General features: G+C 38.0%; 3 protein-coding genes across 7 annotated transcripts; 2 read left to right on the forward strand and 1 right to left on the reverse strand.

The window, feature by feature from the left end:
- The first annotated feature begins 19516 nt into the window (after positions 1 to 19516).
- Positions 19517 to 33964, forward strand: GRSF1 (G-rich RNA sequence binding factor 1). Its single transcript, XM_090266787.1, has 10 exons — positions 19517 to 19961; positions 22289 to 22445; positions 23479 to 23634; positions 24014 to 24157; positions 24813 to 24948; positions 26578 to 26759; positions 27534 to 27655; positions 31073 to 31208; positions 31555 to 31630; positions 32620 to 33964. The coding sequence occupies exons 1-9, from the start codon at positions 19608 to 19610 to the stop codon at positions 31602 to 31604; spliced, it is 1437 nt and encodes a 478-aa protein (XP_090122913.1). The 5' UTR covers positions 19517 to 19607; the 3' UTR covers positions 31605 to 31630; positions 32620 to 33964.
- A 16119-nt stretch (positions 33965 to 50083) lies between these two features.
- On the reverse strand, positions 50084 to 121110 carry RUFY3 (RUN and FYVE domain containing 3). Of its 5 annotated transcripts, XM_090266788.1 has the most exons (19): positions 120537 to 121108; positions 86853 to 86906; positions 77257 to 77430; positions 76331 to 76448; positions 75385 to 75486; positions 74469 to 74592; positions 72636 to 72697; positions 71380 to 71445; positions 69507 to 69576; positions 66435 to 66527; positions 64771 to 64854; positions 62979 to 63146; positions 62361 to 62458; positions 58181 to 58300; positions 57078 to 57177; positions 56188 to 56252; positions 53888 to 53915; positions 52422 to 52493; positions 50084 to 50687 (listed from the first exon to the last, which is right to left on the reverse strand). In XM_090266788.1, the coding sequence occupies exons 1-19, from the start codon at positions 120892 to 120894 to the stop codon at positions 50544 to 50546; spliced, it is 2100 nt and encodes a 699-aa protein (XP_090122914.1). In that variant the 5' UTR covers positions 120895 to 121108; the 3' UTR covers positions 50084 to 50543. The 5 variants fall into 5 exon arrangements, with proteins under 5 accessions (XP_090122914.1, XP_090122915.1, XP_090122917.1 ...); XM_090266789.1 differs by lacking the exons at positions 86853 to 86906; positions 120537 to 121108 and adding an exon at positions 101669 to 101883; XM_090266791.1 differs by lacking the exons at positions 50084 to 50687; positions 52422 to 52493; positions 53888 to 53915; ... (2 more) ...; positions 58181 to 58300; positions 120537 to 121108 and adding exons at positions 59698 to 60782; positions 101669 to 101883.
- Positions 117256 to 117906, forward strand: LOC150020013 (cAMP-regulated phosphoprotein 19-like). The gene is made up of 2 exons (XM_090268117.1): positions 117256 to 117518; positions 117750 to 117906. The coding sequence occupies exons 1-2, from the start codon at positions 117278 to 117280 to the stop codon at positions 117845 to 117847; spliced, it is 339 nt and encodes a 112-aa protein (XP_090124243.1). The 5' UTR covers positions 117256 to 117277; the 3' UTR covers positions 117848 to 117906.
- Positions 121111 to 121896: the final 786 nt, after the last annotated feature.

Here is a 121896-nt window from a genome sequence, read left to right on the forward strand (position 1 = left end):
TAAGTCATTTTATAGCCATCTTCTGTGGAACATGTGAATCTGATCTTGTCACTGCCTATTCAAAATCCTGTATTGGTTCTTTTGGTTGTGTTGTTGCTCCTGCTGTTGCATACAAATATTGTGGTTTTTTATTTTTATTTTTTGTCTTTTTATGCTTTTTACAAAATGACAAGCACAGAACATAAATATAAATGTACAATTCGATGAATGTTGACAAATGCACATATCCATGTATCCTGCTCCAGAAACAAGACAGAAAATATTGACATCAATTTAAAGTCCCCTTGTGCTCCTTCCAGACAATCCCACCCACCACTCACTCCCTTAAGCAACCACTCTTCTGATTTACATCATGATAGATTTGTTTAGCCTATTCTAGCTAGTACATCATATAAATGGAATCATATAGCATATACTCTTGTTTTGGTGTCTTTTTATCAGCACGATGTTTTTGAGATTTTTTTTTGTGATATATGTATTAGTATTTCATATAATGCTAATGTATTATTTTTATAATAGTTTTTATTGTATTTTTTCCATTACTATTTATTCCCCTTATACCCACATCCACCTCCACCACTGCTCCCCCCACCTACTGCAATCACCACACTGTTGTGTCCATGAGTCCTTTACCTTTTTTGCTCTCTCCCTCCATGAGGCCCACCCCCAGAGCTGTCAGCCTGCTCTCTCTGAGTCTGTCTCTATAATTGTGTCTGTGGTGTGTTTACTTTGTTCTTGTTTAGCTTTCTTGTTGTTGTTGTTGTCTGTTATGCAAGTTCCTTCCTACTTGGGGAGAATCTGCAGTCTGTTACTGTGTTTGGTTTTGGTAGGACTCAGTGCCCCATCTTTTACTATGGAACTGAAGGAGGAAGAGATTAGCCCACCCGTCCCAGGCACTGACCAAAGCTGTGGACACTTCAATCTGTTCATGGGAACCTGCAGAAGCATCCCCCACAGGGGTGGAGGTGGCCTTGCAGCTAGTCTGTTGTAATTAAAAAACACTTATTGTACTTTGTGTTTTTAGACCTGCAGGAACTCCTTGGTTTTTCCTGTTTTCCAAACCTTGTGTTCAGCCTCCTGCTGATTTTGTGAGTCCTACAAACTGGGAATAATATATAGATTTTTTTTTTTCTTATTTCTTGCAGCAAAAATTCCTGACTCGAAATATCAGTCAAACCCCTCAGCAAGTCACACAGGGTCCCAATTTTTTGTTTTCTTTTTTGGTAGGCTTCTCTCTTGTTCACTTAATGCCCAGTACATACATGTAGTTTTCAGTTTCCCAGACATGATCTGCCTATTTACCCCTCCAGTCACATCTAGAATCTTTCTTCCCCATATAGAGAGGTAATGCCTCTGACCTTTTAATATCCACTTAATTCAATTATAATTTCTCTGATTCATTCCATCAAAGTACTGTCTTTTCTACTTCCATGGTCTATTATACTACTTATGTTTGAAATATTTGAACTGGTTTGTATCAAACTGAGAAGTCCTAGAGAGGGTCAGACTTCCTTTATAAAGATTAGCTGACTAAATTAATAAAATTACTTGAATGGTATTTTTAATGATTCAAGATTGTTATAACCAACATCACCTCTTTTTGTCCAGTTCACTCCAGCACTTTGGAGTTACAAAAGGGAAGAGGACAATTTGTTCCTGTAAAAATGTAATTAATATTTGGCAACTTAAAAATAGCTTCTACATATGTTTCCTTAGTTGATTTTTGTTTAGAACCATGAGTGGTAAGCTAGGGTAATGAGTTTCAGAGAAAGTAAGTAACTTTCCTAAGATTACATGACTTACAAATGGTAATAAAGGAAAAACTAACATTTATTATATCTAAGCACTGGTTTTTGGGTGGTTGTTGTTGTTTTTTTTGAAATTTTACTTGCTGTATCTAATTTGATCCGTTCCACTATGTGGTAAGTACTATTATTATCTCCCTTGTGTTAGTGGGGAAACTGAGATCACCAGTTAGTAAGTGGCAAAGCTGATATTTGAACCAGATTTATCAAAATTGAATCAGTGTCCCAATGAAGGAATAAACTCTTCAAAAGGGCAATTATTATGCTACACTGGGAATTTTATTATAATGGCCTGCTGGCTCCTAATGGCCATGCCTAATTGCTTCTTATAGCTTTTTTGTGCTATTTCCTGGTTAGCATGCAGTGCCATGTTGCTGCTGCCAATTCACTACTTCTTATCTATGCTGGATATTAGGTAAGTTAACTTATTGGTGTTGTGTCTAAAATTAGAAGGAAATAAATGAATATCCATGGACTCTATAACATCTTTTATAGAAAAAGTTTTTTCCCTTTACTTCTTGAGTTTCCATTACATTCTATTTAATAGGAGTCCAGAAAAGTGCCTCTTCTCAGATAGCTTTATCTGAGTTAATTCACGCAATTGACCTGAAAACAAGGTTCCCTAGATAATCAATGAGGCATTGGAGTGGCAATAATCTGAAAGCCATAATCTGTTTCTCAGCACTGGAGCACCCACCTGAAGGAGATGCTGGCCTGCTCAATGAACCTGCGACGGCATGTCTATACAATAAACTGCTTCCACAGCATTAAGTAGCTGAAATGATAAATGGGTATACCTTGCCAAAGGACCTGAGCTTGCAGCTCCAGGAAAGCTGCTGAGTTCTTGAACACTTATTCATAGTTGCCCTTTTGAAAGGTCTATTCTTTCATTAATGTACAATTTCTTTTACTACAACTTCTTTTATATATAATTTATTCTTGTATATGTATGTATCCCCAAAAGGGCCAGAGAGCCTGAATTTGCCTATATCTTTATCAGTAGAGAAAAGTCCACTGTTATCATGTGTACTAATCAAAAGAGCACAATAATTACCTGTGTGTGGGTATTCAAGTATTTTCTTTCAGAAGAATGTTTAACAATCTGATTCTAGTTATTTCAAGCATATTTACTAAGCACTTACCATGTGCCCAGTACTCTATACGTACTAGATATACAGTACTGAACAAAATCAATATGATTCCTATCCTCACTGAGATCGTGTCTCTTGGTGTGCAGCCTCATTGTATAATCAGCTTTTATTTTTAATTAATAATCCAAGATTATAAAATACTGCTTATAAAACTTGTATAGCAATATGAGACTTCCCAGATTCACTCCCACAAAAAATTATGAGGCCAGATATAATCGTTGGATTTTAGTGATGAAATAAATTTTAAATTAAGCATATATTATGCTTTTCTGCTGGGCCTTAAATTTCAAAATTACATTAGTTTCCTATTGCTGCTATAAAAACAAACCTGGTAGCCTAAAAGAACACACACCACTTTTCCTAAGTCTGAAGGACTGAAATGGGTCTCAGGGTTTTATCAGGGCTGGGTTCCTTCTGGAGCCTCTAGGGGAGAATCCATTTCCTTGCACTTCCTAGTTCCTAGTGGCTGCCTACATTCTTGGGCTTGTGGCTTCATTCCTCTATTTTCATAGTAAAACACCACTTTGTTAACTGTGGTGAGTTTATGAAAATGATTCCAATTTTTTTTTTCAGCATTTTCTGATTCATTGTGTTCAGAAAACAGTCTAAAGTTCTATGAAGCTGGTGCATAAGTTCATAGAACAGATCCGTAGGGACTGAAGCTATTCAGATCTGTTTGGAACCAAACAAAGATCAGTTTTGTAGCCTGGGTAATCTGAATTTCACCTGATCAGCAATGAGGAACTATGGGGGGTTTGTAAGCAGATGATTACTAATCAGATTTATAATTTAAAAAGCCCTAATGATAGATTTTATTAAAGTAATATAAACTTATTTATCCCCCCATTTATATTCACCAAGTATAATTTGGTTATTTTTATTGTTAATTTAGCCATTTATTCATATCAGGGCTGATATTCAATTTTAAATTCACTTTTCTGTGCTATAAAAGAAAGCATTTACTTTGATCTTTTATGGATAAATGGCTGGATTGTTGACTTTTTGCCTAAAACAGAAGTACAGGCAATAAAGGGTGTCTGGTTGGTATTCAAACACTATTTTAAGTGAACTAAATTTCCTCAACAGACAATGGAAGTGGGATGGAAAAAATTTCAGTAAACTGCTATTATTCATTAGCCTCAATACTCTATCATATGATACATACACTATCTTCGTAACCTTTGGCCAACGGAAAATAGTAGTGCTGATTCAGTAGGTTTGATTCTTATGGATGGGAATCTATATAACAGATTTTCAGAAACACTGCTATAGGGATCAGCAGAAGCTTTTGGCATAGGAACCTGCTGGGTGTGAACTCTGCCTCCAACCCTGCCCTAGACAAATGGACAACAAAGGGAAACTCATTACTTATCTACTTCCCAGCGTAAGGGATTACAAGCATGGGTCACCTGATAATAAAGGAACAATGCCCACAATCCTGTCTTAGGCCGGATTGGGGGCAGGGTACCCACGGAGTGTGAAGTATAGCATTTAAGACACATTGCATAACAAAGGCAAATTAACAGCCAAGGCTTCCTGAAGGGAAGAAGGCTGCTGCCCAAGACAAATTGTGTACATAACTGTGAAAACCTGCAGTGACTTGTGACATAGTCAGGGGTTGGATGACCTCCCCAGATGCCTCTGGGAACTGTTGCCCTGACTAAAGATGGCAGCCAAAAGAGGGTCAAAGACACTGGGGAGCTGACAAAAATGGCAGACAATAATGCACCATAGGAAGAGCCAGATATGAGAACACATAGAAAGTTCTGAGCTGAGCATTTAAATTAGGGTGGGCTGAAGGTCAGTAAGGGAGACATGAGGTCAGGAAGGGTCAGGAAGTCTGCCTTTAGGTCTGTCTGTGGGGCTAAAACCAGAAAAGCCGCTGTTTGTGCTACCTGTCATATACCAGACCCAATAAGCAGAGGCAGGGATTGAATCTTTATGGGCACTTTATTCAGACGGCCCGCGATCTGAGATGGTGGGTTTGTACCCTACCAGACTGTTTTAAATTCCATTATAAACAGAACCTTTTTATAAGGAGAAGAAAAGTGTAGGTAAGGGGTTTGGAATTCAGGGAACTAGTTAATCAGATAAAAGCTGCAGCATTCTTTCATCTGTGTCCTGGGCAGTGGTCCTTGTGCCCTGGGCGGTAGTTGTCTCATCCTGGGACACAATGTCTCAGATACCATCTTTACTGCTTGCAGTGCTCCCGAGGCACAAAGGTGGAACTGCTTATCGTTTCCTGGAATCAAGATGGGTCATACCCCCAGTTCCTGAAACAATAGCTTTCTACATACTAAACTTATTAGCTGTTACCTGGAACTAAAATTTTCCAACATTTGAGTCCCCCATCGGTTCTGCCCATGGGTGAGTCTATCACAAGATCAGAGAGGGAGCCATGAGGAGAGGAGAGGCCTGCCTGGAGAAGACAGCAACAGATCTGACGGAGCTGTGAGAACCCACCAGGCCAGGCTACCTAGACTCGTGAGAGATGCTTGGAGCTGAACTGTGACTGGGAATGCCAAGTTGCAGACTTCTGCCTCTCTGAAGGATGTATAGAGAAGTCACACTCTTGGTATGGGGGCCCTTGGTAAGGGATTTTAGAGCTTGGGGAAAGCTCTCTCCCTCTGGGTTTTTGGCCTTTGGATGTTTTGGGCTTCTGGCCCTGCTTCTCGCACGGACCAGGGGCTTAGGACCCACAGAGGATGTGAGCCCATTCCTGGAGGCAGGGTTCCACACAGGGACATGTACCTTCACGGGCTCCAGCCTCCGGGATAGTGTAACGTGGCACATGGTTTCCTAAAGTGCTACACAGAGACTAAGAACAGCAGACCCCAAATCCTGAAGAAAGCTGCTGCAAAAGAATGGTGACTCTGAAACCCACAAGTGTACATTCCAGAAAGAATGGAATCTGTTTGCTTGGCCAGCTAATGAACAAATGAGAATATGGGGAACTTCTAGGCATGGTTTTGGCTTGTAGCCTTTTGGGAAACAAGGGAAGTTCTGAGTCTTGTGGAAGAAAAGGGCTCTAAGCAGGAGCGCTCCCAGCCCCCCACCCCCAAGGTTGAAACCCTATTAATAAAAGCCTGTTTCCTTCAACACTAATTGCTAAGTCATGTAAATCCAAGGTGCCAAGTGGCCAAGCCCCAGTTTGCATGATTACAGTGGGGGACTACCTCCCCTTTTTTCTGGGTTATAGATGTTACAGAGCAATTGGGGGTTCTTTCACGTGGTGCCTTGGTGTAAAACCCAACAACTAGTGTTGAGGAAAACAGGTCTTTATTTAGAATATTCCAACTTGGGGAGGGTTGTGAGCACTTCAGCTCAGAGCCCTGTTCTCCAACGGGACCCAGCATTTCCCTTGCTCCCCAAAAGGCTAGAAGCCAGAAACATGCCCAGAAGTTCCCCAATCCTTATCTGTTAGCTCTCTCCTTCAGGACCTAGGATACGATGTCATCAGCCTCCATATAACAGTCCAGCAAAACAGTCCAGTGCCATGTTGCACTGGATCATGCGTGGTTCTCTCTCTACCCTTTCAAAGTCACATGTATCTCTCTTTCTACCTCCTTGCAAATCGCGTGGATTTTTGTCTCTTCTACCTCCTTGCAAACTGTGTGGAACTCTCTCTCTCTGCAAAATGGCTGCCACCTTATTTTTAAATCCCTGTCTGCTGCCTGTGATGCAGTGGGCAGGGTAACTGGTTCTGGCCATTCACAGAAACTTGCTCAGGACCTGTATGCTCTTTCCTCACCATTCTATGGTCAAAACCCCTCCCATCTCCTTGGGGCCTTGGAAGAACCAAACCATTTGCATAACTAAGACACTAGCTACCAGCCATAGATATGTAAAGGCATCTTGAAAGCTGTCCCCTTTCCCCATCCCCCAACTGCAGGCTCTGGGGATTTTGGGGGCCCTCCTCTATAACACAAATGCATGGACACCCAGCAGGCCAAAGCATGTCGTGCCTCATCATCAGAGGAAAACTCTGGTCAGGAGTCAAGAGCTGATAAATGCCAGCAAAAGCCAAGTGGTATAGGGTGGTACCCATGCGAGATGGTTCTGATGTAGGTGCTCACATAGAGCTGCTTCCTACAGCTCTTTACAGATGTTGTTCTGGGGCAGAACAGGTGGCCAAGGGCCATTTTGGAAGAGAGAAGTGGTGTTTGATACATTCATTAGATCTGTAATTGTGTGAGAAATGCTCACAATAAAAACTGGGACACAGGACTTGAGCAGTAAAGCGAGGCCTTTATTCACGAGTCTGCAGAGCCCGGTGCACCCTCACAGCCAGGAGAATGTTCGCACCAAGTAGACAAAGGAAACTGGTTTTATAGTCTTGGCTTCCCCACCCTGAAATTGCCACCCTAAAGTGATTATTTTCTCCACCCTAAAATTGCCACCCTAAAGTGAGAGCGATTAGCTTCCCTGCCCTAACGCAATTAGCTCCCCCTCCTCTCTCCTTCTTCCCCGTTTCTCCATGACTGCATACTCGGGAGTTACAATCTAACAGGTTCATCTAAATGCCCCTATTGTGATTTGTGAATATGCTAATGCTGTCAACTCCCTTCTCAGAGATCCTTTAATTACATTTGCCCTTAAGACCCTTTAATTACATTTCCCCTTTGTTACTAATGACTTTACTGGTTTGGGAGTCACTATGTTCTTATTTCTTACAATTGTTACACCCTTTTTTGTTTTCCATGACACTGACTTGCTAAAGTGATCAACTGTCCTATAGAATGTTCCACATTCTGAATTTGTTGAATGCCTTCCTCATGAAGTCATTTAGCTTATTGCTCTACCCTTGTATTCCCTATAAACTGGAAGTTCAATATAAAGGCTAACAAATTCAAGTTAAACATTTTTAGTTAGAATACAAGTAATGTTGTGCACTTCATCTTGCATCACATTAGCAAGCATGTTATATCTCATCGTCCCACTAATAGTGACACTAAAATTGAATGCTGGATTAAGATAATATGCTATAATCTTAGTAATGAATGTACAATTTGTTTTAATACAAAGAAGAAAATAGAATGGACATTTTAATTAAGATTCAGAGAGGAATTGCAGCTAAAGAAATGAAAAGCTAGACTCATGAACAAGAATTTGTGTGATACTAAACAAACACTGGCTAGATTGGATCTGGTGGAAATGAGATGACAATAACACGATTCATAATAATTTTCTGGGATTTACTATTATAGTAGAAAAGGCCAACTGGAAGCCTCTAAAACTAACTTTATCTAAGAATATTGTAAGTTGCATTCTTGGAGAAAGTTGCAGCAATTTGTGCCACTATCAAGGACTTGAAAGATGTAAGGGTGGTGATACATACCACATCCCTGTTCAAGTTGCCTGACTTGGCCTGTAAAAGACAGACAGACCTTGGAGAAAGACTGCAGATTATTACAAACTTAATCAGATAAGTGATTCCAACTGTAGCCACTGCTCCAGCTGTGATTTTGTTGCTAGCGCAAACCAAAACAAAACCTCCTATACAGTCATTCCCTGAGGGGGATCTACCTGCGGGCATTTTTGTTATGTTGAACCGGTTCCTTCATGCAAAGGACAGCAATTTGTTCTTACTGAAACAGACAGACGCTTTCTCTATATATTTTCTCCCTCTGCACATAAAATTTATGCCAAAATCACCATCCATGGATTTACAGAATGGTTTATCCACTGTCGTGGTAATAATCCACATAGCATCGCTTCTGTCAAAGGAAGTCTTTGTATAGAAATGAAGGCAATGGGACCACGTTCATCAAATTCACCAGTTTTACTTTGTCCCTTCTCCTTCTCAAGCCACTGAACTGATAGAATGGTGGAACAGTCATTTGAAGATTCATTTATGGCATCAGCTAAGTGGCATATTGCATACTTTGTGCAGCTGAAGCAATGTCCTCCAGGATGCAGTACAGACTCTAACCCAGAATAGAATGTATAAATAGATGGTTCTCTTTATCCTATAGCCAGGATCACGGGCTGGGAATTAAGGGGGTGAAAATGGAAGTGGTTTTCATTATTATCCCTAGTGATCCATTAGGAAACTTTTACTACATGTGCCCAGGAGTAACTAAACAAGTCTTTGTAAAAATTATTAAAATTTCTGAATTAATTTGCTGAGTTTACTAGAACTGTTTAGAAAACAGAAAATAATGTAAAAACTTCTCCTTCATAGCTGGATTAAAAAAAAAACTTAGATGTCAAATGCCCTGCAACTGGATGCCTTCCCAGTAAGACAGTCTTGCAGATTTAGAGACCGGTTTGTGGGTTATGTTGCGTAAATTAACATGTGTGTTCTGTTTTCATATGGCATAAGCCTATGATCTCATTACCTGAGTGATTGTCTGTACTATAGGCCTCACTTAATCCTGTCTGCATAACCGCCTCCTGGGACTCAAGGGTTTGGTTCGGTTGGTGAAGTATGGGGTGGTCTGTGGGCTTCGCTTTAAAACTGGTTTCTCTTTTCTGTCCTAATGGCTTGGATAGAAAAGGCCCAGAGGTCTGAGAGGGGGGAAACCTAAAATATTTCCCTCAGCCCAAACTAAGTATAGTGGGCAAAAGGGCTTTGGACAGGTGTGACGTGCCTTGCACACCTTCCTCCAAAGAAGCCTTTTTTTCCCCTAATGTGGGACATTGAAAAATTAATCCCTGCCTTTTGTCATCTAGTGGTTATCGTTTTAATGATGCCTTTTAACCCTGTTGCCAAATCTGTTGCCACCAGAATACAACAAGGATGTCAGCTTGTTAAACCAAGCATGCCATTGCCCAGGGACAGACAACTGACCTGGAGTCTGCAAGATTCTTCCCCATGTAGGAAGGCCTCCCTCCTCTCCACTCCCCCACTCTTATTAGGGCTTTCTGGACCCAAGGGTAGGTAGGATGATGACCATGTCCAGCTTGAAGCAGCTAGAGGAGCACAAGACCTTCGCCCATTGTCCTTCAAAAGAGTATAAAGGGTATTAAGTCTGAGAGGGGGGGATTGTTACAGCAGAGCCTCCCCCAAATAAATTAATTAATTAAAAAAATAAAAACTTTAGAATCTTCTTATAAACCTTGGGAAAATTCCTCAAATCTTAAGTCTTGTCTTCATCTACAAAATTGGTATCCTAGCACCTGTTCTACCTGTAGTCCAGAGTTGTTAAAAGAATAAAATATGCAAATGAGTTTTATAAACTGTAAAGTGCTAAAGAAATGCTAATTATTGTTTTCATATCTTTGAGTGCTTCGACTATAAGGTGAGAACATTTTTGACACTGCACTACAATAACAGGCATTTTTACCTCCTTGTCCATTTTCTTAAGAAAACTCAGAGCAAAAACTTGCCACTTACTTCACAAACCTATTATGAAGACCAAAGTCTGAATGTTACAAATTCATAAAACTCATCCTAAGAGACGTAAATATTGGAACTACCAAAAGAAGTTTTAGAGGCAAAGTGTTATGTGTCATTCTGTACTCAACAATATACCTCTGCTCATTGAAAGCCTACTATTGTTGAAGTAGTCCTAGAAACTTTTAATAAGTCAGTGACACAGCCCTGACTAGGGTAGCCCAGTGGGTTTGGTGTTGTCCTGTGAAGCAAAAGGTTGCCAGTTCGATTCTCAGTCAGGGCACCTGCCTGGATTTCAGCCCAGTCCCTGTTTGGTTGAGGCATGTGCGAGAGGCAACCGACTGATGTTTCTCTCACACATAAATGTTTCTCTCCTTCTATTACTCCCTCCCTTCCCTTCTAAGAATAAATAAAATCTTTAAAAAGTCAGTGACACATTTTGCTAGACACCTAATGTGCCATTGACTCTCCCCATACCATCACCTTAGAGAATTTAAAGCAACAGCTTTTTATGAACAAACCAATATGGCCCTAGACAGAATAGGGACATTGACTTGGTATGTTCTTGTGAAATGGGGGTAACATTGTTTTTGTTTTTGTTTTTTAAATGTGACTTCACACCTAACAGTTCCTAAATTTAGCTGCATGTCAGAATTGCCCAGGAATCTACCTCAGATCTATTGAGACAAACATAATATGCGGAGGAGTCCTAGAGACAGTATTTTGAAAAAATTCTAGGTCCTCCTTATGCAATCAAATGCACATTACTGCCTGTGGACCACTGGGAACCTCTGGCACATCTTGTCTTAGTGTTACTTTTCTCTTCCCCACTTTTAGTGCTCTTTCCTCTGCTAGTGGTTCTATACTTTCCAAAGTCTGCAATGTCAGGATGAAATCTATCTGATATGTCATTAACACCCTAATGTGACTTAGTTTAATGTGCCGTTCCTTCAGAAATGCTAATGGTGGTATTTGAGACTCTATGATAGCTTGGGGTGGGGGTTGTTGAGCGAGGAGAAGCTTTGCTTCTTGGCCCCCAACATGACATTACTTAGGAATAGCTTCCTTTTATTACCTTCCTATAAAGTCAGCCCTACATATAAATTATACATCACTTACAGAGATAAATTTCAGGAAGAGAGTGTGAATGATATTAATGGAAAATCTGGTAACAGCTGGAATCTTGACTTGCAAGTCCCTACACAGCTTCCTCGGTTTTTGTTTGTTTGTTTGGTTGGTTGGTTTTCTTTTCCTTTTTAATTTAAAGGAAATGTTTGAGAGCTTCCTTAGGAAATAGTGGGTTGTTCTCACTCAAGTTATTTAACCTGGGCTATATCCCTGCTTGGCAGGGATGTTGTAAAAGGAATTTAAACACTGGATTCAAATCTCTCAATAACTTTTAAGTTCTTTTCTATCTTGAAGACTTTATGATCAATTGACATAGCAACAAAAAAAATTTTTTTTTGGTCTGATTATTCCTGTTTGTGACAAGTAAGATCAAAGCCTGTACTTTTGATATAGGTCTGTTAGGTCCTTCAGTTTGACGTTTACCTGGCAGTCCCTGTCCAGGGCTGCCATAAGACTTACAGAGGATACTTCCATGATACTAAGCTTTCCATAGGCAGTTCAAATAGCTCTTGAAATTGCTCTCATGGTCTAGGCACTCCTCTTTTCTCCTGTGAATTACTGCATTAGCCCCCTTACTATTTCTGGATAATAGGTCTCTTGTCTTCCTACAATTCTTCCTCCAAACTATTGCCAGAGTCCAATTTCCAAATGTAAATCTGCTTATATTACTTTCCTATTCCAATTATCTTCCAAATAAAGTTCAAGTTCTTACAATGCATGTATAAGGCTTTTCAATAATCTGACTTCTATTAGTCTTTTCAAAAATTCCCATCATGTTAGCATTCCTGCCTCAAACCATTTGCAATTTCTTGAATTCTCTAGGCCCTCTCACGTCTCTGGGGATTTCTAAAAACTGTTCCCTCTTCGTTTTGCATTTCTGTTTTCATTTTGCTAATCTTTATTGATGCCTTCAAGATCCAACTTTGGTGTCAACTCTCTGGAAGTCATCTTTGATTCGTAAGAGTGTGAAAGTGTCCATCTTTTGAAGTCCAATGGTATCCTGATATACCTCCTTAGAGTAGTAATTGCAATGTGTTCAACTGATTGTCTTAGCCATTATCTTTACTAGATTGTGAGAGCCTTGGGAGTGGAATCTACCTGCATTAACTATTTTTCAGTGTCTAGTACAAAGAACTCAATGATAAATATTTCTGAAAGTAAGGACTCTCAGAATAGATGACTTCTAACTTTATGATCTTACTATAAGCATGAGGTCAGATTCGTGGTCAGCCTTCAAGAAAATCGTTACAAACAGAAATCGTAATGAGTGGGGGGAAAAAAACTATGGTGGAATATCTCAAAGGGCCAGACCACAATGGAGAAGGAGATGCTTTTGAGATACAGTCATCATACAAATTCTTGATGAAAAGGAGACCAAGAAGCTCACAAAGACATTCACAAAATTGTCTGAAGAGGCATGGGATGGGAGTGGAGTTAGAAATACAAGCACTTTCTTGAGTTTTTCTAAAAAGGGACAGTCCTTATGATAGCTTAGACTCCAACCATGCCACATTCTTACCTGAAGAAAAAACTTAGAAAGCAGGCCCCATGAATTACTGTTACCCTTTTTCCCTTTGTAATCCTGAGGATTAATTTGTGATTACAGTAGTAAGTGGAATGATTAATTTTGTGTAAATGAAGTACAAGTGATCATAATGGAATTACATACTAGGTGAATCATTCCCCACACCAACCTACACATGATACTGTATTTGCTTAAGGGGCCTCAATATAAATTAGGTACCAATGTGTACTTCTAGCACTCGTAAATGTTTGTTATAAATGGAGCCCATAAATACAGTCAAGTTAAAACTACATGTAAAGATTATTAGAAAATATAGTTTTCTATATTTACTGGAAAACTACCCTATCTAATGTTCAATTTGCCATTAGTATTTTCTTTTTTGTTACTTCTTGGCCAAATGGAAGTGTTATTTATAAAACGAGCATTATATCTCTAGACCCATACACATACATATAAAACAGTTTACTGGCCCTAGAGAGGTGGCTCAGTTGGTTGGAGTGTCATACTGTACAACAAAAGGTTGTGGATTTGATCTCTGGTCAGAATGCATACCTAGGTTGCAGGTTAAATCCCTGGTCAGGTGTGTACAGGAGAAAACCAATTGATGTTTCTTTCTCACATCAGTGTTTCTCTCTCTCTTCCTCCCTTCTTCTCTAAAATCAATAGACATATCTTTGGGTGAGGATTAAGAAAAATGAAATAAAATAAAAGTCTACTGATGTAAATTCAATAAACATTTATTAAGTACTGATTATGAGCAAAAAACTGTGCAAATCTGACTCTTACCCCTTCTCAGAGCTTGTATGTACGACCCATGGGCATGGACTTGGAGAGGGGATTGTTGGGGAAGGGGGGTGCTGGGCGGAGGGGAGCAAAGGGGAAAAAAATTGGAACTATTGTAACAATATAATCAATAAAATATACTTAAAAAAAAATGTGCAAATCTATATCTACATGTGTGAGGTATACACGGGACAGGACAAAATTAGGTTTACAGTTTTGAGTACATAAAACAGTTTTTACTCTTATATTATTTATTTATTGTTTTATTTTCCATGTGAACTGTAAACTGACTTTTGCCCAGCCATGTATACATGCATGTGATATACATATATACACATGTGTATCACCTAAAGATTTTATTATGATACAGAGCATTTTAAATGTAGTAGGTAAAACAGACTAAATGTAGTATACGTATAATAGGTACTTCCAAGATTTTTTTACAGTGATGATTCTCATTCCCCTGATGTTCTTCAGACCAGTAGGGTATTTATTAGCTCTACACCATAAGATATGCTTGAATAGGCTTCTTAGAACTGTTAAGTTCAGTATGGTATTTTCTAATTCCATAGAATTTGTTTTCCAGGAAAATTTATTTTACTGGGGAGGATGCTGCCTTAAATCCATAGATACATTATTAACAAATAAGTACCGTGGTGATTATATGTCAATAATATTTCCATTAAAAAATAAATACTGAGATGGAATCAGGGTTAAGGGACAAAACAGAATTAAAATAAAATAAGCATCTCCTTTATACAACCTTTAATAAAATAATAATAGTCACCATTTACAAGATTCTTTCTGAATCTATGCCGGACACCTCATAATTCTATGTGGTAGTTAATATATATCTGTTTTTATAATTTAGGAAATAAAGCTCAGAGAGATTAAGTAATGACCAAAGTCACACAGACAGTGACATAGCCAATTATCAGTGTCTAATTCTGAAGTATTTTTTCCTAATTAAGCTATGCTGTTAAATAGGGGAAAATTATTCTTCCAAATATAGAAGACTTACCTTTCCTTTCATACCCTTTTCCTCAGTCTCCTTTGTTTTTTGTGACATAGGACCTCATTTGTCTACAGTGTGTCCTTTTCCTTTTGCTCTCAATTTATGAATGTACTGGCTTCATCCTTTGATGGCAGGTGGAAAACTTGTCAAAATCCCAAGAACAATGGAATCACCAAATTTAAAAGTGACAAAACACTGCACAGATCATCTCTTAAAGGATACACACAAAACTGGTAACTCTCAATCTCTGAGAAATGTTTGACTAGAGGACAATTGTTAAGAGGCAAACCTTACACTGTGTTTTTGCACGTGTGTATATAATCTTGCATGACTTTAAAAAATTATGTTCATGTATTTTAAGAGATGATTACTAACAATGATGTCTATTAACAAATACTTCTTGGTATTTTGTAGCTTGTGTGTGGCAGATGGTGCTCAGAGCCTTGGTCTCTGGTTGCACCTTAGCATGGCTTTCCTAGGAAAAGTTAGTTGATGGGAAGACATCTCAGTATATAACTAGTAAAACACAACACCACCTTATTTTTGTAAATTTGGCCAAAGGATGCCATAGTCCATCATTCCACTTTCTAAATACTCTAAATGTTAGGTTTACACAATAGTACTGACTCAACATCCACAGAGTATTCAATTTTGTGAATGCCACATCTAACTGGAGTAAATCAGTTCCTTGTAATAATTGTGTTGACATTGTATTCTGAGGACTTCCTCAGGAATATAGGTCACATTTTCAGTGTTGTTCATTTAAAAATATTTGCCAAGGGGGAATGGACTATTAATTTAAAATAATCCTTTTATTTTTACTTAAGTTACTATTCTTGACAGTACATTTTATTTAAATAACTAATCAGCTACTCTCTTTCCCAGAGACCTATTTTAATTTTAAACAAGCAAAGATGCTGCAGTATTTAGGTTTGTTTGTCTGTCATGTGTCGATTGCAAACAGGTACATTTTTATTCCTTCACAGAAAGGCTCTCCACATGCAATCTATGGGAGAGACATAAAAATTGGTTAGCATGGACTTGTTAATAATGAACGTAGGCCAACTAATAAAGCTAACCTAGGAAACACATCACTGCAGCAAACACAAATCTTCGAGCTTGTGGCTCCAGTGGATCAGTTTTTCTGATAAAAGACTGAAGTAGTGAGAGTGGTGATAAAATGCACCTCTTTGTCTTCCCTTGGAAATAACTGGTCACTCCAATTGTTGATGTTCTCTTGAATTTATCTACTCAATGTAATAAACTTCTTCCTTTAATCTTGGATGATGAATAGCACCTTAATCACAGGTTACACAAATGGGCACAATTTCTTTATGGTACTTGACTTCAATTCCTTTTCCTTTTGCCACCCTAGGCTTATTGGCATCCATGGTTCATGATTTTTTTGTTTCTTTCAAATGCAAAGAAGGCTGTGGGATGGGACCCTTTGAGAAGAACTCAGCCTCATTGCATATCAGAAGAAAAGTATGTTCACCTCTAATAATTGAGGGGCACACACAATAAAGTGAGTTCCTTAATTTATTAGATATCAGAACAATCATCCCCTTTCAGCTCCTCTCCCGGTTCATCATAAAGTGCTCTTTAGAACTAAGAGGGCTTTATTTGAACATTCTTTCCTAGTGAAGGGAGATGATTGTTTTTCTCCTTCCTTCTCCTTCTCCTCTCCCAAAGCTAGTGTTTCTTTCCACAAATTTTGACTAGTTCTACCTCAGAAATTCTTGTCAGAGAAGTAAGCTGACACCGTCAGTACTACTCTGTATATAGTACTGTAGTAAGTGCTAAGTGACTATATCAGAAGAAAAATATGCTTTATGATTACTTTATTATAGAAAAGGTGGAGGAGCTCTCTCCTATTTAAAGCTAAATTTTGCACCTGAGCTTTGATGCCTACATTTGTTCACCTTTCTAGAAACCCACACATCATTTACACCTATTTTCTCCTTGTAACTCAGTTAAATCCTTAACAACTAAACCTTTGCCTCACATCACTTCAATATGCTCTGGTATCACCCAGTTTAGTCCAAACAAGGGAAAACAAAACCCACTTTTGACCTATACTTCCTTTACTGTCTTCTCTCTTTCATTTTTTTCCTATCAAATCAAACTTATTTTGCACTTCTATCTCAAGTTCCTCACTTCTGCTTTATTCCAGCCTCTGCTATTAGTACCTCAATTGTGGATAAGATTACTGAAGCCTTGTGTACATCACGAAATTTACCAAGATTTTTTTCCTGTTCTCATCTCACTTGCTGAGAAGCTACTAATCTTAGTTAAGAACTTGACACTGTAAAATACTCTCTATTTCTCCCAGAAACACTGTAGCCTTTCCTCAGTTTGCTCTTAACTCTCTTGCTGCTCTTTCTTTCTTTCTTTGCAGTTCATTTTCCTCTACAGGACAATGTTGTAGTACCTCAAGACTTGTTTCTACACCTTTTTTCCCTTCTCACTCTAAACTTGGTCCAAGCAATCACATCCAAACCAGCAGCTTATTTATACTGACAACACCCAAATGAGTATTTCTCTGCCTTAACACAAAGTGGGGTTGATTTGCTTTGTATACCTAAAATTTCCCAGGGATGAAAAGTCATCCTCATAAACCCCTCAGAATTCTGAGTAACAATAACAGAAAACACCACCCCTCTCTCTAACCTCCCTTAAAATCTTGTTGATTCTAGCATGTGTATATATATATATATATTCAAATCTTTTTCTCCATTGTCACCACCCTATTCAAAAGTCTCTCAATGTAAATTATTTAGTCCAAGAGAGTCTTTTTATTTCCATAATAAAAATTCAGCATTAGCCCTGCCTGGTGTGTGGTTCAATAGATTGAGTGCTGGCTTGTGAGCGGAAAGGTCGCTGATTCGATTCCCAGTCAGGGCACATGCCTGGGTTTCAGGCCAGGTCCCCAGTTGAGGGTGTGCAAGAGACAACTGATTGTTTCTCTCACACATCGATGTTTCTCCCTCTTTCCCTCACTTCCCTTCCCTCTGAAAAATAAAAAAAATCTTTAAAAAAACAAAATTTAGCACTAAACAGCACTGCTAGTTATTATGTCTAAAATATTATTAACATAAATTTTAAAACCTGGTGTTCCATAAATCGCTAATTTTAATTTACAAACTTGCTAGTCTCTCTACATATAATCTAGACATATACAAATGTAAATATCACTTTGCTATTTAGTCTGTAAGCCTATTATTTTATATTCTGAATGCACAGGGCACAACATAGTACCTGAAACACATAAAGCACTTAATGTGTTTGTTAAATGAATGAATAATTATTCAAAGTTAGTTTAAGAATATTTTAAAATTTATTTTTAAAAAGGGGGGAAGGGAGTGAAAGAGAGAGGGTGACAAACATCCATTAACTGCCTCTCTGCCACCCCAATCCAGGGGGCTTGGTGGGGGGATCTGGCCTGTAACCCATGCATGTGACCTGACAAGGAATCGAACCAGCGACCCTTTGGTCTACGGGAGGTTGCCCAATTCACAGAGCCACACTAGTCAGTGCCAAAGTTAGTTTCTTTTCTCCCTTATATTCTCCCAATTTCCTCTAAGTAAAAATTAAAGTCGTCCACTTTTTTAACTTTGTATGGTGTCAGTTACCAGATTTTATCATGGTGATCACATTGTAGGTATATAAATGTTCAATCACCTGAAACTAATGTAAAATTGTCAATTATACATTAATTTAAAAACAAGGAAGGGAGAAACCATTTTCCTTCTTAAAAGGGAGATTTAGAAAAAAAAAATATCTCTAGGATTTCCAAATTTTGCAGATGAGGAAGTCCCCTTCTCTTTGATACTCCAGGTCCACAGAGCTAAGTCAATCCAATGTTTTCCTGTTCTTTGCTTTTTTGGTGGGAAGTTTTAGGGGGGAATTCCGAGCTTTCCTCTCCCTAAAAGTAGGCCAGGGTAAACAATTTAAACACAACGAACTTTAATACTTCATAATAACTAATCTGAGTATCACGGTTTTTTGTTGTTTGTTTCTTTTTAAGTCCTTATCAGTTTAAGATGAATACTGAAAGGGTGATTGCTGTGATCTTTGGGGTTTGCTTTAAAATAGTTCAGCAAAGAAAAAATGTTTGGACGGTGGTGGTGGGGATAGATAAAACAAGATTTTCTGCAATTTTATAACTTCATCGTGCTTTGCTTTGAGATTTCCCAAAATAAAAAGTTCAAAATTTTAGCTTTTTCTATTTTTTACTCTCGTAACTCCCTTTTGCCTATTAATGTGAGACAGCTCCTGGCCACAGGAGGAAGAAAACTGCACAAGTGATACACTAACTCATTAAGGGCATCTTTATCTTTGTTACATGCATGTATAATCTTTATATACGTAGCTACTTCATTTTAAAAGAGAGTTGGTCTTCCACACATATCTCAAGTTTGGGGGCTACTAAACCTCCTCCACTTACCCCAACCTCTTTATTACCAGAGTATCACACTTCTGGAAGCAGCCCTTTTTGCCCCTCACGTCACGCATTTCGGGGTGGGGGCAGTACGGGGTGTCTGCAGACTGGTGTTCCACCTCTGGGCTGTCTCCAAAACAGGAAGTCTTTCACCTTGCCCACTCCGGACCTCAGTTTCCACCTAGTGGAAAGGCTATCATGCTTGGGCCCCCACCGCCCCCCTCGGCCTCAGGCAGCCCCGCCTCGAGGGCGGAGACCAGGCGGAGCTGCGCGCTCTCCTCCGCCTCCTGCCGACTCGCAGCTACCCCGGGTGCCGGCGGCGCATGTGCTTGGCGCCCCTCCCCGGCCCTGGATTCCACTTCCCCTCCGCTTCCGCTGCAGCCGCAGCCGCCTACAGGCCCCGCGCCGCCTCCGGAGTCCATGGCCGGGACGCGCTGGGTGCTCGGGGCGCTGCTCCGGGGCTGCGGCTGCAACTGCAGCAGCTGCCGGCGCACCGGCGCCGCCTGCCTGCCCTTCTACTCGGCCGTTGGCTCTTTCCCTTCGGGCGTCTCGGGCCGTCGCCGGCTGCTGCTGTTGCTCGGGGCCGCCGCGGCCGCCGCCTCACAGACGAGGGGCCTCCAGACCGGGCCTGCGCCCACCGGGAGACTGGCGGGGCCTCCCCCTGCGGCCGCCTCCGCCGCCGCCGCGGCTGCTGCCTCTTACCCGGCCCTGCGCGCCCCTCTGCTGCCGCAATCTTTGGCGGCGGCCGCGGGCCCGGCGCGGGGTTACAGCCAGGTACGTGGGTGCCGTGGAGGGCCGCGCGCACGCGTCCCCGCGCCCCTCCGCGTGCGCGACCGGGGATCGGCGGCTCGCGCCGCACGCCCGCCCCCATCCCGGGCTGCCCAGTCCTCCCATTGGGCCCCGGAACAAGGGACGCTCTCCCAGGCTTCGGGTTTTCTCCTTGTTTTGTTCTCTTCTGAGTCTGGTCGGTGGGGCAGTGTAAGTGTGGCTGGGGGTGAATGTTGAGGCCTTGTTTCCTGCCGGCCCATGGTAGGTTTTATGAGGCTGTTGACGCCCCTATCCCGCATCCCCGTCGCCGTCAGTCTGCAGGTTGTGAAGTTGGGAGGCCGAGTCGGCGGAGCTTTGGGAGTTTCCGTGCATCCAGAGCACTAGGCCTGGGCGGCCCGCGGCGCGCGTCGCGGCCCGCTGATGTGAAGGTTCACGCGCACAATTGCGTGGGCTGGATTCGTGGGGAAGGAGGCTCGTCCCCAACGCTACTCTCTAGTGTTCCTGAGGAAGGCGGGCCGCCCCCAGATTACTGAAGGTCACCTCTGCACCTCCACTTCCTCTGACAGAAGGTCCAAGGGTCTCCGCCGACAGGACGTTTTGGAGACTGATATTGGGGGAGGGGAGGCGAGGAGAGGGGACGTGTAGGCCACGATTTGGGGACCTAAGAGTGGGTCTACAGTGTTGTCTTTTTAAAAGTCAGTGTGTGCGTTTATAACTCAGATTGCAACTATTTTGTGCCTTGAAGGAACCTCTCTTTCCTGCTTGTTACATGACATCTGGAAAATGTCACTACACTTTGTTAAGCTCCTGATGCCTTGCGTTCATGTTTATTTTAACTCAATTTGTGTTTCTCCTTGAACTTAGGGAAACTGGGAGGCTAATCAGCATGGCTGCTGTTTGCCAGTGGCTGAGCTAATTGACTTGAATCCTGGCCCAATACTTCCTGCTGCCCTTTTCTGTAAAAGCTTGTGATGTTTATGGAATCCTGGGAAATCGGGGATTGTTGCCTTTATTAAAAAACGAACTATCTCTAATAATCCCTTGTGAGCTGGCTACTCTTTTTACTTTTTTTTTTTCTTTTGCGGTGAAATTGACTGTAATGATATCTGTTGAGTCTCTACTAGTGTTATATACACTGTGCTTACATTTGTCATTGACTTCTTAAAATTAAATGTACATCTTCATGAAAATGATGGGAGCATACAAAGTAGTGAAGTATCTCTCTCTCTAGCCCAGTAGAGTACAAGTCACTTGTTTTAAAGCTTTAGTTGTCTTCCCATGTTAATTGTAGTGCTAGTTGCATTCTTATTAAAAAATGTATTAGACCTCTGCTAGAGGTTTACATTTATCATTCTTTCCATAAAATTAGACATGAGTTTCATGTAAACAGTGCGAGTACAAAGGACTCTCTTTCCTTAGCCCAGTAGAGTGCAAATCTTAAACTTGAGTTGTCTTCCCTGTCATGGTTATGGTCTTGTTGGAATCTTATTTCACTATTTGCTTAGTTTTGTGAAATAGAGTTTTTTAGATACGTCTCAGGCTTCTGTTGCCTCAACTGCTATTGCCTTTTGTGATTTTATTCCTATTCAGTTGGTCTGACATACTAGTTGACAGATTAATCTTTCCAAGCATCCTGCTATCTTGTTGATTTATCCACTTCTAAATGTCTGTTATTAACTCCCGTTTGCCTACCAGGTCAAGTCCCTCTGCTAAATGGTACCAAGTTCCTTTTGCCAGCTCATCTTCCTTGGCTCCTGATTGGACCCTACCGTTTAGCCAAATGAAATTATTTCTGTATTGCCAATGGGCTTTTGTTCATATTGCTTCCTTCCTCCCTTCTCAAACTGGAATGCCCTTTCCTTTGTATGTCAGGTGTCTGTCCTTCCTTCAAGGTCCACTGCATACCTATATGTCTTGATTCTTCTATTAGTGCTCTGTTTTGAATTCTTATAATGTATCAAATAGCACTTAAAGCATCTTGTATGCTGGTCTTTGTCTAGATGGTCAACTTTCTGAGACGAGGGCCTAATTTGGCACACTTTAAGTAGGAGGCACTCACATATTTGGCAGATTGAGGGGACCCCTCTTGTTCTGTCTTAACAAAAGCACTATTATTAGGTGTAATTTGGGACTGATGAATTTCAAAAACATGTCCTGAATAAAATTTGTGTCGTTCTAAACCATTAGGATATACCTGCTTTTCTTGCTTTAGGATGTACAATTTAAGTCCAAACAGGATGAGTTAGGTTTGCGAAGCTTATTTTTTACAGAGGTGAACATTTTCTAAGTAAGTTGTCAAAGAAATATTTTTGTTTCTTTATTTCTCTTGGAAGGAGTCTAAAACTACCTACCTGGAAGACCTTCCACCTCTTCCTGAGTATGAATTGGCTTCATCCAAGTTAGGCGAGGAAGTGGACGATGTTTATCTCATTCGAGCTCAAGGATTACCGTGGTCGTGCACTGTAGAAGATGTGCTTAGCTTCTTTTCAGGTATATTTTATGTATGTGTAAAATATGTAATTTCTCCTGAGTAGAAGATAGTCCCACAAAATCAAAGTTAAACTATTCTGTAAACATTTTATTTGATGGCTGAGAATTATCTCATCTGGCTGATTCCATGTGTGTACCAAGTGACACTGTGTACCATTTGTGATGTATACCAGTTTAAAGACTGAATGCAACAGAAAATTTAATGCTAAGACTAAAATGTAATAAAACCAGTTTTCTCTGAAGTTTTTATTATGTAAAGGTCAAAAGACAAACATGTTAGTGGAAATATGTTAAATCGGAATATGGGTTAAGAGATCTTTATGTAATACATACATTTAGAATACAAGACCACCTAGTATTAAGTGACATAGTTCCTCTTAGTAACATGTTTGGAAGGTTTACATATCTGTGCTTGGTTTTTTTCATTTCTGTATCTGACTAATTGTTAATTTTCCTCTTAAGAGAGTTTTAGAAGATGCTACCTTAAATGTGAAAAAACAACAACAACCCAATGTAACATGTATTAATTACCTTAATGTGCATAGCATTGTGTGATCAAGCATTTTATAAAGCCGTTTACATCTTCTACTTGCTCCCATTGTAAGAACTGTGAAGTATGAGGATGTCTTTCCTTAGAAATAAAAAAGGGGAAAGGTTAAATTATGGTAGCAAAATTATTCTTTTAGGAGATATTTTAGTTTTCCTAGTTACGATTGTAACAAAAGAAGACACTCATGTATAAACGTAACCATAGAAGCCTTGGGAAGGAGCCTAGCTTGAATTATCATTTAATGATCAGGAGATCATAAGCTTATGTGCAATAAAGTTTGCTTATTATTTTCACATGGAATGTTTTAGAGACCTACCACCACATTGGCATTTGGACAGCTTCAGTGATGGGGGTTTGCATAAGGAATATGGCAGGCATTTTGGTTCGTGCTTTGTTTTGTTGGAGGATTGCATTCCAGTGACTCGTACAGTAGTTAAAAGTTTGATTTCTGGTTTTAATTGCTTTTTACTCACATACTTTAAGACTGCAGAATTCGCAACGGTGAGAATGGAATACACTTCCTCTTAAATAGAGATGGGAAACGAAGGGGTGATGCCTTAATTGAAATGGAGTCCGAGCAGGATGTGCAGAAAGCCTTAGAAAAGCACCGCCTGTACATGGGGCAGCGGTATGTGGAAGGTACGTGAAGGCACCTTGTGGCTTTTCCAGATCATCACATTAGACTTTACCTTTCCAATCGTTTCAGTTCATCTTTAGTAGTAGTTAAGTAGTTAGATATTATGACTACACCCTTTTAGAGGGTACAAAAAGAGAGATCGTCTCTTTTTTTTATCTATAAAATGAAGATGTTGACCAAGTTTACCTCACAATTTGTGTTATTTAAATGAGTGACTTCTGCACATAGTAAATACTGTATTCAATAAATGTCATTTGTTATTTTCTCCAAAGAAGTACATAGAGATGAAAAATGTTAGTTTTTACATTCTTGGCTATTCCAGAAAATATGAATTTTTTAAATTTGCAAATTTGGCATACCTTTTGTGCTTTTGTTTTGTAGTATATGAGATAAACAATGAAGATGTGGATGCCTTAATGAAGAGCCTGCAGGTCAAATCTTCACCTGTGGTAAATGATGGTGTGGTTCGTTTGAGAGGACTTCCTTATAGTTGCAACGAGAAAGATATTGTAGACTTCTTTGCAGGTGCTTTTTAGTTTTATCACCTTTGTGGCCTCATATCTTTTTTTCCCCCCATTGTCTCCTCCTTTATTTTACATGAACCTTTTCCTAGGTAACTGCATGCAATTATATTATATTAGGTTCTTTTGGGGAAGAGCTCTTCATTTGGATTTCCAGTATTTATTGATTATATAAGTGTTTTGACCTAGCACAGTGATCAAGATGTCAGATTTCAAAGTGATTTCATATGGGTTTATTTTACTATTAAGGAAAACTATCTTCTCATAATGGTGTCCATATTAAGACCATAGCAATTTATATGATTTAATAGCATTTTAGTTTAATTCGTAGCTATAAAATATGCATCATTAGTAGTGATGCTAGTTAAAATCTCTTATTTCCCATACTGTATAATGGCAAAAAAGAGAGAAAGAGAATTGTGTTGTACATGGACTGCTTGGACCCTAAATATTCTGTAATTATGGATGTGTAGGTTCCTGGTTTTTGGCAACATAATAATTTTCTTCCAATTAGACATGTATCTGGTTCTGGGATTGATAGAGCACTTCCCAAATTTTACTAATGAAGTTAAAAAATTAATATGTGAATGTGCTAATTTTAAGGATTAAAAAAGCTCCTGTTAGCAGCACTAATTTGTGATAATTTTTGGGTGTCCTAGGACTTAATATAGTAGACATTACTTTTGTGATGGACTACAGAGGGAGAAGAAAAACAGGAGAAGCCTATGTGCAGTTTGAAGAACCAGAAATGGCCAACCAAGCCCTATTGAAACACAGGGAAGAAATTGGTAACCGGTGAGTAAAACAGATACTAATGATGCAGGAGTATCATTGTTGGGTCATTTTGATGACTGCACTGTAATATAACATCGCATGATCTAAATACAGAAAAGTAAAGAGGATAGTATGATGGGCTTTCAAATGCCTATCACTTAGATTAACAAATTATCGATGTGTTCATTTGCTATATCTGTTATTTCAGTGTGCATCTTTAAAATACATTTTCTTATGTGATCGCAGTATTATCATATCTAACAAAATTAGCAACGATTTATTACCTAATGCCAGTTCATAATCACATTTTCTTAATTATACCTAATATGTCATTACAGTTGAGTTTTTGTTTTTTTTCTGCACCAGAATCTAGACATGGTTCACACTATATTTGATTGTTATGTCTGCAGTTCTTTTGAAGTAGAGCAAATCCCCTTCTTTTTTTATTCCCTCCCCCTTCTTAAATGTTGACTTTTGAAGAAATGGGGTCCATTGCCCTGAACAGTGTCTCATGTATCTTATTGCTTCCTCATGGTATCATTTAACATGTTCCTTTGTATCCTGTATTACTCCCTGAAAACTGGAAGATAGGACTAAACTCTTGAATGGGTTCAAGTTAACAGTTTGATGTGGATATTCTATAGATGATTCTATATACTGTATGTTCCATCACTATAGGATACAAATGGTGATGGGTGGTTTCTTTTGTGTTTTAACTTAAGTTTTGGGGGAGTACTCAAAGTGTCAGTATTTAAGACACTGTTTTGTTGCTTTTTGGCCCTTTACTTGACTCCTTTAATATTAAAAACAAACAAGAAAAAAGTCATTCCAAAGCCTTTGTCAGAATTACTGACAGAATTAGTTCAGAGGCCTTTATTCATTTTTAAGTGAAAAAAGTATATGCAAAGCACATTCTTTTCAGCACTCTTCATATTGTCATGTATCTGGGAACATGTCGAAGTTATTTTAAGTGAGGATATTAAGGCAGTGTAGAAACCTCTTCAATAAATTAAGAAGTGCTGCCCATTTAATCTTTATAGGTCTGTAAATAGAAATGCTTTTTACAATTCAGGCTTAATGACCTGATTTGGAAAAGCAGTGTTGAGAAAGGAAACTGGATCCAGAAGCTTGGATTTAATAGACTTGCTGCCAAGCGGATCAGAATTGACATTTTGTTCATGAATTCTCATTTGACTCTTAGCGAAGTCTTGGAGCAATTTAGCTTCTCACATACTGTGACTTTTATTATCTTATACAGATATGATTAATTTTCACAGAATTGAATTTTAAAGCTTCAATACAAAGCCCTTCTTACCAAGATTAATTCTTTGCATACACACAATTAACCTTAGTATAGTTGTTCTCATGACACAAACAAGGTAGAAAATACTGATAAAATGTATGTTATCTTGGGGGAGATTAAATCAGTGATCCGTTCTGTTGAGAGTACTTTTTCATGGGTTAATACCTGTTTTTATTAACCCCCGCCAACATCCATTATCTTGGGGAACTTGTGTTTCATTAAGCTTTTATATATATGCATGTTTTATTTATTTGTATATTTTATTGATTTGCATGTTTTATTTTAAATGAGTTCATTATAAAGTTACTTTGCACCATTTGTGCCTGTTCTCTTTTGCTTTGACATAGATATATAGAGATATTTCCAAGCAGAAGGAATGAAGTTCGAACATATGTTGGTTCTCATAAGGGAAAGAAAATGGCATCTCCTACTGCTAAGTATATAACTGAACCAGACGTGGTCTTTGAAGAACACGAAGTAAATGAGGATGTTCGACCTATGACAGCTTTTGAAAGTGAGAAGGAAATGGGTAAGGACCTGCCTCTTATTGAGACTTATTGGGTATGTGTTGTATTTTTGATACTTGTTGAAGTTTTTTTTTACCATGTTGTATGAAATTGTAAGGCTATCAGACAAGGAAATTGAGTTAAAGATTTAATATCTTTGAGTGTAGTATGCACTTTGAATATATGCAGGACTTAATTATTTCATAAGATTTTTAAATTTAATAATTTTTGTAGATTCTATATTAGAAAAACTGGGTGGCACAAATACAACAAAAGGAAGTAAAATGTTAACATTTAGACTAAGGTGGGAAAACACATGGATAAAGAACAGTAATGTTGACTGAAGTAAGTTTTGTTTACCTCTGTATTTAGATTATTCTTTTGACTCCTAACTCCAAAACAACATTTGGAATCTTTAAAGTTTGATAAATTCTTTTAAAATTGGTGCTCTGGGATTATCCTGTTGCGTTACTTTATTTATTTATTCATTTATAGTGCCTATAACCCAGAAAGCTATGCTCTCCTTTATTTTTTACATTAATAATCATTTTTTTCTCCTCTCCGTTGTCACGGAAAGATGTTCTTTTATAATCTGGTAATAGGTAGAGGCAGGTGTTCAGGTTACATTTGTAAGGTGGCAGAAATTTCAGGTCATTTTGGCGTTTAAAATTAAAGCCCTTCTTACTGGTTCAAGAGATAATTGAGGATTTTGATGTAAAGGTCATACCTAATTGTAATCTGTTAATAACTCTTGAAGCTTTTATGCTCTTGACAGTGCTTTTTGTTCCACTTCTCAGAACTGCCTAAGGAGATGTCAGAAAAGCTTCCAGACGCTGTTGATTTTGGAACTATGCCTTCACTACATTGTGTTCACATGAGAGGATTGCCTTTCCAAGCCAATGCCCAAGACATTATAAATGTGTGTGGCAGTAAGATTTCAATCTCAATAGGTTGAATAAAAGTTCTAAAATTGAATTTCTATTAGTTCCCGGAAGGTAGAGAAGAAAATACAGTATTTCCGGACATTAGGGCCTATGTACTTTTATCTTTGGACAAGAAGATGGCATCCCCATGGTAGTGGAGGCTTGCTTTATTTTCTTTACCTGAGAACTATGGGTGTTATTACATTTTAAGATGAAATACAGTATTCCCTCACTTATCGCAGGTATTATGCTCTAGACCCCCCCTCCCCTGCGATAGGTGAAAATCCACGAAGTAGGAACCTTACATTTATTTTAGTATTTACATGTATTTTGAGGCTTTATAAACCCTTCCCACACACTTACAAACTGTTCCCAGTCCCTTATTAACCTTTCTCACTCCCTTATTAACCTTTTTCACACTTTTATAAACACTAATGTTCTTAAACATATTCTGCACTCTTAAACCTATGTAACTTTATTTTTTATTTTTTTTAAGTATATTTTATTGATTATGTTGTTACAGTAGTTCCAGTTTTTTCCCCCAGTACTCCTCTTCCCTCCACAATCCCACCCCCCTTAGTTCACGTTCATGGCTCTTGCATATAAGTTCTTTGGCTTCACCCTTTCCTGTATTATTCTTAACATCCCACTGTTTTGAACCAATCGATTATGTTTATTAATTCCTGCACCATATCTCCATTTCTCCCCCTCCACTCTCCCAGCTGATAACCCTCCAGATGATCCCCATACCTATGATTCTGTTCCTATTCTGGTTTGCTTAGTTGGATTTTGTTTTTATTTTTAGATTCAGTTGTTGATAGTTGAGTTTGTTGTCATTTTAGTGTTCATAGTTTTGATCTTCTTTTTCTTAAGTCCCTTTGACATTTCATATAATAATGGCTTGGTGATGAAGAATTCCTTTAGCTTTACCTTGTCTGGGAAGCACTTCATCTGCCCTTCCATTCCAAATGATAGCTTTGCTGGATAGAATTAATCCTGGTTGCAGGTTGCCTTTCATCACATTGAATACTGCTTGCCAGTCCCTTCCTGCCTGCAAAGTGTCCTCTGAGAAATCAGCTGATTTTCCTATAGGCAACCCCCCTGTAGGCAACTCTCCACCTCTCTCTTGCTGCCCCCAGGACTCTCCCTTTACCTTTCACCTCTGGCATCTCAGTCATGATGCGTCCTGGTGTGGTCCCCTCTGGGTCCAGCTCTCCCGGGACCCTCCGTGCTTCCCAGACCTTTATGTCCATCTCCTTTGCAAAATTTGGGAAGTTCTCATTTTTTTCAATTCTTGCTTCCTCATTCTGCACTGGTTGACTGTTTTTTTCTTCCTTATGTTCCAAATTATTGATTTGAATCCCGGTGTCCTTCTCTTCACTATTGGTTTTGTGTGGATTTTCCTTTGTTTTACTTAGCATAGCCTTCACTTCTTCCCTTATGCGTCTGCCATACTCAAGCATACCTGTCAAGCCTGTGAGCATCTTTATCACCAGTGTTTTGAATTCTGCATCTGTTAGGTTGTCTATCTCCTCATCTGTGAGGATGGCTATCTCCTTGTCGCTTAGTTCTCCCACTGGAACCTTGATCTGTTCTCCGTTTTGGGCCATACTTCTCTGTCTCCTCATTCTGACAGGCTCCTGTGTTTGTTTGCCTCTTCGTCCCAGGTAGAGCTGTTGCTCCTGTTACGTTGTAAGGGGCAGAGCTTTAGGGATTCATCAGTCAAGGGTGACCTGTTTCACCACGCTGTGGCACTGTATATTGGGGAGGGGTCCGAGAGGGAACAATGCCGCCTGCCCAGCACTCTCCCCTTTTCTAGGCACCTCTCCCACTTCCGCACCGGACTGGCGCCCCTCTAGCTGCTGCCCTGGCTGTCATTCCCAAGAGTGGTTGGGTCTGTGGATGTTCTAGGACTGTGGGGGCCCTTTAAACAAGCAGACTCTGCTGAGACTGGCAGTTTCTGCCTCCACGCCAACCCCCACTGGTCTGCACAGTCAAAAGCAGTGAGGCTTGATTTTCCCCGGTGCTGGGACTGTGAGCTGCACGGTCTGGTGAGGAGCTGGGAACACTCCCCAGGTGTCCCTCCTTACTTTAAAATGTGTGACTGCTCTTTCTGCTGGCCTGCTGCTACTGCCATTCTGCCGCCACCACACCGCGTCCTCTCCACCCCTCCTACCTGTCTGGATGAGTATTTCTTCTTTATATCTTTGTTTGCTGGACTTCCATGCAATTTGATTATCTGAAACTTCTGGTTTCTAGTTTTGAGGTAGTTGTATTCCTTCTTAGTTGCTGAGGGAGACGCAGCGTGTCTGTCTACACCTCCGTCTTGGCCGGAAGTCTCTTAAACCTATGTAACTTTAAAAACATACATATACAGTACCATGAAATCCTGTGCTATAGCAAAAAATCTGTGATAAATAATTAAATATAATATTTTAAAGAATCCCATGATGCAGTGAGGCCACAATAAGTGAACCGTGATATAGAGAGGGACTACTGTATATAGTGGGTAAGAGGATTTTATAGATGCAAAATAGTATGATGTAGGTTTTTATTAAAAGAGAGTTTGGTTTTTTTCTAAATTGATTCAACACGTTCAGTTTTGAGTTTAGGAAACTGAGACCCAGGAAAATTTGCCACAGAGCAGTTATGTACTAGACAAGAATTCAGTACTCCTAAATGCTTCGAGCTTTCATTAGACCATGTAGCCTTCTCAAATTACAATTCCCTAATTTTTGAGAAAAGGAATTTTAAAAATAGTTTTATTTTATAATAGATAATGAAACGAAAAGATAAAATTAACAAAGCTCTTGACTTTGTGAACTTCAGGACATAAATTTAAGGTAGATCCAAATTTAGAGCCTTCAGTTAGCAGTGGGCTCTCAGAGTTGTCTTTATTATTTCAAAAAGCCTAATAGGTACCAGATCTTTACCTAAATGAAGGTTGCACAGTCTGATTAAAGCACTACATTTTGTTGCTTTGTTTTGGAATGATAATCACTCAGTGCTGGTAAGAAACTGGTAATCAGGTATATGATGGAAAAATGGCAAAAAGAATTATTAAGAAAGTATATGTGACGGACAGAGAAGAGAGTCTTTAGAAATGGAAGTGTGTGGGAGAAATAATAAAAGTGGTTTTTGTTGATACTAAAAAAACATTGAGAACTCTTTGTTATATAGTATTGTATTCATAGTTTAAGTTCTCTATGAACAGATATTTGAAATGAACCTTGAGTTCTAAGAAACTTATAAAAGCCAGAAGAGGTGGTAGTTACTTTGTTGCTTAAAGCAATTTCCTAAAAACAGATTAATCAAAGTGTGTGAATCCGAATCTGAAAGAAAAATGCAGAACCACTAGACTTCTAGAAATGGGACCTAGTACCATTATATTTCTTTTGGCTTTCTTTGTTTAGTTCTTTGCTCCACTGAAGCCTGTTAGAATCACCATGGAATACAGTTCCAGTGGGAAGGCCACTGGAGAAGCTGATGTGCACTTTGATACCCATGAAGATGCCGTTGCAGCTATGCTGAAGGATCGGTCCCACGTTCGTAAGTGCTGCCCATGTCTTCCGTTGTCATTTTGATCAATGTCTTCACTTTTTCTGTCTGGATTTTGTGTAGAGTATTTCCTTGAGAAAATTATACTCCATCAATTGTACTAAATTAAATGTAAAAAGGATGAAATATCATATATAATGAAAAGCATTTATTTGCTGATTACCCTGCTTATTTCTATCCAGAGGTAGTTCGGATTTTTTAATTTTGTTTTTGATTTTACTTAAGAAAAGGAATGGGGAAAGGGTTTGAGTTTCTGTCTGGACTACGAGAAAAATGGCTACAATATTATTTCTGCATTTTCAGCTTTTTGAAATGAATCTTTTTTTGTCATTCTCAGAACATAGGTATATTGAATTGTTCCTGAATTCATGTCCGAAAGGAAAATAAGACTTACAGGGACTCCAGATAATAAGGTAAATTTAAGAGGTATAATTTGGAAATTATTTGCTATTATAAATTAATTATTAACACAAATTAAAATATGCTGGAAACCATTCTCTTTAATAAAGATGAAACTTGTCATGATAATTGAAGTATCAAAATAAGGAATGAAATTCTCCTGGGAAACAATTTATTATGATAGTGTAGTGGTTTTGAGTATTTTCCCCATATATAATCTTTTTGCATCTTTCTTAACATGTATTATTCTGTGTGCCTAAAAATAATTTTTCACCTTTAGTAACTAAATCATAATACACTGGAAATTGCTCACATTTGTTTTTCTTTCTATATAGTTTTAAACACATTCCCTCAGTTCTAAGATACTTTTAAGGTGGTTAAAATGATACATTTGAAATCAGGGTGTATCATTGATATATATACTTAATGTACCACTGTTTCTTTTCCTAAAATGTCGTTATAAAAATGGTTGCACTAGGAAGTTCATGATTTCATAGAGTTAACTTACTTGTGACAAACCTATTAAATATGTCATCATGTCTTTTCCTGTCATCAAATGTTATGTGGTGTCTTTTTTTACTCTATAAAACCTTTTAATATATTTCATGGTGATCATTTTCCTACATATAATGGTTCCTTACCTTCCTTTGAGATGCTTAACTATGATGATTTCTTGAAAGCACATGGGGCATTTCTTTATAATGGTTGTCATTGCCTGTTTTTGGATCTAAAACCCCACAATCTCATGATATTAAAAATATTTACATTTATAAAGTCTGTGTAAAATAATTCTGTGCTCAGCTTTAAAAATCTCTTTTATCTTCATACCAGGCTGCAAATACTAATGCCTAACTAATTTTCTTCACCTCAAATTAATTGATTTGTTAGGTAGTCACATGAAATTGGAAAGAAAAATATTATTGAATTTATTTTAAATGGTATAGGAACATGTTCAGCACTTTCTCATTTTTAGTAAATTTGCAATACTTTCTCTTATTTTCAGGATGAAGCAAGAAGCATTTCATTTGCACATCTATCTTGGATATGGAATATAAAGTTCCAGTTTTTTAGCAGCAACTGCTTGAGAAAGGATTTGGGTTTTTGGGTTAATTGCTTATAAGAAAAATTTCATAGTGGACTGTTTAGAAAGAAAAAGGAAAGATTCAGTTTGGAATTAAATAAACCACAAATTTAAATTTTGTTTTGACTGTCCAGGATAGGATCTGATTTAAAAATCTGGTCTTTATTTTATGATTAAATAATTTGTTTTCATAGAGGATACATTACCCAGTGTGAAGACTGCATATTTTTATTCAGCACTGTCCTTTAAAATCTTTGTCCCATTTTAAAAATGATTTGTTTGGGGGCGCTTGATTTAAAACTTCTATGGAATAAAAAAATGATTTATTTTAACCAAATACTCACCAAAGCAAGGAAAGGTTTCATACCTTTGAACCTTTATGGTTTGGCAGAGTAGTTATAATTTTAGGTGTACTTGATGACTTAGGGGTAGGAATTAAAAACAAAAACAAGATTCAAAACAAAAAATAAATACCACAGGTTAGTGAGTGTAATGACAAATAGTTGGCTATTTCATATCTTTCTAAGCCCGTGCTACTGGCATTTAACATTAGTGCCTGTGTACTTTAGGAGGGGGTTCTAGTCTCAACTTAAAAGTTGTCTGAACACACACCCCTAATCCCACCCCTTTTTTTGGTTTTGGGTAAACATTAGGGCTGTTAGTCTCAAAACTGTGAAATGATATGTCAAAACAGTCCCTACTGGTAAGGACATTGATGGCTTCATTTGAATTTAAACCAGCGCTAGATAGGAAACCATCTAAGACCCCTCCTTTGCTTTTCAGTGGGGTAGCACATCCCATATTTTAGAACAAGTAGGGGTGCCTTGCTTAAATAAAAATAGCATTTAATGTATAATTGTGTGAAGGGTTTATGGATAAAGCTGTACTTCTGTCACATTGTGGCAGTACCTTCTGCTTTAATATTAAACAGCTTGTTATTTAAATATTGGATCAAAATGGCTGGCTTCAAAATGTAGTCTTTAATAAACCAATTTTATGTGCACCTGTGTAGGAGAATCAAAGTCCTGGCTACTTTCTTTGCCTTGTTCCTGTTCTCAGGGTGATGATTGCTACATAGTTACCAGGAGATGCAATTCTAGTTCTTAAAATCAAATTAGCCCACATTTCTGAGAGGTGATATCTGGAAGAGAGATTATATCTTCTCTCACTCAATCAATATATAACCATCTTTGATTACCAGCTAAGATACAGAATCACTGTACTGTAAATAGTCAATAAATGAAGGCTGGGTTCAGGCTGCAGATTACCTAAGAGTATTTATTTTGGAGTGTGTGGATAAACCAAATATATTTTTATTACATCAAGTCCTGGTATATTATTATAAGGAGAAATGACTAATTTTCAGTTGTGTTTGTCATCCTATAAGCACATGACGTAATTAACCAGCTTAACAGCTTCAGTGTTACTTACTACTTAGAAATGTGTTTTCATATGTGTGTACTGACTGTGTCGTGAGAATTTGCGTCTGAAGCTGTATGAGCTCTTGGAATGTGATCTTTTTTCTCTACCTTTAGCAATAGGCATCTAATTTGCTATGGAGAAAATCTGTAGGGTTTTTTGGGATTGGGGTTGGTGAAGAATCAGTTCATTTGTAATTTATTTTAAAGTTAATGAGTTTTCATTTGCATATCGGAAAAGAATAAGAGCAAAAGCCTTAAAGTGTCGTGTGGTTAGCTTGGGAGGGTGTTATCTTCTCGCTACACTGGTGGCTGAATTCTCGGTAAAAAAGATGGTCATTCTGGGGAAATCATCTTATGAATTCATATACTTTTCTATATTCCTTTTAGTAAGTCACTGTCTATATTCCTTTTAGTAAGTCACTGCTCATAATTTAGGCTAATAAATGAACAGTTGCTGACATGGCAAGTGTAACAAGCATGTAATAGAATAAAAGTGATCTTTTATTTCTATCCTATCAAAAGACATTTCTCTTTCCCAAAATTTGGCAAAACTGGGTTGTGTATCATCATTTGCTATTGAAATAAGCAATGACAGTGATCTTCTCTGCTACTTGTGTCTTTATAACCCCCTTTGAGGTAAAGCTATCAAAAATAACAGGATTGGATGTGACCATGTTACCCATATCCTGCTTTTAGCTGCTTCTCAAGGATTTGCAAGGGAGGACTCTGATAAGTAACATGCAAATACCAAGGAGGAAATTGCTACAGATTGTGATCTGATATGATCTGATATACTCACTGACACTGGCGAATGAAGCAGAACCAGAGTATTTGTCCCTCTTTGCCAGGGTGAAGGAGGCTTCTGGCAGGTGGGAGGGGAGACTTGAGCCTGCTGTGGAGTGGGAGCTAAATCCTCACTGCATCTGCAGTGTGGGGAGGAAGAATCAGGAGAAAGCCACTTCCACCTACGTGACATTTTGAGGCAAGAACCCTGCTTATTATTATTATTCAACATGCCCTATTGGCATCCTCTGCCCTAAACAGTCCCTCAGCAGATTCTCGTTAGGGGATTTTTTCTTTGGGTTACATCCTGTTCATTTTACAATTTAAAATATTCCATTTTTTGTTCAGAGTTTCCCATAAATTATGTGAAAGGGTGTACATTCAATTTGTAGGACCTGTATGATAGAGCAGAATGGTATTTCAGCAGTAGAGGCAGGCCTAAATTTCAGGAATGGAGTGTTTCCCTGATTCGGCAGATTAGAAAATAATCTCTGAAGTTTGTACGAAGCTGCTATAATCATTTGTATGTAGGTTTTAGTGTGTACATAACATTTCAACTCATTTGGGTAAATACCAAGGGAGGGGGTTGCTGCATTATATGGTAAGACTATGTTTAGTTTTACAAGTAACCACTGAACAGTCCTCCAATGTGGCTGTACCAGTTTGCATCCTCACCAGCAATCAGTGAGAATTCACGTAGCAACTCATCCTTGCCAGCATTTGGTGTTCTCAGTGTTTTGAATTTTAGCTATTCTATTAGGTGTGTAGTGGTATCTCGTTTTAATCTGTAATTCCATAATTTCATAGGCTGTTGAGCATCTTTTAATGTATTTGAATCTGCAGATTGTCTTTGGTGAGGTGTCCAGATCTTTTCCCAGTGTTTTAGTTGGGTGGTTTCCTTAATTATAGGAAGGGTATCAATAAAAGGTTTTATTTGGTTCTTAAGGTTTGATGATGTGAAAATTAACAGTGGGATGATTTTTAAAATGGTTTATATATATTTTTGAAGGAAATAAAATTCTAGAGATAGGAAGGGGTCTACAGTCTCCCTCCTGTCCTGTACTCGAGCCAGTTACTTTCCCTTAGGCAGTCCTGTCATCAGTTTCTAATGTAAACATCCAATGATATTTACTGTATAGATAAGCAAATATAATGGACACTTTCATTTCTTTTAAAAATATATAGCATACTATACTACTATTCTGTACTCTTTTTCCATACATCCTAAAGATCATTTGATATCAGTATACAAAATCCTCATTTTCTAAAATGACTGTATAGTATGGATGTATGCAGTTGAACCTGTCCCTTACCAATGAACATATAAATTGTTTTTGATCTTTTGCTGTTGTAATGCTGAAGTGAATTACCCTGTATAAAATTGTCATTTTGTACATACATAAACTTCTCTGTAGGATAAATGGTCAGAGTATGTGCACTTGTAATTTACATTAAATCAAATCTATATATTTTTTCTTAGTTTGCACCAGCAGTGTAAGTGCTCATTTCCCCAAAGCCTCACTGACGCAGTGTATTAGCAACTATTCCTTTCCAGCCTGAGAGGTAACACACACACACACACACTTACTTTTCTGTGAATCTCTTCATATCCTCTCCCATTTTTCTTATAATCCCCATCATATCCTCTCCCATTTTTCTCTTATAATCTCCATCTATTTGTCCTCTTAAATTTTTTCATCCTTATTAATTTTAAAGCAAAATCAAACCATAGTATTTATATTTCAGTACACATCTTTTTAAAAACGACTTTAAAAATAGCATCATTCCTAAAAATGCTAATTTATTACCAAATATTCATCTGAAATGTCCTTTAAAAAAGTTTCAGTCAAGATCTAAACCGTCCACACATTACAATTTGTTAATATGCCTCTTTTCCTCACAGTGACTTTTAATATAAAATTTCAAGCATACAGAAAAGTTAATTATAGGCATGCCTGTACCTGTCACCTCAATTTTACAAGTAATGTTTCGACATATTTTCTTGATCATTTGTGCATTCATATCTTTTCTTTATGTGTGTCAAAGGTGTAAACATCTATATTTGACTCATCAGCTTTTGGACATACATGTTGATAAGTTTCTTGTAAAATTTACAGTGAACGAATGTTAAATGTACCATTTGATGAGTTTTGATATACAGCTTGCAACCCAGTCCCCTAGCAAGCTGTGGAACTTTTCCATCACATCAGAAAGTTTCTTTACCCAGTTAGTTCCTGCACCTCTCTCATCCCTTCTCCCTGTTGGGGTTTTGTTTTCACCATAGATTAATTTGGCCATTCTAGAACTTCATATAAATGGAATCATATAGTATGTATTGTGTAAATTTCTTTTTAGTATGTTTTGAGATTCGTCCACGTGTTTCAGCTTTGTTCCTTTTCATTGCCAAGCTGAGTAGTATTCCATTGTATGAATATGCCACAGTTTAACTTTTCCCGTGTTAGGTGTACAACTGGTGGACAATGGGGCTGTTTGCAGTTTTTGGCTATTATAAATAAAGTTGCTATGAACCTCTTGTGCCAGCCTTTTTGTGGACCTATGTTTTAATTTATTTTAGCGAGTGTTTAGAAGAATATCCTGAGTTGTAAGATTGGTATATTTTAAATTGTACTAGAAATTGATATACCCTTTTCCAAAGTGGTCATCCTATTTTACAGACCCTCAAACAATATGAAAATATTGTGGACCTATGTTCTAATTTATTTTGTGGACCTATGTTCTAATTTATTTTGTGGACCTATGTTCTAATTTATTTTAGCGAGTGTTTAGAAGAATATCCTGAGTTGTAAGATTGGTATATTTTAAATTGTACTAGAAATTGATATACCCTTTTCCAAAGTGGTCATCCTATTTTACAGACCCTCAAACAATATGAAAATTCCAGTACATTTACAGCCTCACCATTTGGTTTCCTTGACAATCCATGATGTTGAGCACTTTTTTCATAAGCCTTTGGGCCATTCAAATTTCTTTAGTGATAGAGTGCCTGTTCCCTATTTTTTTAGTACGTTTCCCCTTCTATTTTCTTTTTCCTTTATTTTTGAAGAAATAAGATTAACCTGTAGAGGTTTTCACAATCTGAATTTTGCTGATTGCCTTTCTGTGATTATTGACCACTTTTCTATTGTTTGGTTTTTTTCCTAACTAGTTAGCAGGAGCCCTTTATTACAATAGAACTAGCTTTAAATTACTGCCCCCATCTCCAGTTTGTCGCTATTTTTATTATGGCGGAAATTATTTTTATGTGGTGGAATTCTTAAATCTCCCCTTTTATGGCTTCTAGGTTTTGTGTCAGAATTAGGACACCCCAGCAAAATGATTTTGGAAGCACCTGGTAATAAGGCAGGAAGGTGGATAGCCAAAGTAGACTCTAGAATATGGATGAATTCAGTGAAGCTTATAAGGGTTACCAAGATACATTTAAGAATAAGCTTTTCAAGTGATCCAGACTAATTTGAATCCCACAGGTGACTGCACAAGTATATTCAAAGACTTGTCCCAGAACGTACCTGGTTCTTACTGACATAAAGAGGCTTACCACCTTTCTTTCTGCCACTTGATAATGACATTTGGGAATAAAGACCAAAAGCAAAAGAGAAACTGAATTATTCACAATTTTTGATAGATTGGTGGAATTCCATTCACTTCTTGTCACCTCAAGAAAGCAAATGAAATACAAGTGATAATATTGGGCTAATTTTTAACCTGCTCTATTGTAAAAGTAAATTATTGGTGATAAACCTTATAAACGAATATGAGGGATACTATTGTTCCAGAAAGCAGCTCCCCAAAATGGTACGACAATACTGCTACCTGGAGACTTGCACAGCTTTTCCACCTACCTGCCTGCTGGAGGCCTGTCTGATCTGTTTCCCAAGCTTAATTATCATTAACCCCTAGGAATGTGACATCCTCAGTCATGCTTACAACTGGTGCCTGGTTCTTCTAATCATTTCTATTTGTCAAGATAACAGGCTGTCTTTGAATAGTTTGTCATGTTCTTAGTATAGAAATTGGGCTTGTCAGATACTTGATTTCTGACTTGGTAGACTGACAGGTTTACAAAAATCTCATAGCAAAGTTAATGTGTTAACAACAAAATGAACTGTCCTGAGGAGTGTTGAGAATAAAATGGGAGACCTCAATAATAGACAATCCCCAAGCCAACAAATGTCTAAGAATCATTAAAATTTGACTTGGGAGAACATTTGGGAATGGGAATATATTAGGTTATTTGAAAGATGTTTTACTATAAAAACATGGCCCCTTCTGGATGAAATAAAATTCTTTGAAAAGGGCTAGCGTTGTCTGTTGAGCAAATCTAAACCGAGGCTGTGATAGTTGGCTCTGAGAGCTACTTCAAAATCACTAGGCCATACCTGGAGTCCTTTCACAGAATAGTTACATTCCCTTTGTTCCATTATACATGTTTATAATTTCACTATAAATAATGAATGAAGGACCTTAGGTTGAGCTATAAGTCTGATTTAAAATATTCAGGCTAAGGAAAACCCTCAGATTCTATTTGGAAATAAACTGCATTTAGGGAGTTTTAGTCAGCCTCTGTGAGGTTAGACCTGTAGTTTTCAGTATGAAACACACATTTATTTAAATAAACTTTTAGATACACAAAAATGTTGCAAAAATAGAATTCCTGTATATACCTCCCCTAGTTTCCCTGTTGTTGACATCTTACATTGCTACAGTATATTTGTCACAATTAATGTTGGATCTCACTTATTTAGTCATCATGTCTCCTTAACCTTAGACTTTTTTTTATGACCTTGACAATGTTAAGAATGACTATGACAGTGTTAAGGATGACTGACTGGTCAAGTATTTTGTAAAATGTCCTTGAGTTGGGTTTTCCAAGGTTTTTCTCATGGGTAGACTGGGGTTATAGTTATAGTTTTTGGGAGGAAGGACACAAAGGTGTCATTCTCACTACATCTTATTAAGGATTCATGTTACCAAAAGGACTTCCCACTAACGCTGTGAATTTTGACCACCTGGCCAAGATAGTGTTTGCTAGGTTACTAAACTTTCTGTTTTAGGAACTTTAAGGGATTAAAAAATACTAATTGATAGTTATGAGACAGTCACAGGAATATAAAGCATATGGAATATAGTAAAAAATACTGTAATAACTAAATATTGTGCCAGTTGGGTACTTGAAATATAGTTTGTTAAGTATATGATTGTCTAACCACTTTACTGTATACCTCAGACTAATACAAAATCATGTTCAATGTAAACTGTAATTGCAAAATGACAAAAAATAAATTTTTTTTCCCCTCTTTTCATGTTCTTTTTTTTTTAAAGCAAGTTACTAAGCACAACCCACATTCAAGAGGTGGGGATATAAACACCAGCTCCTTGAAGAAATCGTTACATAAATTATATGCACTTTTTCTATATAGGAGATATGCTACTTCTCCCCCATTTATTTAATCCTCATATCAACATGAACTCATGGATATTTACTTTATACTTTGGGTTAAATCTTACACTATATTACTTTGTTGCTCACCTTGTTTCAGCTTTGGTCCTTGGGAACTTTCAGTTGGCTCCTGTGTCCCTTTGATTGGCACCCTCATCTTTTGGCTTCTATAGTACCCCCTTTCTGGCATTACAAGATGCCCCAGACCTAGAATTAGCCATTTCTCCAAGGAGCCCAGGTTCCTGTTATTGGAGAATGTTATTAGAAACCACACTTCGGTTTTCAGTGAAAGACTGGTCATTGGGTGTGCCCATTGCTGCTGGAGTGTTGGCTTCTAGGTCTCCTTGGCAGAGTGCAATGTATGTGTCCCAAACCATATACGCAAACATCTATTTTCTGTATCTGCCTTTTTGGAAAGCATAATTTTTACATATTGTGGCAAAATATTCCTAACAAACTTTGCCGTTTTAAGTTTACATTTCTGTGGCATTAAGTACTCATATTGTGCAAACACTACAACCATTGATCGCTAGAACTTTTTCATCTTCCCCAACTGAAACTGTACCCATCTCCATTGCCCATCCCCCCTCCCCACCCCTACCACTACCATTCTTTTTGTCTCTGAATCCGATTGCTCTAGGAACATCATACAAGTGGAGTCATATTTGTTCTGACTGGCTTATTTCACTTATAATGTCGTTTCATCCTTGTTGTAGTGTGTCAGAATTTCCTTCCTTTTTAAGGCTGAGTAATATTTCATTGTATGGATCTACCGTGTTTAGTTTATCTGCATTCATTGTTCGGTAAAATGCTTGGGTTGCCCTCCCTTTTGGTTATTGTAAATAATGCTATTATGAACATGGATGTATAAATGTCTTAAGTCCCTGCTTTCACTTTTTTGGGGGTATATATCCAGAAGTGGAATTGCTGTATTACATGATTTTATGTTTAATTTCTTTAGGAGCTACCATACTGTTTTCCACAGTGGCTGCACCATTTTACATCATCATCAACAGTGCACAGGGATTTCAGTTTCTCCACAAAAAAATTTTAATTTTGGTGAAGTCCAACCCATCCATTTTTCTAGTCATCTGTGAACTTGGTGTCTTATCCAAGAAAGTGTTGCCAAGGCCAATGCCATCAATTTTTTCTTCTAAGAGCTTTTTTTTTTTTTTTTTTTAAATATATTTTATTGATTATGCTGTTACAGTAGTTCCAATTTTTTCCCCTTTACTCCCCTCCACCCAGTATCTCCCTCCCCCAGCACCCCCCCCAAGTCCATACCCATGGTTCGTAAAAAATAACTATCCCTCCCTCTCAGATATTAAGACCCTTTGTAATCTTGTAAAGGACAATGGGCGAAGGTCTCAAGCTCCTCTAGCTGCTTCAAGCTGGACATGGTCGTCGTCCTACCTACCCTTGGGTCCAGAAATCCCTAATAAGAGTGGGGGTGTGGAGGGGAGGGTGGCCTTCCCACATGGGGAAGGATCATGCAGACTCCAGGTCAGTAGGCTGTCTCCGGACAACGGCGTGCTTGGTTTAGCAGGCTGGCATCCTTGTTGTGTTCTGGGGGCAACAGATTTGGCAAAAAGGGTTAAAAAGCATCATTCAATCCATAACTACTAGGTGGCAAAAGGCAGGGATTAATTTTTCAATGTTCCACATTAGGAGAAAAAAAAAAGGGCTTCTTTGGAGGAAGGTGTGCTAGGCACATCTCTCCTGTCCAAAACCCTTTTGCCCATTTTATTTAGTTTGGACTGAGGGAAATAGTTTATGTTTCCCCCCTCTCAGACCTCTGGGCCCTTTCTGTCCAAGCCATTAGGATAGAAAAGAGAATTCAGTTTTAAAGTGAAGCCCACAGACCACCCCATTCTTCACCAACTCAGCCATTTAGTTCAGCCAAACTGTTGAGTCTCCGGAGGCAGCGCTGCAGAGAGGATTAAGTGAGGCTTATGCGTACAGACAATCACTCAGGTAATGCGGTCATAGGCTTATGCCCTCTGGTTCAATTTTGCTCATTTGTTTGTGTTGTTCATTAGTTTCCTGTAATAGGTGACAGCATAACGTATTTTTCTTTCGTTGCCTGGCTTATTTCGCTAAGCATAATTCTCTCTAGTTCCATCCATGTTGTTGCAAATGGTAGAAGTTCCTTCTTTCTTTCTGCTACATAGAACTCCATTGTGTAAATGTACCACAGTTTTTTGATCCACTCATCTACAGATGGGCATTTAGGTTGTTTCCAGCACTTGGCTATTGTAAATAGTGCTGCTATGAACATTGGAGTGCATAGGTTCTTTTGAATTGGTGTTTCAGGATTTTTCGGATATAATCCCAGTAATGGAATTGCTGGTTCAAAAGGCAGTTCCATTTTTAGTTTTTTGAGGAAATTCCAAACTGTTTTCCATAGTGGCTGTACCAGTCTGCATTCCCACCAGCAATGCACCAGGGTTCCTGTTTCTCCGCATCCTCTCCAGCACAAGTTGTTTGTTGATTTGTTGATTATGGCCATTCTGACTGGTGTGAGGTGGTATCTCATTGTGGTTTTTATTTGCATCTCTCTGATGGCTAGTGATGTTGAGCATATTTTCATATGTCTATGGGCCCTCTGTATGTCTTCTTTGGAGAAGTGTTTGTTCAGGTCCTTTGCCCATTTTTTAATTGGGTTGTCTGTCTTCTTGGTGTTGAGTCGTATGAGTTCTTTATATATTTTGGAGATCAATCCCTTGTCTGAGATGTCATTGGCGAATATATTTTCCCATATGGTTGGTTTCCTTTTCATCTTGCTGATGTTTTCTTTAGCTGAGCAGAAACTTTTTAGTTTGATGTAGTCCCATTTGTTTATTCTTTCCTTTATTTCCCTTGCCTTAGGAGATATATCAGTGAAAATGTTGCTACGTGGGATATCTGAAATTTTCCTGCCTATTTTTTCCTCTAGGACTTTTATGGTATCACGGCTTACATTTAAGTCTTTGATCCATTTTGAGTTTATTCTGGTGTATGGTGTAAGTTGGTGGTCTAGTTTCATTTTTTTGCATGTCCCTGTCCAGTTCTCCCAACACCATTTGTTGAAGAGGCTCTTTTCACTCCATTTGATGTTCTTTCCCCCTTTGTCAAATATTAGTTGACCATATGAACCTGGGTTTATTTCTGGGCTCTCTATTCTGTTCCATTGATCTATATGTCTGTTTTTATGCCAGTACCAGACTGTTTTGATTACCGTTGCCTTGTAGTATAGTTTGATATCAGGTATTGTGATTCCTCCTACTGTGTTCTTCTTCCTCAAAATTGCTGTGGCTATTCGGGCTCTTTTTTGGTTCCATATAAATTTTTGAAGTATTTGTTCTAGGTCTGTGAAATATGTTGCTGGTATTTTAATAGGGATTGCATTGAATCTATAAATTGCTTTGGGTAGTATGGACATTTTAATGATGTTGATTCTTCCCATCCATGAGCATGGTATATGCTTCCATTTATTTGTATCTTCTTTAATTTCTTTCTTCAATGTTATGTAGTTTTCTGAGTACAGGTCTTTTACCTCCTTGGTTAAGTTTATTCCTAGGTATTTTATTTTTCTTGTTGCTCTTCTAAGAGTTTTATAGTTCTCTTACATTACGTCTTTGACCCGTTGCAGTTTTGCATATGGTATAAAGGTCCAACTTCGTTTGTTGAAAAGACTATCCTTTCCCAGTTCAATGGTCTTAGCAGCCTTCTTAAAAATCATTTGACCATATCTATGAGGGTTTATTTCTAGGCTCTCCCTTCTATTCTTTGGCTTCTATGCATGTCTTTATGACAGTACCATACTGTTTTGATCACTGTAGCTTTATATAAGTTTTCAAATCAGGAAATGTGAGAACAACTTTGTTCTTTGTAAATATTGTTTTGGCTATTTGGGCACGCCTTAGGAGTTCATATGGATTTTAGCATGGATGCTTCTATTTCTACCATTGTTACTATATTGCGATTTTGATAGAGATTACATTGAACCTGTAGATGGCTTTAGGTAGTACTGATGTCTTAATGTTATCAGGTCTTTCAGTTCATGAACAGGGGTTGTCTTTTCATTTATCAGTATCTTTAATTTCTTTCAGCAATGTTTTGTAGTTCTCAGTGTAAATATTGTTTGCCTCTAATTCTTGTTGATGTGTTGAAAATACTGGAAAGCACTATTTTTAAGGAAGGTAGGCTTCAACATTAAGCCAAGGTATTGATGACTTGGTCCCCTTGTTTTTTTTTTTTTTTTATTATTGATTATATTGTTACAACAGTTCCAATTTTCTCCCCCTTGCTCCCCTCCACCCAGCACCCCCTTCCCCCAGCAATCCCCCCCCAAGTCCCTACCCCTGGTTCATAAAAATTAACTATCCCCCCACCCCCCTCAAATATTAGGACCCTTTGTAATCTTGTAAAGGACAATGGGCGAAGGTCTCAAGCTCCTCTAGCTGCTTCAAGCTGGACATGGTCGTCGTCCTACCTACCCTTGGGTCCAGAAAGCCCTAATAAGAGTGGGAGTGTGGAGGGGAGGGTGGCCTTCCCACATGGGGAAGGATTGTGCAGACTCCAGGTCAGTTGGCTGTCTCCAGTCAACGGCGTGCTTGGTTTAACAGGCTGGTGTCCTTGTTGTGTTCTGGGGGCAACAGATTTGGCGAAAAGGGTTAAAAGACATCATTCACTCCATAACTACTAGATGACAAAAGGCAGGGATTAATTTTTCAATGTTCCATATTAGGAAAAAAAAAAACAAAACAGGGGGCTTCTTTGTAAGAAGGTGTGCTAGGCACATCTCACCTGTCCAAAACCCTTTTGCCCATTATACTTAGTTTGGGTTGAGGTAAATAGTTTAGGTTTTCCCCCTCTCAGACCTCTGGGCCTTTTCTGTCCAAGCCATTAGGATAGAAAAGAGAAACCAGTTTTAAAGTGAAGCCCACAGACCACCCCATTCTTCACAAACCCAGCCATTTAGTTCAGCCAAACCGTTGACTCTCAGGAGGCAGCGCTGCAGAGAGGATTAAGTGAGGCTTATGCATACAGACAATCACTCAGGTAATGCGATCATAGGCTTATGTCCTTTGAAAACAGAAAACACGTGTTAATTTATGTAACATAACCCACAAACAAGTCTCTAAATCTGTAAGACTGTCTTATTGGGAAGACATCCAGTTGCAAGGCACTTGAAATTCTATTTGCCTGCAACTTGAATATCTTTGATGATATCACAGACATGGTTTAATTTTCAAGTGAAACCATATTTTAAATGAGAAGAAACTTTTAAGATGGTTATTTGCCCTATTTTATAGTCTACTACTGATCATAGTGATTTTCCTTGAATAATAATTTTTCTCCCTAAGGTTACCCTCCTTGTCTTTAAAGGGACTACATTAAGTCCATTTTTAATTTGTCCTGTTCGTTTGCATAAACATAACAACAGCAGCAAATGATCACTTATGATCTTTAGTTCTGCTTTGCTGGAACGTACCCAAGGAATATTTGGGGTGACCCTCGGTCTGTTCTTCAGGGCACAGAAGCTGAGCCACATATCTGGCATTCATCCTTGCCTGTACACACCTGTTTTTTCCAAGTCTTTCTGGTTTTTCATTGTGTGTTAAGGTCCCTTCTAGCCATCTTTCAGGAAAACGACCTTCGTTCCTTCCCTGGAAAGAATGCTGTGGACCGCACAACCAACCATGGTACCAGGCCTTTTATCTCACGGGCTTTTATTACCTTTGAAAGTCATTCCCAGTTCCTCAGGGCTTTTTGGTAACATTCTGAGCCCAAGTATGTTTCCTTTAGGCTTGACATTCCAGTCAAAGACTTGGTAAAAAAAAAAAAAAAAAAAAAAGAACCTCTATTAACAACTGGTCTTATTAGTTCTATGCAAAGAAACTTATGTCATTACTTACTTGTTTAGAATGCCAAACTCTGGAGGGATCAAATAGGGAGAAAAATATACAACGTGAAGGAAAATCTTTGTCCTAATATTCACTGAACTGGCATTTCCATTCTTCATATTTTCATTTTTCCCCCACTAAAAAAAATTTGTTTTTCCATTACAGTTGTCTCACTTTTTTACCCCTCTTGCTTCCCTGCACTCTGTCCCTCCCTTCCCCCACATTTAGTCTCCACTCAGTTGCCCATGTCCGTGGGTCATTCATATATATATATATATATATATATTTTTTTTTTACTTGACCCTTCCCCTTCTTACACCCTTCTCTTCCTCCCCCCCTCCCCCCTTGTTACTGTTAGTCTACTTCTTGTTTACATACCTCTGGTTCAATTTTGCTCATTTGTTTGTGTTGTTCATTAGTTTCCTGTAATAGGTGACAGCATAGGGTATTTTTCTTTTGTTGCCTGGCTTATTTCACTAAGCATAATTTTCTCTAGTTCCATCCATGTTGTTGCAAATGGTAGAAGTTCCTTCTTTCTTTCTGCTACATAGAATTCCATTGTGTAAATGTACCACAGTTTTTTGATCCACTCATCTACAGATGGGCATTTAGGTTGTTTCCAGCACTTGGCTATTGTAAATAGTGCTGCTATGAACATTGGAGTGCATAGGTTCTTTTGTATTGGTGTTTCAGGATTTTTCGGATATAATCCTAGCAATGGAGTTGCTGGTTCAAAAGGCAGTTCCATTTTTAGTTTTTTTAGGAAATTCCAAACTGTTTTCCACAGTGGCTGCACCAGTCTGCATTCCCACCAGCAATGCACCAGGGTTCCCGTTTCTCCGCATCCTCTCCAGCACAAGTTGTTTGTTGATTTGTTGATGATGGCCATTCTGACTGGTGTGAGGTGGTATCTCATTGTGGTTTTCATTTGCATCTCTCTGATGGCTAGTGATGTTGAGCATACTTTCATATGTCTATGGGCCCTCTGTATGTCTTCTTTGGAGAAGTGTTTGTTCAGGTCTTTTGCCCATTTTTTAATTGGGTTGTCTGTCTTCTTGGTGTTGAGTCGTATGAGTTCTTTATATATTTTGGAGATCAATCCCTTGTCTGAGATGTCATTGGCGAATATACTTTCCCATATGGTTGGTTTCCTTTGCATCTTGCTGATGTTTTCTTTAGCTGAGCAGAAACTTTTTAGTTTGATGTAGTCCCATTTGTTTATTCTTTCCTTTATTTCCCTTGCCTTAGGAGATATATCAGTGAAAATGTTGCTACGTGGGATATCTGAAATTTTCCTGCCTATTTTTTCCTCTAGGACTTTTATGGTATCACGGCTTACATTTAAGTCTTTGATCCATTTTGAGTTTATTCTGGTGTATGCTGTGAGCTGGTGGTCTAGTTTCATTTTTTTGCATGTCCCTGTCCAGTTCTCCCAACACCATTTGTTGAAGAGGCTCTTTTCACTCCATTTGATGTTCTTTCCCCCTTTGTCAAATATTAGTTGACCATATGAACCTGGGTTTATTTCTGGGCTCTCTATTCTGTTCCATTGATCTATATGTCTGTTTTTATGCCAGTACCAGACTGTTTTGATTACCGTTGCCTTGTAGTATAGTTTGATATCAGGTATTGTGATTCCTCCTACTGTGTTCTTCCTCAAAATTGCTGTGGCTATTCGGGCTCTTTTTTGGTTCCATATAAATTTTTGAAGTATTTGTTCTAGGTCTGTGAAATATGTTGTTGGTATTTTAATAGGGATTGCATTGAATCTATAAATTGCTTTGGGTAGTATGGACATTTTAATGATGTTGATTCTTCCCATCCATGAGCATGGTATATGCTTCCATTTATTTGTATCTTCTTTAATTTCTTTCTTCAGTGTTATGTAGTTTTCTGTGTACAGGTCTTTTACCTCTTTGGTTAAGTTTATTCCTAGGTATTTTACTTTTCTTGTTGCTATGGTAAATGGGATTTTTCTTTCAGTTTCTACCTCTGAGTTTTTATTGTTGGTGTATAAAAATGCCTTCGATTTCTTAATGTTGACCTTGTATCCTGCTATTTTGCCGAATTCACTTATTAGGTTGAGTAGTTTTTTTGTGGAGTCTAAAGGATTTTCTATGTACACTATCATGTCATCTGCAAATAATGACAGTTTTACTTCCTCTTTTCCAATTTGGATGCCTTTTATTTCTCTTTCTTGTCTGATTGCTGTGGCTAGAACTTCCAAGACTATGTTGAATAGGAGTGGAGAGAGTGGACATCCTTGTCTTGTTCCTGATCTCAGGGGGAATGCTCTCAGTTTTTGCCCATTGAGTATGATGTTGGCTTCAGGTTTCTCATATATGGCCTTTATTATGTTGAGGTATGCTCCCTCTATTCCCATTTTGCTGAGAGTTTTTATCATAAATGGGTGTTGTACTTTATCAAATGCTTTTTCCGCATCTATTGATATGATCATGTGGTTTTTGTCTTTCATTTTGTTTATGTAGTGTATCACGTTTATTGATTTGCGAATATTAAACCATCCTTGCATCCCTGGGATGAATCCTACTTGATCGTGGTGTATGATCTTTCTAATGTGTTGCTGGATCCGGTTTGCCAATATTTTGTTGAGGATTTTAGCATCTATGTTCATCAGCGATATTGGTCTGTAATTTTCTTTCTTTGTTGTGTCTTGACCTGGTCCCCTTGTTTTTGTGGGCTGTTGCACTAATAACAGGTCCTCGAAGCTTTAAAAAAAAAGGCTATACAGCTTTTATTTTCATTTCAGAATAAAACCTGAAGTGTCTAATTACTTATTCCATTTTAGTCTATGTTACAGAGCTGCCTGTTTTCAGTTAAATTTGAAACTAATTATAAAATAAGTTTTGCTAATTTTAGGTAATTCCCCAAATTATTTGCAGCACCTAGAACACTGCTGGCATATGCAGCCAAAAATAAGAATGAAGAATCATAGAAATAAATGTTACTTAAAAGGGAAAATAAGACAACAAACTAATCTAGGATTATTATTTTATTTTTCTTAGTACTCTTTAAAACTCAGCTTCACCAGTAACATGCCAGACTTGTGAAATAACAACTCTTTCCCAGGCTGTAAATTTTTTAGGAAATAGAATTTATCAAATACCATGGTTCCAGGATGTTTCCACCCCAGGATTTTAACCCCGTTACAGAAACATATCTTCTTAGGTTTTATTTGTAATCAATCGACACACAAAACATAATAAAAATAGCATATACCACTTCTTTCCTTCCCTAAGTGCACTCTCCCCACCCCCATAGGGTTTGTTACTGAAAGATGTCAGAGTATCATATTTTCCAAGAAACTTGTCTACCAGTTCTAATTCTTGGCTCAGAACAAAGGATCCCTTAGTCAAGAAGAATTTAATAAATATTCTGGGCTCACTGTTCCCTGTCATGGACATATTAAATTGTTTTACTTTATGCCTGCCTTAGCTTTGCTTTAAATGTTTCCTATTTGCAAAGTCAAACCCCATCTTTAAAACCAACAATTTTCGTTATGACTTGGAGAGTAGGGAGGGTCTGGGGAAAAGAGTTGGCTTGTTTTATATTAGGAGACCCTGAAAAGGACAGATATACACATTTGAAGTAACTAACTGGAAAAACAGCAAATGTCCCTCCACCTTGTTCTGATAGTGAAAACACCTGCAGGCCAGGACCAGAAAAGTCAGGTCCTGAAACTAATATATTACAACATTATTTTAAGTACATTCAGAATTTATATTACTCTTTACTTTTCCCTGAGTTTGGGTTCACAGTTTGGTAGAGATACTTTAAAGAGGTAGTTAGTGGGGCTGAAGAGGAAACAATGTATCTAGCAGCACTTGGGAAAATATGTAATACGTCATTTTGGTCTTAGTTAACATTTATCTTTTCCCCCTTGAATCTGCAAATGTAGTAGAGGAAGATGATAATTTTTCTTTTTATTCTTAGCTGCTGAGAACCCTCTCTTCATTTGTATCTACTCAGTATTATCATCACTATTCACAAAAATGAACAGCCCTTCTGAAGACATGCTATGAAATGAACCCTTTAAAGTGGGGTTCTTTAGATTTAGAAGAGAGAGGTTCAGCTGAGTACCTTTTATTCATACAGTCACTAGGGAAAATGAGCAAAATTTCCAACACCCCCAACCACTGCCTTTTTTTCTCCCTGGACCTGGTTTATTTAAATCATTTCTATCAGCTCTTGGGTTGGTTCTAAGGTCTGGACTCTAGGGAATCCTGACATGTAACGCAAGTTGAGACATTTTGGTCCAAGTCTTGGCCTTCAGTCTTATGATGGGCTGGTGGAGTATTGTCTTATCAGATCTTCGTGACAGGGATTGCAAACTCGCTCCGGCTTGATACTTGAAGGAAGAGGCAGTTCATTTGTTGAACAGGCATTACAGAAGGTTCCTCTGCAGTTCTTACATACATTCTACAAGAAGAAGAGGAGGTTAGGTGGGGAAGAGAAGGGATAAGGATGCATGGGCTATAAAAGGCCAAATACTGTTAAATGCTCAATGTCTAATCAAGTATTGCCTGAATGTTTGTTATGCACTAGAAAGTTATCTGACCAAGCATAATTTCTGCTTACAAAGTGGCTTACAGTCTAGTTCTTAGATATAAATGAAGAGAAGCAGTACTACAGGATTAAGAAAGAATACACAAATTCTTTATTTTAGATTACATACTTTCATTCACTATATCACTGTTAGGTGGGCTGATTCTAGAATTAAGTTTGCAAATGCCTAAGCATGCAAGCAAAGCAGGCAGCAATGGACTGGGTAGCAGCCTGAGATTTATAAGTGCTGAACTTGAACTCAAAGTGTAATTCCTAATACACTGATGTGCTCGGTGTTTTCCTGTGGTGCTCTACAAGCACACCCTTTGGGATATCAGTGCAGCAGAAGCAGTTTCCTGCATCCAGTTTATAGGGAAATTAGTCTGTTATACATTTTAAATCTTGGTGGGGCAGCATGTGGGTCATTATGGTCATGTCACTGGTAAGGCTGTGGGAGAATGGTCCACACAGAGCTCCAAGGGTCCCCACATGAAGGCTGTGAACAATAATTTCCCCTACGAATAATGTTACTTTCTAACAATTCATCTCCCTGAGAGTGCAGTAGAGGTACAGGGGCACTCTTACTTAAAAGTCTGGGAGGAATTTTCCCCTGACACAGTTACTTTTTTTGGCTTAGAAGAGGCCAGGAGCAGAACAGCAGTTGCTTCAATATTTCTATAATCACAACTTCCAGTCCTGTAAAGGCAGTTCATAGGCCCTATTATAATTTTGTTTGTTAAAATTCAGCATGATCACAAATGGTGGCAGGCAGGTTGTAACCCAGATTTTGGACAAGTTTTTTTTTTTTTTTAAATCTCTTCCAAGCACTTGTTTCTTCCAGTTATTTGTCCACCACATTCTTGACTCTATTAGGGAACTGAGCACTGTATTAGATGCTGGGGGCGGGGAGTACTACCATGAACAAGGCATTGATCTGGCTGTCAAAGACACTTATTCTTTCTGAATGTTTCACTCTGCCTATTCTAGGATAACAAACTGGGAAGATGCTCAGGTAGACCCTTGAGGATCTGAAGGGAAAACAAGTGGTTTATTGGAGAGAGCTCATTTCCCTCTGAGGGCGGTTCCCCAAATAATTCAAAGAACCCCCTCCCAAAACCTATCTTATCTGTTCTAAGAAGGATGGACTTCAGGAAGGGTGTAGATGTTGAAACCAAAGTCAAGCTGCATCTGGACTTTGCCACTTATGAGTTGAGTAACTTTGGGAAATGTACTTAACACCTGAGTCCACGGTTCTTCATCTATAAAGTGATGGTATGAAGGATACAAGCTTCACAAGGACAGGGACTCGGCCTACACTTTGTTCATCACTCTTTCTCTAGCAGGTGGAACAGCACATTCCACACAGCAGGTGTGCAAGAAGTGTTTGCTTATAAATTTATGTTTGTATTAAATTATTTGTTTATATTTATTTTAATGGGGATTTACAAACATGATAATATGACTGAAAAGAATAGGAGCACAATAAATTCTTGTTCCCTTTGCTTTGGCCTCACTCTCTGCACTCTCCACAGCAAAATCCCTTTATTGGAAGGGGCGAGTGGCGGAAAGGACATCCCTGTGAAGCACCTGTTCATTCCTCACCATTACCTTTGTTATGCTGCTGCCACCTTCTTGGCATAGCTGACACACCGGTGGCTTTTCAGAGCACAGCAGCGGGTCCTAAACCACACAGCGAGCCGGTTAGTTTCTCTTAGCCTCAGAAATATTAATAATTTCAGAACGTGCATTTTTAGTTACAAAATTAATATAAACAAACTGCAGACTATCTGGAAACTAGTAAATTACATATAGGCACACCATCACATTAATACAGCTCTGATAATACTATCATTAGCCTTGGAGCTCCTTTAATCTTCATAATTAAAAAAAAGCCCCATCCTTCTTGCTTTACTCTTTCATCAAGAATGGAAAGCAGATTTTATTTTATATTCTTTCTTTTTTTAAAAAATTTATTTGTTTATTTTTAGAGAGGGGGAAAGGAGAAAGAGAGGGAGAGAAAATCACTGTGGTTGCCTCTCACTCGCGCCCCCAACTGGGACCTGACGTGCAACCTAGTCATGTGCCCTGACTGGGAATTGAACCAGTGACACTTGGCTCACAGGCCGACGCTCAATCCACTGAGCCACAGCAGCCAGGGCCTATTTTATATTCTAATATATAAGTGGCAGGGCTGACTCAGACATAGTAGCATTTATCATTTCTCATTGGGTTATCATATACTATTTGTAAAATATTTTATAATCATAGAAAAAACAATAAGTAAATTATTTAAAAAATTTCATAATCATTTGTTTGCTTTTTTCTTAAAAATTTTTTGTTATTCTATTAGTGTTGTCCAAATTTTCCCTGTTGCTCTCCCCTGCCCCCCTCAGTCAATCCCCACCCTGTTGTGCACATCCATGGGTCATTTATACATGTTCCTTGACTAGACCCTTCCCCTTTCCCCCCTCCCCGCTGGTCACTGACAGTCTGTTCCTTGTTTCCATGCCTCTGGTTCTATTGCTTATTTCTAAGTGACTGAAAAGTATTTTTTCTCTCCCTTTTATTTATTTTTAAAGATTTTATTTATTTTTTAGAGATCAGGGAAGGGAGGGAGAGAGAGGGAGAGAAACATCAATCTGTGGCCTCTCGCATGCCCCCAACAGGGGGGCCTGGCCAGCAACCCAGGTTTTTTTCCCTACTGGGAACTAAACCGGCAACCTTTCAGTTCAAAGGCCGGTGCCCAGTCCACTGAGCCTCACCAGCCAGGGTTCTCTCCATTTTATATTAAGGAAAACTAAGGGAAAGGAAGGTACAGTGAGCTCTCTTAGGTCCAATTTCTTAGGTGTCAAAGCGAATTTCAAGTAAGAAGTGAGAACTGTTATTTACTTTGTAAATTGCTCAAAGCTGTGCTGCTCCCAGTGAGAGTTGCAGGCAAGTGCATGCTCGTTTAGGACATTGTTACAAGGACAGGACACAGGGGCCCATATGCATCATCCACCTCCCATGCTGCCTTGCGTACAGCCAGGCGCAGCACAGCCAACCACAGAATGTTTTTCAGGAGACTCAGTTACCTGTTGATCCACAGGGTGAGACTGCAGCCTAGAATGGAAAATTAAAACCAGTAAAAACAGCAACTTACTACATTTTCATCTGTATCATTTCAAAAGCACAAAACCATGGTTCTTTTATGTTGTTGGAACCAATATAATCACTAATCTTAACCTCCAAGGAGAGGAAATTTTGATTGTTAAATCTATTACTAGAATCTGATCGTTGACCCACATTATGGTTCCTATTTAAAAATAGATTTGGAGTTATATTTTGTCTCTTCTTTACTACCAAGCAAATAGCACTTATTTTTCTAAACCTGTAAAACTCCCAATGGTCAATGCCAAGTTTTTCTATCTATATTACAGAAATCTATTCATTATGTCATGTGTTAGTCCCCTCTGTCTAATAATGTTAAAATGTGAACTTTAGCAAATTAATCAGGGAAGAGGAAATGAATGGGATTGTCACATGCATCCATTCAGGGGTCCTTTGTGAGACATAGCTAAGCCAACTCTGATTTTCCTGACTTGAAATAGAACTTAAGAGGAAAGAAGGATTTACTTTTGGTTCTAGAGAAAATGTACCACATATCTACAGTGGTTACAGTTCTCTCCGGCTGAGTGGCAGTGTGACCACCAGTGTGACCTTGTTTTCAGCTCTTCCTTGGACCACAACCCTAGGAAGCCTGGGTATATTTTAGGACTGCTGCTCTGGCCAGGACAGGCCCTGGAAGCAGCTATCATGTAGCGCAGAAACAAAGGACTTAAAAAGAGAAGACGAGGTAAGTAGAGGCAGCCTGGGTGTATCACCCAGCCTCTCTGTGTTTCTTAGGCTTTCTCATTTGTAAACTAGGAATAGATTCAACTTTTCTAAGAATTAACTTTGTAAGGAGATAATGAATGTGAAACATACTTCTCAACCTGCAAAGCACTATACAGATATCAGGCAGTACTGTCTTAGGTTCCCAGGGCCTAAATCAGAACCTGGCATGGAAAACACTCCTGATGGTAATGACTTGATTTTAGTCTGGAAGAAGGCTGATCCTGAAAGGCGTTTCTAAGTCCTGGTTAATTTTATGGTCTGTTCACTTCCATGGCCCAGGCTGATCTGATGTGTTAGCAGGCTGTGTTTAAGGTTGGTGGTCCTGACTTTGGAATCATTCTGGCCTTGGCGGTGAGGAGGAGCTGTTTAGGCTAAGTACCTGCATAATCAGCTTACTGTTGCTCTGTGTGACTTATCATCTCCAGCAGCTGCTTTTGCTCCAGATGACACACAACTTCATTCTTAAGGCCTCAAAGCCTGGACAGGCGCAGATGCCAAAAATATACACTGTATGGTTCTCAGAATCCTTCTATGGTGCCTTTCCTTGTTACTAACCTTTTGTTGTCATTGTTATAAATTCTTTCATTTTTAGAGCGGTTTTAGGTTCTGCACCAGAGTGGTACATGATGTTATAATCAATAAGCCTACATTGACATGTCAAAGTCCATAGTTTGTTTACTTTAGGGTTCACTCTTAGTTTGTACATTCTATGGATTTAGACAGATGCATAATGACATATCTATCACTACAGTATCATACTGAGTATTTTCACTGTCCTAAAAAGTCTTCTTTGCTCTGCACATCCATCCATCCATCTCCCATTTAACCCTTGGCAATCACTGTCTCCATGGTTTTGCCTTTTCCAGGATGTCAAATACTTGGACCTCCTTTTTTTCTTTTTAATGCAGTGGCACTATGTAACATTTTGTTATATTTCTACCTGCAAGAATAATGAATAAAGTCAATTTCCTTGAAACTATTCTATGTTCTTCATCATAGTGAACAAATCAGATGAAGAATTAAGAAAAAGGAACAAAGTTAAATTGTTTGAGAACCTTAAAAGAGAATGGAAATAAGAGCAATTAGAGGATTTCTTTCAAACAAAGCTGCCTTTCACTTAGCACACAGGCAAGTAATACTCAAGTGCATTTAAGTACCCAAGAAATACTATGACCTTCATTTTCTTGTGATGCCAATCCAGCAGAGATTAGAAATAAACTTTTAAGTGATAATTTGAGTTTGGGGATTAACTAGGGAAGAGTCAGAGGACAGCATGATCACTCTTGTTTCTGAAATGGACTAAATGTGTTTAGTTTAATGGATTACAGTATTTATTTGGTTTATTATTTATTCACTTCCTTTTCAAGATGTCTTTCTAGAATATTAATATTACAAGTCAGTATCCAGTCTTGTGTCATTGACAATGTATATCAAAAGCTCCCTCTTTCCCACCACCCCAAAATAACTATATCTTAGTTAATACTTTATTAACAAACACCTGTGGTTTTCTTCCAGGGGCTTTTTTAGTTTAACATTTTCCTCTTGAATTTTGTGCTTCCCATCCTGCCAAAAGAAAACAGCCCAATTTATTGATTATTCGAATGCTAAACAGTGATGCTCTAGAAATTTTTAAGTAAGAAGCTTATAAGTTTGTTCTGCTTTGTTATATATAAATGTACAAGAAAGGTATTTTTTCCCCTGTGTTTGTCTTTAATAGAGAAAGTATTTTACCTTTTTAAATTTTATTATTTGAAGAGGCTGGCTCTTGTTTTCTGGGTGCCAGAGATGATCTAACTCAGTTTCAGATCCCTCACCACTTCAGGTGCTGAAGGTCTCTGTCCTAAGACTGTTCTGGAGAAACTTCTACCTCTACTCTTTAAACCATGCTACATTAGTGTCCCTTCCCCAGCCTAGTTCCGTCTTTTTCTAATTTTTCCAAAAGAAGTACCTTGAGTATGCTAACATTAAAATCTTCATGATTTTGAAAAAGGCATACAGATGTAAATACACATTTAAGACAATTCTGTTAAAGGGGAATTCAGGTTTGGGGAAGGATTACTATACCATATTATTAAGAATATTAGCTAGCAGAAGTCCAAGAAACATATTTTTGTTAAGATACCAAAATAATCTTACTTAAATTAAAAAGCATAATAGGGTAACTGGAAAGCACGGTTATTAACTCCCTTGAGTCCAAATGGAATGAAATTAGAGCATCTTAGAGGCAGACCTGGAACCCAGCCCCCACGTGTTGACTCCAGCCCTAGACTGCTGTCTACACACTCAAGACCACAGCAATTAAGCATGTGTTCCATGAGAGGAAGTATTTTGACCGTCAAGGTGGCCTCTAAGTAGTAAATAAATGAACAAGGGAGTAATAATTATTACCGTTTCAGGTTCTGGCTTTTGGAAATCCCTTTCTGGGATACTCTTGTTGTTCTGTAACCTTCTTTCTCTTTCCTGTTTTAGTTCTAACTCAAGCTGGTTCCTGGGACAAGTGGGAGAGGAAAAGGATGAACATCTGGATTTTGGTACTCATATTCTATAAAAAATACCAAACCCTTTTCTTAAAGTTTAATAAATTCTTAATTAATAAAAAGTTACCATATATATGGAAAACTAGGTTTTAAAGTAGTGCAATATAATAAAGCCAGTAATACTAAAATACATACGACATGTTTAATATTCAGTCTTTCTTACAATAAGAATGTACTTTAGGATCTCCCAGTGCCTGAGGGTCAATATTTAATACGAACTCTTAATGAAGAGTTGCAGTCAACTGAATAACAATTAGTAGGATTTACTATAACTCAACAACAGTATTTATACATTTTCAGCAAGCTACCACATGAAAGCACTGATACTGGGGTCCCATTTCATATTAATTAACTGTCTCTATAGTTACAGTATTCAATCCCCAGTTACACTTTCCACCACCAGTGCTTTTGTATCCGACGACCAACTTCTACTTGTTGAAGTCAGTGGCTTTAGCACATTATCTCTCATTTGAGAAATAATACGGAAGAATGGGTTTAAGGCTTGGAGTCAGAGAGAGACAGGCTTTTAAATTAGAATGTTGCATGTATTAGCTTAATTGTGTGAACCTGGACAATTTAACCCCTTGTGGGAAATAAGATCACCTACTAATAGGGCTGATGGGGAGATATTAGGAGAGAATGCATGTGAAGTGACTAGTATTTTGCACACAGTAGGGAATTAAGGTAATACTGTTATTGTTAGTGTCATGTTGGCTATTAATTTTCTTACTCTTTCTCACTGGGCCCTTGGGTAACTTCCTAATTCTTTGATTGCAAAGGATGTTGACAAGCTTTTAGGAATGCTAATGTATATGAAGCTTTCTGAATTCTAATTTCAGAGAAAGGACACTGCAAAGAAAGAACAGAGATGGCTGGATCATGAGAGCCCTCCTCTGCTGTCAGCCTTAGAATTACCCATGACCACCCTGCCAGGTCCAGCCACCCTCTCTTCACCGCTGCCTGGTGAGTTCCTCCACTTCCAGCTGCAGGCTGTTGATCTTGTCTCCGAAGTCCTGCTTGAAGAGCCGGTTGTCCAGTTCAGCAGACTGGCGGCCTCGCTCAGCCTGACGCAATCTGGATATGAGCCATATGAACTTGTGATAAAAAACAAAAGCCATGGTGGGGAGGAAGACCAAGTTCACAACACAAAATAAAACCCAAGGAAGAAGGAACAGAGACAGAGAGAGGAAAAAACAAAACAAAAACCACTGCAGGACACAGGGGAAGAAATTATGGGGAAAAAAGATGGAGAAGAAACAAATTCTAAAGAAAAGCAAGATGAAGGTGAACCAGGCAGAGGAAAAGTGATTTTCCATTTTTTTTTATTCTAGTACTACAGTTTACAGCCATTAGATGATAAACAACAAAACATCACATTTTAGAAAATCCATATCCAAAGCCAACCTCAACACACAGTAATTAAAGTTAAATCCATTTTTTTTTGTTTTTATTTTCTAATTGGTTTGGTACTTTATATTTGTTTTATACAAATAACTGGAACTTGTAAATGGGCAACTACTTTCTTATATATATGGAATCAGAATATTTTTCTGGTCCTTCCCCTAAACCACCAATTATATGAAATCATTGGACATTATACATCAACCCTTACCCAGGCTTTGGGTTATTATATAAGGAGAAGCCTCTGTTAAAGAGTCTGGCCATCTCTTTCATTTTCTATTCCTACCAAGTGGCATATGAGTAAGTGGACAAACAATTCAGCACCAGCCTGCACAGGATTCCTGATCATAATATCTAGAAGATTCTGATGAATGTTTTCTTCCATATTTCCTATAATTTTGCACCTATTTAAAGAAGGATGTGCTAAGAGGTGAAACAGCCAGAGCTCTGTAAAGTAGAATGTGGAAGCACACTATGTGTAGTCTTTAAAATGTTTCTTTTTTTGGTGTTTGAGCATTCCTTCAAAATGCTCACAGAAAAGGCAATTCACCACAAAAGGCTGATGAAGATAAAAACAGGTGCAAAATTGTAAGAGGTAAAGTAAGTTGAAGAGCACAAGATCTTCCAGGAGATTGGTCATGTGCTTGCTCTTTGACTTGACTTTGGCTCAAGTCTGCAAGGACCTATAAACGCATACATGAAATCGATCTTATTCTCTTAATTCTGGTTTTTCCAAGAAGGTACAGAATTTCAGGAGCAGCAAGCAAAGGGGTTATCTTTGTCCCAACCTAAGCAGCTGAAATACTGCAAATAATACCAGAATGAAAAAAAGAGGAAAAAATTGTCATGACTTTTTGAAGAAATAAAGGCTTATGTAAAGCCTGTCCCAGTTCAAAAATCATTTTAAAAAAATCACATTATTTATAGGATTAGTTATAATGTGAAGCCTAGGAAGGGTCAAATCTGTGGTCATTTAGAGAAAGAAGCCCTGCTAATTACTGTTTGTGGGTATCTATTGGGGATCTTTATTTTTAGACTAAATAATAAAAAGGGATATTTATCATTTAATCATTTATCTATTTCCTACTCTGGAATGGTTTTTAATAATTAGATTGTTAGTTCCCTAGAAACTTTAGCAAATTCTCATTTAAACAAGAATTAACAAAAACTCTTAAGAAAAGGTTTATAGCATGGAATAACAGGTGGGAAACCATCACTCATGTCAATACTTTTTTGTCTTTACTCCAAAAGGAAAAGCAGGATAGATTTTAAAAATGTATAGTATACTTTTTTTAATAGGAGAGAAGTGTTTTTATGAAAATTGTTCTCTCTGAACTACCTAGATAGGAAGTGGAACTGCAGAAGGATGGCAGAGGTAGAAGGTGACAAATATCAGGAGGGTTTCCCAAGCTTCCACATTATTATGTTATCATAAGCTACCTACTCACTAACTGTATTTCTATGTAATTTAAAGAAACATAAGGATGCTATTTTCCCACCCCCAAAGTCACTAAGGCAAAAATGTTGCAAGCAGTCTTGGTTACTGAGAATAGAACTGTAGTTAAATACTAAGTACTTATTCTGGCTTGGGGATTAAACCTATATAACAAAAGTGAAAAAGGGTAATGGCCTAAGAGACACAGAACTACTTTAGAAGAGTCCAAGTCCATATGGTAGTCACCTCTAGTTTACTACATGGCAAGGGCAGAACAGGCTCGCTGATACAGACAATGCATCTAGAATCTGACAGTCAGGGACTAGGTTGTAAAGGCATCAATAATATATGTACAAAGCTTCAATTCCCTAGGCTTCTTTTTAAAATGGAATATAATATTTATTTATTGGTCAACTCAGAAGTACTTTCTCAGTTTATTTGGCATTTAATTAAGAACTTATACTAAAATTTCTAACTCTGGGGAGAAAATAAAGAAGGAAAAAGTTTTTTTAAAGTCCAACAAATTCAAAGTCAATTTTTGGTGATGTTTTATATAAATCAGAGCTTAAATATAATAGATTTCAGATTTCTTCCTTTTACAATCAAGTTGTGATATTGGTCTTGCGAGGTGACTCCCTGCAAAATGCCTAATGATGTTTTGGGATCAGTTTATTTGCTGCACTATTTAAGGTCTTTGCCTGTTTCACCAAATCCTTTTCACTAAATTAATAAAATAAAAATAAAAATGGAGTGAAAGGGAATGAGAAGATGGATAAACAGGAAAGACAAAAATAGCAAGAGAGTAAGTCAGCTTAATACTTGAAGAGATGTCATTATTTTAATTGTCTTCTTTAAATGCCAAGTCAAAAAACCATTGAAAAATAATTTGATACACTTCAAATACATAACTTATGAACACTAAAATTAATTTGTTGAGCCACAAACATATCATTGCTTATGAGCAAGCACTGAGATAACTTCCTGGGCAGGTCGATACCTTTTTATTTAAAATCAGCCAAACCAGAGATTTTGAGCTTATTTATTAATTTGCAAATAAATTTTGAGTTCACATTAATATTCAGTGCCATTCAGGACTCTCCCTGGTCAAGAATCATCTAAAAGAAGTCATCCATTCATCCATTCATCCATGCACCTACTAAATGACTGTCTTGTAAATTCAAAGCACTGTGATAGATCCAATGAGGGACATTAAGAAATTAGTTAACTAACCTTAAGGAGTTCACACTATTATTAGAAGATATGATACATATATCAAGGGTATATGGTAAGGCAGAAACGAGAAGTGCGATAAGCAGTATGGGGAGGTATGGATATAAGGCCATGGGAATTCCAACAAGGACAGTTTGGTAGATCATTTTCAGCTGGGAAGAAGTGTCAGAGGAAACTTGGGGTAGGCAGCCTTTGAGCCTGAATGTAAAAAATGTATCTGAACAAGCACGTGGGGAGAGGAAGGGCATTTCTAATTGGTGGAACTATTAGGAAAAAAATGGATGGGCAAAATGGGAAGCATGTCCAAGGACCAGTAAGTAGTTTAGTTTTGCTCAAGTGCAAGAAGGGTGATCAGTGGGTGTAAAGGTGGCAAGAGTGGCTCACTGCAGGGCCGTGGGTGCTGTGGCTCATTTGAGCTCGAAGTCTCAGCCATTTCTCTTGGCACTAGGAGGACAACAGTGTTCTCAGACCAAAAGAGCAACGAAAGAGTAGCACAGGGAGAGGATGTACTTTGTGAATGGCAGTGTCTGGTAGGAAACAGCTGGTCAGAGGATGAAAACGCGAGACCAGTCTCCAGATGGTGGACTGGGCTGGAGACAGACATATTTCAGAGTCATGGGTGGGTGGTAACATCGGAAGCTATAGAGCTATTCAGGCGGAAGGAGAAAAAGGGGTTAAAGTTATTAGACAGGCCCTCAATAGCCCTACAGCACCTTGCATCAAAGGATTCAGAGACTTCAGTGATGAACAGTAAGAGAATCACCAACATGTCTGAAAGTTCTGTCATCCTTGTTAAGTATCCCTCCCCTAACACAAGACATTAAAATGGTATTAAGTGATAGGATTCAAGTTCTACTGTTCAGAACAATTGTGAAAGGCTGATATTTCTTAAAATGTTTTCAGGAACATCTTAGGAAATAAAAAATGTTATCGGCTTTCTTTCTACCAGCATGCCTGATGTTAAGCTGGGAGAATTTCATGTACTTTCTGATAGCCAAATATGTAGTATATTGTCTTCACTTCCAGCAGGGAAGGCCCACATGTTTCACTAAAGAAACAGCACTTTACCTTTGTTCCAGTTGTTTAATGGTAGCAGCCATCTGATTAGTCTTCTCTTCCAAGCGACTGTTTAGTTCACTTTTCTGCTTTATTCCTAAATCAGAACTCTGATATGAAAAAATAAGTATGAGTGATGTATATATAGCATAAAATCCTGAAATAAATCGCACATGCCTTTTAAACCTGAAGGTAAACAGGAAATAGAGAAATAGAAATGCTCATCTATTTGGGAGTCCGCTAATTCCCAAGGGTAGAAAAAACAAAAACCGGCGTTTAAAATTAGTATTGTTACGTGCAGCTTTGTCACAAAAATCAACATCAGAAGATTCATCAATTTAGCGTATTCTAGTACAAAAGCTCATGAAATACATAACTCAGTTGGCAGGTTAGACTAGAAAGTAGAAATTTTCTTTTAGGATTAAAAAAGACCCCCTTTCGCCAATACAATGTGAAAAGAAGCCATCATGATGGTCAAGATTCCTAAAGTGCTTTATAGGTAGGTGGCTAGCCTCAAAATGAGATGCGACTCTTCTTGCCTTTAAAGTGTGATTCCAGACAACAAGAGGGCCAGAGGAAAGCCTAGGGATTTTAGAGAGCCAGTGAGCCTATCCCTCCCGTTTCCCCTACCTGCAGCTTAAAGGCGAGTTCATGCTTGAGAGCCCTGAGGTCATCCAGCTGCTGCCGTAGACACACCAGGGCATCCTGCTTCTCACAGACGTCCTTCTCCAGCATCTTCATAGCCAGTTCCATCTCCTGTCTCATGCTGATCTGAATCTCCAGTTCTTTTTCAACATCCTGACCCCAAAGACAAATAAACTGCTTACTCTCTCCTCATCTAAGCACAAACCATAAAATTCCACAGGAAAAGGTAGACCAAATTCCCAGGTCTGAATATTCCGGCAAAATAGCTATAAGCTATCATTCAATGCAGGGGCATTAATGACAATAATAATTAGGATAATTAACAATAACATTTGTTCAATAATTTAAAATTCTGAAGAGCTCAGTAGGCAAAAGATAGCTATTTAATGTCTAAAATATATACGTGCCTGGGGCACTTCATCAGATACTAGACAGAAAATTGATGTCAAGCCTTATAATAGAAATATATATAAACTGTTATAGTAGCTAGCACAAAATGAGGCAGCCACAATTCTCTTTAATTTGGATGCTGTTGAAATAGTCAAGAGCCCAAGAAACCCAAAAGACACTTTGGGTCCCCAGGGTAACATTTTAATTACTGTGAATTAGTCAATATGGCTAACTGAATTTTCATAGCCATTTAACAGGAACCCCCTTTTCCTTTCGAGCATTATCACTGCAACATTATTTGGATGATGAAAGATACAAACACCTGAATTTCTTCTGCATTCAGGCTATGATGCCCAGGGCAAACCTAGGACTGTGACTCAATTTCTTTCCTTTTTTAACGTTCATCTTTTTGTGATACAAGGATGTGGGAATTCGTGTGTAAAATTTTTATCACATGCTGCTTAACTGACACACTCCTCTGAACACAGTAGAATGACAAAAAATGAATCAGACTGCTTCCTATAAAGCCAACATATATTATTTGTAGGAGCTTCATTATAGAAAGTATTCTGAGATCTAATTCACAAACACATAGAAGGAAAACAATAATTATTTCAAGGTTGTTAAAACAATATATTTTCCTTCAGAAAACCTGAAATTCTGCTTTATACACTCTTAGCTTGTAATAATTTTTAGTACAAATTTATTTTCAACCTTCTCTCCATTGTTAGAGACACTATTGGGGGGATCCTTTTGTTTGTCATACTATCTAAATTTCAGGAGAGTTAACATACTAATACCAGGGGTATATTAATATACGAATACTTGGGTCAAATCTAATACAAGAATATTATTCCTTATTATACATTCTTATATATTTTTCATTTAAAAAATATTTTAAGACTAATATCACTGACACATTTTCTATTTATATATAAGAACATGATTAAATTCAGAAATAAGAACTAAAAGTAAAAGAGTACAATTCTACTTTAATGATTCTTAATAAGGAGAAGAGGAGCTGCCTCCTCTAAGGAGATATATAAGAATCTTTGCAGGAGGGAGAACTGAGGTGGGGAGGGGGATTCCATTGTTTAAAAGAGTAGGTTCCATATACATAATGGTTTTGCAATACAAACTAAAAAAGCAAAAAACAAAAAAGATTGGCAAAATACTGTTGGCTATTGGGACTATTCAGAAATAAAATGGACTGGGAAAGCGTTATAGAGAATTGGGTTAACAAGAGTAAGAAACAGTTTTATAGAATCCGTATCAATGTGTCAGAACACTGCTGACAATCCTGACCTTGGCCTGTAAGGTAAACCCCCTAAGTAGGCTGTTACACTTCAACATGCTACTGAGCTGTCAGAATGTAAGCAAAGTTTACCAGTCGTAATTGTGTTTCCTCCTTTAAATGCTTTCTCGCTTCACTTAGTGCTTGCCCTTCTGAAGTTCTGTCTTGCTTAGGACCCTTGAAAAAAGAAATAAAACAGTATATTCTAAGGATTTAAAGAACCTATACAGTTAGCTAAAACCAGCACTGCTATTTATTAAGGAAAAATAATCATATCTAAGTAGGTATAACAATGAATGAAGACAACAAAGAAACTGAAGAGGTTTATTAGTAAATTAAAAATTCTTAAGCTGCACTGGAGATTTTTTGCCATTTTGTTTAAAGTCCTTATATAGTTTACCAAACCAAATAGAAGTCTTAAAAATCAGTCTCTAGAAACAAAATAGCATTCATTGTCAACTATGAATTGGGCCAAAAATTCAAACGATAATATGTTACTTCTCTAGAGATCAGACATCTGGTGCCTCCAACCATCCAGAGAGATCACAGTTAAAAAAAAGGTGGCCATCAGAAGATTCTTCTGAGTGGTCACAGTTGTTTTCACAAAGTCCACACATTAAAGTTGAAAGTTACTCACAGAAAACTATTTTAAGCTCCACTCAGCCTAGTTACTTAACTGTTTAGGGACCATTTATTTTTATTTTTTTATTCTCACCTGAGGACATGCTGATTGATTTTAGAGAGAGGGGAACGGAGGGAGAGACAGAGGGAGAGAAACATTGATGCTAGAGAAAAACATTGACTGGCTGCCTCTCATACACGCTCCAACTAGGGACCAAACCTGCAACCTAGGCATGTGCCCTGACTGGAAATTGAACCTACGACCCTTCTGTTTATGGGGTGGCACTCCAACCAGCTGAGCCTCACAGGCCAGGGCTTGGGACCATTTTCATAACTGGATATCTGCATTCCCAAGTCACAGTAGGTTAGAAGCATGAGGATAAAAGGGAACAGGAAGACCTTTCTAGAGATAGCAATACCAACAGCAGCAAGAAGAGATGCAAGCAAAGTCATAAAAGGTGGAAAGTAACGCCCACAGCCATCTGGGAATATTTAAGCACAGGTGCTAGAATGTCTATTAATTTCAATAGCTCCCTAAAGTAGCACCACTATAATTCAGTACAGAATTGTCAATGTTGATAATCATGATCTTCAGCCATCATAAGGAGCTAAATGTGTTACATTATGTACTCTACTTCAGAAAGCTTAGAATTGTATAATATATAAAAGGTTTGCAAAATATCTGTTTAGACATATATAAAAACTTTGGTACTTTAAGGGATTAAGCTACCTAGGAAATTCATTTATATAGTAACTTATTCCTAGTGGTATCAGATAAACACTTTTTACAAAACAGTAAAATTGTCTAAAGTAACGGCACATTTAATATAACACATATAACACTTAAATACAGTACAGATCATTAGTACATAAAAACAAGAAACGGAATGAACTGTTTCTTGAAGTCTCTAAACAGATGTAGATGGTGGAAATGCAAGGAGCATCTGTAGGCGAAGGGATACCACCCTCCCACGTCCTTCGCTGTACACTAGGTTTTGCACGAAGTCTCAGTAAAAACAGTTTGCTTAATATATACAAATGCTCACTGCTTCCAAACAGTCCTCTAGAGGCTCCCCCTCACTGCCAACACATTGACACTCTCTCTAGGAAAATTTCATAAACTCAGTGAGATTAACCTTTCGATTGGATTCCAGGATGTAGGAGCTTTCCTCTTTAACTCGTTCCATTTCTTCTTGCAAGGTAATAATCCTGTTGTTTGCAACTGCAAGCTGTTTATAAAATTAGAAAAATAATCTTTAATCTTTCTTTTATGAGCACAGGATAGGATAATCCATGATCTGCTAGGACATGATTTTCAGGCTTAAATATTCTTAGAAGGAAAGATAGCTACCTATAACCCCATAAACATGTCCTTATACGGAATTTAGGAGAAATATTTTGAAAGTAGGTTAGATACAAATTTTAAAAAATTGTTAGTACACAAAGTATTTATTTAATCAATCATTACATATATTTTATGACACATATTAAAATATATTATTTAATTCAATAACTTTTAAAAAATGTATTTATTATTTTTCTATTACAGTTGTCCCACCTTTTCCCCCAGTGCTCCCTGCCACCGGGCCCACCTCCCCTCTCTCCCATAGTCAATCCCCACCCCGTTGTCCATTTTCATGGGTTGTTTATACTAGTTCCTTGACTAGACCCTCCCCCATCTTTCCCCCTTTTCCTCCTCCCCTCTTCCCCCTTAGACACAAATTTAAAATATCTCCTTTTGCTGCTTTTCGTGTAAAACTTTTTAGTACCAAAATGTTAATAGAAGATCATTTACCTTAAGGGTGTCCTCATGGATAACTTATAATTGTATTTAGTTAGAAGACCTATTTCTAAAATGTTTAAGAGGTCAACTTCATGCTTTGGGACTCATGAACCCTCCCTAAGACTTTTTACAGATGATTTTTAAAAGAGTAAAGAAATGAACTCCTGAATTCTCACTTTGAAAGGTACCATTAAGCACTGAAGAATTTTCATTTTAGAACCTAAAAAGATAAGGTAATGTTACTAGCAGAATACTGTTCAGGGGAAACACTGATATCCCCATTCCACAGGAGGGAAAAGTAAAGTGGAAATACTTTTTCCTTCCTACTGACCTTTACTCCCCACAGAGAAAGTGGAGGTGCCTAAGTGAGGCTGGGAATGGAACTGAGCAGGCTCCCCTTAGCCAGGCTAGGCTCCCTTTTTATTACCTCTTCACTAGCAGTGTGGGTGCGGTTCTGCTTGGCTCCTGTTCTAATGTGTAAGGACAGAGGAGCGAGGGCTCAGGCATGCTTTCTACAGTCTGGAAGCTCATTTCTGTCTGCTCCATGGACCTGATAGTGTGTGGAGACGTAACTCTGGTCTAGATCCAAGTGCACTCTCAGCTTTTTCCAAGGTCTCATCATCAGAGGAAATGTTAGGAAATGGTGACTTCAGATTCAAATGGACTTTCTAAATCAGCTGTACAACAATACAGTGGATATTTATATCTTCATCTGTTTAATTCTTGTCATCTTGTTATATTGGTTCATAATTCAGGAGGGGATAAGAGATCTGTTTTTTAATATTTAAAACTCAGCCTCTTAAATCCAAGAGAGAAAAGGCAGGCCTCATTAGCTTTAGCTGCCCTTTATAAAGCCTACACACAATGCTTACCTATCTCTAAAAGTTCGAAGTTTCAAGAAAACAAATTTTCTCAGTGAAATAAATAAGTCAACGAATGAGTAAATTAATATTTTTAGTAAAATAAATCTAGGTCTGTGACTGAGGGAATAAAATTAGTAACTATACATATACTGAGTGTTGTGATGTGTCAGGCACTGGTCTAGGTATTAAATCATTTAATTCTCACAAAAATTTTACGGTTTTTATCATCCCCATTTTACAGTAAACAAAGGAATAGAGGCTTAAGTAATTGGCCCAGGATTAGAAAGCCAGAGTTGGGACATGAAGCCAAGTCGTCCAGCTCTAGAGAGCATACTTAATTGCTATGCCGCATTGCCTCAATAAATATAATAGCAGTAAAATCACAGTATATGATTTATGTGCAGAGTATTTTGAAAGTCTTGTGGGATCAAATTCTAAGGGTCATATCCATAAATTAGAGTTTTAATATAATTTAATATACTCAAAAATGAAGCCCACAGAGCTGAGAATTAAAGAAGGTTGTTTTTATTTTATTTTATTTTTAAATTGAGTTTTTTTGGGTGACATTGGTTCACAAAACCATAGAGCTGTCAAGTGTATTACTCAACAAAACACCATCTGCACACTGCATGGTGAATAAGGAAGGTGTTTTAAAGTTACAACAATGTTAACGTTTGTTCTAGGAAAAAAAAAGATTAAACAGCATTTTATAGCTAGTATCTTACCTTGGTTTTATTTATCCCACTGTATATAACAGAATAGTTAGAAAGAGAGAAGATAAAGTCTCTGCCATCTGGAAACATTTATATAAGGTTTTTAATAAAAACATCTAATGCCATTGAAGAAAAAGAAATATGTACCTTACACTTCGGTAGGTTAGGAAAAAAATATGTTAATCAGAAGTGAAACAATGAAGTCATTTTTCTCTTCTTAATTTAGAGAATTTTCTAAGAGTACTCACATATATATTCTTATCTGATGTTCAGAGTACTTGTGAGACTGAAAGAGGAAGTATAAATACCCTTATCTGTCAGCAAGGGAACTGGGCCTTTGGAAGTCAAGTGACTTACTTGCTCAGCAGCACATGACATGTGGCATGTTGTGTAAGCAGGGATTACTGGTCTTCTGACCAGTGCTCTTTATGTTATCTATCCACCACCCCAAGGAGAATATAAGGCCTGTGAAAGTGGGGAGCTTGCCAACCTGGCACACATAAACCAGTGCCTGGCACATATAAATCTTTGTCTAGCTCTAGCACACCAGCAGTACCTAAAACATTTGTTGAATGAATAAATGATGAATATTATGCTATATGCTAAACATTAACTCTAGGCTAGCCCAGACAAAACATAAGAAAGCAACATATTTGATCAGCCTACATTCTAGGCCTGCATAGTCCATCTGGGTAACTGAGATAAGCCAGCTGGCCATTCCTAGTCAGAACACAAAGGTATGTTATCTGAAAAGTCAAGTCCCTTATTTCCAAGGCTCCAGAGAAATTTCTTTCCACTAATGCACATTATTAAAGTTTATAAGTCTTCAAAGAATTTCTAAACACTTACTTCCTCTGTCAGTTTAGTGTTGGATTTTTCTAATGCATCCACTTTTGCCTGAAGGTTGTTTACAGTAGCACTATCAAGAGAAGGAAAAACATAAGTCTCTTTTGAGATATAGAACAATAGCCTGTAGCTTCCTTTTAAATACCCACCACACATCATTTATTGTATTGTGCATGAGTTTTCAGACTTGCAAGCTCTGAGACAGCTTATAAGGGGATGTGTGTCTTAGCAGCTCATCACTGGTACTGAAGTTTGTATTTAATAAGAATGTGTTGAATGAAATAAAAAAGCAAATGCACTATACAGCATTCTCTCACTTATTTCGGGTATTACGTTCTAGACCCCCCTGCAATAGGTGAAAACCCACGAAGTAGGAACCTTACATTTATTTTAGTATTTATGTATATTTTAAGGCTTTACAAACCATTCCCACACACTTATAAACTGTTCCCAGTCCCTTATTAACCTTTTCCACACTTTTATAAACACTACTTATGTTCTTAAACATATTCTACACTCTTAAACCTACGTAACTTTAACAACATATGTATACAGTACTGCCAAATCCCACAACATAGTGGAAAATCCGTGATAAATAATTAAATATATTTTAAAAAATCCTGCGATACAGTGAGGCTGCGATAAGTGAACAGCAATATAGAGAGGGACTACTGTAAACGTAAAGGTTTACTTATATGAGTTATATATATAATAACAGGCTATATAAATTGCGTGCCACACGGCAAACACTATTCTAAATGGTTTTACTTGAGTTATATCATTTACTCCTTTCAACCCTAGGCATTGATGTCCCCAATTAAAAGAAACTCAGGCATGACAAGAGTAAAATTAATAGTGTCATGCTTATACTTCATTGTCAACTATAACCATTTTTGCTTGACTAACATCTCCATAGTTCACTGTAGTCATTATTAGTTCTTTCACATTAAGAATGTACTTAAATTGTTCTGGAGTTTTCTAGCTGGAACCAAGAGAGTGATTTAAATTGATATTGATATAATCATGTTATGGTCTTTAGTTAAATTAAAATAATTATCTTTCATAGGAAAACTATAAACAAGATAATAATAGATATATTAATGTTTTCAATTATTTGACAGTCTTTTTAGAACATCAATGTGCTTGAGAATACCAAGAAATTTTGGATAGCTCTCCTTAGGAGAGAGAAGATTATTTCATGGTCTGGACAGTTCTGAAAAATACTTGATGAGTACTTGGTGAATTAATGGTAGGGACAGTGAAGAAAGGGTAAATTAATACTATCAATCCAATGTTTAAATGAGAAATGCAAGGGATCAATGAGATATGATTAATCCAGAGGTACTAAGGCAATGAGGGATTTACCAAAGATCAGTCCTGAAATATGTGGCTAGATCTACTGAACCAAGAGGTCCACAATTTCAAATGTAAATAGTAGGTCCTCGAATGACACCATTTCTTTCAACATTGTCTTGTTATAATGTTCATGAGATGCTGTAGGAATTTAACTCCTCTTTATATCAATTAGCCTATGGTAAAATTGGTTTCATTATACGTCATTTTGCTTAAAGTTGCAGAGCCTATTGATAATGCTAAATGAGGACTTACTGTATGTCACATATTTAAGAAACTTAACTGAATGTATTTAATCACTAGAGGTATAATTACATACAAATCTTATTACTGCCTTTCACCAAAGGTCACCAGAACAGTTAAATGCCATTTTTTTCCAGTGCCTACCTCAGTGCCTGGCAAGCAGGAATTCTGTATACATTTGTTGAGTACTGTCTCAATTTATCCTCACCTTTCATTAGTTTACCTTTCCCTTTACCCACAAGACCCCCAGTAAAGTAATAAATGTTTATTCATTCTTTACTTCAGATGTCTGTTGAGTTCTTCCACATAGTTCTTCTGGTCCAGAATTGCAGTAATCTGGCCATCTCTGGGGAGGCAGGGGGAAGTGAGAGAAAACAGAAAATAATATTAGAAACATCAAAATTCCCCCTCCCCCAATCTTTTCATAAAACATAGAAAGGAAATTGTGGCATAAACTGAACAAGAAGACAGACCTGGTGTATAACCCTTTGACATCAATAAGAAAGACATGAAGGTTTAAAAAGAAAAAAGGAAAAAGACACACAGAAACCCATATTAAGAAAGCCTTTGTTATAGCTTATACACATCAATAACTTATGTTATAGATATAATGTTAAAATCTATCAGAGACATTTAGAGAGTAAACATTTTCTTCTTCTGATAGATTTTTTTAGCTTCACTCGTATAACAATTTTTCATTTGTTGTAGGAATTGCAATAAGCTTATGCTGGTATAATAGTTGTTTCTCAAAGGATATATTTGCCTTTAAATGTCATTTGTATTTCAAAATGAATGGTGTAAAAGGCTTTCATAAAGATCAGTATTTATTATTACATGAACAAATAAAGTGTGAAAAGGGAGGTTCACTTCTGGAACCAACTAATGTATAGTAGGGAAACATTCAACAGCCAGACTTTTCAACGGAAGATAAAATCAAGGCCACATACCTCTACAATTACTTAAAGAATAAGTGATATAATCTTAGCTCAATGTCCAAGGTTGACAACTTCAGCTAATTATACTTTCAACTGCTAAATTTATAAATAGCATAAGATATGCTTTGATCTCCAATTTCTAAGTAGTATAAGAATTTTAAAATAACCTTTTATTCTGAAATAATTGTAGAGTTACAAGAGTTGTAAAAGTAATGAAGTTCCCACATAATCCCCTTTAACAGTAACATTTTACATAACCCCAAGATATATATTTAATATCGTAAATTTAGAGCTAACTGAGAATGCAATCCTTCTTGTCTGGAAAGATCATGCTTTCAAACACTACTGGAAGAGATGGAACACTGAGTTCCTCTTATAAAATTGTTAATTCTGTTTTCCCCTGAACTACATGGGAAGAAAATCACTTTAGAACCCCTTTTAGGGTTTAGCATACACAATACATAGTTTTGGCAAGATGCTGTTAGAGCTGTACGACTAGAAATTCTTTCAGCAAGTCTGCTAAAAACCAGAATTGTTGTAAACTATAAATACTATCAAAGAACATTAAATAAAAAAGAAACCTAATTTTCTTTGTACATACCCTTCGCTCCCTTTACTGCTGTTCCCATCCTTGAGATACATAGAAAAGTCTATAACACCAACCTACAGAGAGAATTTTCAAAATTTAATATAAAATTAGATTCTATTCCCAAGGCAAAATAGTTCTATAGTCACAACAATTACTAAAAAATTTTAATGACATTTAAATGTTTTACTTTTATTATAATAAAGAATTGACAAGGGCTGTAAGTAAAGAAACAAGACTAAGTCAACAGAACTAGAAGACCAGATCAGACTAAGAAAGTCAACTGAAAACTTAATATAAATTTAAAGTTTAGTCCCAATAAGACTATCAGCTGATTTCTCAAAATAAACTCTGCAGGCAAGAAGGGACTGGCAAGAAATATTCAAAGTAATCAAAAGCAAAAACCTACAACCACGATTACTCTATCCAGTGAAGCTGTCATTCAGAATAGAAGGGCAGAGAAAGTGCTTCCAGGACAAAGTAAAACTGAAGGAGTTCATCAGATCCAAACCACTGTTATATGAAATGTTGAAGAAACTTGTTTAGGAGAGAGAGGATCAAAACTATGAACATTAAAATGAAAACTGTATCACAACCAACAACAAACTAGGAACCAAAACAAAGGCAGACTAAGAAGGCAACGAGAGTGGGAAAAGAACTATAGGTATGGGGAACATTTTGGGGGGAGGTCAGCAGGGAGGGGAAGGGGGGAAAGGGAGGAAGATGGTACAGGAATTAAGAAGCATAGTAGGAGGGAGTGGACAGGAAGATGTTGAGAAGAACTATATGCAAAACCAATGGGCATGGACTAAGGGGGGCGTAACTGGAAGGAAGGGGGCCACTGAATTGAGGGGAACAAAGGGAAAATAAATTGGGACAACTGTAACAGCATAATCAATAAAGCATATTTAAAAAAATTTTAAGTTTGAAGTTTTTTCTCTTTTGCTTATTTTAATTATTCTGCTACTTATCCCAAATAGTCACCTTTAGAAATAACTTTTAAAATTGTAATGAAAATAATAACGTACATGTCCTTACAGAAGTTTAAGGAAATACAGATAAACAAAAGTAATACAAAACATCCAGAATCCTAACCACCTGAAGATGACCACTGTGACATTTTGGTATCTGTTCTTCCAAATTTTCAATGATGCATGTCAAACTTTTCAAGATTGCTCTTTTATCATTCAGCTTATTTCTTTTTTAAAATCAACATCAAAATATCATACTTTTCCCCCATTTCTCTGAGTAAAATGTAACACATTGTAGTATTTCATACAGAAGGGGTGAGAAATAGTCATAGTGAAAGCAGCAGGCTTTTTAACTGAGCACTGAGTATGTGCCAGGCCCTGTTCTGAGCACATTAGGTGTACTAACTTCTTTATTTCTCACAATTTCACTATGAAACAGATGTAGTATTTTTTATCCCCACATTACAGATAACTAATCTGAACCAAAAAGAAACTAAGTAGAAAACGAAAAAGCCAGAAATCTCAACCTCAACAGTTTGGCTTTAGAGCCTTCACTCTTAACTACCATGCTATATTGACTTTTAGTAGTTAGCCTGTCTATATCAGTTAGCCTGTATATGTATATTTTAGTTTGCACAACATATTTTTAACAGGGATCACAGTCAAGATCAGATTTTGAAAAATATTCAGAATGCATAAATGAGCCAAGTGGGGAGGTAAACAAACTAATTTTTTATATTAACATAGAAATGAAAGGAAATCCTATTTATGACTTAAAGAATTTCCCCTAATTTGTTTGGTGTAATCTAATCAATCCAAATTCTGTGATAACAGAACTCCGAGTGACACATTTGGTAACCGAATATCTTGCTCATACCTGAGAGTCCAAATCTTCTCCTTTCATACAGAAATTAGCATCAATGACATTTAAACCCACCAACAGACCAGCAATTATGGCTCCTTCTTCTTCCATCATGAGGGCATTTGGTTCATAGAATTCGCTGTAAGAGAGATCCATGGAATGCTCTAGTGTAATAAAACCTCAACAACCAATGATCTAATCACAAGATAACGAGAAAAATGCTTGCCTCATGGTTGAATATGATAATCTATGATAATAGCAAAAACAGTAAAAAAAAAAAAAAAAAAGGATAGCTTGGATACTTTATTTAGATGATAGATGCACAAATAGATTCTAGATAATAAACAGTCCAGCTGAAAGAAAAGTGATCAAAATGGTCTTTTCACTGAATTGAGTATTCATGCTTTTCTCATATATTTGTACTTGTAAACAGAAGTTCTTCATTCTAATGTAGACCAATTTATCCATTTTTTTTTCTTTATAGGTAGAACTTTTAAATCCTGTTTAAGAAATTTCTGTCTCTCTTACAGTTTCCTCTAAAAGTTTTATTGTTTTATCTTTCTCATTTGTATCTATGATCCATCTAGAAAAAAATTTTGTGCGTGTTGTATTTGAATTTAATGTTACATGTCAATTTCCTGTCTTATTGAACCTAGGTGCATGCTAAGGTGTCAAAAACCTTTTCCTGTTTTCTGGAGGTGTTAGATTTTAGACTTTCCTGGAAAGGACCATATATATGCCATAGTGACAGCCAGCACATGTAATATAAAAACATCTATTCTTGAGGTTTGGGAGAAGCTATCAGTTGAACTATGTGAAATTTTTATGAATCGACTGCTTCTGATCTACAAAAATGATAAATTTATATAATTTGACCTCATATGACAATGTAGCAGGAGAAAAACAAAGTTCAACAAGAATATGTTCATACCTGAGAAGTTCCTTTTTATTGATCAAAGCTTTCATATATTCTGAGAGTTTCTTTTGCATTAATGCCAATCGAAGCCAGGCTCTTCCTCTGCCTACTGGTGTCCTACAAAAACACAGGAGCCAAATAACTAAAAGTAGCAGAAACAGGGGTCACAGAGGGACAGATTCACTTACTCTTGCTAATGGTCCCCCAGCAGAACATGCACACTGAGGTGTCCCTCACAACCTTTCCTACCATATCCTCTGTGAAGTTTTGTGTGGCCTAGAGAGAGCCAGAGGGTGTGTTTGGAACAAATGTTCTGGTGAAGAATTAATTACTGAATAAGATAATTTGAAGGCAGGATCTCTAAGAGGCTCAAATGAAAATGTTCCATCAAATTAGTGTTAGTAAATCCTCATAAGTTTAGGGTGGATATTAAATGCCCAAATAATAATAATGTGGACACAGGCCACTAAGACCTCTATCTGATTAAAGCTAAACCAATCTAATTTGGGAAGGTGATTAGTACTCTTTCTCAAGTTCTAAGGCAGGTTCCAGGTGTCAGTTCCTGAGGTCCACTTGACAATTGTTTTAATCTTGGTTTTTAAACTCTATCCAACACATTATTTTTCTTAAGTCAAGGCCAGTATGCCACCTCCCTTCATCTAATGTCTTGAAATTCACTAACTGATCCCCAGAAGTACTTTAAAAAAATAAAATGTTTGATATTTTAACATGAAGACAATCTCTCTCAGATTAATAATAAAAATTATCCCTCATAGGCATACCTCTCTTAATATTCTACATTTCCAGTTCTCTCAAAACAGTTCCTATTCATAACAAAAGTATGCATTTTGGATTGTTATGAAATAAATTATTATGGTCACCACTGTCTTAATCTCACTCTTCAAGGGGATAGTTAATAAGAATGTTTTCGCTGACAAACAGAATTCAACCTCACACTTACTTAAGTCCTGGAAGATCTTTAACACTTGCTGTTATCTCTGCAGCTTCTGGAACAAGCTTTTCTACCAGTTCTAGAGGTCCCCAGAAAGATTTATTTTGCCCAAGAAAAGTTTTCTTAGCTAAGGAGATAAAAAAAAGTATCTTATTATTCTTTACAACCTATATACGCCCTCAACATACACACATACAAAACCCTCTCCCATCTATTCAGTGCTCTTTTCTGGGAACCAATCCTAGATTACCAGGTATTTCTAAAATTATTCATACTTTCAGAATATGTAACATTTTATGAAAATCAAAAACCTCTTATTTCCTAAGACTCAGTTTTTCCTCTTTTCAGGGAGAGTTTCTGGACCAGCTCTATTATGTAACAAAACATTTAAAAAATATAGTACTTAAAGCTGTGTGGTACTAGTGAAGAAAACAGTCCAATAGGGAAGAATATATAAAAAAATATGTAGTTCAGAAATAGGCTGTCACATATTGGGGAGGAAGAAAGAAAAGAAGCAAAGGTGAAAAGACTGGGTCCTGCATTCAAAAGCTTATGGTTAAGTGGGAAGAGCAAGGAAGCATGAGTCAGGAGATCTAAGCTCTAGCACTTCTCTGCCCAACTCACTGTGTGACCGTGGGAAAGTCACATCCCATTCTAGGCCTATTTCCAACATGTCCAACGCAACCACCAGACTGGACTAGAAATCTGTAATGGCCCTTCCAGCTCTAGCATTTAATTATCTGTGTTTCTTAAAGCCCTATAGATCCTTCAAGTCAACCATATCCCTGTACCCATATAGGTCACACTCCAATGGATTAATATTAATTCAAGCCTCTTAGTCTTTGGCTCCACAAAAAAATGCCTTTCTTCTTGAGCACATAGTGTATTGTTAGGAAACAGCTGAATGCAATTTGCATTCTGAGGCCATGGCCTACCTTTCAAGCCGTGTTTCAGACAGTGCTCCATTACCACGAAGAACTGCTGAAGAGGTGCGTAGTCAGAGTCCAGAGTTCTCCCCAGGTTCAGAGCTGATTCAATCAAGCCTTTGATACTCAGCTTGGCCATGTTCATCAGGTTCATGCGTTCGTTAGCCATGAGATAATTGGGATCTGCAGTCAAAGGAGAAGATCATGCCTGGTTACTGAAAATAGTGCATTCTAAATTCAGGATAACTTCACTGTGTTGACCTTTGTATTTGATGGTGTGAAAGCAATAGTAGGTAAAACCATATTTTCACCATTGCCTCTGCCACCACCGTAACCTGGGTGCCCATCAAAGGTCACTATTCCACACCTTTCACGCTGGTCTGCTTCTATTATACCATTGCACTGCCCCCCTTATTCTCAACACAATTTGTGAAGTGCTTTTAAAAATAAAACCAATGAGAAAAGATAAAGCACTAAAATTTGTTTCAATACACTATTTGCATTATTAGCATTAGTATTAATACTAATATCCTCATTATTTAAACTAAAGTATTAAATAAACTAAGTAATTAACATTATTAGTATAATGCAGTATTAGAACTTAATCAATTCGCAAGTTTTTTAAGAGTTAGCACAGAGTGTGTGGCTCTCATCAACCAGACAAACTTTGAGGAAAAGGACTAAGTACCATATTTTATTGACAGAATTCAGAACAATCTGGACATTCAATATCTTCATTTACTGGTGTGTATCCTGTGTTGGGTATTGTGGGCTGCCTCTTACAATTATGATCTCAATCCTCCCTTACAACATGCTACAAGATAGTTACCAATAGCATCAATTTGTCAGGAAGGAAAATGAGCCTTAGTGAGTCAAGCAGCTGACCCCTGCACACAGAGAGTAATAGACGAGAGAGCCAGAGTTTAGACCCTGCTTTTCCAACTCCAAACCCCGTGCTCATGACCACATAATACACTTACAGGTGAATCAATGACTCCAAAAAATGTTTATTTTCATCTCCTGCTGACCATTCTTTTACATGATTATTTTATTTAACTCTTGTGACGCTATCATTTCAGTAGTATCCCTTCTTTTCAGGTGGTAAAGCAGGCCCTTAACAGCTAAGTGGTCCAAGGCCAAAAAGTTTATAGGTGGCAGAATTTGGACTGGATCTGACATGAAAGGTAATGCTCTTTGCACTATGATGTGCATCTTCCCAAACATCAAATATGTCAAATTTCTATAAAAACTGAAAAAGACCTAAAGACCTATGAAATATTTTAATTTTTCTTAGGAAGACAAAAACTACTGATAATTCTATGTTTCCATACTATAAACAAGCCACAACACAGAGTTTAAACTGTCCCAAGAAATTTACTTCACACAATATTTTCATTTAGCTCTGTTTTCACAGTTAAATGAGCTGAATCGAATAGCTAAATTCTAAACTCATCTTCTCCATTAAGGTTAGGGACTTACTGTAGATTTAGTTCAAACTATATAAATCTTGGTTTATTGTAGTGTTCTCTATGGTAATATCTTTAGAGAATCTTTTACTATGAAAGTCAGAATTGATATATATTTCCATTATTTTTTTTCTTGCACACCAACAAATGTTTCAGGGCCATGCCTCAAATGTGGCTCTCTCTGTTCAGGGTAGGTCAAGTTGTCACGACTAGAATAAGCTCACGCAGAAGGTGTTTTTTATTTTATTTTATTTTTTTAAGCTATCCCCTGAAAAACAGCTGTGAAAAACAAATTCATCCGATACTACGAAAAGACATTGTTGCCAGCATTTATAGTAGTGTTTCTGACCTCCCATAGTCCCTGGGAGAAAGAAACAGGGCAGGAATGTGCGGGTATGCGTGCATGTTTGTGGACAGCCACTGGATTCTTCACTTAACTCCTCCCAACAGATGGCAAGAAATGTGGTTGAAGTTGGGTTACTGGCTGCTCATAAGGAACCATTCCCTCTACCCTGAGCCTGTAATTCATTAAAGGATGCTGCTAGTCAAAGCATATAACCTGATTCCAACCTTGTGAGAACCAGTCACATGGGGAGAGCTGGATTTGAATTACGTACAAAATACCATGCTTTAGGATTTTTTCCAGAAGGAGTGATATATTTCTATCAGCTCTTTTATATTGCCTCATCTCATTCTTGTGATGAGTAGCAGAAATGTTCAAGACGTCTGGTTGGGGTCTGGGGTGCACAGTCTACAGAAAGGTGGAATTAGTGCCTAGGGAAATTAAATTCCTAATACTTTGGACTCCATTAGTATCGTAGATCCTATGTGGACTAAACTGAATCAAACACAAATAATCTACCCATTCTTTAGACAATACTACTCTAGGCACTACCAACATTTTGGGCCATAATTTTGCTTTTGGGGCTGGGGAGTGGAGTGGGGCTGTTCTGTGAATCAAGTTTAAAAGCAACCCAGATTTCCCCCACTAGATGTCAGTAGCACGCTCCAATAATGACAACCAAAAATGCCTTCTGTGCCCTGGGAGAGAAAATCAGGTTCTCTCTCCACTGACAACTACTGCTCTAAACAATTTTTAAAAAGTCAAACAAAAATCAGGGTAATTTGACACTTACACATAAGAGCGAAAAGAATTTACTGCTCATTATTGTTTAAAGTATATTGTTTATACTAGTTCCTTTACTAAACCTAAGATACTGTATTTAATGTTATGAATTCAGAGATAAAAGACATAGTCCCTGATATCAAACTACTAACTATTTATCAAACTTGGGTAATAGAGAAGCCTGGAGAACAAAACAGGGAAGCTTACAGAGAATGCTTGAAGTTTTCAGGATAAACATTATCACTTTTGACAAAGATCAATCTTATTCCAGGACAAATAAATTAAAATGTTTTTATATTAAATGAAATATAATACCTATTGTATTGAATCAAATGTAAATTTTATATATGTATTTTAAGGCTAAGCCAGTAAACATGATGTTAATGTAGCATTTCAGGCAGGCTGCAAGTCCACCACAATTTTCTCTGCCACTGATGTGCTTCCCTGGAAAAGTCTGAGAAGCACTGCAAACATAAAGCAATAAGAACATTAAAAAAAATGAATAAAACACTATGGGAATACGTGCAGAAAAAATCTGTTGGCTCCCTATTTTTCCATTCAAATTTAAGGGGTAGGTATGTACTCGTATACACAAACGCACATACACACACATGCTATTAAGAGTATGAGGATTTTTTTAAACTTATGTTTATTCACTCTATAGAATTTTAAGGAAATTAAGAAAAATCCATTAACATGGCTATTACCATTGTACTGAGGGTATCAGAACAATGCAATTAAAGATAAAGAAAATGGAAACATATAAATTGTAAAAGAGTCTATCAAACATTATTGTTCTCCCATAATCTGATTTTACACCCAGAACACCAGACAAAATAAACTAAAATCTCTAGAAAAATAGAGTAATTCATAGAAGTAGTAGAGTACAAAGTTTACATATAGGAATCACTAGGTGCTATATATGTCACTAACAGAGGATGAGACTTTTGAGTTAAATTTTAGGACAGGAAGAAATTCATTAGGCAAGGATGGGGCAGGAACAGAGCTGTGAAGGGAGTAGGACAGAAGGAACAGCTTGGGTAAAGGCACAGAAGTAGGAAAGAACATGGCACACTTAAGAAAAACAGAACATACCAGAGGTGTGTGATGCATGTTAGTGTTGCAGGATGAGGTTAGGGAAAGAGGTTAAGAAAGATTGCTAAGAACCTAGTTTAAGGAGTGCGGATTTTACCTTAAAGTAAGTAAAGATTTTGATGTGAGGTGTGATGTCACAGATTTGAATTTTAGAGAAGCCATTCCAGTAGCCTTGTGGAAGATGAACAGAAGGGTGCAAGACCTCAAAGCTGAGAAGAGAGTAAGGGTCTACTGCAATAACTGACAAATAATAAGCAATGGAGCCAGAGAAAGCAGTAGGAGCTGTGTGGAGAAGAGGGAGTTAGCTTTGAGTGATGATCCAGAGGCAGAACGTCAGGATTTCAAAACCTGGTGACCCCTTGGATGTGAGGGATGGAGTGATGACATGAACGGTGGTGCAAATCACCCTGGTGGGGACACAGCAGGAGCAGTGGACTAAAAAATAAACTTGGTAGAAATGACTGCAGCTACAATAATGAACTATATTAATTGGTTTTCAATTCAAATTTCTTTCAGGAATGTGTGGGTCTCATTATATCCCTTCAAGACTGCTAATTTCCAGATGAAAAAAATTTTAATAAACTTTATAGTTGTGTGGCTCATTTAGTTAGCAGTGATGACAGACGTGAACCCCAAGTCACAGCTAAGAGTGACAGTGAGCCACCCTGTTCTACAAACCTATCACCTGGCCAAGACCCCATTATATCTCTTTATAGTGCAATGACTAATGCTCACATAAGGAAATCTTGAGATTTTTATGAATACTTGAAGGAAAAGTAAGTTATTTTTAATATGTTAATATTAAATGTGTTACACTACACCCAATTCTTGGCAAAGTGGGGCTAATTCATATGTAACAAAATAGCAATTAATCTTCAGAATTTCCTGCTTATTTGACAGATCAAAACTTTTATCTTATATGAAAAACAAAACAGTTGTCATACAGAGCTTTCCCCAACAATACCTAAGAGCATTAATAAGAGATTTTAAATGACAAACAGAGATATAGAAAGGCAAGCTTACTCTCTGTTCAGAATGACTGAAGACTAGTAATTCCTAAATAAATCTATTTTGAACCTTTGTTGTAATATTTCTTGGAGTATTAAATTGAACATAAAATGAGTTGTCCTTGATAGTGAAGGAAAATTACTGAAAGTACTAAAAAGATCTTGTAATAAAACACCATTTAACTCATCTGATGAGACTTGTTTGTATTAAGAGAATCATGAACTTTTACTCAATCCTCATTTAAAAATAATCAATAGAATCTCAGGACCCTTAGATTATCAGATCCAGTATCCAGAGTATATAAAACGACTCTTACAATTCAACAAGAGGCAATCCAGTAAAGAAAAAAAAAAAAGGGTAAAGGATCTGAATAGACATTTCTCCAGAAGATATATTGTACAAATGAATACTAAGTATATGCAAAGATGCTCATTAGAAAAGCAAATCAAAATCACAATGAGATACCACTTCATATTCACTATGATGATATAATTATAAAAATTAAAACAGAAAATAACAAGTGTTGATGAGAATGTGGAGAAATTGAAACCCTGGGGCATTGTTGGTAGGAGTATAAAATGGTGCAATTACTTTTGGGAAACAGTCTGGCAGTCCCCCAAAAGATTAAATCAGATGACCTTAAAAGATTAAACCATGGTTATCAATATGATCCAAAAATTCCACTTGTGGGTATATACCAAGAGAAATGAAAACATACATTCATATAAAACTCACACATGAACATTCATAGCAACTTTATTCATAATAGCCAAAATGAAAACAACTCAAACGGATATATAAGATGTGGTATGTACAATGGACTATTATTTAGCAATAACAAGGAATAAAGTACTGATATGTGGGGGTCTAGAGTGAATCACTCAATATGTGCCTCAGTGGTATGCAGATTGTTTTGAGCTAAAGCCAATTTAGCTGCAGGCTCAAGAGAAACTTCTGCCCCTCCCTTTAACTACTAAAAAAAAAAAACCCTTGAGATTATCAGTGACTACCTTTTAGACCCACCAATATGGCAGGACAAACTTTCATTTACTAAACTTCTGCCCTTCTTATCATCCTGCAATGACCCTTTGAAGCCTCAAGGTGAATTACCTCATCCCCCTTTTCTATTTCTGAACCTCTCTTGCATGTGGGGTCTCTGACTCTCTCATGCAGGTGGGGTTCCCATACATAGGTATGTATTAAATTTGGTTATTTTCTCTTGTTAATCTGTCTCATCTCTGTTTGATCATTACACGAGCCAGAAGAACCTTGAGAGTAGAGGGAAGTTTGTTCCTTCCCCAGTTACATGTCACCATATGGATAAACCTTGAAAACATGCCAAGTGAAAGAAGCCAGGCACAAGAGGCTCCATATTTAATAATTCTGTTTATACAAAATGTCCAGACTAGGCAAATCTATAGAAACAGAAACTAGATTAGTAGTTGCCAGGAACTGAGAGCAAGGGGGCAGAGAGAGTGCATGCTACTGTGTGTAGTTCCTTTATAGTGATGAAAATATTCTGGGATAAGATAGTGGTAATGGATGCACAACTTTGTGAATATACTACCAACCAGTGAACTGTACAGTTTAAAGTGATAACCCTGGTGGCATGTGAATTAGATCTCAATAGTGTTACTTAACAACACTGGTGACTTGAGAGACATAATGTGTATCTTATATGGATCCTGATTCAAATATAACAATTGAAAAAATGTATTTGAGATAAGCAAAGACTTTGAAAATAGGTTGAATATTAGATACTATTAAGAAGTTATTGTTAATTTTATTAAGTGTGGTACTGAATTATTTATAAGTGATAAGAATGTTTGGAGCTTGCTTTAAAATATTCCAGAAACAAAAATGTGGCGGTAATAAATGAAACAATACTGGAGAATATTGATAATTACTGAAGCTGGGTAATGGAAGTGTTAGGGTTCATTATGCTATTTTTCCCTCCTTATGTACTTGAAAAATTCCATAATTAAAAATAAAAGAGATTCTGCTTTTACTTACTTTATAGGTCAAGGTTTAACTGCTAGAGTTCAATAAGAATCTAGTGTTGCTTTCCTCTATCTCTGAACATAATTTAAAAAGTCTTTCTGATTGGCCTTAGTGTTGAAATGAATTAGCTCACTATAAAATTATTATGGACCTCCATAAATATAAGTATTACAATTTTAGTTAATTTAAAATAAATCTTTATTGAATGACTATATGACACAGCACTAGATGCTAAGAAAATCTTTAGATATGTTCCTTCCATTTTTCAAGATGGTGGACATCAGATCTTGACTCAAAAGAAAATAGTTCGTGAAACCAGTAAGTAATCTTGATGAGGTAATATTCCACATCTATATTATTTCCCTAATTCAAGAAATGTCCCAATCATTTCAGTGGTCAGAGAGGTGGGTAATAATCTGGGCAACTGCAATCTGTTTACAAGGCTTAGAATAAGTATAGAGAGGAATTCAATATTTATAGCAAAACTAAAAATATAAATTATGTGCTTTTCATTCTTTCATTAAATCTTCATAATTTTCTAGTGAGTTTCAAAACTCATAAGACAGGAATTAATAGCATATAGTGAGATAAGATGTGAGATAATTGATTACCCTAAGAAGACACTTTGTGTTCTACTGGACAGGAGCTATAGACACTGAATGTAAAACACCACCATCACTGTAAGAAATCAGTTCACCAGAAAAACCTCAATCTTGTCAAAATTAAAAAACAAACAAAATCTAAGAGTTCAAATCTGCAACTTCTTAGAGTTTGTTATTTTAAAAAGCATTTTTTTTTTCAGGATTCTGAGAGCTAGTGTTAACATTTTATCTTTTAAGACTCCAACTATTATGACATCCATAGAACAGATAAGAAATAGAATTGAAACAGTTCAGCGGTGAAGGTCTCCTGAAGAGACCTAAGCCAACATTCCTCATCAGTTTACCCAGGGTTTGAAACCAGGATCCTCCCCAGACTTGGAGCTGCTTATGTGCGTTATGTGTAATTCTCCATAATTCATATTTATTCTTGCTACAAGTACTCATTAACAAACACTCAAAGTTATGTAATACAGTAAAATTCTGGCATATCACATAACTGAAATGAGACAAAGAAGTAGAAAATGAAATGACTCAAAAGTTAACAGGTAAAGCCATGTCCCTTCCCCCATTCAGACTTTAAAAAAAAACTCTATTCCAGAAAGACTTCTCTGTAAACAGGTTCTTGGCCATTACCATGTACCACATGACTGGTAATCTAAGATCATCGAAGTACTGATACAGTTCACATCTTCTGGATTTTTTATGTGCTGTACTGTTACAGCTCATCTTATTTGCCATTCTGATTTTACCTATGATAATCATTTACAAAAATTCCAGCAAAAACGAAATGAAAAAGAAGAGTGACTCTCACAGTAGGCTGGATTCTTGCAGTAGTACTTTGTATTAAAGAAAAATAGAATTTTACCACAGCTGAGTCATAGGGAAGAATTCCTTAAGAAGGGCATAGATTTGTTGGCTTTTATGCAGCACTTGTCTTTAGCACCTAGTCTATTAAAGAAGTCAAAGCCATAAATCTGTGTGGTGCCTGGTAAATAACAATAGTAGCAGCTAACTGAATGAATCTATGCCCTTCTTCTTTTTCCTTGTCAGTGAACTGTCGATCAACAATACTGATTTGTTTTTTCACTGAATTATACATAACTAGTTAGATTAAAATCAGAATCAAAGCTATAATAAAAAGATAGTTTCACTATAGGAAATGAGGTAAAACTCAGGATAATTTATTCATTTTAGGAAACTAGTGGGTAGCACTGGAGATAGAAAACAGCCTCAGTTTTGTCTGGTGTGACCACCCCAGGTCTGATCTGAACACCAAGAAATTTCAGACAATCTCTGCTCTCAAGGATTTTATCCTTTAACTAAGATGATAAACATATAAGAATGAGAGAACAAGTAAAAGCCTTTAGTTCTAATTTCTGTAGGTCCTGTGTGAATGAAAAAATGAATGTGGGCCAAAGCGGTCAAGGAGTACCTCCTGGGGCTCTCATCTAGACTGAAGGGGTGGCACGGGTGGCAAGGGGGAAGGGAGAAGGGAGTGAATGTTCTGGGTGGGATGTCACAGGAACACGGCAGGAGGAGGCTGAGGGCACCATGCAGTACATTAAAAGGACAGTCTGGGCAGAGCGGTGGATGTGTGTGTGCTGAACTGCGCAGGCAGAGTGCAAGAATGTAAAATGACATAGTAAAGTGGAGATAAACTTCAATTTTTCTATTTTTATTTTAGAATATGTAAATGACCTTGAGCTCTGAAAATTAGATGCCAATTACAGAAGAAACAATTATTGGTTTGGGGAACCTTCATACATTAGAATGTATGTGCAACTTTCCAAAGTTAATTCCAAGCTTCAGGCACTTAATGTCATGGAAATCTACATATCAGAGCAACATTCCAGACCAATACTTCAGATTACTACTGTGGGATTCACAGAAACACATATGTAATAAATATGTATATATATTTTCATGAATGATAGAAGACTTTACATCATCCCAACACACAAATGGAAAGTCATAGAAAAACTATATATTAATCTTGAAATAAAATCCTTTTTGAACATGTCATTTAACAAATATTTTAAGGGAGTAATATAAACATAATATTAATGCCACTTTACTTGAAACCACAAGGATGAAGATTTTAAATACAAGACTCTGAGAACCCTAATCCTAGACGAAGTAGCTATATGAAAAATCTGGCAAATATGCTTACTGCTTCAGTTATTGCCATAGGAAATAAAACCTAAAGCTGACATTCCCTCTTATGAGAAACAATAAAAAGGTGGTTAGAAAATTTCTTTAAAAAGAAAGATAGGAAAAAAAGCTGAAAGATGTTGGTGTGGCACGCACCTTCTGTATCATCGCGCATTTGCTCCACCAAATCTGTCAAATCCTCCCAAGAGTCTTTGCAAACGGCAAAAAGAAAGGAAAAGAAAGATAAAGTGTCATGCAAGCCAAGAAAGAAAAGTGCTATTAAAAACAAGGTTTCAAAAGGGATAACTGAAAGGGAGATTCCTCAAACCCTTTCCACTTAACCCGGAGATTGGCGGTGAAAAGGGCTGGGAATACACCATGGAGGAATATGACACTAAGCAGAGGTTTCGGTTCTATCAAATACATTTCAAAGCTAAGATTAATAATTTCAAAGTTCCTAATAAAAGGAAACAAAGATTAGTATCTCATAAAAAAGTAATGCAGATTTTTTCCCCACCGAAAATCGAAATTAGGCTCTTTGCATTCTAAGTGTATACAATGTCGATCTCATTCAACATTTATTTTGATCACTTCAGTGAAGCTGAAACACATGTGGAATACTTTTTTAGACTCAGGATAAATATCATGATGCAAACTAGTGACTCTTCTTAAAATAACCAAAGAAAAATCTAAATACTTTTCCCAATGCCCTCCACCCCCACAGTACTCCCTTCTTAAAAGTAAAGGAAAAGATGCTACTTTGAAGACTGACAAAATAAATTACTTATAGTTCAATAAAGACAGATTTTATTCTATTGAAAGTATAGTACTCTATACATTCGGTTTTTGTGTATGGAATATTCCATGTGAGGCAAAAGGACAGGGAAGAATATGAAGATTAAAAATGTAATAGATATTTCTGTAAGATCACTATCTATTCTAAAGTAAAATTTGAGAACCTACAGAAAATTTTTAAACAGTGGATTGGCTTCATCCTTCAAATGACTCTGAAACCATTATTACACAGAACTGTAATATTCATACTTAAACTCACTAAACCATTTGAATTTCTTGATGTGTAAATACACAGAAAATAAAGAGAAGTTCTCAGAGGATGAAGCATAACAAAGATGAGAAAATGGACAAAAAAATAGTGTTCATGGTAAGCTTCCCTTCTTGAAAAATTTATCACAGAAGCCAGCTCAGGATCTGAAGCAGTAACTTGGAATCATCATCTAGGAAAAGAATTTATCATTTGTCCTATTGTCTCACTTGTTTACTAAACAAGTGTGCTGTAAGGGTGTCATATAATCAGTTATCCTACAAAGATGTACCAAAAAAGATACAAATATATAAAAAGTTAAAATTTAAATATAAATTCAGAAAACAGGGAAGCAGACGGGGATCTAGTGATGAGAGGTGATTAATGTGGAACTTTCCTGAAACTAGATATATATATAGATTATCGGTTAGGTCAGACACTGAGAGCAGGTAATATAAAAAGAGTGCAAGTATTTATATATCCTATTACACTTGTATTGTTTCCAATTCAAAAGTCTAGAAATTAATAACTTAGAAAACCAAGTACAGGAGTACAGCACAGAGAACCAGGATTAAATTCCTACTAAGTCATTTTTTAAACAGAGGTAGGAGAGCATGACGGTTCAGTGGACAGACTTAAGAGCCAGACGCCTGGGCTTGCATCCTGGCTCCAGCCCTTACTGGTTCTATGACCTTGGTCCAGGTATTTCATCTCTTTTTCCTCAGCTAGTTTCCTTATCTATGAAACAGAGAAAAGAACAGCACTATCTTATATATGTAGGGTCATAAATTCACAAGAATGTACTCTTAACCATCATCATTATATCAGTTTGCTCTACAGACTTATGCGACCTTGTGAAAGTCAGTAAGGTGAATATTCTTATTTCATTCTTTACTTTCTTGAATTAGAAACTATATTTGTTACCTAATGAAATAAAAGTCTATCTTGTTAGAGTAAAATATAAAGATCCTCCAAGACCTGTGCAGAGCTCCGGAAAGGGGATTTCTAGGTAGGAATTGGTGGCAAGTACAAGGTATCTCTCCAATAGTCCCCTTGGCATGTTCCAACCAGACATGTTTTTAAAACAAAAATTTAAAGTTATGTGTCACAGCGATGGAATCAATTTAAAAAGGCCCTGCTCTCCTAAAAGGTAAAAGGAATATTTTCTCCTTTTAAAGTTGTTCTCCACTTTACCTTGGCATGCTCAGGATTTTATTGTAATCAAGAATGGATACCATGCTGAAGGATTTATAAAATAATTTTAAAATTTTTGCCCTCTAGAATATATTATTAAAACCACAGTATCTAATATATGTATCAAAGAGGTAGAATGGTGGGATGGAAACTCTTGTCTCCTTCCAATTAATTTCATTTTTCTAGGGACAATAACTTTATTGCCTTGAGAATGTTTTCCCTGGCCTAAAAAACTCTATTAACTCTAATTTTTATCATTATAACACATATTCACAAATGCATAAAGGAGTAATCTAAAGGTTTGCTGGTAATACAGAAGATAGGACTGGATTAAAATTTTGTTATAGATATTGCATAATTCAGAGTTGCATCAATCAGAATTGTGCCAGATGTATAATCAGTTTCACTCAGCACATGGACTCACAGAAAAGGAGTGCACAGCTCAGAAATGCCAAGAAGACTGTCGTTGTGTGTGGTGCCATGAGACTGGGAATGGGACATCAGTACCACTGCTCCACTCCAAATACTTGGAGTAAATGGTCAAAAATGCTGCACCTACCAGACTATAATCTTTTTTTAAAAATAATTTGTTTGTTTATTTTTAGAGAGAGGGGAAAGGAGAAAGAGAGAGAGAGAAACATCACTGTGTGGTTGCCTCTCACTTGCACCCCTAACTGAGGACCTGACGTGCAACCTAGTCATGTGCCCTGACTGGGAATTGAACCAGCGACACTTGGCTTGCAGGCCGACGCTCAATCCACTGAGCCAGAGCAGCCAGGTATAATTTTATTTTTAAGATGCATATGAACAACGACATTTTTTGAAGTCATGAGGTAAGAGACAATACTGGAACTGATTAAAAGACCCCGAATTAGGAAGCATAGCTTTTTGTGGTTCATTCAACTATTTTCTTGGCTATCATTCTGTTTCAGGTCTAACAAATAGATCAGATAATTTATAAAGCTCTGAAAATATTTAATTAGGTTGCACTGTAAAATATTTGTCCTTACAGTAATTACACGGTGACTCAATGATGACAGGAGTGTGGTCTGGTAGAAGAGGTGCTGGCAAAAATTTTACACTGAGACAGACCTAGGTTGGTGGGGCCACTGCTCTAACAAGGCCATGGGCCCTGTCTAGTTACTTTTTTCTTTGTATGAGGGAATGGCTGAAGCTCCTTCCCTCTTGAGAAATGGCACCTGAATGGGCTCAAAGTGCATCTTCAACATTTATAGACACATGGTTATGAGATCCCTCTTCTTGGTATGTTCTTTCTACAGGAGTATTATTACCATAGACAACAGTTACAGTCATGTGCACAGAGACAAATGTAACCAAGTTACATTGTCGCCTTAAGCCTAGGTGTCTTCTATTTAGGGTGCTACTTCTTTTAAAAGTTTAGTAGTTTCTTGAGGGAAAGCCTTCCTGAAGCCCCAACTAGACAGGACAAATAACTCTTTGAAGGACTTTGTGAAAATAAAAGCTAACAAATTGAAAGTACTTAGCACATCATGGATACTCTATGTCAACTTTCCCATTTACAAGACACCAATGTGTGCTCTGTATTTAAATCTGGCTACAAACTGGATTCCTCTGTTTGCCATAATTATTCAAAGAAAACAGAGGGAATGGGATTAAAAAAACTAAGCCAAATATTGAACACAGGGAAAAAAAATAAGTCAACATAAGTTGACCACATGACAAACTTAACAGCTGAGATACTGTTAAACTAACAATAATATAATCAGTTTGGTAATGTGGTAAAAATTGACAAAGGAACTGTCAAGCTATTTTTAAAAAGTGCCAAGAGGTCCTGTTCTAATAAACCATTAATTTAGTCCAAGGTCTTTCTTCTCCCCATAGTATAGTAAATATAAAAATATCAGCAAAGAAATACAACGGTCCTGGAAAAAGTAACATTAAGTTATTCTGATATTGTGATTTGTAATAAGAAATATATATTTTATTTTTGTCCCCAGTCCTTGATGAAAGGGTTGTAGAAATTCTTTTAAATTCCTAAGTGATAACCACACAGGAAGCATCTTTTGTCCAAATGAGGCAACTCTGGGTGAGTCCTGAATGTTTCCTGGATGGGGGCTAGTCCCCCAAATGCCCATCCATGATTAGGAACATGGAATTTTCAGTCCTGCACAAATTCCCCTAGGAAGGGGAGGTGACTGGAAATGGAGTTTATAATTGAGCATGCCTACATGAGGAAGCCTCCATAAAATCTCTGTAGTGCGTGGTTCCAAAGCTTTCAGGTTGGTGAGCACATCCGCATACTGGGAGGGTGACCTATCCCAATTCCACAGGGACAGAAGTTCCTGCACTCGGGACCCTCTCAGACCTCACCCTACGTCTCTCTTTATTTGGCTGTTCATCTGTATCCTCTATCATATCCTTTAATCAACTGGCAAATGTAAATGTTTCCCTGAGTTCTGTGAGCTGTTCTAGAAAATAATCAAATTCAAGGGGGAGGGTGTCATGGGAAGCTCTGATTTGTAGCCAAGTAGGACAAAAGTTGTGAGTAGACGTGGGACCTATTACTTTCGACTGGCATGAAGTGGGGGACACTGTCATGGGACTAAACCCTTAACCTGGGGGATCTTAAGCTATCTCCAAGTAGAGTCAGAATTGAGTTAAATTGTAGGACACTCAGCTGGTGCTGCAGAATGGCTTGGTGTTGGAAAAGGTCAAATGGGATTGGTATTAGAGAGATGAGAGAAGATAAAATAGACCCCTAAGTCAGGTGAGTGGTGAGGTGACACTGGAAGGCTAGGGAGGAGAGAGACAGAGGGGGAGTGAAGGGATAAGGAACAGGGGACCTCCCCTCACTGGCAGACCCTTTGCCCTCTTGCCAAAATGGCTGCAATGGAAGGGATACCGTCTCAGATACTCCTCAGCTGGGAAGCTGCCGCCCACAGCACTAGACCTTGAATTTTCCAGCTCTAGGAGAAAGAAACAAGAAATCTCAGCAGTCTTTTCATCCTAGCAGTCCTTTTATCCCAGAAAGCAAATTCTAACAATCTTAGAAAGGTGTGATATTTCTCATTTTGTACATTAACAGTCAAACTCATTCTCTTCTGCTTTGGACACTGTCACTAGCTTAAAGAAAAAACACACAGATATAATAGTGTCATGCAGTTTCCAGTTGCTCAATCAACTAGAAACCACACTGTTTCCTTTGGAAAGTTCAGATTATACAAGTGAGAGAAACTGCAACCAAGTGCAGCAGCAAAAGACAAAAATGAGTTGCAAAGAAGTAGCCTTTGTGAAAGTTCATGATACCATGCTATTAAAATTAAAAAAAGAAAATGTTCGCGACAGCCTGGAAATTTAAACAAAAATTAAAATACATTACAACTTGACCCAGAAATTTCACTTCTAAAAATGAAAACTGGTAAAGTGTTCAAGCTATAAACATGATGATGTGCCAAAACTGCCTGTGGTAGCCAGATTTAAAAACAACCTAAGTCTGTAATAAGGGAGTCAAAGACATTATGTCACATCCAAATAACTGAAGACTTAAGCAAGGCGATACAAATGTATATTTACTGATGTGGAAAGATACTGCGAAAGAAAAAAGGCAAGTCACACAACACAGGTATGGTATGATTTTACATGAATGTTATACAAGCTTGTAAGTGAACTCTGTGTGTATACATTAAAAAAAGAATCTGATTGCCAAATCTTACCATGGTTATAGATGGGTCCTAGAATTTCAGATGAATTATATTATTTTGTATTTAAAAAAACCTATTTATTTTAAGAGAGAGGGGAGAGAAACATGGATTCGTTCTTTCTTATATGCACCTCAACCAGGACAGAGCTGGAAATCAAACCAATGACCTTTTACTTTGTGAGATGGCACCCAACCAACGGAGCCACACCGGTCAGGGCTATTTTGTATTTTTCTGTATTCTATAGTGCTTACAATTTTTCCTATAACTACAAAAAATCAAGTTGCTTTCATTAAAATACATACATAGCAATACTAAATATATTTCTAAAACAACCCAATTATTGTCAACACACTGACACATACATTTTATTTTGGGAATATTTAATTATGATGAAAAATAATCACTTAGGGACCATTTGGCAACAAGTTCGCCTCAGTGTTATTCAATACTTTTGCTTCTAGCTCATCAATTCCATCTATGTGTTCTCTGGAAAAGTTCAAATAGCAAAAATTACAAGGGAACAGATTTTAGTATTTACTCCCTTGTACTCAAAAGCAACTTCATAGCAGTCACAGTGGATTGGCAGGGGTCTGGAGGAACCACAATGGAAAATCGTGCCCCATTACACTCTCTACTTTCCCCTGAATAAAGGAGGCACTACTCCAAATCCCCAAACTATTCCGAACCGCAAGAGAAGAGCAGAGAATTCTGTGGTTGCCTCAAATGACAGCATTTGCTCTCTTTCCAGCTGGGTCTCACAGGCAGCCAGGCTGGGGAACTGGACAACTTGAATTCCAATCTGAGCCCCACCACTGAGTAGTAGTTTTCTAATCTGATAGGGCATTTACCTTTGAAAAATGATAAAAATGTCCATGACTAGTTTAGGACAAATGACCTTCTGGTGTTGGAAGCTGATAACCCAAGAAGAGTTAAAGTGAACTCCATGAAGAAAGGCACAAATTAAAGATTAAAGTAAAAGCTCCATTCTAAGAAGATCCAGAAAAGGCTCACAAAGAGAAAGACAGTAAAGCACTGTGATTAATGATAGCGCCCTAAAGCGGATGCAAGGCAGGGGCGTGAAGGAGTTGGGAAGAAACTGAAAGCAGACCTAAAATGGGACGGAGACAGCTGATCTTAGAGAGAGCACGTTACATGAGGTCTGCTAAGGGGCACGAGGCAGCTCTTATGTGGTTTATGAACTAGGGTACAAATGCCACTCTACTAAGATTTCTTTCCTCGTTTTAGGGTTTTATAAAATTCCAGAGGCAAGTGGGTAAAACTTACCTTGAAAGGGTGTCTAGCTAGGCTACTCCCGGAGGAGAACAACAAGAAGGAATGAACCTTGTCCGAAGAACTTTGCCCACTAGGCGTCTGAGATGGTTCTAAAAGCTACAACCTGGCTTTGAGAAGTTCACAAAGACTGCCTTGTACATATGTAATCACAAGCCTGACAGTGTGAATCTGAGGCTAACTGGGCTGGTGGCAACAAATGTTCCAGTAATCTCACCAAGGGCAGATGACAAAAGGAGACGTGCCCTAACGAAAGCAAAGAATAACGTGATACTGTGAAAAACAAAAGATTCCCAGTGACTCAGGCTTTATTTTCTGAACGCTTAGGAAAGGAACAAATCAAACGCTGTACCAACTGCATCTGAGTGTAGACACTGGGTCACCGTGTACACTGTGTGCAGCACTTGGACAGCTTTGGCAGTAAGTAAACACAGGCCTGTGACCTGAAAGACACAAAGTTCTACTAGAAATGTTTAAAAATTACATTGGAAATCGAATCTAAAGTAACAGCACCACTTTTAAGTGACTGCTCCTGTTCATGGATGTGTGAAGTTGTCACAGAAGGTGCTTAATAAATGAGTCAGATGGATGGATGATTGCACACTTAACAGTTTCCATAAAACATTTTCTTTCAAAAACTTGCATTTTCCTGATTATATTAACATAGGAATATGCTCTTGTAGAACAGAATATTTAGAAGACATAAAAAGTATAAAGTATAAGGAATACGATAAAAATCACCTATAGTTATTGTCCAGAAATGATCACTTTTTACATTTTTGGTAGTTTCACTTTACTTGTATGTATGTGTACCTACATTTTATAACATATTATAATCATAGTGGAGACGTGACTTGGGAGACAGCTTTTAAAACTTATTATATTCTAAATATTATCCTATGCCATTAAATATTCTTCCTCAACACCAATTTTTGTGCTTGTTGTATAGATGTTCTACAATTTATTGAACAATATATCCCTGGTAGGCTTTTTAAGTTGCTTTTAAGATTCCGATACAACATAATACTATGATAAATACACTTATTCAAACTTTTCCCCTATCTGATTATTTCCTTTGGATCGATGTCTCATATAATCACTGGGAATTAGTTTTTTGAGGTTCTTTTTTTTTTATTAAGACTTTATTTATTTTTAGAGAGAGGGGAGGGGTGGAGGAAACAGGGAGAGAAACATTGACTGGTTACCTCTCACACGCCCCCAGCTAGGACCCAGGCCCACAGCCCAGGCATGTGTCCTGACTGGGAATCAAACCAGTGGACTTTCGGTTCGTGGGACGAGGCCCAACCTGCCTAGCCATACGAGTCAGGGCAATTCTTTAAGGTTCTTGATTTACACTGATCAGGCGATTTCCAAAAAGGCTGCACTAATGTACATTCTACTAGCTGAGCCACCACCTGAGTCTTCTCATACTTTCATCAGCATGAAATATTATTCATGGATATTTTAAACAACAAATTATATCATGTGAACTGCTATTTTCTAAACAAGATACAGTATATCTAGAATATAAGATAAATAATTTAAAAGAAAGAAAACATTTAAAACCTAGAACCATAAATTGTGTGCAGTAGAGAGGAGGTAGTCTAATAATCTTTTAAAATGAATTATTTACTGGGGTTATGGGGCAATACTCTGTTTACCTAAAGTGTGTTGGATATCTATCCTAAATAGTAAACAGTACTGTGAGACCTTCTGAAGAGGAATCACACAGATTAAAAGAAATGTCACTGGAGAAGATTCCAGGTGCACTGACTCAAGTGATGCAGACAGCTCCCAAGGATGCAGGAGGTGAGGGTGTCGGGATTGGTAGAGAAGGCCTTGTAGATGAAGGGAGTCAAGGGTTCTTTCCTTTTCCTGATTTAGTGTCAGCATGAAGACTCTCAAGAGGGAATTATAGGGAAGTACACAATCAATAGCTGGCTGGAAGAGGTAAATATTGAAAAGAAGTTTGAAAAACATTGGATAAGCAAGATCACTCTAAAGGGCACAGGAATGCTTGACTAAATGATAAGAATTCAATTTAGTTACAACCTCAAACAGTCCATAATCACAAACGTTATTGCTACCACAAACAGTTTTTCACATCATTTTTTATGTCCGCTTGAGAATCATTTAAAATTGAGCATATGAAGGTGTTGTCAGTTTCAATAATGTGCTATTTTTGCTGTTTGGCAGTATCTGCACCACTGTTTAGATATTTTCACACACTTTATCAGTGGAAAGAGGAAAAGGAAAACAAGTGCATAAAGAGCAAAGGTCTCCAATGAATTGATGGCAATCACCAAGCAAGCACCAAATGGCATGCTTTTGGCCTCATCTGGATGCTGACTGGCCAATGCTGTGTTCAACTGTGTACAAAACTGCTGGAAATATGTCACCAGACACTGGGAGAAGACATCCCTATTACATATAGGTCTATTGTTGGACTTATGTTCACTGAATTCTGGTACAGGTGTACTATGTCATGGGTTGAACCATGGCTACCTGTGTTTGAATCCTGGCTCTACCACTTAACTATACATCCTTGAATGTCAATTTGAGTATAAAATGCTAATAATTTTCTCAGTAGAAGAAATACATGCTCGTCATCAAAAAGACAAGGGATGGTTCACACATAGAGAAATGAAAACAGAAAGTCCAATCACAAATTTATGTTATTGATAGTCAATATTAAGTTATTTTATTTTTCTATTAATTGGGAGAAATGATTCTTATTAAGTCATATGATTTAATAAATCCCTATCTTATTAAAGCACAGAAATAAATGCACACACATAGCTTATTCACTATTAAAATACTTCAGATTTTAATCTTAAAAAATTAACATTGTGCACACCCAGAAGAGAAAAAAATACTACTACCCCTAATATTTTGTCCCTAGAAGAGCATGTGGCTTTATTAATATTTCTGGTCAAAGAGGTGAACATTTAATGGGAAGGAAATTTGGAAAGGGGCTGAAAATACACACTGAAAATATTTCAGTTGTGGCATTTGTGGCATTTGTGACTCTGACAGTGCAGTCTCGCCCCTCCCCATACCACCCCCGCCACTGGTGCCCAGATAACTCCTGTCAAACATTACTTCAATTGGAAATCTTCCTTGTAACTCCCTAAGATTTTTGTTCTAGAGCACTGCACTGCAAGGATTGCAGCTGTAATTGTTTGAAGTGCCCCACCCCCCTCATCAGTTAAGACCCCTTGCATCTTTCAACAATTGGTTTGTCACTTGGATGCTGCCTTAGGCTCTAAGTTTCAGAACACGCACAAGGGGTGAAAGACATCACTGGAATTCCATAGAATGACGGTGCTGTTTAAAATAGCCTTTAGGGATGAAAAATACATTTTCTGAAGGCTACTAAGAAGTCATTTAGCAAATGCCTCCATTTGCATATTTTATTTTGAAAAGTATTCCCATTCATTTTTAAAGCCATACAATGTGAAATATTCCCTTAATTATAAAAACCAGTGTATCACTGTCTCAAAAATAGTTCTGAATAATTTTAGTACTTTGAGTATGTATTTGTTTTTTGAGCAAGATTCCTATGAGTGAGCCAAAGTGAGCAGTTTGGGTCATGTAAGCATTTGTAACGGTGCTGTCTGAATTCACAGAGAAATCTGTGACAGAAAATGTGTAACAGCTACAACCTAAACTATAAATGGCACACACAGAGGACCCAGCTTGCTCACTGTGCTGTACCTTAGGACCTAGTGTAGAAGGTATGAGCAGATACTTAAATGTATGTTGAATGAAGGGCTGAGTCAGATCTTATGATAAAAACTACACTACTTTTTTGCTCTGGGGGTTCTAATGAACACTAAGGATTTTTCCCCTAGAAAAAAATGCATAGAAAGAAGATTTTATATATAATTTTTAGGATCATGGATTCCAGGAATAAAAGCCTTGCACCAGACTGTAGTGAATTCATGCTATGAAGTTTCTTGGTAAACACCATTTGGCTCTATCTACCCAAACGTCTGCTGGGATATGCACTTTTTTCATTAAAACATGTACAGTTCCTAGGCAGCATGGGGTTATACTAGCATGCAGTGATATTAATGAATAAAAGTGCTTTAGTAAATGTCATTGGAGTTACCTCAGCACCAGACACTTCCCACATAGTACCTGAATAACAACACCTGTCAGTTCATCCTATCAGTACAGTATTCCCCACAGAATGGAATAAACCTGCTGCCAAATCTGCACACATATTGTCCTTTGGTGAAAGTGATCACTCTTGAGTGCTGTATAGCTTTGAAATCCACGTCCCAGTTCCTGAGAAACAGGATTGTCCTTTGGCAACTAAGTAGTTCACTCATCTTACAGCAGCCTCTGACATCTTTGTTTCATCTCTTTACCTTGATGGTGAACTCAGAGGGCAAGGGCTGTCTTTCTCAGTCCCTAGAACTGGACTTTGCATCAAGGGATGCCCCTTAAATATTTCTGACCAATGGACAGACCAAAACACACTCCTTGTGTGTAGTGTGGTATTACTACTATACTCACAGATGTCTTTATACATGCAGTATAAATGCCAGGTATCCTAAATGAACACTAAAGCAAAATGCAACTACCAGGGGAAAATTGCAGTTATGCAATAACATGAATGAAGTCTGCCATCACATACAGCTCTCTAACCCTAAGGTCAAAGATATAAGCAAAGGTTCTCTTCTCAATGTGTCTGTCCAGTATTTTATTTCCTCACAGTGAGTCTCTTATTACCTGTATTTGAGAAGGAAGTTTTCTAAGTCAAAAAAGTAATTTCAGAGCTTATAGTTGCCGTTGTAACTAAATGGTATATGTTTACTCTATCTGATCATCTTGCATCACCTCTCAATATTAGATTCTCCATCTTTAAAAGAAGGTTAATAGGAAAACAAGTATTTCTTAATACCTGAGTTTTATTTTTAACCAACTATTCTCTTGTTTATAGAAGTCCAAGAAGGACAAGGCTAAAGTATGAACCTAAGCTACTAATGTTCACCTTAAGATTATTTCAGAAGGTTAGATATAAAAACAGAAATATACATTAAGATGGTAATATATTTAGGAATCTGGCTTAAACTGCTGCATTTCAAACTACTGCTTCATGACTATTACACAAATAATTAATGTTTATAGGATGTTTTAAAGTAATTATCTCACTTAATCCTCTTAACTTACTATCAGCTCAGCTAGCTGTTTAAAATGCACTGCCCTGTCTGCCTGGGGATCACCTAGTTATCTCACAAGGTCCAGTGTAAGTCTCGGTTACTGGATGGAGCCTTTCCTGAACCTTTGTCCTCGTGGGTAATCAGTCCTAGGCTTTTGTCTTTAGGGGAAAGCTACTTACAAAGACTTACTCCTGGTTTTTTTTTTAAGTGTATTGAAAAAAAGAAAGAAAGAAAGAAAGACAGATAACCTCCTTGACTACCAACAAGCATTAAAATAATGAAGTGAATGTTTTACTCCCATGTATTTAAGGATTAAGTTGGGAAGAAACTCTAGGTTCAGGCCTATACTGTGGGTTGCACAGTGAAGGGCAGGAACTCTGTTTTCAGAAAACAAAAATTGGAAACCACTAAGATTCGACTGCTGAGGCTCCACCTATATTATCGTTTTAAGAGGGTACATTACGCTTTTTTGCCCACTTTCTCTTGTGGGAGCCAGGAGTGCCTACTGCAGGACTTGTGTGTTCAGATGTCTTTCCCTCTATGGGTCAGCTAGGAAGTATTCTGTGAATACTCCTGTGTGTCCAGACACCAGGTGTTCCCTTCTGTCAACAAGATAAGATTCACCTGTCACTGGCCTGATGGTCCCCACTTAAATTCTGATAGCCGAACTAAACCTAGCAACTGTCACTGCTATTAATATTAAAGGAGACATTTCTTGAGTCCAAATGACTGTTTATATATCTGGAGTTAGCCAGTGGAGCAAAGAAATAAAAGGCCTCTAAAGTACCACCTGGTTTCCTTGATCACTAAACCTACGGAAGCTTTCCTGAGCCTGGGCTTCCTTCTATTATTTCTATTTCTAACCATTTGAAATTATTGATTCTCTTGCCAAATTTAAGGCAAAATTCCAAAATTTATTGTCAGCATTTCTCTATTTTCCTCCACATCTTCTATAGTTGACTCTAAGGGATTGGGAACGTCTCATTTGTCTGTTTTCTTTATTCAAAGGATGGACGACTTACAGTTTAGGTTGCAAGCCCTCATAAACTTTGTCACAAATTTCTTCATTAAAAATGCTTACATAAACCAAATAGCTCATTTTTGCTCACTCACAAGATACTTGCTCAAAAAACAAATATATACTCAAAGTACTCAAATTTTTCAAAACTATTTTTGAGACAGACACGCTGGGTTTTACAATTAAGGTAGTATTTCATATTGCGTGACTTTCAAAATGGATGGGGATATACAAGGCATTTGCTAAAAGACTTCTTGGTAGCCTGCTAAAAATGTATTTTTCATCCCTAAAGTGTGTTTGAAACAGTACTGTCATCGTATGGAATTGAAAGCTGATGTCTTCTAAGGCTTGTGCACATTTTAAAACTTAAGAGTCGGAAGTGCCCAACTGACAGACCAGTTGTTCAAAGATGCAGTCTTAAAAACTGCTTAAATGTTGCCCTTAAAGGCATACTCCAAATGACTGTTTTGTGTGCTTTGATGTTAACCCTCTCTAATATTTAAAGCTAAGTCTAATAAAATTCTTATCAGACACAATGGTGAAATCTGAGTCATGATAAGATTGCAAGGCAAGGTCAAGGGCAAGGAATCACTTTTTCCTAATGCTATCTGCTATGTGCAATTTACATTCTGCCCTGTTTTGCAGATGATACGCCTAAACATCAGGAAGATGTCTCTGAAAAATTTCTCTCATATGCAAGCATTTCTGTCTTCATTATTTTAATGGTACAGAACAAACATTAGGTAAGAGGCCACTACTACTTAAAAAACAAAATAATTAGGAGCTATGACTCAAATTAATTCTCTCCTTATGATATTAAGAAAATTAAGGGGTAGAAGCTGAAAACCTCTCACAATTTAGAGTTTCTAGGGGAAAGTCACAAGTCAAGAGACCACAAAGGTCTCAAAGGTACTGACAGTGGAAATTTCAAATAGGTCATCACAGTTACCACAAAAAGCAATGGCTAAAAGATTCCATGGGTAGGGATTACCTTATTAATCATGTTTAACCATTTCAGGCATTATGCTTTTTTAAGAGTCCATAGGTAAAACTGCTTTCTCATCTAACCTAATAATCTGTATTATTAAAAAAATTTTTTTGACAAGATATTTTTCTAGATATCATATAGCCTGTTTAACATTATATCCTGATGATACAATACCCCTAGAGTGTTTCAACTGTATCATGTATAACTATAATCACGCTGTCTTAACTCATTCTATTAAAGAGTCATTGCAATTTCTATAATAGTTTAGTATACAATCAAAATTAACAGCTTTTTCATTATTGATTAGGGTCAGATGTGAAGTGGCCTCTAATAGTCTCTTTAGAGGCTTAAACACAAAGAACTCTAAACAAACACCAGCATGTTTTGAAAGGATACCTCACGGGGGCAGGGAAAGATATTTATATCCCAGTAAAGCAGAGAAGGGGGACTGGATGGTAGGCAGGAAAGGTTCCCAGGGTTGGTAACAGTTTAGAAGTACGGGTCCTTCCTACCTGTCACTGACCCTCCCAGCCTGACCCAACGATGAGATTTCTGGAGAGATACTACTGGAAGGGTCGGACCATACCTTCGTGGGTAGGCTCGGGGTCAGGCGTAAGTGAGATGTCATCCAGCTCTCGCAGGCAGAGCCATTCTCCATCCATAGACACTCGGAATTTGCAAAGGTAGATGGTCTCCATGGCAGCCTGTGTGATCTTGTCAGTGGTGGGGGTTGGCATATCGGTTGGAGGCGTCAAAGCAGACATGATGACTCAGCTGGGACCCCAACACACACACACACACACACACACACACACACACACACAAACACACACACCTGATAAAAATAAATAAAACCTCCTCAGCAAAACTCCCCAAACCCTAAGCTCTCGAACAAAGCTTTTAAAAAAAGGGGTTGGGAGGTTAAAAAAAACACACACACAAGGAAAAATATCTTATGGTTTAAGAACCAACTGTTTAAGATAAACAATCCTCTACTATCTTTTCTCATAGACAGTTCCTGCCACAGAGCAAAATAAAATGATGCTTGTCTTCTCCCAGCTTCTCGCCTTTTATCTTCCCCTCCCTACCCTCTTCTTATTCAGCTGAGCTATAGGCTTTAAATCCTGCACAGCAGATGCTGCCTTAGCTGGCTTTAAAAAAACTGGCCTCTGCATGTATAAGTGAAAAATCCTTCTTTGTGCAGAAAAAAAAAATACAAAAGAGAAAAAAAAATGAACAAAAAATAAACCAATATTTTCAAGTTAGTTTAAAAAAAAGAAATCCTGAACTGCAGAAACCACTTCCAGGATCTGCTCAGATGAGCTGGGATGCTGAGTTCTGACAGGATTGGTTGTGCGCAGTAAGCAGGGTGTTGACCAAAATGGCTGACTAATGAACTGAACTGAAAATTCAGGCTCATGTGACCAGCTGCTCTGAACGAAGGGCGAGCAATTCCCAGGATGCTTTATAGATGTTGCTGATGCAGGGAGAGCAATTAGGCTGCTCGCTCTCATCCTGCACAACCCACTTCCAGACTGTGCTAGTCAAACTGTGATCAGACATAACACAATGCACATATCCTCATCAATTCCCCTCACTTTGGGATGAAAGAGCTGGATAACAGGAGGACCATACTGGGCAATGCTCCATAGCAAAGATGGTAAAAGAGGCAATTAGAGTAACTTAACAAGCACATAATTAACCTCTATCTTTTAACCTTATATAGGATATCTAGCTATTAAAATGATTTATTCTGCTTAAGGTGGTGTTTGAAGAAAAGCTAAAGCAGATTTTCAATTTAAATATTATACTCTCAGGCACTTGTAATTTCCTTCTCCAAAGTACAAAAACTTGACATTTTAGGCCTGACAGAAACGCAAGAAAAAAATCCCTTAAAGTTAAAAAAGTAAAATTCCTTCCCGATTAAATGTCAATTTCACCCCCCCCCCATTGATGTGGTGGTATTTACCAAGTTTCTGTATTAAGCATGTATTGTGTTTCTAATCAGAAGATAAAACTATGTTATATATTAAAAATACTCCTGTCCTGGAACACCCTAAGGGCACATTTTCCTATTAAACCAGCCAACCAACACACCCACCCACACACACATATATATTATTCAAGGAGATGTTTATACCTTGCTTTCTGAGCTACAGAAATAACAAGAGGATAAGGGTTGATAAAGATTTTTCAAAAAAACTATTTTGGGGTCCCAATAAGACTATCAGCTGATTCCTCAAAGTAAACCCTCCAGGCGAGAAGGGACTGCCAAGAAATATTCAAAGTAATGAAAAGAAAAAACCTACAACCACAATTACTCTATCCAGTGAAGCTGTCATTCAGAATAGAAGGGCAGAGAAAGTGCTTCCAAGACAAAGTAAAACTGAAGGAGTTCATCAGATCCAAACCACTGTTATATGAAATGTTCAAGGGACTTGTTTAGGAGAAGGAGGATCACAACTATGAACATTAAAATGAAAACTGTACCAAAACAACCAACAACAGAAACCAGGGAATCGAAACAAAGGCAGACTAAGTAGGCAACGAGAGTGGGAAAAGAACTATTGGTATGGGGAACATTTTGGGGAGAGGTCAGTGAGGAGGTGGAAGGGGGGAAAGGGAGGGAGATGGTACAGGAATTAAGAAGCATAGTAGGAGGGAGTGGAGTAGACAGGAAGATGTCGAGAAGAACTATATGCACAACCAATGGGCATGGACTAAGGTGGGGGGGACAACTGGAGGGAGGGGGTCACTGGGTGGAGGGGAACAAAGGGAAAAGAAACTGGGACAACTGTAATAGCATAAACAATAAAGCATATTTTAAAACATTTTGGATCATTGAAAAGAGGTTGTTTTTTTTTTTTTTTTTTTAATTTAAGGGTCTGGTTGTAAAGAGGAACGTACAACTTCAAGAAATATATCCCAAGATGATTTATTCCGTTCTAGAGATTTCTTATCAGAGGGATACCTTGATTAATTTCTAAAAACTAAAAAGAAAAAATTCTTCTTGAATATTAAAATTTCATAAATGCTTCACCCTAATGTGACATTAAACTCAACAAAAAATGCTAAGAATCAGATTTTGTAGGTAAACAGGCATTTTCATATTGTTAGAGGAAGGCAAACTGGTACAATGTAAGAATGCATATGTATAAGTATATGCATTCTTAAAATTAGGAAGAAAATCATTAAGTTACTGAGGAAAAGAAAATATTCTAAGTTTACTGATTTCTATTTAAATTTCTTCCAACATTATCCTACATTTGGACCCAGAGCTACTCATTCATTCATTCATTCATTCATTCAATATTCACCGAGAGTACTCCACGCTGCCAGGCAGTGATCCAGGCACTGGGCATGAAGCAGTAAGACAAGATCACTTTTTCGAGGAGGCAGAGTTTGCATATCTAAATATTGAACACAAGCCTTCACTTAACACATTCACATTAGAGTTTGATTTTTTTCTAGCTAGACATATTTGCATGTTATACAATAAAGCTGAAAGGGGACAGTTTATAGTTTCACAGTAAGCCATGCAATACTCCAAAACATAGTAAGCACTCGTTAAACTTTGAACTTAAACTTAGGCTGAATAGTTCCCAGAAGCACAATGCCAAACAGATGTGGCTATCTGTACACATGACATCAAGACTCTAGGTCATTGATACATTCTTAAAATGGAGAACAGTAAATACATAAATAAATATGAATGCTTTGGAATTGCCTGTGGCCCACCCATACTCCAATTCAGCCTGTCATCAACCATGACAAACAGCCTTTCTGCCAACCAATCAAAAAGCATTTACTAATAACCCCTGAATAGGAGATTCAGGGTGATTGCAACATACCAGGACAAGAACACCTAGGTTAATAAGCAAAGCAACTCGGTTCATTTTCCTTCCAAAGGTCCTTTTCTTTAGTTAGAGGACACATGGAGGGAAGTCCAAAGCAACTAAAACTTTTGCCCCGGAGACAAAAACCTGCCCACATTGGTTCCCCATGACTTTCTCAGAGCTATCAGTTTGAGGAGGTATTAGCAGCCATTTCAGAAATAAGAACCGTGGGTAGGCAGGAAAACCTGTACTTCCACTATCTAGTTATACCTGTTTGCAGGTAAACACCCTTGAAGTCTTCAGGGTGAACAGTTACTCACTGTCCATAAGCAATGAATTTACTACTCAAACAAGCAATGTTTGTAGAAGACGAATAAAATAATTCTAAGTATTGCTTAGTACTGTTTTTACATGTGGGTCTTTACCAAGTACACATATTAGCCTGAGCTTTTTTCTTATAAATATACTATTTATAAGATGTATTGAACTGTTTTCTCATTTAATCCCACTTGTGAATAAAGACACATATTTGTAAAATAGTTGTGAGGAGCTGGTGTACAGTCTGTGGCCCTAAAACAATTAATAGGCCTACGTGAAGTTCAAACCCAAGATGATGAACTGAATAATACTATATTTTAGCTGCTTACACAGCTCAAATTTTCCACAATATGATTGATTTGAAGCAAACAAGATCCACATTTCAAACTTAGAAGTTATATTCCTATTAAAGTATATTCATTCACTCAGTAACTATTACAAGACAAAGATTGATTTGTTATGCCCAATGTCCCTGTTATACAATGTGGAAAAATTAACTTAAGGTAACTATCGTTTATTGAATTTATATTTTCTGCAAGATGCTTTATATATACCCTATCGAATCTTCACAAGAATCCTGCAAAAATAGATATTGATATCTCGTCTTTACATAGAAAGAAACCAAAGCTAAGCCAAGTGACTGGCCAAGTTCATAACAGTAAGTTAGAGGCAGATCTGGGATTTCAAGCTGCTTCTGTGTAGATGCCCCAAAGTCCACGTTTTCTTCTCTACCTTGCAACTGTCAGTGTCCACACTTTACACCTTAATGTTTCACAAACCATATATTCCACTTAGTCACCTTTATACATTTAGCTCAGGATTTTAATAAGTGGGCATTTTCTGAGAAACCGAGAACTCAGTATGGATCGTTCCTGCCGTGTGTAATCATTTCTATATATGGTATAAATCATTGTCTTATTCTTAAAATATTATTACAAATATACAGACGTCTAAACAATAGATCTAGCTTTAGTTTGTTTTTAACTTTCTAGAAAGGGTTTTATGTTTCTTATAACCTTCTAAGCCTTTCACTCAACATCGTGTTTTCTAAGATTCATCCACACTGTAGTGTGGCCACTGAAGTTTATCCTTTTGCGACTGTATTTATAAGGTAATATTTCATTGTATGCGTAAACAATTTTCTGGTTCTTTTCCATGCTGGTGAGCATTTGGGTTACTTCTAATTTTTCATTTTACATTAAATTATTTAGATACTATTCAGAAATAATTAAAAAAAAAAACACTTTATTTTTAGAGAAAAGAAAAAGGAGGGAGAAAGAGAGGGAGAGAAACACTGATCAGCTGCCTCCGCACTTTCACCCCACCACCTCCCCAACTGGAGCCTGGCCTGCAATCCAGGCATGTGCCCTGACCAGGAACCGAATCTGAGACCTTTCAGTTTGCAAGCTGGTGTTCAATCCACTGAGCCACACCTGCCAGGGCAGAAATAGATTTCTTAGTTATGCCAATTCTTCCTAACAAGTTTGAGGATAAGAGACCATTTCACTAATTTATTTTAGAGTTAGTTGTCTCCTATTACCTAGCTCCTATTTTGCATATAATGGTACTTCTTAAAATTTGTCAACTTGTGCAATGAAATCAGTTTGTACATCTCACAAGTTATGTATCCCAAGGCTTCTTGGATCATGATTTTAAAATTTAAGAAGAAAAACCTCATCTCCTTTCCTTCCATTTCACTAGTTGCTAATTAGCACAAATGGATTTACTTGATAAATTATTGTGATAATGACATTGGTAGAAAGCCCAATGTTTTGCTAAATTATAAGATTATTCAATGGAATGATCATTTGTTCACATGCTCCAGTCCTCCTTCCCTCTCACTTCCTTCCTTCTTTCAGACGAAAATCTATTACATTAACCTCTGATGCTGCTAATATTTCCACAATTTAGGTTTATACTCTTGGCAGACTAGTACTACTTTCTAGATATTAACCAAGGATGGTAATAAGTACCTTAAAATAATTACAACTGAGAAGCTGAGTTATTATTTTGTTAGAAACAAACACCGCCAGAAGTATTACAATGCATAATATTTTTAGTCATTAAAATTAACCAGGATAAGATTAGAAATAACTCCTACCTCAATAACTTAAAGCTGATTTCATTGCTAAATGGCAGTAGACAATGATTTAAAGACATCAATCTACCAAAGACTTAGCAGATAATCTTGGGAGATTTATCCTCTTGTCTTAATTTGCTCAGCTATAAAATGAAACTAAATATCTTGTTTCACAAAGATAGTAGTCTCCAGGAGAACTCTGCCTGATTTGCACACTGTTATACATCTGCTTATAACAATACCTATGAAATACCAGAGTCTCAATACCTACTGATATAGATATGGACCTTGAAAGTACTCCATATTCTTTCAGTGGCAAATTTCCACCCTCTTGTTTCACCTCAACCTTGAAAACCCCCAAGTTCTATAAAATTAAGCTATATTTATGCTCCAACACAGGTCATTCTAACAGTCTTTATTCTTCTGTACCTAACAGAATCATTCATGCAATATGTATATGGCACCTGTTATATGCTAGCCTCTAGAAATACGCAGAACAAGGCAACAGACAAGAAAAAGGTAATTATAGGTGTTTTAGAAATTCCTAGGTTCCTGTCACACAGATAGCTATTCAGTGTTGTTTACACACTTAACTATTTTTCCCTATCAAATTTGTGACTTTTGAATTTCACATTCATCCATTTTTAACAAATAGGGCTTTACAGAATAGAAAAGGAGCTAGAAGGTTGCTGCTGCCTGAAAAGGAGCCTCTAATTTAGGAAGTGATTCCAGTTATGGGAGGCGGTGAGGCAGGTTGAGAGAGATGTGGACTCTGGATTCAGAATGCCCACAGTGAATCCTAGATCCACCACCGAGAAGCCGAGTAACCTTGGCAAATTACTTGTTTTGGAGTCTGTTTTTTCACTGATGAAATGGGGATAATAATAACTTCAGAGTTAAATGAAGCAGTGTAAGTAAAAGCTTAGCATGGTGCTTAGCACAAAGTAAACAGTCAATAAATGTCAGCATTAGCATCATTATTAGTTCTCTGCCTTTGAGACTTCTGGGGGGAAAAGCAGAAACCCCATTATCACATGAAATGAAAATCAGCAAGGATGAATGTTCATGGGACTGAGACAGAGGAAAGTAAAAAGGAGACCTGGGCAAAGGGTATGTTAGGGCATCTTTTGGGCTTTGAGGAAGGAAGATGGGTCAGAATTTTACCAGCATTTTTATCAGGTGACCAGATTTCTTTAGTTCATAAAAAGGCAAGGGAAGCAGATGAGTGTCTGTGGGAAGTCTCTATACAGATTCTAGAGTAAGAAGAACTGTATTCTAAAAGCCAGCATGCTGAAACAATTTCTCCTGCTTTCTACATGCCTCCTGCTGTCCCAGCCTGCCAACCTCACCTTTCCTGTGAATAGGAGGTTTCAAACTTTTCCACCTCTGCCCCACCCTTCTTCACATCACTCTCTCTGACACATGCCGAGTGTCCTGTTCATTTGGTATGATGCAAGTATAGAACCAGGCAGTCACTAGGAAGGGCTCTACTAAGAAGAATACAGCACTGGTCAGCAGCCATCAACTCCTGATACTCCATGAACTTTTCACAATTGTTCAAATATAGCTATAGTACAGGGCATGGCCATATTGATACTTAACCTCTCAAACACACTGCTTTGTTATTTTAAAAGCATATCCGTTCACATAATTTTAAGCCAATTCTTTAATGCTTATGGTGCATTATTGACTTCTCAAACTAAATTTTAGAAGTTCGTACTTGAGCCACTTTGTACTACAGGGAAGGAGTTTCAATGCTAATAAGATTTGGATAGAAATATAACAGTTGTGATGTCCTGCAAAATTTATTAAAATAAAATTCTACTTTAATTTATGATGGCTACAGGTTATCTATAGTGCAATGATAAAGAGGAAGCAAATCTTTTAAGCAACTCTTTTAATTACTTAAGGAATTTTCAAAAATACTAGTTAACAAGGAAATACCATTATTTCATCCAGTTTATTCTGCCGCACTCTCATCTTCATCTACCTAGACTTTTTACTACCTATAATCTACACTAGAAAAGTATGTTCTTTTAGCTTCTTCATAAAATTGTATCTCTTTAAGACAGTTTTCTATTAAAAGTCAAACAAAAAGGGAAAAGATGCAAGACAGAAAGAACAGTCAGGTTGAGTATGTTTTGAGGCCAATAACTAGTCTTTTAGTCTGAAGAGTTGCTTACTTTTGCGATCTTTCCTCTAATCTCTCTCCCACTCAGCAGCCTGTACTGCCCTCCACCCAGCCTCGTTTATTTAAGGCCTTGGTGAAGGAGCATTCAGTGATTAAGAACATGAGCTTTGGAGTCAGATTATTCAGGAATATAAATTAATTCTTTTAGTTAAAACAACCTGCCATATATACGAATATTGAATCATTATGTTGTACACCTAAAACATGTTAATTTCAATTATACCTCAATAAAAACAACAAACAGAAATCTGTGTTAACAAGATCTTCAGGTGATTCTGATGAGTGCTATAATTTGACACCTAAGACCTTGCCTAAAGCCACAGAATCTGTCTCCATAATATCATCTTCTAAATTCAAGGTTACGCTATCATAATTTTTGTATTTTATAACAATTTAGGTAAGTCACTCTTGAGACAATGAATCAAATATTCTTATGAAAAACATGTTGCATCCATGTACTTATATGAAGTCTGTATGTGTAACGGGCTGCAAAGCGGGGGTCCCCTGAAATATTCTCTACAATGGCCTCACAAACTTAAATTGGGGGAAGGGAAAGTGGATGACACGGTGTTTGTTAATAGCTGTGCTTTTCTTGAAGAGTGAAATATGTACATGACTAAGAGCGTATAGTGGCTTGTAACACGGCCGGGGGGGGGGGGGATGGATGCCCCTGTGTCACGGGGACCTCTTGCTCTGACTAAAGATGGCAGCCAAAAGAAGGTAAAAGATACAGGGGAACTGGCAAAAACAGCACATCATAGGAGGGGCTGGAGATTAGGTCACTATCAAGTTCTGTGCTGAGTATTAAAATAAGGGCGAGCTGAGAAAGGGATTCCTCCATGTGGCCTGGGGTAGTAAGGATGCAGCAGCCATGCTGTCTGTAGTGGGATTCCGCAATGAGGCCTGAAACAGGAGGAAGAAGCCATGCAGGAGGAAGGAGAGAGCTGATGAAGCTGTGCGGGGACCTGCCTAACCCAGTACAGATTTGTGGGAAATACTTGGAGCTGAACTGAACTGAGACCAGGAATGCTGAAGTTGCAGACTTCTGCTTCTCTGAAGGATGTACAGAGAAGCCACTTGCTTAACGTGTGTGCCTCCCTGGATTCCATCACGATCCAGTGTAACATGGTACATGTTTTCCTGAACCACTACATGAAGGCTGAGAACAACATACACCAAATCCTGAAGGAGAGAGCTGCTGTGAGAGGATGGTGACTCTGAAACCCACAAGTGCACAGTCCAGAGGGGATGGAGACCTGTTTGCACAGCCGGCTTAAGGAGAGAAAAGGATATGGGGAACTTCTGGACATAGTTTTGGCTTATAGCCATTTGGGGATCAAGGGAAGTGCTGGGTTTCATGGGACAATAGGACTCTGAGCAGCAGGCTCTCAGCACCCCCCAAGGCTGGAATCCTGTACATAAAAACCTGTTTCTTCAACACTAATTGTCAGGTCATGTATTAAGATGCTATGTGACCAAGTCCCAGTTTGCTTGATTACATATGAACGACTCCTCCTCCCCATTTTTTTTTTCAGCTTTGTTAACTAAGTATTTTTATGTATTGGCTCTTCTATTAGAAATTTAAATAAATGATATATAAATATATATTTATATATCTATACATATAAAACAAAATTTTAATGCATGTGAAATTTTTAGCTCTCTACCTGGCACATAAAATATTCTATAAATGGTAGGCATTAAATACTGTTATTACCTTACTAGTTACATTCTTTATTAGTAATTGCTTGGGTTACCTAACTACAGTAAAACTTTTTTTTAATCTAATGAAGAGCCTTTTAGGATCTTTTAGTATCTAGAATGAAATGAAGATCAGAAATAAGAAAAAAGAAAACTCTTATCTATAAAGAATGAACATATGGTTATTAAGAGGGGAGCAGCCAAAACAAAGTCAAAGACTCAGAGATTACACCTGACATTCTGAAATTGTTGCTTTGTCAATCAGAAGTGTTATCTGACTTTTTGGTAATGTCAGGCCAGAAGAATAGGTAGCAGAAGAGAAGGGAGAAATTGGCTGGGAAGACAAACCGATAATTTAGGCACCAGTGGTGATAAAACTGAGTCAGGAAGGCTAGCAGCAGACAGGCTGTTTGGCCATGAGGCAGGAAATGGGGCATGGCCCAACTCCCTGTACCTCAGAAGCTTGGGATGTCCCTGGTTATTTCATTTGTGTGTGGAAAGTACTCACCTGCATTTCAATACTGGAGGGCTAACCTCCAGTTCTATGGTAGTCACTAATTTAAGATCACATATTATCTGAAGAAGCTACATTTCTGAGGCACTTTTTTCTATGGGCGCTTGCTTATAGCTTCCATTTGACAAGACAGCATTCAATGGATCAGAAAGTGGCTATGTTCTTAACAGCTGGAAAAGAGCTGAAGGCTAACAGATTTCTTAATCACAGTATTGTAAATGCAGCACTTTTCTAAGTTAATTATATCAAAATGCTGTCTTTAAAAAAGTCACACATCAAGCTGCTGTTCTAAAAACTACTAGCATGAAGGTAAATGTTCAAAACTTTTGGGTTCTGATGGTTAGACCCCCCCTCCCTATCTCCCAGTTTTAAGCAGCTGCCTCAATATTTACCAAACAGAAAAAAGTATATCTGCCTTTTCAAAATTTAAAAAGCACATAGCAGATGAACTGAATAATGTGTATTCAGTTTCTGACCAGGTACAATATAATATTTTCTAGAGTACTACTAAACAGTGAAAGATGGCAAGAGAGAAAAATAAAGAAAAGGTTTACGAAGGATAACCTAAAATCAATGAATTACATATATAATATACATGCATACACACATAATATATACATACCTTTATTTTTATTTTTTTAAAGTATATTTTATTATGTTGTTACAGTAGTTCCAGTTTTTTTACCCTTTGCTCCCCTCCGCTCAGTAACCCATTCCCTCCAGCAGTCCCAACCCCCTTAGTGCACCTCCATGGGTTGTGCATATAAGTTCTTTGGCTTCACCCTTTCCTGTATTATTCTTAACTTCCCCCTGTCCATTTTGTACCAACCAATTATGCTTCTTAATCCCTGCACCATTTCCCCATTTCTCCCCCTCCCCACTCCCAGCTGATAACCCTCCAAATGATCCCCATACCTATAATTCTGTTCCTATTCTGGTTTGCTTAGTTGGATTTTATTTTTATTTTTTAGATTCAGTTGTTGATAGTTGTGAGTTTGTTGTCATTTTAGTGTTCATAGTTTTGATCTTCTTCTTCTTAAGTAAGTCCCTTTGACATTTCATATAATAATGGCTTGGTGATGATGAACTCCTTTAGCTTCACTGTGTCTGGGAAGCACTTCATCTGCCCTTCCATTTTGCTGGATAGAGTAATCTTGGTTGCAGGTTGCCTTTCATCACATTGAATACTGCTTGCCAGTCCCTTCCTGCCTGCAAAGTGTCCTCTGAGAAATAAGCTGATAGTCCTATAGGCAGCCCCCTGTAGGCAACTCTGCCTCTCTCTTGCTGCCACCAGTACTCTGTCTTTATCTTTCACCTTTGGCATCTCAATCATGATGCATCCTGGCGTTGTCCCCTCTGGGACCAGCTCGCCAGGGACCCTCGGTCCTTCCTGAACCTGTATGTCCATCTCCTTTGCAAAATTTGGGAAGTTTTCCTCATTTTTTTTCAATTCTTGCTTCCTCATTCTGCACTGGTTGATTGTTTTTTTCTTCCTTATGTTCCAAATGATTGATTTGAACCCCAGTTTCCTTCTCTTCACCATTGGTTTTGTGTGGATTTTCCTTTCTTTCACTTAGCATAGCCTTCACTTCTTCCCTTATGCATCTGCCATACTCAAGCATATCTGTCAAGCCTGTGAACATCTTTATCACCAGTGTTTTGAATTATTAATCTGTTAGGTTGTCTATCTCCTCATCTGTGAGGTTGGCTATCTCCTTGTCTTAGTTCTCCCATTGGAACCTTGATCTGTTCTCCGTTTTGGGCCATACTTCTCTGTCTCCTCATTCTGACAGGCTCCTGTGTTTGTTTGCCTCTGCATCCCAGGTAGAGCTGTTGCTCCTGTTATAAGGGGTGGAGCCTTAAGGATTCGTCATATAGGGCGACCTGTTTCACCACATTGTGGCTCTGTATGTGGGGGAGGGGTTCGAGGGGAACAACACCACCTGCCCAGCACTCGCCCCTTTTCCAGGCACCTCTCCCACTTCCGTACCAGACTGGCACCCCTCTAGCTGCTGCTCTGGCCGTTGTTCCCAGAGTGGGTGGGTCTGCGGATGTTCTAGGACTGTGGGGGCCTTTTAAACAAGTGGACTCTGCTGAGAGACTGGCAGTTTCTTCCTCCACCCCAACCCTCACTGGTCTGCACAGTCAGAAGCAATGAGGCTTAATTTTCCCTGGTGCTGGGACAGTGAACTGCGAGGTCCGGTGAGGAGTTGGGAATGCTCCCCAGGTGTCCCTCCTGACTTTTTAAAACGTGTGACTGCACTTTCTGCTGGCCTGCTGCCGCCAACACACCACATCCTCTCCGCCCTGGCTCTGCCCCTCCTACCTGTCTGGATGAGTATTTCTTTTTTATATCTCTGTTTGCTGGACTTCCGTGCAGTTTGATTTTCTGGAACTTCTGGTTGTTTCAAGTTTTGATGTAGTTATATTCCTTCTTAGTTGTGGAGGGAGATGCAGCGTGTCTGTCTATGACTCCATCTTGCCCGGATATACATACCTTTATATTGTGTATAAAACTGTGAACATAAAAGTAATTTTCTCACCTTAAATATTCATCCCTGGGTTTACATGCAAGTAAGAAAGCTCCTTCCCCAAATCAGAGATTCTTACAAGTGCTTCTGTGAAAAACAGTAAAATGTGTGTAGGAGCATCATTCTCTGTACTTTTCATGGCTCAAGTAAGGCACTCACAGGCATATTCGACTTTTAATACATTGTGTACGGATGGCGTGAATTCTCGTCATTTCTAAAAGGCATTTAAATACTCCGGTATGCAACGTGTTAAGTAGGAGGTCATAGTAAAGCTGCCAGTCCTTTCCAAGGTTTCTCCCCCTTCTTTCTATTCCTCTCCTAGCCCTCCGCCCATCTCAAAACAGCCCATACAAATACAGAAACAGGCTGCTTCTTTGTGGGTGGGACATTAAAAGAAATTTTTTTTTTTGTATACTGCTGTAATTGGGAGAGAAAAGACCAGGGCAGAGATGTGGGCTACTTGCATGGCATTGCCTTAAACATAAATGTTTGCTGCAGCTCTGAGAGTTGGAAGAAGAAAAGAGTAACTGTCAGATGGTAGGAGTGCCTCTTACCTTGTAGGTAAGCCAAGGAGAAGCCATCTCTTACCCATCCAGTCCATCCGCAAGATGACTTGTAAAGTTAGGATCGAAAAGGAAGGCATTAAATGTATTGGACCATGACATGCAAGTACTGGGTTGGCCAAAAAGTATGGTTTTATCTGTAAAATAAATTCTTTTTTCATTTTCACAAATAGCTTTATTGATTTGGATATTTTGAGTATGTTGGCTATCTCCCAAGTGGTAAAACACTGATTATTCTCAATTAATGTCTCAATTTGATCACTATCAACTTCAACGAGCCTACCCAACTGTGGAGCATCATCCAATGAGTAATCTCCAGCACAAAACTTCGCAAACCACTTCTGACACATTCAATCAGTCATAGCACCTTTGCTATACACTGCATGAATCTTTTTTTATTTCAGTTGTTTTACCTTTCTTGAAATAATAAAGCATAATATGCCAAAAATGTTGTATATTTTCTTCTATATTTAATATTAAAATGCCTACACAAAAATTTATCAATTTTGATGTTATTTTTTTTTAATGCAGGCTCATATGACTGCAGTCAATATATAATCTAACAAAATTGTTTCAAATGAAGTTAAAGACAACTAAGCACTACTAGAGCCATCTTATTGAAAAACCAAACAAACTTTTTGGCCAATCCAATAGCTCCTTCTTACACAGTTGACGAGAAACTGGTGTGGAAGATCATATACTAATGGGAAAATGGCCCATTAAATATGAACATCTACATGTCTGTGAATACAGTATTCCCTTACTTATTGCGGGTATTACATTCTAGACTCCCCTGCGAAGTAGGAACCTTACATTTATTCTACACTCTTAAACCTACATAAGTTTAACAACATATACAGTACCGCAAAATCCTGCGATAGAGTGAAAAATCTGCGATAATTAAATACTATATTTTTAAAATCCTGAAATACAGTGAGGCTAAGTGAACCACGATATAGAGAGGGACTACTGTATATGCATAAGTTCTGAAAGACAACTCACCAAACTCAAAGGTGGTGTCCTCAAATAATCAATGGGGGCTTGGGGACCTACAGAGAGGAAAGTTCACTTTGTACTAAATGTATTACACAGGGGAACAATTTTTAACACAATTCCTGTTGAGTTCGATTTTTCAGCTGTTTTAGACTTAAATAGGCATGCTGATTTCAAAACTGCAGTTAGTTTTCTTCTACCATGTCAAGTTTTTCTTGACAGCTTATCTTAATGTGACCAGTCTAGGCTGGATCAAGCCTGGATCAAGGGAAGAACTAGGGCTCTCCTATTGGCTGAGAGCAAACCTCCCTCTGGTGGGGAGGGCTAGGGGACAACCTTGGAGACCAGCGACAGGTTCATACTTGTCTAGGCTATTCAGTTACACATGAGAATGTGGTGAGAGGTTGTGTGCTGCTCTATAGAGTGAATCCTATTCTGAAGTGTAGCCTGATTTCTTATCTGTATACAAGGAGTTAGCAGAATTTATTTATTTACATACATACTTATTTCCTTTCCTTCAGATCATGTCTGCCTCTGCTATTTCTCATCATAAGTGCCTGAACAACCCTGATTCATTTTACCATATCTGTGGCAGTTTCACCATTCCCAGTCAAAAGACAAACATCAGTGCATTTGTGGGGCAAGCCTATTTTGCATATTTTTAAGTAAAACTTGGTGATCAAGATAAGTCTTGGGCCCCTCACAAGGTGTGCAAGCAGTGTGTCAAGAGTTTACGGATGTGGACGAAGGGAACACGTGATAAATTGCCATTTGGTATACCTATGGTTTGGCAAGAGCCTAGAGATCATTCAAGTGACTGTTACTTATGTATAGTAAAAATGTCAGGATATAACCAGAAAAATAAATGTAAAATAGAGTATCCTAGTCTACCATCAGCTATACACCCAGTGCCTCATTCAGCTGAAATCCCAGTACCAGTTTTCATAGAACTACTCTCTTCCAAAAAACAGGAGTATGGTGAAGAACTAAGTGACAGCAATGATGAAGATTTTTGAAATTGAAGATTACTCAGTTCATAAGGGATTTGATCAGCATGAGTTGAATGATTTGGCACGAGATTTGGGACTAGTATTCAAAAAGGATTCAGAACTCCTAGCATCAAGACTGCACGAGAAAAACTTGCTTGAAAAAGGAGCGAAGCCATCCTACCTTTGATCAAGAGAAAATACACTTCTGCAGAACTCTAGAATTGATGGTGGCTTTGTGTATTGCCATACATAGATGGTTTAATGGAGAGGAATTGGGAATTCCAATTTAGAATGCAACTAAATGGCGACTGTTCAATAGCTCAAAGCGGAGCTTGAAATGTGTCCTCCTTCACAATGGCAATTTATTTGGTGCAGTCCCAATTGGCCATTCAGTTTATTTTCATGAAGAATATGAAGACATAAAGAGTCACTGGTCTAGCATGACGGAGTCCGAGAAGAGGGTCCTCAGAGGGAGCAGTATGTCTGCAGAAGTTCCCGAGGCAGCCTCCGCGGAGGAGCAGAAGGAAATGGAAGACAAAGTAACTAATCCAGAGAAAGCTGAAGAAGCAAAATTAAAAGCAAGGTATCATCATTTGGAACAAAAGCCTAGAGGTTCAGATTTCTTAAGGAAGCGATTACAGAAAGGGCAAAAATATTTTGATTCTGTGGATTACAACATGGCTAAAGCAAAAATGAAGAACAAGCAACTTCCTGGCTGCTGTGGCTCAGTGGATTGAGCGTCGGCCTGTGAACCAAGTGTCGCTGGTTCGATTCCCAGTCAGGGCACATGACTAGGTTGCACATCAGGTCCCCAGTTGGGGGCGCGAGTGAGAAGCAACCACACAGTGATGTTTCTCTCCCTCTCTTTCTCCTTTCCCCTCTCTCTAAAAACAAACAAACAAATACATAAATCATTAAAAAAAAAAAAGAACAAGCAACTTCCTACTGCAGCCCCAGATAAGACAGAGGTCACTGGTGACCACATTCCCACTCTACAGGACCTTCCTCAACAGAAACCATTCCTTGTTGCTAGCAAGCTGGCTGGCTGATGAAAAGAGCTGAACTGCATGCGTCTTCTAATTCCCACTGGTTTTCCTTAATATGTTACTTCCCCGCTTTTTATCTGTTTCATTCACTAAGTCATTTGAGAGTGACAGCTTTGCAGGTAGTGGTAGTGTGTGCTGCTGTTTAAGGGAAGACACATATGTAGAGTTTTTGATTAGTTTAACAGTGCAATGATGAAGAGAACATGTTAGAGCAACATAAAGTAATTTACTTGAAAATAATTGTATATATTACCTAACTCCTGTAGTAGGACTGGTCCTAACAAACTACCAAGCTAGTTTTACAGTTTTAACGTTTTGGCTTTCTTTCATTCATTCTAATTATAGCTGGGTGTAACTCTTATTTAATTAACCTTTACTGTATTGATTTCTTCTGTATCTTCCTTTTGGATTTTATAAAACACAGTTTAAGGCCACAAGTTGGAAGAAAGGTCACGTATTTCAAACACAAATAGATGGAGCTCTAAAAGATTTGTATTTCTGTGCTTGAACTTGAATGGCCTTAAACCCGATTCAGCTTTAACAATAGAAGTTTACTTGGGCAATATTTGCCCATTCTGGTGTAACTTATGTGACCCTAGTGCTTAACAGCTGCCATTGAAGCTAATATTCTTATTCAGTTATATAGTTACAGTACCTTTTGTTTGTTAAAGATATGAATGAAGTATGCATGTGCATTGACTGTTGAATTCACTTTTGTGTCATTTTTGTAAATACAGTAGTTTTGCACAACTTCTCACAAATGTCTGTATTAATTTCACATACTAAAGAATAGATGATGTGCCAACCAGAAGCACAAAAGTTCCTACACAAAACTCTGTATGCCGTTAGAGCTTTTGTAAAGTAAGAGTAGTTTACAATCATGGGCTTCTAGAATACCAAACTGAACTCTTTTCCTCAGTATGCCCGTAGACTTAAGCTTTTTCATTTGTTCCTAATATCCATGACATTCAGTGGCCTTGTGCAAATATGATATGTTGCTTAGGCATATCTTTTGTCCTATGCAGAACATTTCATTTTGACTTTTATGAGAATTGCAATTCATGTAACTTTATATAAACTTTTTAAATGTAGAAACTTTTTACTTCCACAGTCAACTTTGGGGACACTAAACTAAAAGGCTTCCATACTCTGCATCCTGTGGCCCCTCCCTCCTTTTTAAAAAAAATTGCTTCTTTGACTTGAATCATGTTAGGCTGTGCTGTTCAATCAGAAGCACAGTGTATCCTTACTCTTGAAATTTGCTCTGCTGAGTGCTGTTTTATGATGATGTTTTCCTTATAACTTTTCAGTTAACCATTCTTATTCCTGTATTATTTATAATATTTGACAGTTGTTGAAATAAAAAAAACTTTATAATGAAAAAAAAAAAGTCATTGATAACCATAACCATAACCTAGGAGGAACCATCCCACCACCAGTTTTGGACATGCAGTGTTTGCTTAAAGAGCATGAGATTAGTGGGCAAGGTTTCTGGGCTAACTTCATTCTTTCACTTACTTTGTTACTTAGGACAAATCATTTAATAAGGATACTCAGATTCCTCTTCTGAAAAAGTGCATCATATATGGCTCACAGAGATATGAGGATAAACTATGATAATCATGGCGGATGCACATAGGAAATAGTCAACTCAGGGTTGCTTGGCAGTGTAGAGCAATTTAAAGGTTTGCCTTGGTCCTAAAAAATTCGCTAGTTCTATGACAGTGAGAGAGAGAGAGAGAGAGAGAGAGAGAGAGAGACAGAGAGACAGAGAGACAGAGAGACAGAGACACAAAGAGAGAGACAGAGACCTTCATCACCCTAGGCAAGTTTCCTTCCCTTTTCAGGGAGAGAAACACAGCAAAATATTTTGCATTTTACATATATCATGCCTTGTATCTTTAGTCACATTCCCACAGTGTAAGATCTAGTCTTTTAAATCAGATTTAACACTCTTCCCAGAGACTTATACGCAATTGCCCAGTCTAGGGCCCCGCTCATTGCAAGTAGCAGTAAACATCTGTTGACCAAAAGCACACACAGAATAGGGTTAGCTGCATTCAGAGGGCTCCTGTAACACTGGTTTTAAAAAGGTGGAGGCCTCTTCCAGCTAAAAGGTATAATCCTGGGAGGTGCCCTTCCAAAGCCCCCCCCCCCACCTCCCATTCACTTCTTGACACCTCGCGCACCGTTCTTGACTTTTTTCTATTACGGAGGACGAATCTGTACTATTTACCAGTGTGGAGAGAACGCTCCTAAAATTTTTACTGGTACAGCTGAGGCCGCCCCAGCGGAGGCGGCGCAGCGGCCACACCTACTTGGCTGCCCAGCCGCCTGGAGCCCGCAGAAGGCGGGCCAGTGAGGCTGCCGGGTGTTTGGGCACCGCCCCCTCCTCGACTCCTTGCAGGGAGGATCCCAGCCCAGGTCTGGGACCGGCCGAGCACGTGACAGTCAGCCAAGGATGAACATTCAGCCGGGGAGAGGAGGGGAAGACTCGCCGGGCGGGAACCCGCGGCCTGGGGAGACTCGGAGGTAAATAACCGAGCGCCCGGGCTGCGGCTGCCGATTGCGCTCCGGGATAGGAGCTTCCCGAGAGCCCCCGCCTCCCCGCCGGCCCGGCGCCCCACTCCCGAGACCCAGCCGGAGGCGGGGCTCCGCAGGCCCAGGCCGGCCCTTCCCCGCCGCCACTCACGATGCTTGCCGCTGCCGCTGCCGCTGCCGCCAGGGTAGCTCAGCAGTAGGAAGGGCAGTGGGGAGCCCGGCGACGGCGGGGTCCTCGAGGCGCGCTGTTGCTGCTGCTGCTGCGGCGGGCGCGCTGCGAAACCGGCGCCTCCATCTCCCGGGTAGAGCAGGAAGAAGGGGGCGGCCACCGGCGAGTCAGGCTCTGATTGCCCACTGGGGGAGGCCAGCGGCGGCTCCGCCCTGCCCTCTGGGTCCGCGCTGCCGGTAGTAGCGGGGCACGGCTCCTCCAGCCGCTGCTCCCCGCCCCTTGCCGGCTCCTCGCTGTAACTTTCCGCGCCGGGGGTGGGCGGAGGTGAGGTCTCAGCCATGCCCGCTCTCTCCTACGCTGCCTCCGATTCACTCCGGGGACTGGGCAGGGGAGCGGAGGGTCAAGGTGGCGAGCCACGGCCACCTTTCTCCTTGGCCGCCGCCTGCGCTCCGCAGCTGGGTTCACAGCCCGCCTAGCAGGAGTCGGAGCCAGCGGGAGCGACAGCCCCGCCCGACAGCACGGCCTCCTTACCGGCCGCCTCCTCTCGATGCCCCTCCCGCCAGCCCCCCAGCCTGCCGTGCGACTCCCCTAGGGGGCGGTGTCTCCTCTTCCTACTTCCCACCGTCCGCTCAGCTCCTGCGGCGAGGCTTTTCCCTGCGGGCCTGGGGGAGGAGATGGCACGCTGTGCAGCGTCCTCAGCTGCACCCCCCACCCCCCACCCAAGGCCCTTCTAAGCGGCCAGGTGTTTGCTCCCTGGGACTTGAAAGGTGGGAACCCTGACGAAATACCTGGAGGCATTTTTGTGTGTAACTGCCTAACTTCTTCGGTAGCGCCGAGGGACTAAGATCAGGGTTTGAAGATGAGGCGAAAGCTAATTTTAAAAAGGAACCTCCCCAGGCATTAATCTGTACCAGTTGCCTTTCACGTACTAGAATTGTAAAAGTGGATTCACTGTTTTGATTCAGGAGCTTTTTGTGTGAGAAACCAGAGGCGGGTGTCTTGTTTCACCACTTCTTTTGTTCCCTGTCATGTGCACTGTAGGGGAAACCTTGAATTTGCTTTGACTTTCACTCCCTGGTTTCCGGTGTTCGGGTGCGCATGAGTGCATTTTACCAAAAGCCTAGAATTTATGTGACAAGCATCTATTACAGGTCGACAGTTTTCACTTTCATACTGCCTCGCTAGTAATTGGCCGCTGTTGTTTTATTTGGACTATTTGAATCAATGATTACCGATCCAGTAGTAACCATAAGTAAACATTCTTTTTCTAATAAAGACAATTTCTAGTTACTATCATTATTCTTTATGCTGGATTCTGTGAATGTGCTCCCGTATTTCCCAG

This window comes from Furipterus horrens, unplaced genomic scaffold (genome assembly GCF_987537825.1).
Source record: "Furipterus horrens unplaced genomic scaffold, mFurHor1.1.pri manual_scaffold_2, whole genome shotgun sequence".
Classification (NCBI taxonomy): Eukaryota; Metazoa; Chordata; class Mammalia; order Chiroptera; family Furipteridae; genus Furipterus; species Furipterus horrens.

What these genes read in the sequence shown, in the direction of transcription:
- GRSF1 (XM_090266787.1), top strand. Translation starts at nt 19,608, where the DNA reads ATGGCCGGGACGCGCTGGGTGCTCGGGGCGCTGCTCCGGGGCTGCGGC. An exon ending in GGGGCAGCGGTATGTGGAAG is followed by an intron (nt 23,635 to 24,013) that starts GTACGTGAAGGC and finishes TTTGTTTTGTAG; the next exon opens with TATATGAGATAAACAATGAA. An exon ending in TATTGTAGACTTCTTTGCAG is followed by an intron (nt 24,158 to 24,812) that starts GTGCTTTTTAGT and finishes TGGGTGTCCTAG; the next exon opens with GACTTAATATAGTAGACATT.
- LOC150020013 (XM_090268117.1), top strand. Translation starts at nt 117,278, where the DNA reads ATGTCTGCAGAAGTTCCCGAGGCAGCCTCCGCGGAGGAGCAGAAGGAA. An exon ending in CAAGCAACTTCCTGGCTGCT is followed by an intron (nt 117,519 to 117,749) that starts GTGGCTCAGTGG and finishes TTCCTACTGCAG; the next exon opens with CCCCAGATAAGACAGAGGTC.
- RUFY3 (XM_090266788.1), bottom strand. Translation starts at nt 120,894, where the DNA reads ATGGCTGAGACCTCACCTCCGCCCACCCCCGGCGCGGAAAGTTACAGC. An exon ending in ACACTAAACTGACAGAGGAA is followed by an intron (nt 66,528 to 69,506) that starts GTAAGTGTTTAG and finishes TTTTATAAACAG; the next exon opens with CTTGCAGTTGCAAACAACAG. An exon ending in TCCTGGAATCCAATCGAAAG is followed by an intron (nt 64,855 to 66,434) that starts GTTAATCTCACT and finishes TCTTTTTTCAAG; the next exon opens with GGTCCTAAGCAAGACAGAAC.